This window comes from Mobula hypostoma, chromosome 10 (assembly GCF_963921235.1).
Source record: "Mobula hypostoma chromosome 10, sMobHyp1.1, whole genome shotgun sequence".
Lineage (NCBI taxonomy): Eukaryota > Metazoa > Chordata > Chondrichthyes > Myliobatiformes > Myliobatidae > Mobula > Mobula hypostoma.
Window position 1 is genome coordinate 18359236 of NC_086106.1, and position 144179 is coordinate 18503414.

Consider the following 144179-nt stretch of genomic DNA (forward strand, 5'->3'; position numbering starts at 1 on the left):
GACAACGGTGACGAAGGTGCTGTAGAGGAAACTGATGATGAACAGAACGGCAAAGGCAGCAACTGTAAGCACATTGTCATTTTCATCCACGTGTCCCTGTTCTTCCTTCCCCTCCTCTCCTGTCAAGTCTGTGCAGGTTTCTGAAAGAATTGAGAAAGTGAGATAGTTGATGTTTCCTGAAGATCAACAACATCCTAATCACATGAAGACAACAGGAAGACAGGAAAACAGGAGGCCTGAGTCAGTTCCACCATTCAATGACATTGTAGTTGATCTTTGACCAACTGCATTGACCTGACTTTTGCCCAGATCCATTAATCCCAGTGATTATCCAAGCCACTAAATCTCATGTTTAAAATGACCTTCAGACCTGACACTGTGGAAGACTGTTCTGAACTTCCATGAACCTCTTCAAGTTGAATGTCTGTTTTTCTTTGCATTTCCTGCACTGTTTTTTTCTCTTCCTTGTCTTGCATGATTTATGTAAAATTAGGATGTAGTGTGTTGTCTGAAGCTACATGCCTGTGATGCTGCAAGCAAGTTTCTGATTTTACCTGCACTTCAAGGTACTTGTGCACATGACAATAAACTCGACTTAACTTGTTTCCTTACAGCATGTCATTTGTAACTTTGGAGCCCCTAGACAGAACCAAATGAACTAGTTTTTCCTCATCGACTATGTTCACTCCGCTGAAAATATTGACCAGATCTTCCATTAGTGTTCTTCATTACAGATGCTACACTCTCATTTAACATTATCCCAACTTGTAATTTGCACTGGGGAGTGCATGTTTGTTCATCATCCTCTCCAAGACAGTTTGTTCTTTCCTGGATGTGGTCCCAAAACCTTCAATTGGTTCTTGCCGATTCATTTCATCGATTATCATCTCTGCAGTTAAAACACTACAGATTGCTGATAGATTTGTCAGACTTGTGTGAGTGGCAAAGTTGTCACGTGGGTATCTGCCCAATATCAGCGCCGACTGCCTGTCTCTTGATCACTGCTGGAGATGGATTCTGTGAGCGGCCTATTGCTGTGTGTCTCGCTGTGACAGGCGGGTCGGCCTCTCTGCCTCGTGTGGTGTCCCTCTCCTCTCTTTCGATGAATGTCGGTGATATCGGAGATGGTATTGTGGATCTGTGTTTATCGATTGGACAGTTGTGTTTATGGATTGTGGACACTTTCAGACTTATCGTTTTATATTCTGCGTTTTTTTCTCGCCCATTCCTTTTTGGTTTTGTTGTGTGAGGGGAGCGTATTTGGGGTTTGGTGTTCTGTTGTGTTCTGTTAGTTTTTTGTGCGGGTGAGGGGTTGCCTTTTGGGGTTTGCTGTTTCTGTTCCGTTTTGTGTGGGGGAGGGTGTTTTTGGGGGGGGTTTGATGATCGGGTGCTGTTCTTATTTATATGGGGGGTGGGTTTGCTGTTTCTCTCTGAACAATTTTCATATACTTTCTTTGTTTTCGTGGCTACCCGGAGAATCAAATTTCAGAGTCGTATATGGATATAGTATATTGATAATAAAAGAACCTTTGAATCTTTGTTCTAGTGAATAGTGTCAGCACTGAACACATTGCTGCAGGTCACAGGGCGTCACTGTCTACATATTGTCCCTTCTTTCTGTAACTCTCCACTTTCTGAATGAGATCACTAAATGTCTTCACAAAGTTGATGAAATACCTTTTCCTGTCAATTAACCTTAGAAACTGTGGACCAATCTGGAATGTTCTATCATTTGCACAGTGGAAACTATAGTACACATTTACCAAAATCTACTTGAATGTCTGTCTATCTGTCTATACAATGAAGGACAGAACCAACCAGGCAACACTTCCAGCCCCTCAGATTTGAGTCACACAATTGTATCCCAAAACATACCGGCACGGAACACTGGCAGCCGAATGCTTTCCATACCTTCTTTATTCAACTTTGATTACACAAACACAGGCTGACTTTTAACCTCTCAAGTAGTCTACAGAAGTTTCCAACAGGATCAGACCTGACACAAGGAAGTTTTAACAAGAACTGCAGGATCTCAGAAATGTTAGTAATTTTTTATTTTGATGCATTTAATCATGAAATATATATTTCCATTTTGAGCTAATGAGAAGGACTTGCAGGTAATCTTGCTTGTTTCAGTGAGGTAAACCACGCTGTTGTAGGATCAACAATCAATTGAAGGTTGACAATTGGTGTTGTTGGCCACTCTGTCCATGGGAATCTCTGCTGCAGAGAACCCAGTGACCCAACTTCTTTCCATCTCATCTGGTGGGGAAGGGTAACTTTAGAGGGTTCCTATTGGGAATGGATTTTTTAATCATTTGTTGTTTACCTGGAGTATTCTGCTCTTACTCCATTCAAGCCAATGTTTATACCACTAGCGATCTCACCGCATCTAAAATGTTAAGGCTTTTTACTTTTGGAAATGAAAGAGAAATTGTGGAAAGTGTTCAGTGGATTAGAGAATACTTGTGAACAGAGAAAGGGATAACATTGAGATAGCATCACAAGTGTACTCTGTACCATTGCTTCAGCACTAGTTCTGTGCCTGGCTGAGTACTGTGCATCTCTCTGGTTTACTGCAACTCAACAACCGTCTGTGTCCAGTTACATTCCACAATGCCTGCTCCAGTGGAACTCAGATCCTCCAGTTCTGCTGACAGATAGGCTTGCTTCATGTTTCTGGGATGCTGGTGTGCAAACATTGATCCCGAAGTCATTATTTCATCATTCCCTCACTGACAAGGCTGGCATTCCTTGCTCTGCTCCAGCAGGTCCATCACAGAGCAGTGAAGAGTTTGGTGTGGGATTGATGGATACGGGTAAACAGGGTAGGAAGGGCAGTGTCCTTCACCAAAGAACATCAGAGAAATAGTTTGTAATCTAAAACTAGAATCCGGCACAGTCATCTCTGGTTATGTGTTCACGCCATTGTCCTGAGGCTTGGGAACAGACTGTAGGTCAATGATCCTGGTACTAGTACTGAGGGAGTGCTGCACTCTCACACATTTGTCTGAGATGTGACAGAGGGGCCCAGATGGGCACTTACTGATGGACAGACAGACCTTGTGTTGGTAGTTGGGAAGAGAGTCAAGTTTTGAAAGCATTGGATAAACTCTGCTTCTTTCCCACTCTCTGCCTCTGCATTATTAATCCACTCACACAACTACAACAATGCCAGACTTGCCGTTACCTATTGACCTTGCTTGTCCCTGGGTTGTGACTGTGGCAGAGGATGTCAACAGTGGAGTGAATCTCAGAATCATACCTTGAATGTTTTTCACATCTTGCCTGACACTGGTGTTGGAGGGGGGATGAGACACTGTGCATCTGAAAACTGAGCCTTCCTTCCACTCTTCTGTGCTCACGGTCAGGACGTAGCTGGCAATGAAAGTCCCTGCCTGTTCCAGAGCAGTTGGTCTCACACTGGTGTTGGAAGAGATCAGAGAGTCCCCTTTCTCCCAGGTGATGGTTATTTGGTCCGGGTAGAATCCAGAGGCAACACACTCGAGGGTGACCGTGTTCCCACTCTTGGTCTCTCCCTCTGGCGGTGGCAGCAGTCTGACTTTGGGACTTGTTATCTCCACTGGAACAGATAGGCAAACAATGGAAATATCACACATTTTTACTGAGGTAACCAACGTTGTCCATTTTAATCGCTGACCTCTTGCCCACCTTTGGTACTTTTTGTCCGTGCTGATACTGGTGAGGTTGCAGAAGGTTGTTGGGCAGAGCAAGTGTACTCCACCCCACTGGTCCACTCCTCCACACTGGTCTGGAGTTGGCTGATCACTGTGTCTTGGGTTCCTTCCTCTCTCGGTTTTTTGGTCGCATTTGCTTTGACTTTTTCCCTCTCGTTCACCTGCCAGTGGATTTGGACCTGGCTCAGATCAGCACCCATAATCATACACACCAGAGTAGCGGTCTGGTTGATCCACATCTCTTCAATGGAGGGATTTTGGATAAAGACAGACAACTCTGTAGATTAGAAATAGAATATTTACAAACTGGACAATATCGGCTGTCAGAAAGCTTGACAACTTCAGCTCAGATTTATCCCAAAGCTCAATTTGTACATAATTGTACAATGGAATGAAATCAGGTTTGTTTACAGAGTGGGTGCTCATCTCTGCTTACAACCTTTGACTGAGAAAACAAAATTAAACATCAAGGAACTTATTTCCTTGGGACCCTTTCGGGTCACAGCATGAACTGTGGGACAGTTGCCTAGCTACGTGAAATTTAGCTGCTGGAATGCCAATAAAATGTGCTATCAGAGCTGTGAATTGGAATGAGAAATTCAGTTTCTGACCAAAGACAACATTTCCTGAAATCTTCCTGTCTCAGGAAGGGAATTTGTGGGAAGACACACCAGTCTTCATTGAGGGATCAGCAGTGGAAAGGCTGAGCAGTTTCCAGTTCCTGGGTGTTAATATCTCTGAAGATCTATCCTGAGTCAACATATTGATGCAATAACAAAGAAGGCATGACAGTGGCTGCATTTCATTTGGAGTTTGAGTACGTTGGTATGTCGGTAAAGACTCTCTCAGATTTCTACTGGTGCACCGTGGAGAAAATTCTAACTGTTTCACAATCGGAAAAAGCTGCAGGAGGTTGTAAACTCAGCCAGCTCCATCATGGGCACCAACTACCCCAGTGTTGATGACACCTTCAACAGGCGATGCCTCAGGAAGGCGGTGTGGTGTATTTGCAACCTATCTTAGTATTAATTAGACAGTACATATATCACCACTCGATGCTTTATGCTCTGAATGTGTCTTTATTTCTCATTCTCGCTTCCATGTTCCCTCAATCATGTGATGTTCTGTCCCAGAGTGATGACATCACCGAACTTGACAAGTGTCAAAACTACATTAACTGACCTTACCATTTCAATACATGACATTGCTGCTTTCCTGAGAAGTGAACTTCAACGTTTTAGAACACATTCAACTCACAGATTTAATCATTTCAATTCAACGGTACTCTCTGAAATGCATGACTATAACCAACACATTTTCTGTTTCAACTTAATAACTCTGGAACTGAAAACTTCATTTTCAACTTACAACAGTCTACATTGTTTCAAACCCACAACTTAAGCTCTACTTCAATACAATAATGTGAAACTTCAGAGGTTGTTTCCTAACCCTTTGAGGTCTCTCTACCAGTTTCTCTTTGCTTTCAATGTCTGGTAATGGATTTTGCTCACAGTGAAGCTGAACTAATCCATAACTGTCCATCATATTGTTCTCCTGTCCCAGTATCTCATTGTGAAATTCTTGAATTTCCTCCTGTTTGCCAAAAGTCCTTCTTGTGTTGAACTTTTTCCATGTGTGGTCCTCCTTGCATACTGCACTCCAGTTGGAGATTCAACTATCACTTGATTTCTTGTTTTCCTTACCACCCTGTGTGTTGTGTTGAAAGGTGTGGCGAATTTGTCTGTTTTTTCTTGCTGAATAAGCACAGTGTCCCCAACTTTCACAGTAGACTTTTCAGCTCCCTGTGGCCAACTGCAAACAGCTTGCAATTTCCTTTTCGTTCTGCATCCTGATCCCGTACTTCCAGTTCTGCTGTGTGTACCTCCTTGATGTCTGGTAACTTCCCCCTCATTTTGTGGTTGTAGAGAAGTTCAGCAGGACTTTTCCCTGTGGTAGCATGTTCCACACATCTGTACACAGTCACATACTTTCTCAGTTCACGTTTCCAATCAAGTCCTTCTGCTCAAGCAGTCCTCATCCTTTCCATCAGTGATGAATTTTGGTACTCCACTTCACCATTTGCCTGAGCCCACTTTGGGCATTGTTCTCAGTCGTTTTCCCTGTGATGTTCAGATCTGAATTGAGGTCCATTGCCTGATTTGATGGATATGGGCAGGCCATGTCAACTGAAAATATTCTCCAGACTGTCAATAACTCCAAGTAATGTAGATGCAGTCTGTCTGGTCTTGGTCACTGTCAGACAGTCATTGAGTCATAGAAAGCAGGCACATCTAGTCACTGCCAAGCCATTTAAACTACCAGGTCCCATTGACTTGCACCTGGACCATATCCCTCCATATCCCTCCCATCCATGTACCTATCCAAACTTCTCTTAAAAGTTGAAATTGAGCTTGCATGCACCACTTGCTCTGGCAGCTCATTCCACACTCTCACAAACCTCTGTGAAGAAGTTTCCCCTCATGTTCCTTTTAAACATTTCATCTTTCATCCTTAACGCATGATCTCTAGTTGTGCACTCAGCCAACCTCAGCGGAAAAAGCCTACTTGCATTTATGCTGTCTATACCCCCTGATAATTTTGTATATCACTATCAAATCTTCCCCCCAATCTTCTATGCTCCAAGGAATAAAGTCTTTACCTATGCAATCTTTCCTTATAACTCAAGTTCTCCAGTCCTGGTAGCATACTTTTAAACTTTCTCTGTACTCTTTCAACCTTATTTACATCTTTCCAGTAGGTAAGTGACCAAAACTGCATATAATACTGCAAATTATGCCTCACCAATGTCTTGTACAACTTAAACATAACATCCACCTCCCAAGTAAATACAGATGCAAAAAAATCCATTGAAGATTTCCCCATCCCTTTTGTCTCCATGCATAGATTACCATTCTGATCTTCGAGAGAACCAATTTTGTCCTTTGCAACCATTATGCTCTTAACGTATCTGTAGAATCCCTTAGGATTCTCCTTCATTTTGTCTGCTCGGGCAACCTCGTCCATTCTTTTAGCCCTTCTTATTTCTTTTTAGGTATTTTCTTGCATTTTTTACACTCCATAAGTACCTCATTTGTTCATACCTGCCTATACCTGCTGTTCACTTCCTTTTTCTTCTTAATCAGGGCTTCACTATCTCTTGAAGACCAAGACTCCCTAAACCTGTCATCATTGCCTTTTATTCTGACAGGCACATACAAGCAATGTGCTCTCAAAATTTCACTTTTGAAGGCTTCTCACTTACCAAGTACACCTTTGCCAGAAAACAGCCTGTCCCAATTCACGCTTACCAGATCCTTTCTGATACCATCAAAATTGGCCTTTCTCCAATTTAGAATCTGAACCTGGGAACCAGATCTATCTTTTTCCCTATTTATTTTGGAACTAATGGCATTATGATCAGTAGATGCAAAGTGTTCCCGTATACAATCTTCTGTCACCTGCCCTGTCTCATTCCTGAATAAGAAATCAAGTATTGCACACACTCTGTTGGAATTTCTGTGTACTGATTAATGAAACTTTCTTGAATACGTTTGATAGACTCCATCCCTTTTGTAGTCTGGATGTCCAAGTCAATATGTGGAAAGTTGAAATCACCTACTATCACCACCTTATTGTTTCTTGCAAAAGTCTGTGATCTCCCGACAAATTTGTACCTCTGAATCCTGCAGACTGTTGGGTGGTCTATAATATAGCCCCATTAATGTGGTCATACCTTTCTTATTCCTCATTTCCACCCATAAAGCCTCACTAGAGGAGTTCTCCAGTCTCTCCTGACTGAACACTGCCGTGACGATTTCTCTGACTGGTTACACCATCCCTCCCCTCTTTAATCCCTCCTGCACTGACGTGTCTAAAACAATGGAACCCTGGAACATTGAGCTGCCAGTCCTGCCTCTCCTGCAACCAAGTCTCACTAATGACTACAATATCATAATTCCATGCGTTGATCTGTGACATGAGCTCATTTGGCTTTCCTACAATACTTCTTGCATTGAAATATACACAGCTCAAAACATTACTCACACCATGCTCAACTTTTTAATTCCTACCATCTGATTCCACAACCTCTCCACTATTTGTCCTAACACTCTGGTTCTCATCCCCTGTAACTCCAGTTTAACCGACCCCCACCCCCGCCATGCAGAATGAGCAACCTGCCCGTGAGGATATTAGTCCCCTTCTGTACAAATGCAAACAGTCTGCCCTGACAAACAGATGTTTAACTGCGCCATTGCAACAGAACAGTTCCCAACAATGATATGTTTCGTTTAGTTAGTGACACACAGGCACCAGATGAGGAGCAGCAATGTTAGTGGGGACAAGGAGCCCTCAAACAGTGATCCGACATTTTTGACACAAAGATATTGTCTGGTCAGTGGTTTCAACTCTCAACTCCTTGTCAGATAGCCGTAGGTTCTAATTTCTCTGACCATTAGTTGACAGCTGATCATTGGGACACCCTAAGTGGGAAGGGTTTAGATACCAGAGATACAAAGATTACTATTTCTCCCTGAGTGTGCATCGTATGCCACGCTTCATGTTGAAAGTTCCTTATTTCCCATCACCAAATGTCACAACGAAGACATATTCATGTCATATTTATTGAACTGGGATCGGTACATTGACACATACAAAGATTTAATACATTGTGCAGTCCCACACAGGGTTGAAATCCATTCAAATGTGGCACAGGAAGGTCTGAGAATGTACACACAAACTCAGAGATTTGTGCTGAATCATGTTTGTTGTTTAATTTGGTTCTTGACTTTAATTTCATTTTTAATTATTTTAAAAGGCCTCAGCTTTTATCATGTTTTAATCAGTTAAATAATCCTCTCTGATAATTAACAATCGTAAGACTAACAAAACTAGAGTTTCATGGATTGAATCACACAGTATTACACACAAGATTTAAAATTATCAGTCAGAACAAGTGAGAGATTGACCAGGGTGGGTTTGCTGTGAGATTTATTGATGCTTCGGAACAGGTTGTTTGTGAGCGACTCATGACCCACCACACAGGAGAAAGTGGTGCCGCTATTCCACTCCTCAGGAGAAACCTTCAGCTGACTGGTCATTGTGTTCCAGCCATTTCTGGGGTCCTTGGTCACCGGCTGGTTCACAAACCCTGTCTTCAGAAGGGTGTCATTGGCCATCCAGGCCACATAGATGTCTGCGGGAGAGAACTTGGTGACCAGACACATCAAGGTCACAGTCTGATCGGTGTCTACCTCATCCGATGAAGTGGGGAGGAGGTAGACATGAGGACGAGTCACAACACCACCTGGAACAGAGAGAATCTCAGTTAGAATGAATCTTCCAATAATTCCCTACTTACCCGGTCTTGCACCAACATGAACAATTTCTAAATCTGAGAGGCTTCACTTTATCTGAAACTAAAGGCTTTTCCCTTTCTGCTCATTGTTGGGAGTTGTGGAGTGGAAATCTTAGACCTGCTGCATTTTACAACTTCCAGCGAGGTTAGTCTATTCAGTTAAATCAATGGGAGTCGCTGAACACAGTAACTCAACAGAAAGTGGAACTCAGCCCCTGGACTTGCATCATCCTGTGCTGTTTGTTCCATCTCCCCTGGAGCAGGGGTGGCAGTCTAAACTGTGTACGTGTGAGAGGGTGTGAGAACCTGTGGATCTCTCTCCCACAGAATGCACTTGAAGAATTATCATCTAATATATTCAAGAATGGGTTGTATATACTTCTTCGGGTGAATGGGTCAAAGGATATCTGGGGAAAACAGGAACAGGGATTGAATTTCGATGATCAGCGGAGATCAGATTGAATGGTTGAGCAGATCGAGAGACCCAATGGCCTGCTCCTGTTCACACTTTCTATAGTCTATCACAGTGCTGGATTTTGATAAATCTGTCAAATTGCTATCAGACTCACACTGAATTCTGTCCACACGTACCTGTGTTCTTCCTGATTGATTCCTTCACCGGTGTTGGCAAACTCTTGGCCTCAATCACACACGAGTACTCAGCCCCACTGTTCCACTCTGCAGCAGGGACTGTCAGTCTGCTGGTGATTATGTCTTCACCTCCGTTACCGTCTGGACCCAGAGTCCTCACCCCATCTTCCCTCTTCCTTCCGTCCACTTGCCAGGTTACACTGAATCCCTGTAAATCACGGTGAACCACCTCACACAGAATGGTCGCTGTCCTCTTTGTCCAGATCTCTTCGAAGGGAGGTTTACTTAAAGTGACTGAGGGGCGGGTATCTGAACAGTCATCTGGGAGAAATGTCACAATTATTATTTCAAAATTCCCCAATGGATGAGTTTGTCACCGACAAGACCAGCATTTCCTGTTCATCTCTGGTCAATGATTTGCCAGTCCCATCAAGATGAGATGAGACCAATCTACATTGGTGAAGAAAGGAATCTCCTTTATTGAGCAGACAGGGTAAATACCCTGAGCAAACATAAATGAACAAGATTGGCCCTCAGATTGTTTTTGTAGTTCCATGGTCACTTAAACTGTTACCAGACACTTATTAAAACAGATACAGAAAATACGCAGTATTTCAGAGAGTGTCTGTGGAACAGGAAACAGAGCAAAGTTTTCCATAAAAATATTGCAGAAAATACACTTCATATTTCAAAATTTAAGTATGAGAAATATTTAGTTTCAGTCACGAATATTAAAAAGCACTCTTTTTCTCTATTAGGTGTACCAAAAATTTGCTGCTGCTTTGTCAGAATGTTGTGTATTTAAGCCGCCCTCCGGATGCTTCTACACATTGTCCAGGCTGACTATTCCCACACAGGAGCAGAGGGAGAGCTGCTCTGCTGGAAATTCAGTCACATCTGAGGCACGAATCAGAGGCTGGGATTATGTTCAAAGGCAGAGAGAGAGAACATTTTGAAGACAAGTATCAGGGATCTCTAGAGTACCTGCCCAATGAAATGATCTGGATTCCCCTCAAGTTATTAAAACATTTTCTTAATACAATTATTTCTGTGGTGAAGTTCTGAACAATGTTGGTTGAGAGCAGAAAACAACCAATAATTGTCCGATTTAAGTGGGAAGCAAGATTAAAAAGATTAAGACGTTGAGGCTCAGGCAATGGAAGTTCCGGTATTCAGCTCACTTCTCGATGAGGCTTCACTCGCCTCAGCACTGAACTGACTCTGCAGCTGCGGCCTGCAGCCATCGGCACTCACCTCAGCACTGAGCCTGGCTCCACGGCCGTGGCCTGCAGCCATCGGTCTCCTGCACCGGTTGCAGTGCTGAACTGGCAATGTGGCTGTGGATTTGTTTGAATTTTTTTTATTGTTTACACAATTTGTTCTTTCCTTTTCACACATTGGATGTTTGACTCTGAATTCTATTGTGTTTCTTTGTTTTGCGGCTGCCTGCAAGAAGAGAATCTCAAGGTTGTATATGGTGCACATACTTTGATAATAAATGTACTCTGTACTTTGAACTTTATCAGTTCACTCACATAACTAAACTAGAGCTGCACCGTGAATCAGTGCTGACCTTGAATTCATAGCACAATGTAAACAATTTCAATAATGGGGTGGGTCCCAGGACCCTACCTTGGACAGTCTTCACTTGCTTCTTGATACTGCTGTTGGAGGGGGGATGAGTCACTGTACAGCTGAAGACTGATTCTGACTTCCACTCCTGTAAACTCATGGTCAGGAAGTGTCTGGCACTGAAAGTCCACCCCTGCTCCAGAGCGGTCGGTGCAGCGCTGGTGTTGGAGGTGATCACGGTGCTGTCTTTCTCCCAGGTGACAGTTATTTCATCCGGGTAGAATCCAGAGACCACACACTCCAGTGTGGCCGTTTTCCTATTCTTTGTCTCTTCCTGAGGTGGAGGCAGCAGACTGACTTTGGGACTTTTTATCTCAACTGGAATAGACAAGTAAACAAAGGAAATGTCAAACATTTTGACTCAGGTAACTAATGCTGGCCATTTAATCACTGGTCTCTTGCCCACCTTTGGTACTATTGGTCCGTGCTGACACTGGGGAAGATGAAGGAGATTCCTGAGCTGAGCACTCGTACTCCACCCCACTGAACCACTCCTCCACACTGATCTGGAGTTCACTGAGCACTCTGTATCGGGACCCGTCCCTCTCCGCTGGGTGGGTGTGAATTCCTTTAGTTTTCTCCTTCCCGCCCACGTGCCAAGAGATGTGGATATCTTCGGGATCTGTACAGATAACTGTGCACTTCACGGTTGGAGTCTTGTGGATCCACATCTCTTCAATGTGGGGATTTTGAATAAAGACAGACAATTCTGTGGGTTAGAAATGGAAATGCTCAGAATCTTACTGGAGATATTTCCATTGGTTGTGTTAGGTCCAGGCAGATCATCAGTACTTGACAGCTGCATTTAATGCAAACAGAATAACAGGAACACCCAGGGCTGAGTCACATGCCTCATATTCCTATAAGTTTTGATTGAGAGAAGAAATTCAGAACAAAGGATGTGCTAACGAGGTTTCGAATCCCTTTCTAATAATCGGTTCACTGTGAGACGGAGCTCTGTGAGACAGAGAAGCATGCAGATTTCTCAGCAGAGACACAGCTCAGTAGATTCTTTGCTTGGAGACTCAGTGCCATTGATTAGTAACAGTGAACACTGTGAATCAATGAGAATCCCTTTCTCCATCTGGGCTGAGCCTGGGATTCACTCAGTTTAATAACTTCACATCCTGACATTCCAGTCTCACTGTGGCTGCACCTCTCCTCATCTCTGCAACCTTCACAACTCATACAAACTTCAGAAACCATCATATTCTTTCAACTCTGCTCACTCATACACCTGCACTACTCCTGCTGGTGCCTGTGGTTTTAGCATTCTTGCTTACAAACACTGAAGCCTCTGTCTCACTTGAAATGAGCAGCCATGGTCAGAGTGTATCCATAAGTTAGGGACTGATGAACTGGCAAATGGTTTCAAGTCCCAACCCGGTGGATGGGAGTTTAAATTCAATTCATCAATGCTTTTTGGAATAAAATGAAGACTCTGGAAGAATTTGTAGTGATATTTGCTGTGGTAACTTCTGAAAAGAAATCTCATCTGGGCTGGCTGCTATGTGATTCCAGACCTGCAGCAATACAGCTGAACCTGAATCACCACCAGGAATGAGCCAGCAAGTCCCACCGTTTGAGAGCAATCAGTGATTGATAGGAAATGGTAAATTAAATAAATAGTCCTTTGTTCAGGTTAGTGTCACTTTTGTGTGATTACACTCAAGTCAAGTTGTTGAGGTCGTCTCCCAATGCACTGTTGGCCAGAAAGAACTACCATCTATAGATCAGTGAATTTGGACCAGGGATCATTTCCAAATAAGAAGACACATGCGAGATGTCCTTTGGTTGGATATAACATGCAGGTCTGTGACGGTTGGGGTCTGTCTCTGCCTTGTGTGATCAAGCTGATTGCCGATTGAGAACAAAGAGCCATAGATTATTAGATGTCATTCCTCGATCAGAGCCAATAAGAAGGTGTTAGAGGTCAATCAGGTGACTATAGCAAATATCACTGGAATGTAACATTTGAGTTAGTAAGGAATGAATTTAAAAGCAGATGCTTCAAGTGTGCTGGCAGCAGTGGCTCTGTAGGAGATTCACTTTCGTGGATATGAGGTGCCTCACGGATGTGGAGATTCAAAATCGGGCACCAAGGAACACGTGGCTAGCAGTAAAGTCTCCTTTTTAACTGGTATAATCTTTTTAATATTTGACTGTTCATGGAAGGTCAGGGAAACTCAGCAGGTGTGCACACAGGTATTGGTTGTGTAAGTTCACATGTTCTTGCATTGAGACAATAAAGGTATTTGTCGGTAAATCCAATTCTCTCTGTGCCTCCCTGATCATTATTACAAGAGGTGATATTTGTAACATCACTATCATCTGTTCACTTACTTTGCAGCTCTCTGCACTTTGTGTTCACCATTTACACACTTGGTCACCTTCAGGCATGTGGGATGTTTTTGCTCTTTGACATTTAGTGTGGAGCTGATTGTGTTTGTGTCACAGTTGAGACCTTCAATGAGACTGTGAGTCAGTGTCTTTGTCTGAAGAAAGAGCAGATGTAACACACACGGTTCCAGTCTGACTGGGACGGATCATCTGACAAAGTATGATGTGTATTTCTCAACATTCCTCATTTCAGAAAGATTATGAGCAATTTTCTTTTAAAACAGAAAATCTGTGGGTGTAGTCTAGATGATCATTGTTGTCGTGTAATATCATAAATATGCAAACCTAGGTGTACACTGAAGGGTCACTGAATTATGAACCTCAGTTTAATCAGCACTGTGATGTTGTTAAGCATGTTTTCTGCAGTTTTCTCAGTTGTGTCCGATATCAGCACAGTCTTGAGGTTCAGCAGTCCCTGGGAAATGTGATCCCCACATAAAACCTGACAGAGTCAGGATCGCTCCCCTTATTGCTGAATGCTGGCATTATTCCACAAGAAGCATATAATTCTATCAATGCTTGGGTAGTTATAACAAAACATTCTCCTTTCTGACATTCCTTGGGATCACTGAGTTTTCCTCTTGGACTGAATTCAGTGTCTGGCACGTGGATCAATGTAACTTCAGCAATTTGTCTGATCCAGGATTTACACACAGAGCATGCCAGATTGGACAGGAGACTGGTTAGACCCCTGAGTCTTGTCTCACCAATTTGTCTTGTGCACAACATTTTCAAAGGGTCATCCGTCCTTTGACTGAGCAAATTTTGAATTTCAGCCCTGTTCACCTTCATCACCTCGTGCCTCACAGCCATTGGGTGAAAAACAGGTTCCAGTTCTTGCTGACTGGAGTCAGACAGGGGGGAATCTGGCCAAGGAAACTGGAATTGGGATCTGAGTCACACTGAAGCAACAATGTACACAAATGAATGAGTGTATGGACAACCAGAAACACAAGAGATTCTACAGATGCTGGAAATCTTGAACAACACACACAAAGTGCTGGAGGAACTCGGCAAGTCAGGCAGCATCTGTGGATGGAAATAAACAGTCGATATTTTGGGCCGAGAGATTTCACCGGTACTGGAGAGGAAGTGGGCAGAAGCCAGAATAAGAAGGTGGGTGGAGTAGAGAGGAATACATTCTGTCAGATGAGAGGTGATACCAGGTGAGGGGGAAAGTGTGTGAATGAAGGAGGCAGTATGAAGTAAGAAGCTGGTAGGAATAAGTGGAAGAGATAAATGGCTGAAACAGAAGGAATCTGACTGGACAGTGGACCATGGAGGAAAGTGCAGGAGGAAGGGAACCAAATGGAGATGATGGGCAGGTGAGAAGAAGTGTAGGGATGAGGGTGTATCTAGTATGGGGAATAGAACAAAAGGGAGAATAAAGCAGTCGGGGGGGGGGTTACTGGAAGTTGCAGAAATCTGTATTCGTGCCATCAGGTTGGCAGATATCTGGATGGAATATGAGGTCCTGACTTTGGCCTCACCCTGGCAGTAGAGAAAGAAATGGACAGACATGTCAGAATGGGAATGGGAAGTCAAATTGAAATAGCTGGTCACAAGGATATTGAAAAGTCAAATTGAAATGTGGAGGGGAGAGGTAGTCATTTTAAATAACGTATTTTCATCACTGTCTGTGAAACTTCCATCCCAATGGATACCAGAGGCAGGTCTGGAATCCAGTAAGTGGATTGTAAAAGAATTCATTGATGAATTGTATATACAGCCAATCACTTTATTTCACACTTTCCTGCTGAACAATGATACTGTTGGGTAGAACCATCGGAGAATGTTGCATTGAGATTACTCTGGTAAAAGAACATTGGCACAGGCTCCGAAAAACGGCTGGGACATTTTCTCACCATGTCAGCAGAGGAGGCCATGGACAGACATGTCAGAATGGGACTGGGAAGTCAAATTGAAATAGGTCGCCATGAGGATATTTTAAAGTCAAATTGAATTGTGGAGGGGAGAGGCAGTTTAAATCACGCGTTTTCTTCTCTAGCAAACGTCCATTCCAAAGGATTCCAGTGGCAGGTCTGGAACCCTGTAAATGAATCGTAAGGAAATTCATTGATGAATTTTATAGCGAACCAATCACTTTATTTCACACTTTCCTGCCGAACAATGGTACTGTCGGGTAGAACCATCTGAGAATGTTGCATTGAGATTACTCTGGTAAAAGAACATTGGCACACTCTCTGAAAAACAGCGGGGACAGTTTCCACCTGGAAATAGAAAATTTATTAATGTCAGCATTAAATATTTTCACCTCTTTTCCTGTGCTTGGAAAAAAGAGAGCCCCACATATTCCCACTCTCTATTCTCTGTATTGCATCCTATTGGGATGAGGTTATGTCAGCCATGATAAATGAATGTGCTGTCTGACCCTGGCCGAGGATCTGAGGACACAAGATCACAATATTCACTCGAGGATTGGGCATCAATTCAAAAATAATCCAGGCACCTACATTTCAGTGAGTGGACAATCAACAGAAGAGTCTCTCAGGAAACACTGGAAACAAGACTCTGGGGACTGAAGCAAATACAAAATTGCAATGATATGTTTTTGAGGAACTGACACTGAAGAGACAGTGAAAAGGGAAAATGGAGATTTTCTCCAGATGGTAAAGCATGGGCGTAAGTTTTGCTCACTAACTTATTTTCATTATAACTGCAGAGATAACTAAAATTATTGAGACAGAATGGACAGGTGACCTAATCTTACACCTTTCCTGCCCAGTAGATGGGGTTAAAACTTCTCGATGAGGCTTCACTCGCCTCAGCACTGAACTGACTCTGCGGCTGCGGCCTGCAGCCATCGGCACTCACCTCAGCACTGAGCCTGGCTCCACGGCCGTGGCCTGCAGCCATCGGTCTCCTGCACCGGTTGCAGTGCTGAACTGGCAACGTGGCTGTGGATTTACTTCAGGGGGATCTGCGGTTCAGGTTCTGTGGATTGTTTGTTTGAATTTTTTTATTGTTTGCACAATTTGTTTTTTTCACACATTGGATGTTTGACTCTGAATTCTATTGTATTTCTTTGTTTTGTGGCTGCCTGCAAGAAGAGAATCTCAAGGTTGTATATGGTGCTCATCCTTTGATAATAAATGTACTTTGTACTTTGAACTTTATCAGTTCGCTCACATAACTAAACCAGGGCTGCACCATGATTTGGTGTTTACCTTGAATTCATAGCACAATGTAAACAATTTCAATAATGGAGTGAGTCTCAGGACCCTACCTGGGACGTTCTTCACTTGCTTCTTGATACTGCTGTTGGAGGGGGGATGAGTCACTGTACAGCTGAAGACAGATTCTGATTTCCACTCCTGTAAACTCACGGTCAGGAAGTGTCTGGCACTAAAGGTCCACCCCTGCTCCAGAGCGGTCGGTGTAGCGCTGGTGTTGGAGGTGATCATGGTATTCCCTTTCTCCCAGATGACATTTATATGGTCCGGGTAGAATTCGGAGACCACACACTCCAGTGTGGCCGTTTTCCAATTCTTGGTCTCTTCCTGAGGTGCAGACAGCAGTCTGACCTTGGGACTTCTTATCACGACTGGAATAGACAAGAAAACGAAGGAAATGTCAAACATTTTGACTCAGGTAACTAATGCTGGCCATTTAATCGCTGGTCTCTTGCCCACCTTTGGTACTATTGGTCCGTGCTGACACTGGGGAAGATGAAGGAGATTCCTGAGCAGAGCACTCGTACTCCACCCCACTGAACCACTCCTCCACACTGATCTGGAGTTCACTGAGCACTCTGTATCGAGCTCCGTCTGTCTGCGGTGGTTGTTCGACAATTCCATTAGTTTTCTCCTTCCTGCCAACATGCCAAGAGATGTGGATATATTCTGGATCTGTACAGATAACTGTGCACTTGACGGTAGCGGTCTTGTGGATCCACATCTCTTCAATGTCGGGATTTTGAATAAAGACAGACAATTCTGTGGATTAGAAATGGAAATCCTTAGACTCTTACCGGAGATAGTTCTATTGGTTGTGCTAGGTCCAGGCAGATCATCAGTACGTGACAGCTGCATTTAATGCAAACAGGATAACAGAAACACGCAGGGCTGAATCACTTGGCAGTCTGCTGGTGATCATGTCTTCACCTCTGTTGCTGACTGGACCCAGAGTCCTCACCCCATCTTCCCTCTTCCTCTGTCCAGCTGCCAGGTGACACTGAATTCCTGTAAATCACTGTGATCCACCTCATACAGAATGGCTGTTGTCCTCTTCGTCCAGATCTCTTTGAATGAAGGTTTACTTAAAGTGACTGAGGGGTGGGTATCTGAACAGCCATCTGGGAGAAATTATTATTTCACCATTCCCCAATGGCTGAGTTTGTCACTGACAAGACCAGCATTTCCTGTTCATCTCTGGTCAATGATATGCCAGTCCCAAGAAGATGAGATGAGAATAATGTACATTGGTGAAGAAATGAATCTCCCCTGTTGAGCAGACAGGGTAAACACCCTGAGGGAAAGTAAATGAACAAGACTGGCCGTCACATTTTTTGCAGTTTCATGGTGACTTAACTGTTACCAGACAATTTTTAAAACAAATGCAGAAAATACCCAGCATTTCAGAGTGTGTCTGTGGAATTGGAAATGGAGCAAATTTTCACGGAAAAAAATTCCACAAAATACACTTCATATTTCAAATTTTAAGTATGAGAGATATTTACTTTTTGTCCTAAATAATAAAATGCAGTCTTTTTGTCTATCAGGTGTAACTAACATTTGCTGCTGCTTTGTCTGAATGTAGAGGGTTCAGGCCGCCCTCCAGAGGCTTCTACACATTGTCCAGGCTGACTATTCCCACACAGGAGCAGAGGGAGAGCTACTTTGCTGGAAATTCAGTCACAACTGTGGCACTAATCGGAGGCTGGGATTAGGTTCAAAGGTAGAGGGAGAGAACGTTTTGAAGACAAATATCAGGGATCTCTAGAGTGCCTGTCCAGTGAAATGATCCGGATTCCCCTTAAGTTATGAAAGTATTTTCTGGGATACTCTTATTTCTATGGTGAAAGTGTGGATTATGTTGGTTGAGAGTGGAAAACAAACCGTTGATTGGCCGATTTAAGTGCCAAGAGAGATTAAAAAGATGAAGGCATTGAGGCCGAGTCAATGGACAAACCGGTATTCAGCTCACTTCTCGATGAGGCTTCACTCGCCTCAGCACTGAACTGACTCTGCAGCTGCGGCCTGCAGCCATCGGCACTCACCTCAGCACTGAGCCTGGCTCCACGGCCGTAGCCTGCAGCCATCGGTCTCCTGCACCGGTTGCAGTGCTGAACTGGCAACGTGGCTGTGGATTTACTTCAGGGGGCTCTGCGGTTCAGTTTCCGTGGATTGTTTGTTTGAATTTTGTTACTGTTTGCACAATTTGTTCTATCTTTTTCACACATTGGATGTTTGACTCTGAATTCTATTGTATTTCTTTGTTTTGTGACTGCCTGGAAGAAGAGAATCTCAAGGTTGTATATGGTGCTCATACTTTGATAATAAATGTACTTTGTACTTCGAACTTTATCAGTTCACTCACATAACTAAACCAGGACTGCACCATGATTCGGTGTTTACCTTGAATTCATAGCACAATGTAAACAATTTCATGAATGGGCTGAGTTCCAGGACCCTACCTTGGACATTCTTCACTTGCTTCTTGATACGGGTGTTGGAGGGGGGATGAATCACTGTGCAGCTGAAGACTGATTCTGTCTTCCACTCCTGTAAACTCACGGTCAGGAAGTGTCTGACACTGAAAGTCCACCCCTGCTCCAGAGCGGTCGGTGTAGCGCTGGTGTTGGAGGTGATCACAGTGCTGCCTTTCTCCCAGATGACATTTATTTGGTCCGGGTAGAATCCGGAGACCACACACTCCAGTGTGGCTGTTTTCCTATTCTTGGTCTCTTCCTGAGGTGGAGGCAGCAGACTGACCTTGGGACTTTTTATCTCGACTGGAATAGAAAAGAAAACAAAGAAAATGTCAAACATTTTGACTCAGGTAACTAATGCTGGCCATTTAATCACTGGTCTCTTGCCCACCTTTGGTACTATTGGTGCGTGCTGACACTCGGGAAGATGAAGGAGATTCCTGAGTAGAGCACTCGTACTCCACCCCACTGAACCACTCCTCCACACTGATCTGGAGTTCGCTGAGCACTCTGTATCGGGACCCGTCCCTCTCCGCTGGGTGGGTGCGAATTCCTTTAGTTTTCTCCTTCCCGCCCACGCGCCAAGAAACATGGATATCTTCAGGATCTGTACAGATAACTGTGCACTTCACGGTAGCAGACTTGTCGATCCACATCTCTTCAATGTCGGGATTTTGAATAAAGACAGACAATTCTGTGGGTTAGAAATGGAAATGCTCAGAATCTTACTGGAGATATTTCCATTGGTTGTGTCAGGTCCAGGCAGATCATCAGTACTTGACAGATGCATTTAATGCAAACAGAATAACAGAAACACCCAGGGCTGAGTCACGTGCCTCATATTCCTATAAGTTTGACTGAAAAAAGAAATACAGAACAAAGGATGTGCTAACGAGGTTTCGAATCCCTTTCTAATAACTGTACCAATCGGTTCACTGTGAGACAGAGCTTTGTGAGACAGAGAAGCATACAGATTTCTCAGCAGAGACACAGCTCAGTATATTCTTTGCTTGGAGACTCAGTGCCATTGATTAGTAACAATGAACACTGTGAATCAATGAGAATCCCTTTCTCCATCTGGGCTGAGCCTGGGATTCACTCAGTTTAATAACTTCACATCCCGACATTCCAGTCTCACTGTGGCTGTGCCTCTCCTCATCTCTGCAACCTTCACCACCCACACGAGCTTCAGACAACATCGTATCCTTTCAACTCTGCTCACTCATACACCTGCACTACTTCTGCTGGTGCCTGTGGTTTTAGCATTCTTGCTGACAAACACTGAAACCTCTGTCTCACTTGAAATGAGCAGCCATGGTCAGAGTGTATCCATAAGTTAGGGACGGATGAACTGGCAAAGTGGGTTCGAATCCCAACCCGGTGGAAGGGAGTTTAAATTCAATTCATCAATGATTTTTGGAATAAAAAGAAGACTACGGAGGGATTTGTAGTGTTATTCTCTGTGGTAACTTCTGGAGAGAAGTCTGGTCTGATCTGGCTGGTCTGTGACTCCAGACCTGCAGCAACACGGCTGGATCTGAATCACCATCAGGAATGAGGCAGCAAGTCCCTCAGTTCCAGAGAGATCAGTGATTGACGGGAAATGATAAATGAATAAAACAGCTCTTTGATCAAGTGTTGGGTCACCTGTCCTCTGGGTTAGTGTCAAGTGAAGTTGTTGAGGTCGTCTCCCAATGCACGATCGTCAGTTCACTTACATTGCAGCTCTCTGCACTTTGTGTTCACCATTTACCCACTCGGTCACCTTCAGGCACGTGGGGTGTTTTTGCTCTTTGACATTTAGTGTGGAGGCTGATTGTGTTTGTGTCATGGCTGAGACCTTCAATGAGACTGTGAGTCAGTGTCTTTGTCTGAAAAAAGAGCAGACGTAACACACACAGTTCCAGTCTAACTGGGCCGGATCATCCGACAAGGTATGATGTGTATTTCTTCACCTTTCTCATGTCAGTAAGATTATGAGCAATTTTCTTTTAAAACAGAAAGTCCGTGGGTATAGTCCAGATGACCATTGTTGTCGTGTAATATCACAAATATGCAAATCTAGGTGTGCACTGAAGGGTCACTGAATTGTGAATCTCAGTTTAATGAGCACTGTGATGTTGTTAAGCATGTTTTCTGCAGGTTTCCCAGTTATGTCCGATATCAGCACGGTCTGGATGTTCAGCAGTCCCTGGGAAATGCGATCTCTTCATAAAACCTGACAGAGTCAGAATTGCTCCGCTTATTGCTGAATGCTGGTGTAATTCCACAAGAAGCATATAATCCCTCAATGCTTGGGCAATTTGAACAAAATATTCTCCTTTCTAACATTCCTTGCAGTCACTGAGTTTCCCTTTTGGACTGAATTCAGTGTCCGGTACATGGATCAATGTAACTTTAGCAATTTGTCTGATCCAGGATTTACACACAAAGCATGTCAGATTGGACAGGAGATTAGTTAGACCCCTGTGTCTTGTCTCACCAACTTGTCTTGTGCCCAACATTATCAAAGGGTCATCCATCCTTTGACTGAGTCAATTTGGAATTTCAGCCCTGTTCACCTTCATCACCTCGTGCCTCACAGCCACTGGGTGAAAAACAGGTTCCAGTTCTTGTTGACTGGAGTCAGACAGGAGGGAATCTGGCTAGGAAACTGGAATTGTGATCTGAGTCACACTGGAGCAACAATGTACACAAATGAATGAGTGGTATGGACAACCAGAAACACAAGAGATTCTACAGATGCTGGAAATCTTGAACAACACACACAGAATGCTGGAGGAACTGGGCAAGTCAGGCAGCATCTGTGGGGGGAATAAACAGCCAATCTTTTGTGGCAACATACATCAAAGTTGCTGGTGAACGCAGCAGGCCAAGCAGCATCTATAGGAAGAGGTGCAGATGCTGCTTGGCCTGCTGCGTTCACCAGCAACTTTGATGTATGTTGCTTGAACTTCCAGCATCTGCAGAATTCCTGTTGTTTGCGTTAATCTTTTGTGGCAAGTGGTTTCACCGGTACTGAAAGGAAGTGGGCAGAAGCCAGAATAAGAAGGTGGGAGGAGTAGAGAGGAATACATTCTGTCAGATGAGAGGTGATACCAGGTGAGGGGGAAAGTGTGTGGATGGGGGAGGGGTATCAATTAAGAAGCTGGTAGGGGATAAGTGGAAGAGATAAATGGCTGAAACAGAAGGAATCTAAGAGGACAGTGGACCATGGAGGGAAGTTCAGGAGGAGGGGAACCAAATGGAGATGATGGGCAGGTGAGGAGAAGTGAAGGGTGTATCTAGTATGGGGAATAGAACAAAAGGGAGAATAAAGGAGTAGGGGGGGGGAATTACTGGAAGTTGCAGAAATAAGTATTCATGCCATCAGGTTGGCAGATATCTGGATGGAATATGAGGTCCTGACTTTGGCCTCACCCTGGCAGTAGAGGAGGAAATGGACAGACATGTCAGAATGGGAATGGGAAGTCAAATTGAAACAGATGGTCACAAGGATGTTGAAAAGTCAAATTGAAATGTGGAGGGGAGAGGTAGTCATCTTAAATAACATATTTTCATCACTGTCTGTTAAACCTGTATCCCAATGGATACCAGAGACAGGTCTGGAATCCAGTGAATGGATTGTAAAAGAATTCATTCATGAATTGTATTCTTTATTTCACATTTTCTTGCTGAACAATGATACTGTTGGGTAGAACCATCGCAGAATGTTGCATTGAGATTACTCTGGTAAAAGAACATTGGCACAGGCTCTGAAAAACAGCCGGGTCATTTTCCACCTGGAAATGGAAAATTCATAGATCTGTACATAACATCCTATCGGGATGAGGTTGTGTCAGCCATGATAAATGCATGTTGTCTCTGAACCTGGCCGAGGATCTGAGGACACAAGGCCACAACATTCACTCCAGGATTGGACATCAATGCAAAAATAATCCAGGCACCTACATTTCAGTGAGTGGACAATCAACAGAAGAGTCTCTCAGGAAACACTGGAAACAGACTCTGGAGACTGAAGGAAATACAAAATTGCAGAGATATTTTTTGAGGAACTAATACTGAGAAGAGAGTGAAAAGGGATCAGGGAGATCTTCTCCAGATGGTAAAGCATGGGACGTGAGCTTTGCTCACTAACTTATTTTCATTATAACTACAAACAGAGACAACTAAAATTATTGAGACAGAATGGACAGGTGACCTGATCTTACACCTTTCCTGCCCAGTAGATGGGGTTAAAGCTGCTGGTGATCTGAATTGATTCAAAGTGCGAAGATCAGCTGTACATCACTCAACAAGATTGACAGTGGGGACAGGAATTGTGTGGGAGTATCAGTTAAGTAGTCTAGTACTGTAAGTTAATTAATTTTTCTTCAGACATCACTCACCCTCTTGATACGTCATGTTGACCTGACCACTGAAACCGGAAGGTGTGTGATTCACTTCACAAGTATATTTCTGTTTCTTCGTCCAATCCTGCACAGGCACTGTCAGGTAAGAGATTGTTTCAAATCCACCATCAGATCTCGGAGTGGAAGGGAGAACGATGCCTTCTTGGGCAGATCCAGCTTTTTTCCAGGATACTTTAACGTTGTCAGGAGCGAACCCAGATATCACACAGCCCAGGACAGCATTTTCTTGACTGTGGATTGCCTCCCGGGATGGAACAAGGGAACTGAGCTTTGGAGCTGTAACACATTTAATATCTGTCAGTACATGATTGCTTTGCCCATGTTTTTGACTTCATTCCCCCTTATCCCGGGCAAGTTCCCCAATTCCAGCCCCCTGAAGAATGTTGTTAATTTACAGCTGATCTGATGATTTGATGGCTCAGACCAGTGAGTGGGATGGCTGGGTGTATAACTTGGGCCTCCCAGCAGTGTGTCCCACTGTGCTATGATAATGCAGAGAGGTGGGTCATGGAGTTGACGTGCAGACCTGCCATATCTAATTGTTTAATGGAGAATGACAGATAGCAGCTCCTGTGAGCAGGAGTACATGGTGTGGTACTGTTTCCACTGGCAAGTTTGGGAAACACAATTTTACTTTCAATGAGAAAGAAGAACAGGTGGACAGGAGGACATTATTTTGTTGTAACTGCAAAGGCTTGTTCAGATCTGTGAGAAGATGGTTAAAGAAGGGCAGTGGAGTGGATTCCTCCATCACATTCACAAGGGATTGCTTTTCCAGAAGAGGGGCAGCTGCAGGATGGAGGGGAAAGTGCAGGAGGAGAGGGGTAAAGTTTAAATTGTTGTTCTGTGTGCAGGGGCACGATGGGCCAGCGGTCTCTGTATGTGTACAGGAGCTGATCTGTAGGGAGGGTTTAGTGGGAGGGGGTGGTGGAGAGGCTCCCGAAAGGAGTGGATACAATGGAGGCAGATGAGCGCAAGTTGTTTCCTCCACCCTCCACTGATACTGAGTTTCAGTGAGTTCAGGAGGACATTTCCCCCATTTCAATTCCTTATTTTTTCTCACTGTCATTTTAGCCCGGTGTAATATTGCTGTTGTACGAATAGAAGTAAAGAGTTAATTGCCGTGTCCCTACATTATCTGACAAAGCTTCCTCCTCTAGATTTATGCTCAGAGATCAATGCAGCTTTAAAGAAGAAAATCTTATCTCATACGAACGTTGAGGTATCTGGAACTCCGCTGTCACCATCTCGTTTGGCTTGTACCCTGCCTTGCAGGAGTAGACTTTATTCTTCTTCCAGTCTGCCGCAGAGACTTCGAGCAAGCTGCTCACCGTGTACTTTGAATTTTGCCCCAACACCGCCGGGTATTTCTTGGTTCCAGTGGTGATGACCTCACTGTTAGTGGACCATGTCTGACTGATGCTCTCAGGCTGATAGTCCTTGACCAGACAGAGGAGGCTGATCTTTTGGTCAGATTCTGTGTTGCAGGAAGGAGTGATGTAGACTGATGGTGCGGACTTGACCTCTGAAACGGAAAGAAATTCACAGATGGTTCTCTGAATAATTGCATTACTGGTAGAGAAAGGAGATGTTATATAAAGCAGTAATTTTCAAAATTATTCACCCCATTAAACAAAGCCGATATCATTTTAACACTCGGCTGTGAGTCTGTGTCGCTGAGGTAGGAGGGTGTGGATCAATCCCACCGTGGCAACTTGGACTCACAATCCAGGCCAACACTTCAGTGCAGGACTGAGGCAGGGACCCAATGTCTGATTGGTCGGATTTCAGTCAAAATACCAAAGTGACAATCTCTCTCTCATCCAAATACAATTCCTGACTCTGAGAAGTCTGGTAATACCTGATCAACGAAGTTTACAGAAAAAGTAAGATTTAGAAGTATCTTATGGAATAATTCTGATGTGTTCAGTGTTGCTGGTGATGAGAGGAGTGATTGGTGTGGATATTGTGGTACCGAGTCTCCAGCACCATGTGTGCAATGTAGTGGAGGTTGGGAAATGGACTCTGCTTCTGAAATTCAACTCAACAGACTACATGATGCAGCTGACACTGCCTCACATATTTATCGTGTGTGACTGAGCAAGAATTCCAACCCCACTGAGTCTGTGGAAACTACTGGCTAACCGGGAGACAATGGTAACTTGCATCAGAAAGGACAGAGGAACTGTGGAAATACATTTGCCCAGACTCTGTGGAGAAGTGTCGGCCAACACAACCGACAGTGACGATGAGATTCCTGGGCAGATGGAGAAATCTCAAAAATGTCATTAGATGTAGGTGATATTCTCAGTGAACGACCAGCCCAGAGAGTTCAGTGAGGAAATGCAGGTTGTGGCAATTCCCAACCACTTAAGGTGCAAAATACACTTGAAAGCACTGGTTCTCAATTCATTTCACTGGAAAAGGAGACGTGTTGAACTACCAAGGTAGGTAAAAGAGTGAAGATCAATGAACTAATTGACCAATTGACAGCTTTGACAGGTGGATACGTTGAGGAGATGTGGTTTGATCAGTTGTCAGAATTACCTTGAGCAGTGTTGTGGACGGGGTTTGTTCTGACCCACCGATGTGACATCATTCACCTCATGATTGACTCTGTCAATGACAGATTGTTGCTGGTGGATGAGGTTAAAATCACCCAAAAAGACTGTGTGGACACAGCAGAACATGCAGGAACTCTGGGAGTAGGAGACTAGTGGGAGAATATGTGTCAGACAGTGTGAATTGCAGTAGATGAGGGCTTTGTTGCCCAACAGTAAGATGGTCAACAGACACACACAGAGGCTTCAGATCGATTCTGGTATTGGAAGGGCAGCAAACTCAACATTTGGAGTAGAAGTCAAGCGGTGGGAAAGTCACAATTTCATTCAGGGGCAAAATAATGAAATATTCACTTCACAATAATCACTCTGGGACAAAGCAAAAAAAATTGAAATCTGGCTTTCAAACAGAATAAATATAAATCAATATAACAAGTAAAAAGGAATTGATATAATTTAACTGGTCAGTAATGACAGCTGCATTGTTTCGAACCATTGGTGACACTGGGGACTGTGAACTCAGAACATTTACCTTCCTGAGTAAACACAGGTGATTCAGGTTGACAGGACAGGCAGAGCAGAGAAATGGTCCCTTTCTCATTCCTTTCAGACTGAGCCTGAAACAACCAGTGAAATGCTGACAACAGACTCCCCATCGGGGACACAACTTCTGTGAAACAGCGGGACAAGCCGACCTGTGCTGTGGGTGAAGTGTCACAGGAGAGAAAGTACAGGGCACGGTGCCAACTGGCCCATGTCCACACAGACCGGGCTGAATGGTGCTGGTTTAACCTGCTGGGACTCTCCCCACACTCCTACACAGGGAAAGCTGGGACCTTACTGGGCCTCTGGATTCTGAAGACCTGGGGTGAGATGTATCCAGGCCTCAGCGTCAAGTAGCCTCAGACCACAAAGTAAACCTGGGGTGGAGGCTGTCTTGTGTCAAAGCTGTCATGTAATTAACAGGTTTTAAATGTCTCTGAGACATTGAGGTAAATTTCTGCAGAACGGGTAATTTCTTTTATTTAAAATAATAAATCTATATGATATTTAAAACACAGAAATAACTTGTAACTAATTACTTTCCCGACACACCCAGCTGAGAATCCTCAGTCATTTGAATGGGAGCTGTGATCTTTGCCAGGTCCGGCCTGTGAGGGAATTGTTGAGGTGGATTTCCCAGTGTTACCCTGGGGAGTCCAACAGGGTCTAGTACCATGTGTTAGAGTGTGGTGACAGCTCTGGAGGCAACTGTCACTCAGTAAATTCTGGGATACAGTGGTCTGTGGAACTGTGAGACTGACTCCAGGGTAAGTGGCTGAACACTGGTGATTCTCTTTGGAATTGCCAGCCACAACCAGCACCATTTCACCCACACTATCCTCAGCCTCCCAGGTACATGGCAGCTGGTCAGGTGTGGTATGAGGAACCTCACTGCTCTTTATCAATGTTCACTCCTGACAACTGGGGAATTACTGAGCCAAAGACCTGTGACCATTTGGACGACCTACAACCAAATAGCATCTGTCTATTCATCTACTGCACAATCAGGATTCAGATGAGGAGTTCCCAGTGGTGGGGAGCTTTAGGAACTGTAGGCTAAAAGTGACCATTCCCTTTCAACATCACCCAGACTAGATTGTCATGTTATAGTTCAGATTGTGGGAACAAGATGCAGAGAAGTTGGATGTTTAGTCCCCCCAAATGAAGTGACACACTGCAGAAGTAATTGCTGGGTTGGGAAAGGCTCTGGGATGTTCTGGGGTTGTAGAAGTCAGTGAAAAAAAATTGTTTTCATCAAAATAAATTCAGTAAAATAAAACTGGAAACAGCGTAGTTGCCAGAAATCAGACTGACTGAGTTTGGTGAAAGGTCACTGATGTGAAACATTAACTCTATTTCTCACCCCACAGATGTTCCCTGAGCTGCTCAGTGTTGGCAGTGCAGGAGGCACAATAATGTCAGTCGGTGAGATTTGCAGCTGAGGATCTTTTACATCCCGAGACCAGCAGGTGGTAAGTACAGTTCTGTCTGGATCAGTGTTCCTCTGGGTCTTTATAAAAACACCCATCAAACTGACAGCAGGGTGCTGGGGTGAAGAGGGGAACTGGATCTGGGTGGGTCAGAGGGTGCTGGGGTGAAGAGGGGAACTGGATCTGGGTGGGTCACAGGGTGCTGGGGTGAAGAGGGGAACTGGATGTGGGTGGGTCACAGGGTGCTGGGGTGAAGAGGGCAACTGGATGTGGGTGGGTCACAGGGTGCTGGGGTGAAGAGGGCAACTGGATGTGGGTGGGTCACAGGGTGCTGGGGTGAAGAGGGGAGCTGGATCTGGGTGGGTCACAGGGTGCTGGGGTGAAGAGGGCAACTGGATCTGGGTGGGTCACAGGGTGCTGGGGTGAAGAGGGGAGCTGGATCTGGGTGGGTCACAGGGTGCTGGGGTGAAGAGGGCAACTGGATGTGGGTGGGTCACAGGGTGCTGGGGTGAAGAGGGCAACTGGATCTGGGTGGGTCACAGGGTGCTGGGGTGAAGAGGGGAACTGGATCTGGGTGGGTCACAGGGTGCTGGGGTGAAGAGGGGAACTGGATCTGGGTGGGTCACAGGGTGCTGGGGTGAAGAGGGGAACTGGATCTGGGTGGGTCACAGGGTGCTGGGGTGAAGAGGGGAACTGGATCTGGGTGGGTCACAGGGTGCTGGGGTGACGAGGGGAACTGGATCTGGGTGGGTCAGAGGGTGCTGGGGTGAAGAGGGCAACTGGATCTGGGTGGGTCACAGGGTGCTGGGGTGAAGAGGGGAACTGGATCTGGGTGGGTCACAGGGTGCTGGGGTGAAGAGGGGAACTGGATCTGGGTGGGTCACAGGGTGCTGGGGTGAAGAAGGGAACTGGATCTGTGTGGGTCACAGGGTGCTGGGGTGAAGAGAGGAACTGGATCTGGGTGTGTCACAGGGTGCTGGGGTGAAGAGGGGAACTGGATCTGGGTGTGTCACAGGGTGCGGGGGTGAAGAGGGGAACTGGATCTGGGTGTGTCACGGTGCTGGGGTGAAGAGGGGATCTGGATCTGGGTGGGTCACAGGGTGCTGGGGTGAAGGGGGAGCTGGATCTGGGTGGGTCACAGGGTGCTGGGGTGAAGAGGGCAACTGGATCTGGGTAGGTCACAGGGTACTGGGGTGAAGAGGGGAGCTGGATCTGGGTGGGTCACAGGGTGCTGGGGTGAAGAGGGGAACTGGATCTGGGTGGGTCACAGGGTGCTGGGGTGAAGAGGAGAACTGGATCTGGGTGGGTCACAGGGTGCTGGGGTGAAGAGGAGAACTGGATCTGGGTGGGTCACAGGGTGCTGGGGTGAAGAGGGGAACTGCATTTGGGTAGAGGGCATTTGGAGACAAACACATTGATGGGTCAGGAGTCATAAATAGGCTCAAAGAGTAAGGATGAGAGATCTCCTTCCCTGAGGGACATCAGTAAAACTGAAGGGGCATCATTACTAACTAGATTTATAAACAATACCAATCATTAAAATGTTGGAAATCTGACCACAGATCCAAATCTGTTGCAGATTATTATGAACTGAGTTTAAATTTGTCAGTTTTGTTGTGGTGGTATCCGTGGACTGTTCATCCATCCCTCTGCACTACTCATCTGCTTTGATGTACTCTCGAGGAAATCTGCAGATGCTGGAATTTCAAGCAACACACGTAAAAGTTGCTGGTGAACGCAGCAGGCCAGGCAGCATCTATTGGAAGAGGTACAGTCCTGACGAAGGGTCTCGGCCCGAAACGTCGACTTCCAGTAGATGCTGCCTGGCCTGCTGTGTTCACCAGCAACTTTTATGTGTGTTGCTTTGATGTACTGCCCTGTTTCCAATCACTCCAAATCCAACCTTGTGCCTGTCCATTGGATCACTGTGTCCACGGTGTCCTGGACAATATTTCTCCTTCAATAACATCACCAGAACAGACTGTCTGATCGTTCCCACCTTGCAGTTTGTGGATTCTGCTGTGTGCAGAGTGGCTCCACATTCCCGACTCTACAACAGGGCTGTACTTTGAAACTACTTCATTGCCTGTGAAGAGCTCGGGGACACCATGAAAGGTGCTCAGTAAATGTCAGCACTTTATCTCACAACCACTTTTACTGAATCACTAGCAACACTGGTTAATGTAGGAAAGCACTTGTTAAACAAACCCAGTCGGGGGATGGAGGAGGATAAGAAATTAGAGCAGTTGCTCACAAACTAGAAAACTTGCAGCTGCTGGAAATCCAAACAACACACACAGAATGCTGGAGGAACTCAGCAGGCCAGGCAGCATCCATGGAAAACTGTACAGTCAATGTTCCACACCAAGACCCTTCATCAGGACTGGAGAAAAAAGATGAGGTCAGAGTACGAAGGTGGGGAAGGGACAAGAGGAAGAACCACACGGTGATCAGTGAAACCAGGAGGGGGGAAGATGTGAAGTAAAGAGCTGGGAAGTCGATTGGTGAAGAACAGAAAGGGCTGGAGAATGGGGAATCTGACAGGAGAGGACAGAAGGTGATGGAAGAAAGGGAAGGAGTACCAGATGGAGCTGACGGACAGATAAGGAGATAAAGAAGAGAGGAAATGAGATTGGGAAATGGTGAAGGGGGTGGGCATTATCAGATGTTTGAGAAATCGATGCTCATACCATCGGGTTGGAGACTACCCTGATGGAATATAAGGGTGTTGCTGCACCAACCTGAGCGTGTCTTCATTGCGGCAGTAGAGCAGTCCATGGATTGACATGTTGGAAAGGGATGGGAAGTGGAATTAAAAGGGTGGCCACTGGGAGATCATGCTTTTTCTGTTGGACGGAACGTAGGTGCTCGGCGAAGCACCTGGAAGGACTGTTTTGGGCCTCGAATAGTAGTGAGGGAGCAGGTGTAGTGGCAGGTGTCGTAGTTGTTCCACTTGCAAGGATAAGTGCCAGGAGGGAGATCAGTGGGGAGGGATGAATGGACAAGGGAGTTGCGTTGGAAGTGAACCCTGCAGAAAGCAGAAAGCAGAAAGTGGGGGGTGGGGGGTGTAGAGGGAAAGGTGTGCTTGGTGTTGGGATCCCCCTGCAGATGCAGAAGGTGCAAAGAATTATGTACTGAACAGGGAGGCTGGTGGGGTGGCAGGTGAGGACAAGAGGAACCCTATCCCTGGTGGGGTGGTGGGAGGATGAAGTGAAAGCAGACGTGTGTGAAATGGAAGAGATGCGGTTGAGGGCCGTGTAGCTGGTGGAAGAAGGGAATCCGCTTTCATTGAAGAAGAACATCTCCTTAGTTCTGGAATGAAAAGCCTCATCCTGAGAGCAGATGCAGTGTAGACAGAGGAATTGAGAGAAGGGGATGGCATTTTTATACGAAACAGGGTGGGAAGAGATTTAATGCAGGTAGATGTGAGAGCCAGTGGGTTCATAAAAGACATCAGTAGATAAACTGCCTCCAGAACTCAGGGTGTGAACTGAGAATAAGCAGTTCATTTGAACAGTAAAGCTCAACTCATGTCCCGTGAGTCTGTGATGGGACAGACTGTGGGAAGCTTCACTCTGTGTCTAATCTCTGCTGCCCCTGCCCTGGTGGGGATGGAACAGTGCAGAAGGATATTTGTGTCTAATCCATGGCTGCCAGCACACTACATGGGATCTGTAATCTACATCTAACTCATACCCTGTGTACTCTGGGGTGCTTGATGGAATCCCTTTGAGGAAAAAATTCCCAGATTTACAAGAAAAATACTGATTCCATTGAATGACAGAGCAGAGAGTGAGGCCATTCATCCGATAGTGTCTGTGCTTCCTTTTAGCTGAGCAAACCCAATAAACCCATTGGTCTCTCTGCTCTTCCCTGTATCCCTACAAAAGGTGGATCTCCTCCTGTTCCCTCTCTACACTCACTATTGGCCAATACCATCATTCAGGCAGTGTGTTCCAGATCACAAACGTTCATCAACAAACCTTCCCTTAAATGCTCCCCTATTACACATTATTGATTTGAACGCTTCCCTCCCCACCTCACCTGCACCACTCCCCACTCCCCCACCCACCAATGCAAGGCTGCCTGGAATGTGTGAAGGAATTGTGATTTCAATTCCCTGCCTTACCTTTCCTGCACCAATTCCTCACTGCCTTCCCAACTCCAAAAGTCTTCCCCTCCTTATCCATCAGGGAATAAAACTGAAACCTTAATCCCATCAATTAATCCTGGGATATCACCGACACTTATGCTGTATCCCGGGACGGACCTCACGCCGGACATTACATGATGGGACTGACACCCACCTGTACCCTGGGGATATTGAGCCATCAACCAGATACTACATGTGTACACCATTCCCTCAGATTATGTCTTAATCCCATTACCTTCAACATGAAAGCAGCCAACAGTAAAACCCGATCCCAATAACTTGACACTGAACAGATCCATTGTTGTCACTGACAGGGAACAAGTTCAACTGCACTGAAACGCTCAGCCCCTGAACGTGGCTTCAGTTGGTGCTGAGGATCAGAAGCCAGTCTTGAACCAAACACTGAGCTCACTCAGCACAATCGGCCGGTGTCAAGGCACAGTCTGGTGACAAGATCCGACCCCATTCCCCTGAGCCTGTTCCCGGTCTGTGGACAGTTCACTGGTGGGTCGGGTATGTACCCTTGTACTGTTACTGGGCTCCAGAGAAACCCGCCGGTTCAGGGAGGTTCATGTACTTTCTCTAAATATCTCACTGATTTCAGATGAATCGCCGGATTCACCAAAACCGTAAATAAATAAAACACTAGTGCGTGATTATACAATTGAGAGGTTGATCTTACCTGAAGTCACTGTCAGCGAGGTTCCTCCGCCCCAGTAGCCAAGATAATCACAGTGCTCCGTCTCCCCATTCACCCAGTGCAGTAACTTCACTTGCCCGTCACATTCAGTAATCTCAGCAAAATGTCAACATGATCCCTGTCCGGACCGGGAGCAGCCGCTTCCTGGATTTCCACCCCAAACTCCGTCCTTGTCTCTTGTTGGCATGTGAATAAAGGCATTTTCACAATTTCCCTGTCTGTGGACACTGGCTCCTGCCATTCCCCAGAATCAGAGTCGAATCCTTTTGGGCTTTCAATTGTCCAGAAATGGACATTTGTGCCCAGCAGTCCAAGTGAGACTTCAGGGATTTGACTCTGGGAAGCAGCAATGTGGAATCCGTGGAGACAGACTGTGCTGCAGACGCTCCTTTGTTGGGACCAGTTTCTGTTCAGCTCCCCATCACCGTGCTCCATCTCGCACAGTAATAGGTGGCCACGTCGTCCAGTCTCAGGTTGTTCATTTGCAGATAAAAGTTGCTGCTGTCCTTGGAAACAGTGAACCGGCTCTGGACTCTAGGCGCGTAGTACTTGCTACCACCACTCGATATAGCCGCCACCCACTCCAGCCCTTTCCCGGAGACCTGTTTCACCCAGGCCATCCAGTAGCTGCTGAGGCTGAACCCACTGACCGCACAGGTCAGTCTGTGGGACTGCCCGGGCTTTACCACCGCTGACTCGGGCTGTGTCAGCACGACGGCGGACCGCACGCCTGTCAATAAAAAAGAGCAGAAATTAATAAAATGTTCCACGGGTAGAGGTTCACAAAGCCTCCGAGAAACAGCTGGTCCCGGGAGGGCGACGAGCCGCAGGACACCCACCTGCCAGACAAGACAGGAGGAGACAGAGATAAGGAAACACCCCCATCGCCCTGAACACTGAGCCGGACTTGGACACTTTTGAGATCGGCGACTGCAGCTCAGGCCGGCTTTGTCCGGAGCCGCAGTGAGCGCTGTTTAAATAGGGACGTGGGCTGTGAGTGAGAGAGGGAGCCGCGGTTTGAACAGGCTCTCACACACTGAAACCAGAGGCGCAGCTTCCTGTCCCCACCCACAGCAGCGATTTCAATTCCCCAAAAGATGTTTGTCTCTGCAACAGGCGGCAGGTCAGCGGCAGTGACCAGATCCGGATTAAAGATCTGTCACACTCTGCTCGATTCATCAATTTCAGCGATGAACAGTTTGTGTAAACTGAAACACACAGAATCCCAGCGAGAGAGAATGAGAGACACCGGTCAGTGGACAGATATTCTCCTTAGAGACATAGTCTGAGACTGTCTCTGCAGGAAAATGTATGAAGCAACAAAAAGAGTTACCACACAATCTTCTCACTGCTCCCACACCACAAGAATCAATGTTAAACAGAGATTCCTGGTGGAAATGGGTGGAATTTACACTTATAAGGTATTTTCTCTTTCAGGGACCTGGCACCATGAATTTCAGTGCCAAGCCCTCAGCAGTTCTCCCCACAAATCTTTTTGACCTGTTTCAGTGTGATACTGGTTGAGGGATCAATGTTGGGATAGATAGTGGAGAACTTTCCAAACCTTTTATGTCCACCTGACACAACAACCCCACCATGGCACCAATCAAAATAGTGAACCTTTTTTTACCCCCAAGAGGACCACAATCTTGACCACAACCAGAGATCTATGTTGGCTTGCATCGGGGTCTTGTGCTTTAACTCTAGGTAGGGTCACCCATGCCAAAGATGTTAAAGGGTAGAGACCAAACAAAGAACGGTTCACCGTTCCTCCAGGTTTGGAATTTCAGTTCAGCGTTAGTGAACCTGATTCATCAAAAAGAAAAATTGTAATTGTTACGAGACGCTCCCAACCGTGCCAGCTTCCCAGGGATTTAGACTCTCCAACTCTCCAGAGTATGGATAGCTCGTAGCAGCCCCTTTAAGGATGATCCCGCTAACTGATAATCATGTTTTGGGCACCAAGAATTGAGTATGAAAGAACACCTGAACTGATGTTTAGTGCTCAATGGTAAACCCCACTAGTGATATTGTCTAGCATTTGTTTTGTGCTCAGATCTGGATCCAGTTTGATATCGTGTCTCAATCTTTGCTTTGGATACTCCAGCATTTGGGTCCAAACCATCCTCATCAAAGACTCTCGTCACAGTTACGGAAATAGCAATGAAGAATCCTTCTACATCTGAGTGTGATGGTATTCCCTAGTCACCACATGGGACTTGCATGGCTGACAGGAGTGAAAACAGAGAGGAAGCTACGGGTATGGTGAAGGGAGCCATGAACTTTGCCAAGACCAAGACCAAAAATGTTTTTTGGAATTGTGAAACCATGTACAACACTGGCAAGCTCACACAAATAACCACAGTAATGTGTCATTACAGCCAACATACACGGGATCAGTGAAAGCAGATGGATAGGGTCTGGCAGACTAAAGGCAGCAACTGGTGAAACAGTTTTATATTCAGGAAGGGAAGATGGTCAGCATCATGATGGATTAGCCGTCATTTTGAAGGAAGGCATTGAGAAGTACCCGCTGGAGTGAAAACCAATCAACAGTTGGCTGGTGAGAGTGAAGCAAGTGAACATGACTGTGATCCAGTGTTATGCTCCAAATAATAATAGTGACATTGAAGAATAGGACATCTTCTACAAATGGCGGAGGTAGAGTTAACACCACGCCATGACATAATCATCATCATTGGAGATCTAAATGGCAAAGTGGGAAATAACAACTCACACTTCATTAGGGTCATGGATACACAAGGATGTAGAATGATCAATAACAATGGTGAAAGTCTGGTGGAATTCTGTGCCATGAACAATCTGGTCACAGGAGGGACCCTCTTTCCACACCATGAAATAAACAAACTGACATGGAGCTTACCCAATGGATGTGACAAGATCCAGATTGACAATTTGATGATAAATGGTATGTGGAGACGATCCTTGCAGGGTGTAAAGGTGAAGAGAGGTGCAGATACAGGAAGTAATCACCACCTTGCTGTAGCAGTGATGAAACTCATGCTCAGAAGCACTGGGACCAGAGCACGTGTACAAAGATGTTTTGATGTTGAGAAACTTAAGAACATCAGTGTGAGATCTGCCATCACCATTCAACTTAAGGAGGGATTTCAGACATTGGCGGGGATGTGTCAGTGGACAAGATCAACACGATGTGGAAACAGATTGCATCAGTGATCAACTAGAGCAGTGAGGTTTGTCTACATTACAGAGCTGGAAAAAATAACAAAGCATGGATACAGCAGGAAACATGGACAGACTTAGGAGAAAGATGGAAAATTAGGAAGAAAGTGTTCAATGCAAAGTCAACACAAATTCAGGTGAAATGTTAATTGGCATTCACTGAAGCTAGCAAGAAAGTGAAGAGCTTCTAAGAATGGATAAGAGAGTCTACATAGGAGACCTTGCACTGGCGGCCACAAGAGCGCCAGTCGACATGATCAGGAAAATATATACAAGATTTCAAAATTGGTATGTGGAATGTTCCAAGCCAGATCCAGTAGCCCCATGAGAGGTAAGAAAGGTCTGCTTTTGACAAGAGCATGGAGCACGATGGACAGGGTATTTCAGAAATTTGCTGAGTAGACGCAGAGGACCTCTGGAAGGTCCCGTTCGGATTAAGTCAAGCCACATCTCCTACAGGAAGCTGAGAAGGAAATATCCCCTATATCACTGTCCAGTTTCATCCATCTATCAAGAATGAAAATATGAAATGTGTTTCTGGTAAATCAACAGCTGCACACAGAGATTCTGTTCAAATTTATCCCATGCACTGAGAGTCAGAAGGAGATTGCTCAGCCCTTCCGTCTATTCCCTCCAAAGCTGACCTACATCTGATCTCCATTTACCCTCCTTGGCTCATATTTTAATAATTGGACTCAAACAAAATTCTATTAATTTTGAAATTTCAACTGACACCTCCTTCCACCCCCCCCCCATCCCAGTCTTGACCAGTCCCCAGGAAGAGTTCCAGATTTCCAGTGCCCTGTATATCCTGAAGTAACAGATTCTTTGTGTTATTCTTCTGCATTATTCTTGAATGTTTTTAAACTCCCCAATTACACTGGCCTTCAATTTTCCACACTTCAGGGAACAAGAGACCAGACCTAATATTCTATCCCAGTCCCACTAGCACTTCACTGGCCCTGGTCCACACACCCCTTCTCCAAGGGGTGATGCCATGAATCACAGCAAGTACTTCAGATGTGGTCTAATTAGAACATAGAATAGTACAGCACATTACAGGCCCTTCAGCCCACAATGTTGTGCCGACCCTCAAACCCTGCCTCCCATATAGCCCCCCACCTTAAATTCCTCCATATACCTGTCTAGTAGTCTCTTAAACTTCACTAGTGTATCTGCCTCCACCACTGACTCAGGCAGTGCATTCCACGCACCAACCACACTCTGAGTAAAAAACCTTCCTCTAATATCCCCCTTGAACTTCCCACCCCTTACCTTAAAGCCATGTCCTCTTGTATTGAGCAGTGGTGCCCTGGGGAAGAGGCGTTGGCTATCCACTCTATCTATTCCTCTTGTTATCTTGTACACCTCTATCATGTCTCCTTTCATCCTCCTTCTCTCCAAAGAGTAAAGCCCTAACTCCCTTAACCTCTGATCATAATGCATACTCTCTAAACCAGGCAGCATCCTGGTAAATCTCCTCTGTACCCTTTCCAATGTTTCCACATCCTTCCTATAGTGAAGCGACCAGAACTGGACACCGTACTCCAATTGCGGCCTAACCAGAGTTTTATAGAGCTGCATTATTACATCACGACTCTTAAACACTATCCCTCGAATTATGAAAGCTAACACCCTATAAGCTTTCTGAACAACCCTATCTACCTGTGAGGCGACTTTCAGGGATCTGTGGACATGTACCCCCAGATCCCTCTGCTCCTCCACACTATCAAGTATCCTGCCATTTACTTTACACTCTGCCTTGGAGTTTGTCCTTCCAAAGTGTACCACCTCACACTTCTCCGGGTTGAACTCCATCTGCCACTTCTCAGCCACTTCTGCATCCTATCAATGTCTGCAATCTTCAACAATCCTCTACACTATCTACAACACCACCAACCTTTGTGTTGTCTGCAAACTTGCCAACCCACCCCTCTACCCCCACATCCAGGTCGTTAATAAAAATCACGAAAAGTAGAGGTCCCAGAACAGATCCTTGTGGGACACCACTAGTCACAACCCTCCAATCCCAATGTACTCCCTCCACCACGACCCTCTGCCTTCTGCAGGCAAGCCAATTCTGAATCCACCTGGCCAAACTTCCCTAGATCCCATACCTTCTGACTTCCTGAACAAGCCTACCGTGTGGAACCTTGTCAAATGCCTTACTAAAATCCATATAGATCACATCCACTGCACTACCCTAATCTATATGCTGGTCACCTCCTCAAAGAACTCCATCAGGATTGTTAGACATGATCTGCCCTTCACAAAGCCGTGAAATCTCTACTCCACAGCAGTGTAATATCCACCCCTCTGTATCCCTGTTTTCCCCATTAACTGCAGCACATTGAGACCTTTAGCTTAAATTCATCCTTAGGATTAATTGGAACCCAAACCTGCCAGTGGTCTCTCATCTTTCACATTCCCTCTCTGTCCGCTGGGATTGGTCATTCCCTTATGGAATCTGTGTCAGTCAGCTGACACAGCAGAAACAAGACCTCTCTTGAAACATGAGCTCACCAAACAACAACCTCTGTGACTGTGGGCAGGTTACCTCCTTATGTTTCTCACCACACCTGAGTATTTTCATATCTACCTGCCTCGACCTACCTTTGGATTGTATTCATTACAGGTTGTTTAAACTTTCTCAGCTTACAGCTGGCTATCCCATTCCAGCTCCCATGGCCTCTGTCAGATTCTGAAGTGAGATATGGGACATGCTCCACTCTACTCCCTCTACACCCATGACTGTGTGGCTCGGCACAGCTCAAACTCCTCGTCACATTTGTCTGTTGTTGGCAGTATCTCAGATGGTGACGAGGAGGGGTACAGAAGTGAGATAGATTGGCTGGTTGAGTGGTGTCACACCAACGATCTTCAACCAATGTCAGTAAGAATAATGAATTGATTGTGGGCTTCGGGAAGGGAACGTGGGGGACACACACCAGGTATCATTGAGGGATCAGCAGTGGAAAGGGTGAGCAATTTCAAATTCCTGGCTGTCAACATTACTAAAGAGCTATCCTGGGTCCAACTTATTGATGAAATGACAAAGAAAGAACATTAGAGGTTAAATTTCATTAGGAGTTTGAGATGATTTGGTGTTTCACCCAATACTCTAGCAAATTTCTACAGATGTACTATGGAGCATTCGATGAGGTTGCATCACCGTCTGGTACAGACAGGCCACTGCACAGGATCAGAAAAAGCTGCAGAGAGTTGCAAACTCGGCCAGCCCCATCACGGGCACCATCTTCCCCAGCATTAAGGACATCTTCAAAAGGCAATGCCTCAAAAAGCCGCATCCATCATTAAAGACCCACATCATACCGGACATGTTCTCTTCTTATTACTACCATCAGATAGGAGGTACAGGAGCCTGGAGACACACACTCAACATTTCAGGAACAGCTTCTTCCCCTCTGCCATCAGATTTCTGAACAGACACTGAACACTAACTCCTATATTTGTTCTCCATTTGCATGAGTTATATATACATGTATCTTATTGTAATTTATAATTTTTATGTGTTGCACTGTACTGATGCCACAACACAACAAATTTCACAACATGATATTAAACCTGCTTCTGATACTGATGGGAGTGAAGGCAGAAACTAGTTGAGTCTGACGATCTGATATACCTGACTGTAGGTGACTGGTCTGGGCCCAACTTCTGCCACTGGGAAACAACAGTTCCTGAGAAAGAGTTTGGGATTGGGCGATGGACAGAAAAGTGAAGAGAAAATAAAGAGAGAGGAACATACAGAGAGCAAAGGAGGAAGAGGATAAGAGACATGAAGTGGGAAAGAATAAAATGGGGAGGAAGTGATGAAAGGGTGACAGAAAGGGGAAGGAGGAAATGAGAGAGAAACAATGTGGATATGCAAAACAGGAGAGTGAAAGTCCCAGGAAGAGATAAAGAGAGTGAGAGAGGAACGTGGTGAAGGAAAGGAAACTCAATAGATTGTGTTTCTCTCCCGTGACTCTGGTAATACACAGACTTAAATGAAACGTACAGCACAGCAGCAGATTCAGACCAATTATTTCATGCCATTGTTTATTTTCTGCAGGAACCTCCAGTCACTCTATCTTTGTGCATCTGGGTTAACTTCCTTTTCTGTTCCCTTTCACAACATTCACTTCTGTGGGAGAGATCTATATTCTCCCATCCTCTGGATGAATAATCCAAGTTTGATGATTAGTGATAATTTACAATAGTTTTAATCCCCCTGAAGACTTTCTCCTCCACCCTATCAGGTATTTTTTCTCATCTGTGAGGTGGAAATATGCTTTACCCTTCAATCTTCTCATGACCCTCCTATCCAGGGTATATATGAGCATCTGAAACACTTACATATTACTAATGAGGCCAACAATGTCCCCCTTTTTTCACAGGAAAGAGCCCAAAAGTCAAATCCAGTACATTTCAGCATCAATGAGACAGTGTCCCTGCTGGGAGAATTTCATGGGACTGGGTAAGAGGAGAGTACAGATTGCTTTTTGTCCAAGTTAAAACATAGGTTTTATGCCTGCATTAATCTGGGTGAAACTTCATGAACCCTCAGTTCTGGTTGCTTCATTATAAGGATGTGGAGGCTTTGGAGAGGGTGTAAAAGATGTTCACGAGCATGTTGCCTGGATTAGAGAATATTAGCTGTAAGGAGAGGTTGAACAATTTTTGACTGTTTATTCTGGAGCGTCGGCTGAGAGGCAACCTGATAGAGGCTTATAAAAGTATGAGAGTTATTGACAGAGTCGACAGTCAGTCATTTTCCCAGGGTAAAATGTCATATCCAAAAGGACAGAGATTTAAGGTGAGGGGTATAACATTCAAAGGAGATTTGTGGGTGGTATTTATTACAGAGAGTGACGGGTGCCTGGAATGCACTGGCAGGAGTGGTGGTGAATCAGCATGATAGTACAGTTGAGATACATTTGAAAAAGCACATGACCATTCAGGATATGGATTCTGTGCAGATAGTTCAGTTTAGATTAATTTGATGTTCTGGTTGTCACAGTCATCATGGGCTGAAGGGCCTGTTCCTGTGCTCTACTGTTCTGTGTTGTAGGTTTACTTAAAGCTCAGTAACTAATTGTTATTAATAGCTGACAGATGTCTGAAACTCTGCGATAACATTAACACTCAGTCCTTACACTTCCTTCAGTTAGTCCTGACGAAGGGTCTCGGCCTGAAACGTCGACTGTACCTCTTCCTATAGATGCTGCCTGGCCTGCTGCGTTCACCAGCAACTTTGATGTGTGTTCCTTACACTTCCTCTCAGGTTTCACAGGCAGGCTTAATTTGAGCAGGGGACTCTCCCAGTGGAGCTGTGTTACTGGAAAGAATAAACACACTGTTTTACATATGGAAATACAATTTTAACATTGTGCTTTGCACCAACCAACAGGTTCACGTTTACCACACAGAATGAGACAAAATGAATCAAAACCGAAGGGCAAGAGATGCAGAGACAGCAAGACCCTCTCTTCATTACAGAGCATTTGCCTCATGTCAGAAACAGGCTCACTGTAATGATGATTGACTGTTACTGATTGATTTATTGATTATGTTATGGGAATGAGCAGTTCAAATGTATGTACACCTGCACTTTATGTTCTGAAGCAGTTGGGAGACTCCCACCAACAACTGAAAGCGTGTTTGCTCAGACTGAGCACAGAAGTTCATCCTGATGACTGTAGTTCAGGTGATCAGTTAATTGTGAATTGGCAGCGATAAAGTGGAAAATAAAGAGAAACTAAAAGATGCCACGGACTGCCTTGTCAATGTTCCATCGATGGGCAGAATCCTGGTGTGGCATGCTGGAGCTGATGTTTGTTGATGAGAACGAAGGCTGCTCAGTGAATCAAGTTTAGACTGAAACAGCAACACAGACTGCAATCTCTGTGGGAGCTGGAGGGGCGGGGGGCGAGGTTATCAGTGGCCTGGAAACTCTCAGGCCCTGAAGATCAGGGATAATCAACTTGCGCATTCAGAGAGAATCAACAATCTGCCATTGCGACATTGTCAGCTGATGAGGTCTGCAAGTATAGGTATCTACCAATCCTTTCTTTCTGACATCTGGACAATAAAATGTGTAGTTTTATTCCTATAAGAGCCTTGGGCCAGTAGATTGCTATTTGATTTTTGTGTTTACCTTGAATAAAATAACATCACCTGAATTGGATTTGTGTCTCTTTAAACTCTGATTGATAGATCTCACAATACCTGCAAATAACTGTCCCGAGGAAGGTAGCATGATGGTACTACCTTATTATTTGGGGAATTTTGACCTTTCAGGTGTTGGATTGGACTGTATAATTGTTATTTGGCTTGTAGTTTAACTTTCTTATGTTTGTTTGTTTTTAAATAATTACCTACATAGATGTAACAGTGGGTTGCCGTTCTATGCATCTCCTGGAAACTCCCAATTTCAGTGGCAGGTATCACGTTGCTCGAATAGGGACTATCTCTCTGGTTAATTTAAGCAATGGGATTTGAATGGAATGTCTGCTACCACTATTCAACAGTCATAAGCAATGGGTTTTAATGCCCCTTCTTGACCTCTGAAGAACTCTTCATCAGGACATCAGGACCCAACACAAGTTTAAGTTTTGATCAATGAATCCATCAGACAGGCTGGGGAACCCAGCATTTGGGGTGGCATGGTAGTGGTGAAGTATGTAAAGGGTTAACACCGTCAGTTAAGCATAGCAGGCTGTTTTCTCTGAAAGAAACCATTGATGATCGACAGATGTGCTATTCAATGCTGATAAATATTTGTTCTTGAAGTTAGCCAGCTGGTGTTTCAGGGTCTTTGTCCCTGTGCAATTATGTGCAGAGATAAGACCAGCCTGTTCTGTGTATGAACCATTATGCCTATTCTGTAATTTGTCTTTCGGGAATGTCATGGAGTAGGTAAGTCTGGCTCCAGCCTGTCTTGGGTGGGGGTATCTGAATGAATATACCCATGTTGAAAGGGGAATTGTGAGTTAATTGGTGGACTGTTCCTGTTTGGGCGAATAACTGAGTAAGCCCCAGGTGCATTGAATAAAGAATTTGTACTTATACGGTCTCTGAGTGACTTTATCCAGATTCCACTTCCACAGTAGTGTAGTGGTTAGCAGAATGCTTTCCTGTGCAGGTGACCTGGGGTTCAATTCCTGTCGCTGCCTGTAAGGAATTTGTAATTTCTCCCCGAGAATGTGTGTGTTTCCACCGGGTACTCCAGTTTCCTCTCACAGTCCAAAGACAAACCGGTTGGTACTTTAATTAGTCATTATAAATTGTCCTGTGATTAGACTAGGATTAAATCAGGATTCCTGGGCAGTGTGGTTCGAAGGGCCAGAAGGGCCTATTCCATGCTTTATGTCAATAAATAAATAAAGTAAATAATTTACATGGACTTTACTGACTTTTTGTCAGGAATTCATTCTAAAATGATTCCTGAGTTTCCTCTCACTCTCCTCCATATGGGAGTCTAGTCCTACTATCAATCACTCTGTCTGAGGAGCTTCCTTAACGAAGTCCACAGATTCATTCTAATGAATTTAAACCTGCAGTACTGTGCCTTAATTTAAATTGGTCTTACGGATGTCATTCCCATTCCCTTCACTCTTTCATCACTCTGTGTCTGACGTCTCAAGTGAGTCAGTAAATTGTGCTGTAAACCATTTCAGCACATCATCCCGTTGGACTGAGGCATTGCTTCCAGATTCCTCCTCTGACCAGACACTTCCTCACCTGCCATTCCCTCTCCTTCTATGACCTGACATCTGATTTATGCCCTGATGGGTCATCCCACACAGCAGTATCCAAAGAGGTGTATTTGTTGCTGAGGAGAATGGCTACAGGGGAACCTTGCAACGACTGCTGAATCTCCTTACCTCTCCTGGTGGTCACCCATCTACTGTGTGAAGCCTGTACTCTGGGTGTGACCACCTCTTCAATAGTCTCATCTATAATGTCTTCAGCCTCCTGGATGATCCTGTGTACATCCAACTCCAGCTCCAGTGGAGTATTACACTGGGGTAAAGGGAATTACAGAGTCATGAGAGAGGAGTTAGCCAAAGTTGAATGGAAGGGGACACTAACAGAGATGATGGCAGAGGAGCAATGACAAGTATTCTGGAGGCAGGATGACATTCTGTGGCTGACAAGGGAAATCAAAGACAACGTATAAACAAAAGAAAGGGCCTATAATAGAGCAACAACTAGTGGGGAGTTAGAGGATTGGGATGCTTTTCAAAACCAACAGAAGGGAACTAAAAAAGCCGTAGGGAGAGAAAAGATGAAATATGAAGGTAAATTCACAATAGTATCAAAGGGGATACCAAAAGATTTTTCAGATATAGAAAGTGTAAAAGTGAGGCGAGAGTAGATATCGGACTGCTGGAAAATAACACTGGAGAGGTAGTAATGGGGGAACAAGGAAATGGTGGACAAAATGAATAGATATTTTCCATCAGTCTTCACAGTGGAACACGCTCACAGTTTGCTGGAGGTTTGAGAATGTCGCGGGGCATAAGGGGGAAGGTGCTTGGGAAGCTGAAAGGTCTGAAGGTAAGTCAGCCACCTGGACTAGGTGGATTACACCCTAGATTTCTGAAAGAGGCAGCTGAAGAGATAGTGGAGATATTAACAATGATTTTTTGAGAATCACTAGATTCTGACATGGTTCTAGAGGACTGGAAAGTTGAAAATGTCATTCCACTCTTCAACAAGGGAAAGAGGCAGAAGAAAGCATATTATAGGTCATTTAGCCTGGTCTGAGTGACTGGGAAGATGGTGGAGTTGATTGCTGAGAATGAAGTTTCAGGGTCCTTGGAGTCACATGAGAATTAGGCGGGAGGAGAAGATGGCGGCGTGGCACAGCATGCGCAGCTCTCTGGTGAAATGATATCGCATTTGTAAGTAGGATGCCGTGCACAATTCTGATTTGATGGAGACAGAGGTGAGAAAGCACAGAGGAACATCTGGAGAAATTTCTGAAATGCTCGGTTCGCTGTCACTGCTACTGTGCGATCGAGAATCTCCAGAGGGAAGGCCCCAAAATCCCCGGCTTTGCCTGCTGCTGGCGACTGAGGCTGGGGTTGAAGCGTTCGGCAGAGGTGGTGCTCGGTACTCGGTGTTGGAGGGCTGATCGGAGCTCGAAGTTTTCTGACGACTCAGAGTCAGACTGTGGTCGGGCATGGCAGGGAGAGTTTTCTTCCTTCTCCCGTCTGCGTGAGATGTGGGACTTACGAGAGACTTTGAATTTTTTTACTGTGGCATGGCCTGTTCTTCATCAAGTTATGGTATTGTTGCACTGTTGTAACTACGTAATAATTATGTGGTTTTTGTTAGTTTTTCAGTCTTGGTCTGTCCTGTGTTTCTGTGATATCACACCGGAGGAATATTGTATCATTTCTTAATGCATGCATTACTAAATGACAATAAAAGAGGACTGTGTGTCCTCATAATCTAATCTAATCTAAATGGCCAAATCAACATGGTTTCCTTCAGGGGAAATCTTGTCTGACAAACCCATTGGAATTCTTTGAGGAAATAACAAGCAGGGTAGACAAAGGAGAGCTGGTAGATATTATGTGCTTGGATTTTTAAAAAGCCTTTGACAAGGTGCCACACATGAGGATGTTTAGCAAGATAAGAGCCCATGGTATTACAGGAAAGATACTAGCGTGGATAGAGCATTGGCTGAATGGCAGGAGGCAAAGAGTGGGAATAAAGGTAACCTTTTCTGATTGGCTGCCGGTGACTAATGGTGTTCCACAGGGGTCAGTATTGGGGTCTTTTCAGAATTGGATGACAGAATTGATGGCTTTTTGGTCAAGTCTGCGGACAATATGAAGAAAGGTGCAGGGGTAGGTGTTGTTGAGGAAGCAGGTAGGCTGCAGAAGGACTTCAATTAGTGAATGGACAAACAAATGTCAGATGGAATATACTGTTGGGAAGTGTATAGTCATGCACCTTGGTAGAAGGAATAAAAGCGTAAACAATTTTTAAACAGGGAGAATACTCAAAAATCCAAGATGCAAAGGGACTTAGGAGTTCTCGTGCAGAATTCCCTTAAGTTTAAATTGTCGGTCAGTGGTGAGGAAAACAAATACAATGTTACCATTCATTTCAGAGGACTAGAATATAAAAACAAGGATGTAATTCTGGGGTTTTATAAGGCATTGGTGTAGTCTCACTCGGAGAGTTGAGAGCAGCTTTGGGCCTCTAATCTAAGTAAGGATGTGTTGACATTGGGCAGAGTTCAAAGGAAGTTCATGAAAATGACTCCTGGATTGAAAGGCTAATCATATTTGGAGCATTTGATCACTCTGGGCCTGTACTTGCTGGAATTTAGAAGAATGAGTGGGATCTCATTGAAACCTATCGAATGTTGAAAGGCCTAGATAAGGATGCATGTGCAGAGAATGTTCCCCACGGTGGGGGAGTCTAGGACCAAAGGGCACAACTTCAGAATAGAGGGACGTCCATTTAAAACAGAGATGAGGAACAATTTCTTTAGCAGTTATGGAGGCCAGGTCACTGAGTGTATTTAAAATGGTGGTTGATAAATTCTTGATAAGTCAGGGTGTAAAAGATTATGGGGAGAAGGTAAGAGAATGGGGTTGAGAGGGAAATGGATCAGCCATGATCAAGTAGCGGAACAGACCCAATCAGCTGAATGGCCTAGTTCTGCTCCAATATCTTATGGTCTATATGGTCACTGAAAGTGGAGTCACATGTAGACAGGGTGGTGAAGAAGACTGTTGGTATTGTGTGTAAAAATTGGGAGTACATGGTGGGATTGTACAAGGTGCTGGTGAGATTGCATATGGGGTATTGTGTTCAGTTTTTATTTGTCCTGCTGGTGAAAAGATGTTATTAAACTGGAAAGAGTGCAGAAAAGATTTACAGGGATGTTGCCATGACTGAGTTAAAGGGAGAGGCTGTCTAAACTAAGACTTTCCTTGGAGTGAATATACAGATTGCAGAACATAGAATTTATTTACAGTTACTGAGGGGAGTCAAAATAACAGTGAGATGGATGTCTTTCTGCTACTGTACTTGGTTATTAAATCTCTAGCAATCTCCAGCTCAGATCTGGTGAAAAACTCTGGCTTGCAGGAGACTGAGTGGAGATTTTGTAGAGATGCAAAAAATGAAGAGGGCAATGGATAGGAAAAGTTCCCACAAAATGCTGTCATGTGACGAGCTTGGATGGGCATCTTGGTCAGCATGGACGAGTTGGGCCGAAGGGCCTGTTTTCATGTTCCCTCACTCTCTAACTCTACAAATGCAAGTGCAAGTTACCGTGGGCAATTAACCTACCAACAGTCCTGTAGGATGTGAAAGAAAGACATATTTCAATGTGACATATTCATCTGAAAAGCTCCTGCAGACTCAGGAACTCCTGATGGTCTGGAATCCTCCTGTGCATTGTTTTACCCACATCTGCCACCCACTCTGTCTGACTGATACACTGACACCCAGTGGCTGTCGGTTGGTATTACAACAATCAGTTTGACTGAAGCCTGAATATTTGGAGGTGTTCCTCTGACTCCAGTGGTTACAGTTTATCACTGCAAGGTAACAAATGCTTCGTCAAATTGTCTTCAATCCAGACACAAGAGTCTGTAACTGCTGGGATCTGGAGCTGCACACAATCTACTGGAGGAACTCAGCGGGTTGAGCAGCATCGGTGGACAGAAGTTGTCGAATCCCTGAATGAGGACAGTCCGTGAGCATCGGGGTTACAACAGACAGAATGAAATTACCTAAGTAAAGAAAACCTGCTGATGTTGAAAATCAGAAGGAAAAACTCTTGGAAGCACTGGACAGGTAATATAGATTGTACATCAGTGGTGGCGGGAAAGAAATGGAGTGTCGGTGATTAGACTATATACATCTCCAAATATGCCAACTTATGTATGTCAGTCAATGATCGTCAAAACAACTGTAAAATAGCAAAAGCAGAGTCCAATGAACAAGAGCTCAAATCAAGCTCTATTGAAGATACTGTATAAATGCAAATTATTGCAAGGTAATGATATATTAACAGAAAAAGCCAGCGAGGGAAAGCAGGGATTGTATAAAATGTCCCATCAGTGAGAAACTGATGAAAGAAAACCCTCTCCTTTCCCTGTCTGTCACTTTCAATGTGACAAATTCATCTGAAGAGCTCCTGTAGTCTCAGACCCTTCTGGCACAATGGAATCCTCCTGTGCACTGTTTCACCCACACTGTCCAGCTGTGTCTCTGTGCCTGACTGTTACACTGACACTCAGAGACTATTACTGCAGCCAGTTTAACTGAAGGCTCAGGATCTGGAGGTGGTCCTCTGACCCCTAGTGGGTGTAGTTAGTATTGCAGGGTAACAAATTGTTTGAATCATGAGGAAATCTGCAGATGCTGAAATTTCAAGCAACACACATCAAAGTTGCTGGTGAACGCAGCAGGCCAGGCAGCATCTCTAGGAAGAGGTACAGCCGACGTTTCGGGCCGAGACCCTTTGTCAGGACTAACTGAAAGAAGAGATAGTAAGAGATTTGAAAGTGGGAGGGGGAGGGGGAGATCTGAAATGAATTTCTCACCCTCTGAAACTTTTTGATGATTTTAAGTTCCCTGGCCCCCACCGCTTTATTTTCACCATGGATGTCCAGTCCCTATATACTTTCATCCCCCATCAGGAAGGTCTCAAAGCTCTCCGCTTCTTTTTGGATTCCAGACCTAACCAGTTCCCCTCTACCACCACTGTGCTCTGTCTAGCAGAATTAGTCCTTACTCTTAATAATTTCTCCTTTGGCTCCTCCCACTTCCTCCAAACTAAAGGTGTAGCTATGGGCACCCGTATGGGTCCTAGCTATGCCTGCCTTTTTGTTGGCTTTGGAACAATCTATGTTCCAAACCTCGTCTGGTATCTGTCCCCCACTTTTCCTTCGCTACATCAACGACTGCATTGGCGCTGCTTCCTGCACGCATGCTGAGCTCATTGACTTCATTAACTTTGCCTCCAACTTTCACCCTGCCCTCAAGTTTACCTGGTCCACTTCCGACACCTCCCTCCCCTTTCTAGATCTTTCTGTCTCTATCTCTGGAGACAGCTTACCCACTGATGTCTACTATAAGCCTACTGACTCTCACAGCTATCAGGACTATTCCTCTTCTCACCCTGTCTCTTGCAAAAATGCCATCCCCTTCTTGCAATTCCTCCGTCTCCACCGCATCTGCTCTCAGGATGAAGCTTTTCATTCTAGGACGAGGGAGATGTCTTCCTTTTTTAAAGAAAGGGGCTTCCCTTCCTCCACCATCAACTCTGCTCTCAAACGCATCTCCCCCATTTCACACACATCTGCTCTCACTCCATCCTCCTACCACCCCACTAGGAATAGGGTTCCCCATGTCCTCACCTACCACCCCACCAGCCTCCGGGTCCAACATATTATTCTCCGTAACTTCCGCCACCTCCCACCACTAAGCACATCTTTCCCTCCTTCCCTCTCTCTGTTTTCCACAGGGATTGCTCCCTACGCGACTCCCTTGTCCATTCGTCCCCCCCATCCCTCCCCACCGATCTCCCTCCTGGCACTTATTCTTGTAAGCGGAACAAGTGCTACACATACCCTTACACTTCCTCCCCCTGGACAGTCCTTCCAGGTGAGGTGATACTTCACCTGTGAGTCAGATGGGGTGATATACTGCGTCCGGTGCTCCCGATGTGGCCTTCTATATATTGGCGAGACCCGATGCAGACTGGGAGATCGTTTCGCTGAACACCTACGCTCCGTCCGCCAGAGAAAGCAGGATCTCCCAGTGACCACACATTTTAATTCCACGCCCCATTCCCATTCTGATATGTCTATCCACAGCCTCCTCCACTGTAAAGATGAAGCCACACTTAGGTTGGAGGAACAACACCTTATATTCCGTCTGGGTAGCCTCTAACCTGATGGCATGAACACTGACTTCTCTAACTTCCGCTAATGCCCCACCTTCCCCTCGTACCCCATCTGTTATTTATATATAAACACATTCTTTTTCTCTCTCCTTTTTCTCCCTCTCTCCCTCTTACTATACCCCTTGCCCACCCTCTGGGCTTGTTTTCCCCCCCTTCCCCTTTTCTTTCTCCCTAGGCCTCCTGTCCCATGATCCTGCCACAGCCCTTTTGCCAATCAACTTTCCAGCTCTTGGCTCCATCCCTCCCCCTCCTGTCTTCTCCTATCATTTTGGATCTCTCCCTCCCCCTCTCACTTTCAAATCTCTTACCATCTCTTCTTTCAGTTAGTCCTGACGAAGGGTCTCGGCTCGAAACGTCGACTGTACCTCTTCCTAGAGATGCTGCCTGGCCTGCTGCTTTCACCAGCATCTTTTTTGTGAAGTGTTCGAATCAAATTGCCTTCAGACAAAATTGGCATCTGAACTCCAACAGGAAGAATGAAATCATCACTGAAAGACAACTAACTGCACATGTTGCAAATAAGAGATAGAAACTACTGAAATTACAGGACAGGCAGTGTCTGTGCATAGAAACAAACTAATATCACAAGCTTTTCACCAGAGCTGATGAAATTAGACATTTTAAGGTTGAAAACTAAGTACAGTATCAGAAAAAAATCCACCTCACTCTAACGTCCACTCTCCACAATGACCAAGAGACCATGGCACTGCTGCTTGATCTCCCTTAAAATTTGCTTGTCAGAAATAAACAATTCCCCTGGGGTCATGTTGGGGTTGGGGAGTTTGGAAAGAATGATGTGTATGAGAGGATCTGGGTAGATCAGGATGAGAGAGAAAAGGGGACAGAGGAGGAGAATCTGACCTGAAATTGGAGAATTCAATATTTGGGATATCGGACTGTAGGTAACTCAAGTGGAATATGAGGTTCTATTCCACTGGCTTGCTTTTAGCCTCTCTGTTGCACTGAATGATGCCAAGACCAGATGGCTTGATGTGGCAATGGCCAGAGGAATTAAAATGGCTGCAAGTGGGAGCTATCGATGGCCATTGTGTCTGGAGTGCAGGTGTTTGTTAAAGTGGTTCCCTAGTTGCTACTTGTGTCACCTTGAGAGCAACAACGGATGAGGTGCCTGGAAATCTGAGCCTCACTGGAAAGACTGTTTCGGTGATTGAATGGTGGTGAGGAGGTATAGCGGCAGGTGTTACACCATCACCAATTGTAGGGGAAATTCCAGTTGAAGTCGAGTTATCAACAAACCAGTGAATCACAGAGAGGGTGGTCCCCGTGGAAAGTAAGTTGGTGGGCAGGGGATGATGTAACTAATGGTGGGATCACATTGTAGCTGTTCGAAATGTCAGTGAATGAATTACTGGATGTGAAGGCTGGAGGGATGAAAGGCGAGGAAGCTCTCTCCCTGTTCTGTCTGAGGGAGATGGATTCAATGCAGAATTGTTGTAAGAGGAGATGTGGGTCAGGTCTCTATCAACCACAGCATGAGAGCGCGTTGAAAGTTGCTGTTCCTTCTGAAAAGACGACATTCCAGATGTCCTGCTTTGGAAGGCCACTTCTCGAGAACAGATGCAGCAGAGACGGAGAAACTGAGAGAAAGGAATGGCATCCTTACCCGAATGAATTTGAGAGGAAGTGTTGTCCTGATAGTTATGGGAGTCAGTGGTTTTGTAGTAATTGTAAATGGACCAAGAAAGGGGAAGTTGGTGCCGGAAATGGTCCAAGTGAATCTGAAGTTTTTGAGGGAAATGGGCAATCAACATTTTGGATGAAGGCTCTTCACCTTAACTGGAAGTGTAGAACAGAGATCACCAGTATAAAGAGGTGAGAGAGTGGGCTGGGACAAGAGCTAGTTATCTTTGTATCTCCTTTAGTGAAGTGAGGTCCCAGACTTCTGCAAAATTGCTAAATGTTTTTCTTTGTATAAGGACAATCTGTTTCTCTGGATCACTTACCCATACTCTCTATTACCATTGCAAAGTCAGAGCTACAGTGCCTCAAAAAATTTTATTCACAGCAAATTATAGGTCATGAGCCTCCCATGAAATGTAGGGAAATGATGGGAGAAGATTCTCAGGGACAGGATTGACTCACTTTTGGTGAGTATGGACATATGAGGAACCATCAGCCTGGCTTTGTGCATCAGAATTCCTGCCTTATGAACAACTGAGATTTTTTTGGGAGGTGATGAAGCTGATTGATGATGACAGGGAAATGGATGTTGTCTATATGGGCTTTAGTAAAGGATTCAATATGGTCACTCATGCTTGACTTATCCAGAAGATTCAGACTCTTGGGACCCATGGAGACATGGGAGATTAGAGTTAAAATTGTCTTAAAACAAACTGCTGGAGAAACTGAACAGGTTTGACAACACCACTGCGGGGAATGTACAGTTGATGCTGCAGGTCAAGACCCTGCATCTGGGCTGCAAGAATAGAGGGCAGACAGAGCAAGAGCTGGTTAGTGATACATGAATCCAACTGAGGACTGGTACAAGGCAGGTGGAGGGAACAATAGGGTGTACATGATGAAATCTGATAGGAATGGAAGGTAAAGCCAAATTATGGAGATGAGAAAGTCGGGGCGGGGGAGTGAACTCAGTAGCAGTAGGGTGAGAGTGATGACAGTTGGAGTAGTTACAAGAGGGGATGGACACTGTGCAATCAAGAGTTGGCAGTGGTGTCGCTGGCTGGATGAGTAGGGGAGGATCTGGGTAGACCTGGAGGCCATAGAAAGGGACAGAGGTGGCTACATTAACTGAAATTTGAGAATTCATGTTTATGCCGTTGAACTGTAGAATTTTTCTACCTCGGCATCTCTGTTTTATAACCTAATTCTGCTTATACTCTATCTCCCTCTCTCTCTTTCTCCCTCCTTCCTTCTATGCACGTATGATTTATCTACCTCTACAATCTTTGCATTTTCATGCTAATTGGTGTCTAACACTGCTGACTAAATGTAGTAACATGAAGCAGTTTGCAACAGCAGGACTGCAAATCCAAGTCATCTGTCTCTCACCATTTCTCTGTGTTTTATCGGCTGATTGCAATCTTGTTGAAGGATGAGTGTTTTATGGATCAGCTTTTCAGAGCTGGGAAAAACAGAAACATGGAACGATTCTGGGAGAAGATGCCAGTGCTGACAGCATAAAAGGTTGAAACTATGGCTGCAGTGGAGGGTGCAGGAGACATAGAAATGGGCAAGGGATCTGAGTTGAGGATAACAGTTGTAGTAAAAAGAGAACTTGTACTTTTGCAGCATCTTACTCAATCTCAGGACACCAACAGGACTTCACAGTCAAACACAGTTTTCTTTCTGAAGTCTCTTGCAGGATCAGAACAAGAAAGAATGACACTTTTCCCTCCCTGAATGGCAGAGTGGACCTGATAGATTATAACAATTCAGTGGTTTCACATCATCATTTTCCACAATTTATGGCATTTGAATTCCAGGTTACTTTAATGTAACAAAGCTAATTGTCCCCAGGCATGGTTGGTTTTCAAGCTGTTTCTCTAGATCACTTACCCGCACTCTCTATTACTGTTGCAAAGTCAAAACTACAGAGCATCAAAAACCTTTATTCACAGCAAATTCAAACTAACTGGAAAAACATCCAACAGTGAACTGTTATTTGCAGCCTAACAAACAAAGCCACCCACTGGTGAGGGGTTAACATACACACACTGAAGGATCAGTCCAGGTACACTGTGAAAGTCTGCAGTCCCCTAGCAAGTTGCACAGAATCCCCTCACTTGCCCTGATGGAGAGTATCCTAAGGAGGAAGTCCAAGAACTCCAAATCTCTCAGGGAATGGAGGCACACAACCTGTTTGTAATCCTGACAAATCATTAAGCAACACACACAAAATGCTGGAGAAACTCAACAGGTCAGGTCCATTGATGCTGCCAGGTACTCACTACTCTCAGTGTAAAGTTAACTCTCAGATCTCTTTTTAATCTCTGCCCTCTTATCTTCTATTAGTACCCTCCCAAGTTGGACTCCCAACCCTGAGGAAAAGCCTATGACCATCCATCATATCCACACCCCTCATGATTTTACAAACTTCTGAGGTTGTCCTACATTCTCCTGTGCTCCAGATAATAATGAACCAGTATGGCTTACCTTGCCCTATAACTCGGGCCCTCCAGTCCGGGCAGCATCCTTGTACATCTCTTCTGTACCATTTCCAGCCTGACAATGTCTTTCCTATATCAGAGTGACCAAAACCGTACACAATACTCCAAGTGTGACCTCATCAACAAATAACATAACTGCCACATAATCTCCCCACTCCTGAACTCCATGCCCTGACTGGTGAAGGCCAGCATGCTAAACACATTCTTCACCACCCACCCTGTCATCTCCTCACAAACTCCATCAGCACAGTTGCACCACAAGGCTGTGTGCTTAGCCCTCTGCTCTACTCGCTTTATACTCAGCATAACTTCAATGCCATATTTAAGTTTGCTGATGACTCCACTGTCGTAGACTGAATCAAGTGTGGTGATAAATCAGCATATAGGGGAGAGATTGAAAATCTGGCTGAGTGGTGCAACAACAACCTATCACTCCATGTCAACAAAGTCAAGGAGAGGATTTGCATTCAGGAGGAGGAAACCAGAAGTCCAAGAGTCCTCATCAGGGACTCAGAGGTGGAGAAGTTCAGCAACTTTAAATTCCTCAGTGTCAGTGTCATTATGAAGAAGGCAAGGCAGCGTCTCTACTTTCTTAGCAGTTTGCAAAGATTTGTCATTTCATTGAAAATGTTGACAAATTTCTATAGATGTGTGGTGGAGAGTATATTGACTGGTTGCATTATGGCCTGGTATGAAAACACCAATCCCCTTGAATGGAAAAGCCCAGTCCATTATGGGTAAAGCCCTCCCTACCATTGAGCACATATACAAGGAGTGCTGTCGCAGGAAAGCAGCCTCCATCATTGAGGACCAATACACCCAGACGATGTTCTCTTCTCAGAAAAGAGGTGCAGGAATCTCAGGATCCGCACCACCAGGTTCAGGAATAGTTATTAACACTCAACCATCAGACTCCTGAATCAGCGAGGATATCTTCACTTAACTTCTCTTGCCCCATCACTGAACTGTTCCCTAAACTTTGGCCTGACTTTCAAGGACTCTTAATGTTCTCAATACTTATTGCTTATTCATTATTATATTTTTTATTATTTTTTTTCCTTTCAGTATTTGCATACTTGTTGTCTTTTGCACATTGGTTGTTCGTCTGTCCTGTTGGATGCAGTCTTTCATGGATTATGTTTTGTTTCTTGTACTTACAGTGATTACCTGCAAGAAAATGAATCTCTGGTTGCTAATTCCGACATGTCTGTACTTTGATAATAAATTTACTTTGTACTTTGAACTTGTGTGGCTGATTTCAGTGAACTGTGTACTTGGACTTGCAGGTCCCTCTTCCACAATTCTCATCAGTGCCCTGTATGTCCTTCCCTGTTTGACTGTCAAAAAATGCATCACCTCACTTTGCAATTCCTTAGCCCGTCTCCCTAACAGATCAGGATCTTTTTGCAAATCAAAGTAATTTGCTTCACTATCAACAAGACCCCTTCATTTAGTATCATCAGCAAACTTAAACTGTGCCTTATATATATTCACATTCCAAATAATTTACACCAATCATGAATAACAGAGATCACAACACTGACTAATCACTATCCTCCAGTCAGAGAATCGATCTTCAACCACCACCCTTTGCTTCCTCTCATCATTAAGTACACAGGTGATCATGATGGTCTTTCAAAAGACAGTCTCCCCATAGTCAACCTTTTACTGTTAAGGTAGCTGCAGAACCTCTGTCTGAAACTTGCCTGCCAGGTCTATCACATACCCTCTTTTTGTCCTCCTGCTTTCCCTCTTAAGCCTGGTCTTAAAATTTTTATATTCATCAAAGGATTCATTCACACCCAGCTGCCTAAACACATTGTACAGTTCCTTCCTTTTCTTTATCATAGTCTTGGTATCTTTTGCCAGCCAGGTTTTCCTGAACTGGGTGTGTCTACCATTCACACTAACAGAAACATGCTGCCCCCTGGACTCTCGATATCATTTTAAAATCTCCCACTTGCCAAATATTTCTTTATCTCTATCTTGTCAGCCTTGTTGCAGTTAAGGACTTTACCATTTGGACCTAGCCAATAGGAAAATGATAAATCCCATGGTTCTTTCTTTCTTTTCGATTACTATTTTAAAATTGGAATTCTAGAACTGTGGTCACTAGACTCCCCAACTTACACTTCAGTTACCCCACCTTTTGCCGAAGAGAAGGTTCAGTGGTACTCCTTCCCAAATACGGTCCTCTATATAAGGTATAAGGGAACTGTCTTGGACACCCCACACAAATTCTTTCCCCATCCAGGCCCTTTGCACTCGGGGTGACCCAGGTGACACCAGGAAATGTGATATTTCCTTTGAGCACTTCTCTACTATTCTCACAATTTCTCCATATGCCTGCTCCTCCAGTTCCCACTGACTACTGGGGAATCTGTAATTAGCCAGACCAAGGTGACTATCCTCTTATTTCTAAGTTCTACCCAAATGCCCTTGCAAGATGACCCCTCAAAAATGTCCTAAGCACTGCTGTTATGTCCTCTGTTTTCAAAGGACAATATCCTCTCCAGTCTTATCTGTCCTCTTGCCCTGTATCAGTATCCCTGAACACTGAGCTGCCCTTCTCTCGGCCACATTTCTGTTATGGTCACAATATTCCAGTTACTAGAAGCAATCAACACTCCTCTCATTTCATCCATCCTACCTGTTAAGATAAGTGTAGGTGTAACCCTCAGGCTCAGCCAGCACGTGTTCATCTAGGGGAAGACAGCTTCTGGCCCTGCCAAACTAAGAAATCTCATTTGTGTGGATGTTGTGTGATGTGTTGCCCAGTTACAAATCCACACCGCAACATTTCAGACAGTACATCATATGCAATTAAATGATTTAACTTTATAAATCTTAATCTGAATACAGGGTTAGTATAGGAAATAAAAAGAAAAAGGGTCCATTTTAAGGAAAAAGTCAAAAGTACACGTTGGAGCTCACTGAACCATTGACCTCCTCTGGGCGTCACTGACCTTCGGACCTCCTGCTCCCAGTCCAGTCCATCCGGTGGTCTACCAGCTCTCTCCACACGCATCTTCCTTCTTCCTCACTCACCGTCAAGAGACCGCGAAAATCCCTCTTCCAGACCCACCAGAAAGAACAACATTCCTCTCATTGGATAGCCCCACATTCCAAAGCCCTGTTATCTCCAGTCATAACCCAAACATTGCTGCTACAGAGAAACCAGTAGATTAGCAGTGAAACATTACAGAGAGGCCATTATGTTAGCAGTGAAACCTTATAGCATGTTACATTTGGAACTAGATTCAGGCAGGTGGGACTCATCAGCCCCGGGACGGCAGCCCACCTAGGAGAAGGAAAACTGATTTTAAACCCCTGCTGCCTTGTGGCCGTACCCACCCATGGGTAAGGCTTCGGAACTAAATCCTGAGGAAGAAATCGGGAGGAGGGGACCCGAAGGCAGCTTGATGTTGTTTACAACTTCACTCTGGCAACCTCTGCGACAACACTGGTGCCAAGCTGTATCAGCGCTTGCCCTTCCATAAGATACAGGAGCAGAAGTAGGCCATTCGGCCCATCAAGTCTGCTCCACCATTCAATCATGGGCTGATCCAATTCTTCCAGTCATCCCCACTCCCCTGCCTTCACCCCATACCCTTTGATGCCCTGGCTAATCGAGAACCTATCTATCTCTGCCTTAAGACTCAGCCTCCACAGCTGCTCATGGCAACAAATTCCACAGATTTACCACATTCTGACTAAAGTAGTTTCTCTGCACCTCAGTTCTAAAAGGATGTCCTTCAATTTTGAAGTCGTGCCCTCTTGTTCTAGAATCCTCTACCATGGGAAATAACTTTGCCATATCTAATCTGTTCAGGCTTTTCAACATTCAGAATATTTCTATCAGATTCCCCCTCATTCTCCTGAACTCCAGGTAATACAGCCCACGAGCTGCCAGACATTCCTCATATGGTAACCCTTTCATTCCTGGAATCATTTTCATGAATCTTCTCTGAATCCTCTCCAATGTCAGTATATCTTTTCTTAAATAAGGAGCTCCAGAGGGGAAGGCCCCAAATCCTCGGCTTTGCCTATTGCCTGTTGCCGGGGTCGAAGCGCTCGGTGTTGGAGGCTCGAAGTTTTCAGATGGACTCAAGAGTCGGCTGTGGTCAGGTACTTCCAGGGTGCTGCATCGGCAAGTTTGCGGTGCTGGAGGTTCATGGCAGGAAGAGTTTTTTTCTCTTCCTTCTACTGCCTGCGTGAGATGATGGGACTTTCGAGAGACTGAGACTTTTTTTTTACCATACCCATGGTCTGTTCTTAATCAAATTACGGTATTGCTTTGCACTGTTGTAACCATATATTATAATTATGTGGTTTTTGTCAGTTTTTCAGTTGGTTTGTCTTGTGTTTCTGTGAAATCATTCTGGAGGAACATTGTATCATTTCTTAATGCATGCATTACTAAATGACAATAAAAGAGGACTGAGTGTCCTTATAATCTAATCTAAAAATTGAACACACTACTCCAAGTGTGGTCTCACGAGTGCCTTACAGAGCCTCAATATCACATATCTGCTCTTATATTCCCTTGGACTACATCAGTGATGTGGAGAGGGGGACCTGCTACATGGGCAACAGCTGGTTCTTCAAATCTTCCCACCCAGGCCCTGGAGAGGACACAGTCCATCAGAGGTGTGAATCCATGATCCCCTGGGATCAACGGCTACCTAATATGGAACTAGATATAACGTATATCAGGGGTCTTATCTGCCACTTCATGGTAAACATGCCTATCCTGATTGCTGGGCGAACGCGCTTTGGTTGCTGAATATACCCGTCTTATCACTGACTTCACTCTTATGTCCCACACACCTGCCAATCTAGTTTAAACCCTCACTTGTTGTCACCATATACTACCCCAAGATTCATTTTCTTGAGGCATTCATTGTAAATACAAAGAGAGACAATCATATCAATGAAAAACCACATACATGCCAGACAAGCAACCGATGAACAAAATACAGCAAATTACAAATCTTCTTCTTCTTGTGCCTTGCGCGTTACACGCTTGGGCGATCATGGCACTCCACATCGAATGATCCCTCGCAGCGTTAATGATACCTCGCACACTTAGATCTGTTAGTTCTTTCACAGTGTCCACATATTTTCTTTGCCTTCCTCTTCCGCATTTCCCAGGCATACAGCTTTGTAATGTAAAGCATTCTATTTCTCCCTTTCTGATGACATGGCCCAGGAATTTAAGTTTCCTCGCATTTAATGTTCTCATTAAAGGTCTTTTTTTATGCGTACATTAGAGTACTAAATAAAAAACAGAAATAATAACAATAACTATAAATAAATAAGCAAAAATATCAAGAACTTGAGATGAAGAGCCCTTGAAACTGAGAGCATAGGTTGTAGGAACAGTTCAGTGTTGGGGTGAGTGAAGTTATCTCATCTGGTTCAGGAGCCTGACGGGTGAGGGTTAATAACTGTTCCAGGACTCAGTGGTGTGGGTCTTGAGTGTCCTGTACCTCCTTCATGAAGAGAACATGATTGGTATGGAGCAGGTCCTTGATGTTGGAGCTGCTTTCCTGAGACAGCACTCTTGTAGACGTGCTCAATGGTGAGGAGGGCTTTACCCACAATGGACCACGTTGTTTCTACTACTTTTTGCAGGCTTTTATGTTCAAGGGTATGTGTTCCCAAAATAGGCCATGATGCAGCCAGTCAGTATTGTGTCCACAGCACAGCTATAGAAGTCTGACAATGTTTTAAGATGACACTGAATTTTCACAGACTTCTAAGATACTTCTCAGTCTTTTCAGTATCCTGTCCTGATGCCCAGTATGCCTGCATGCTCACCCTCTGAGCCTAAGAGCCAGAGACCTGACCATTTCTGCTAGCCCTTAAAAGAACATCCCCCTCGACAGTATCCAAAGACATGTACCTATTAGTCAGGGGAATGGGTACAGGGGACCTTTGCATTGATTGCCTTCTCCTCTTCCTTCCCCATCTATCTGAAGTGTGTACTTTAGCTGTGTCCATATCAGTAACAGTCTCATCTCTGAACCCCTCAGCTTCCCTGATGATACCAAATACCTGCAGGTCCAGCCCCAGTTCCTTGACCTAGTATGCAAGGATGAACTGCCTACAAATGTAGACCATGAGGCTCCCTGAATTCCCACGTCTGCTAGGATGAGGATTTCACTATCCTGCATTGACTGAAAAACGAAATAAAACCTTACCTGTGCCTTCTCAGTGAAGCCTTTTTAGAAATCTATTTTCATTCCCCAAATCTGAACCACTTACTCCACCTCTTCATCACAAAAACTCGAGTCAAAGCCTCTGCTCTCTTCCAGTCCACTGACTCACTGTCACAATGGCCATTCTGCTTGACCCAAACTTCTTGTATTGGCTGCTGTTAATTAGCTCATAACTAATCAACTATTAACTCACAAATTGTAAACATTGCACTTTTGGAGCCATTTAAATGAAACTCACCAGCAAGCCTTGGGACCAATCTCCTTTGGACTCTCAGGCTTCCTGCGCCAAGTCCCAGCTTCTGGTAAGTGAAAATCATCCAATTCCTTTCTGCAATTCATCATGAATGATAACTGAGTGCTCCTCTGTGATCTGTATACCCATGGAGACCAGGTTTGCATGAAAACTAGAGATGAATTGTAGGACAGACTCATTGAGTTTGAGGAAGTTTGAAAACATAAAGAATGTAAGAGTGAATAACAGAAAACAGTCAGACATCATCACATTTTCTGCATTGAATTAACAGAAATTAACAGATGCAAAAGAAAACAAGATGAATTATACATCAAAACACAGTGAGAGAGATGTTGGGATCAGGCAGGGACAGTTGATGTACTTCCCTGGTGTTAGCTTTCCACCAAGAGTCTGAAATGGATGGATGCTGTGCTGGGAACACATGTATGTTCTCAGTGCTTGATTGTGGTGAGACGGTTGTGAGCCGCCTTGGCCAGAGGTTTAGGATGCTCATTCACAGGTGTTTATAGTTACATCAGAAATCATGTAATCTCCATTTAATGTCTGGCCACCCACCATGCAATCAAAGTCCTGTCTTCAGCCTTAACCAACTCTTTATACTCCACACTAGTCCACCAGTCATACAATGACCTCTCTCAGTTCCACCCACCATGTCCGATTTCTTATCTATACATCAAGCAATCAGAACCTCCCCCAATACCACTCTCCAGAGTCCTTCCTGCACCACACCTACTATCTGATGCCCCACCCACACTTCACCCACCATCCAGTCCTAACCTGCACACCACACATTGACACAATCACAATCACCATCAAGACTTTCACTCTCATCAATGTGATCAATGTCCCACCATTCATTCCAGCAGACCATGGCCCTATCTACACATCACAGTGTCAAAAGCCAGTCAGCCAGAGCCCAATGCCCATCCCAGTGACACACACGGAAAACAGATATAACCAGTCTAATGTCAATTCCACCATTAAACCAGATTCAATCCTCCCTTTCTACTTCCTGAAAGGATTCCATTACATTCTGTTTCCCTGGGTCCTCTGTATTTGATCTGATGGTACCTTCATATCACTGTTTACAAGATGACCTTCTTTTCTCTAAATCATGGTTTCTCCTCCACCATAGTTGGCCAAACTATCAACCATGTCTTTTCCACTTACAGCATTCCAACTCTCACTCCATTATCACCTCCCACTCATCAGCAGGTCCTCAAGCGCCCACAATTCATTAATTATTCTCTGTCATTTCCACCACCTCCCAGGTCATATCATAGAAAGATAAATCTTCCCTCCCCTTCCATGAAACAATTGATCAAGATTATTTCCTCCACAGCTGCTCAATTCACTGTTCAGCACTGATAAGCTGTTACTGTGTAATATTTGCTGTCCTTCTCACAAATGTAGGAGATCAAACAACTTCCTTTTTAACTTGTTCCCATCTCAACTCCCAGAGATGCAAAGGCTCCTTTTAGCTGAGACAGTGTTTCATTTGCACATTTCTGAATTACTGTAGTTGATTCCCTGCTCAGGATGTGGCTTCCTCTACACCCGGGAAACCAGAAACCCAGTAACAACTTTCAAAAATTCTTCATTCAGACACATTCCACTTTGTACTGACATGCATTCAACACCCCACTCTCATCATCCTTACTATGACAACTCAAGATGAAGCTTGAGGAAAGGCATATCTTCCATTTAGGCAGATTACAGCCCCTGGCTCTGAGAGATGTCAAGACAGTCTCAGATAACCAACCATTCCAGTTTGTGACAGAACCGGCCAGGTCCAATGAAGAACATTCACCAACCTATAATATAAATTCTCTATCTCCACAGATGCTGCCCAACCTACCCTTTTCACTCCTATCACCCTTTTCTATGCCCGGCCATGCTCTGGACATTGGCTATTTCACACATCACCACTCCCATCATGTGCTCTATGACCTGCTCATCCAGCTCAAATTGCTCATACACGCTCTGTGCCTGCACCATATTCGTCCACCCACAAACACTGCTCAAACCGCTAAGTTTATCCAGCAGACTACTTGTTGCCCCAGATTCCAGCATCTGCAGTATCCTGTGTCTCCTGCTCACCCTCATGTTGATTCCTTGTTTCTTATTTGTGTTCAGCTGATAGTCTGTGTTCGAGTGAACAGTTAGTTGTTGATGGACTGTAGTGTAGACCATGATCTCTCTTTGGGGGCTTTGCTTTTGTTTGTATGGTGGGTGGTGGGAATGCTGATGCTTTATGCTGGAATAAGTGGGGGGGGTGGGAGGGTTGATGCTGCTTATGCGTGGGAGGGGCAAGGAACTTTGGGGCTCATGCTTTTTTTTGTCATTCATTCTTCGGGGGTTTCTTCTGTTTCGAGGACGTCTGCAGAGAGTAAGAATTTCAGGTTATATGTTGTATATTTTGTGGTCAGGGGAAAAATACACACGCAGGACAACAAATACTTTTCCGGGTCTTAAATTCCTTTATCTGTTTTAGATGTTTTATTGTAGAAAGAGGGTATCAAAATAAAACGACAAAATAAATTGAAAGTGTCTGCTATTACAATCTCAGTTTAACTTCAGACCACACCCTTGTAACGTATGCAGTATGAAAATAGCTAAAACAAAATAGTAGAGACAAATCTAAAAAAAATACAATGTTAGAATCCCACCAAGCCTGTACCTTATGCACATCAAAAATATGAATAAATACATCTCATCTCAACTAAGAGTTATACTTACATTTGGAACACGTGCTTAACTTCCAAACACATATAGGCTAGAACTTGAATTGAATTTTCCTTGCTCATGCTACGTGAACAGAGATTAACACATTCACATTACTCCATTACATTCACATTTGGTCATGAAACAATAAAGAAAAACAAATAAACTTTTACTATATATTGTCTTGTAATTGAATTACTAAAAAAAACTAACCTGGTAGGCCAGTTAAGGAACTTCACAATCACACTATCCAGCACTGACCAATTTACTCACTACATTTGTTACTCACGAAAATTTTTCCTCATCAAACCTGGGAAAAGCATTCAAACGTCATCCTTTCTAGAACATGGCAACTCTTCGTTCTACTCCACCCATGCAAAATGACACCACCGTTTTCTGCATTGGCAGCTATTTGAGCATAACCAAGCTGAAAATATAAGTGCACTTTAACAATTAAAAGATGCATATTCAACCATCACCTGGTTACATTGTCCCCTGCACACGAGTAAGCATCCTCGATTACTCATTCACTGCAAAAGTACCTTTAACTGCTTCTCTGAATAGGACTGAACTTAGACTGGCCAGTATCTGTGACACTGCTGCAGGACTTATGGAGGCCACATCTGGAAGTGACCTTGGTTTGTGATGTGGGTTAGAGTGCGGTCTAGCATTTACTCCTTTACTCCTGCAGGATGCTGCAGCAGGAAGATTAACAACATCTGACCCTGGATCGGCTGTCACAGGCACAATGGTGTCAGTTCCAGAAGTTTTACTGTCAAGACTAGGATCGAGATTCGGTACACCCTGTTCTGACACATCTTTTCCCAATATCACACCATTCTCTGAATCCTCAGAATCTGATTCACGTCCCGGGGAAGGACTACCCTGAATTACAGGAGTTTGCAGTCTCCTCTGAGGAACTGGGGTGGGAACGCTCTCACAGGGCCTGATGTCTACCCCGTTTACCCTCTTGATAGACCCTCCCTCCAAAGGATCCACACTGTATGTGTTGTCTAGCACCTCTACCACTCTGTACAGTTGATTTCCAAGCATTCTAGATCTTACTACAGCCTACTGGTCTGTTCCAGAAATAAACTAGTGCATTTACATCAATGAATTTTATCCTCCTGTCAGGCAATATGTTCTGCTGCCTTCTGTTCAGAGTATTCTTTTGCTCTGGCATGAGCATCACTCAGTCGTTTCTGGTGAACAGCTGACCAGTCATACCTCCTGTTCACAGACTGTCCTTGCCCCAGCAGAGCATCCACTGGCAAGTGGGGATCAACACCAAACAGTAGGTAATAAGGGGAATATCCAGTGGTTGCATGAGGTGTCACATTGTATGCATACACTAACTCGGGTAAATGCTCTGGGCACCTGTGTTTCTTTTCTGGAGGCAATGTACACAACAAATCATGCATCGTCCTGTTGAAATGCTCACACTGAATGTTGCCAGTAGGGTGATGGGGTATAGTACGACTTTTCTTTACCCCGTACAGTTTGCAAAGCTCATTTATGATCTCACTTTTGAAGTTACAGCCCCGGTCAGAATGCAACCTCTCAGGAATCCCATACTTCATAAACCATTCCCTCAAGAGTACCTTTGCTGTGGTATCTGCCTTTTGATCCCGAGTGGCAATGCTTGGGTGAATTTTGTAAAGGTTGGGGTGTTTCGTTACATCACATCACTTACATCACTAGTACCAGCTTCAAGAGTTCAAATTTGCCTAACCTCACAGCTTTTAAGACCAGCTGTAACCAGTGACGGGTTTAGGGCAGTGCCGTGATTGATCAGACTACAGATCACCACGGATCCGTCAAAGTCAGCAAAGTCAGCTGAGATAGGCTCAGGATCCCCTGCAAATGGCTGCCTAGCGAGGGCATCAGCCATAGTATTACTCTGACCTGGATGGTACTTTGTCTCTCCCTGTTGCTGGTATAAAACAGCTCTTAGTCTGTGACTGCTTGCATCAGTCTCCACTATGAAAGGCTGTGTGAAAGGTCTATCATTGAGAAAAACTGCGCTTCCTGCAAAGCATCAAAACTTTCATCAATCTGCGTGAGCGGGAACACATCCACTTCAGTCTTAGGATTCAGTCTCCGATAGTCTACACACAGCCTTAAGCTACCATCAGCGTTCCATACCAACAACACAGGTGAGGCATATGCACTATTGCTCTCCTGAATCACACCATTCTTCAACAACTTTGAGATGTGCTCTTTCACTTCACTGTACTGATTGGGCAGAACGCGACAGTACAGCTGTGAAACAGGCTCATCCTCATTAAATGAATCTCATGCTTAATCTCGTTAGTTTACCCAAGGTCTTCATCTTCGAATGCACAGATATCCAGGTACTTAGCCGGTAAAGCTCTTAGCTGAGCTTGTTGTTCTTCACTTCCCCCGATGTCGAGTTTGTCAAGAGTTGATTCTAACTTGGGGTTACTATCCTTCTCCTTTACACCAACAGTCACTTGTTCAATGCCAGCTGAGATCCACTGAAATCTTACAGCACCTTCCTGATCGCTATCTATGCATTCTACCTTTGATAGTATACCCAGCTGGATCCTAGGTGAGAACCATACATCCTCTTGAGAGAGATTTGAAACCTGTACTGGCAGTGTACGGAAACAAGAGTCAATGAGCATGGGAATAAGTTCAAGACCACCCGGTGTTATGTAGCTCAAGTACCATCTTATGGTCAGTACCAGCATCTCCAGTGGCCTTCCTAGTCACAATGGTAACCACAGTAGGTATGTGCTCAGTATCTTTTCCCGATACTCGGACTATCGCTTTCTTTTCAGTACTGTGCATCTGCACTTTCTGGAAAACATCTCTCTAATCAGAATCCAACTTTCCTTCTAGGGTCATGTCAAATTCAGCGTAGACAAGTTGTCCACATTGGCTTATAATGTTCATACCTGCAATGCATGGGACAGGTTGTTCAGTGTTAACAGAATCTCTGACTACTAGAAAGCCACAACTGGGAATCTTCATGCCCATTGCTTGAACCTCTAGCTCTAGATACCCAAAGCAAGGAATATCAAGACCGTTAGCAGCTGTTAACCTAAGCCAGCCAGCAGTGGACAACATATCCTCATCCTCTCCATTCAAGTATTCTCGAGAGAACTGCTCAGTCATGGTGCTCCCTTAACTACCTGTGCCTAACAGACAATGGGCAGAGACACCCGATATCTTAAGCTCAACAACAGGACATGTTCCTACGGTATGTTGCAACACATGGTCACAGGATGGCTGTACATTATCTGAGTCTGTGCGGTTCCCACGAATTGCCCGTCTCACAGCAACCTGAGGGGTGGAGGATTCAGGCTCTACATCCTTTGCACTTGGATTCTGTGGTCAACTATTTGTTACCTGTCCTCCCACCTGACACTTGAAACATATTGGTTGTCCATCCTTTGTGAACCTAGGCTATACCTTAGGTCTAATGCTAGTAGAATGTGCAACACCTCTGGATCACTGTCACAGTTCTACGTCCTGGCGTCAGTCCCGATGTCCCAGCTCGGGCTCAAGGCTCTACTGCAGTCTCGGTGCGATAATATGCTCTCCCTCCGGCTGTCTTGTTCTTCACCACTACCGCATAATGTAGTGTATATTGTTCTGCATACAAAAATCAAAAACCCTCGAAACTGGCTTGGAATTACCCCACTCCTGGTACCAAATTTTGTAGCCTGGAGAAAAATGCACATGCAGGACAACAAATACTTTTTTGGGTCTTAAGTTCCTTTATCTGTTTTAGATGTTCGACTGCAGAAAGAGGGTACCAAAATAAAAATGACAAAATAACTTGAAACAGTTCCCACTATTACAAAGTCAGTTTAACTCCAGACCACACCCCTGTAACATATGCAGTACAAAAATAACTAAAACAAAATATATAGAACCAATACTGTAGTGGCAAATATATACAGTATAAAAAAAACAAAACAACGTTAGAATCCTACCAGACCTGTACCTTATACACAACATCAAAAATATGAATAAATACATCTCATCTCAACTAAGAGATATACTTACATTTGGTGCACACGTCCTTAACTTCCAAACACAAACAGGCTAGACCTTGAAATGAGTTCTCCTCGCTCACGCTACGTGAACAGAGATTAACACATTCACATTACTCTGTTACATTCATATTCGGTCATGAAACAATAAAGAAAGACAAATAAACTTTTACTGTATATTGCCTTGTAATTGAATTACTAGAACCATAGAACATTAAAGGCCAGAAAACAGCCCTTCTATGCTGGTCCGATACACGAGGAAGCCAACGAGTTTCACAGCCCTGCCGCTCCCCTTACCCTGCAATGTGTTGTCCCGTTGTCCGGTGAGCCCACCCTCAGACTCCTCCACTCACGGACTGCGGACTACCGGACACGAAAGCTGAGCGCTGGCGCCTCCTTTCCCCGCCGCTCGCGGTTGCGCTGTCGGAGGGATGCGCGCGCTCGACTCCTCGTCACGTGCGCTCACCCGTCAACCAATCGGAGCCTCATTTTCCCGCGCTCTCCTCCCGCTACCGGAGCCTTTGCCGCGCGCTCGCCCCTCGCCAGTCGCGCGGGCACCGGGAGACTAATCAGCGCTCAAAGCCTTTGACAAGTGCGAGTCGGAGGAGGCCATATGTCACCTTCTGGCCGTTCCTCCAGTCAGAGCTTTTGCCATATCCCTGGTTCCCCAACCCCTCTCTCTCTCCGTATCACCTCCTGCCGGCTGCCCCGACCTCCAGCGAGAACCTCGACCAGCCCACACTCGGGCTCCGACCATTGAGAATCAAATTCGCGGCTCCAACAGCTCCCGTTCCCCCCACCACGTGACGGCCGATCCTCCAATCACAGCTTGTCATTCTTCCCGCCCGCGCTTCGGCTGTTGGGTTTTGAACGCACAATCTCGCCCCAGGTCGTTGAAACGATCGGTCGGTATTTGGTTGGTGCTGACAGGACAGGCAGTGTCAGTGGTTCTGATATCCACAACTTTTCCAGTTGATTTACCGGAACAAATGCAATAATTCCTCAATGTAGTTGAAAAAAATGTCATCGGTAGCTGTAAATACCCCCCAGGCCACTCCTCAGAGAATTTACATCCACTTCTGCGACACCAGAGACAAGAGGCACATGTGGCAAGAAACTCAGAGGATTACAGACCACAAGTCTACCCTGCGCGTCAGAGACCAGGATGTTTCACTCGCTGAGAGGCTTAGTGTCTCCTACGCCTGGTTTGATGGGCAGAACAAAGTTCTGGCGAGGAAGGCACCCGTCCTCCCTCGGGAGCAGACGCTGCGTCTGGCTGAAGCTGAGATGAGGAAGACCCTGACCAGAGTCAACCCTCGCAAAGCTGCGGGGCCCGATAGTATACCAGGTCGGGTTCTGAAAGACTGAGCAGCCCAGCTGACAGTGTTACTGACGGATATATTCAACATCTCTCTGGAACAGCCAATTGTTCCCTCGACCTTTAAGGCGACAACAATCATTCCAGTGTCAATGAAGGCAACAATAACCTGCCTGAATGATTATCGTCCGATGGCATTAACATCAACCATTATGAAATGCTTTGAGCAGCTGGTCATGGAGCAGATTAAAGCCTTTCTCCCGGCTACATTGGACCCTTTCCAGTTTGCTAAACGCTCAATCGATCCACTGATGATGCAATAGCCTCTGTTGTCCGCTCTCTCCTGTCCCACCTGGAAAATGGGATATCATCTGTCAGACTTCTGTTCATAGACTTCAGTTCAGCATTCAATACCATCATACACCAGAAACTGGTGGGGAAACTGTTCTCGCTGGGTTTCCACAACCCAGGGGCGGCACTAAGGTAGTTGCATATAGCATCACCATAGCACCACCAAGAAATTAACTGCAGCTGCTTTGCTTTCTCTATAGTTTTGAATACAGCTTGTTTCTCCAGTTGATCTAGTGAAACAGCGCCCCCAATTACCACAGCACCCACGCAGCAATAAAGTTATAAACTGTCAGATTCACTCTACACTTCTGCTTATTCGTTTGTTGTCAATGTCTCGCCGTTGCTGTCCTCAGATCTGTTAAGCTGCTCTAAGATCACTTAAGGTGGTAATGTCACTCACTCTCACTCACGCGAGAGATTGATAGTATACATCCAGGCGCAGATCCGTGGTCTTGCGAGACTAATGGATACCACATGCACACATTGTGCTTTTACAAGCGAGCGTGGGCCTGACACGTGCATTATTTTGGCCGGTGTGAAAAATGGATCGATTTTTAGTCAGAAAACGACCTTATCCAGAGGAATCAGTGGTGTCTCAGAAAACGACCTTATCCAGAGGAATCAGTGGTGTCTCAGCCTGAGCATGTCTTAATTGAAAGTGACATGCAGAAAGAAATAAGTGGGGATGAGGACAACAGCATTTCATCAAAGGAGTGTGAGGGTGAAGTAGAGGAACAAGAGATGAAGTGGGATTTGCAAGAGAACATGGATGAAGCTGCTCTTAGTGCGAGTGGGAATACTGTTAGCGATGTTAGCCAGCAGCCTGAGGAAGGACCCCTTCGGCCAGCATTGAAAAAGTACCCTTCACAACAGTTTGGCAATCAGCAAAGGAGTTTTATTCATGGCTGGTTTGACCTGTACTCCTGCCTGGAATATTCAATCAAAAGATGCTACATTCTGCTTCGCATGCAGGCATTTCCTGTGTGGAGGACATGGGTTCCATTCTGAGTCTACCTTCACTGTCACTGGTTACCGCAACTGGCGGAAAGCTACAATAGCTTTCAAAATCCACCATGTAAGTGCAGCTCATAAGTTTGCTATGGAGGCATGGGCCGAATTCAGATTGAGAAAATAAGACGGTTCAAGATTGGGAAATATGCTTGATAAAGGACTTGCAAAGATTGTCCAAGAAAATCGTGAGTATATGAGAGCAGTGGTTGAGTCTCTACGCTATACTGCGTGCCAAGGCATTGCCCAGTGAGGACACCAGGAGAATGATGGATCTGGCAATAGGGGAAACTTTGTTGAGTTGCTCAGTGTAATTGGGAAGTTTGATAAGACTGTAGCTAAAAATATAGAGGACAATCCTGGAAGTGCAAAAAACACCCATCACCATATCCAAAATGAAATTATGGGTATTATGGCAGATACGGTCAGACGTCAAATAAGTGCAGAAATCAAGGAGGCTGGATATTTTGCCATCATGGTGGATGAAAATAAAGACTTGAGTAAAAAGGAGCAAATATCAGTGCTGGTGCAGTATTTGAATAACGAAACAGTGCTTGTAGAATTCTTGCACTTCATTCCAGCAGAAGGGTTGGACGCAGAGTCGCTCCTTAAAAGCATTGACCAGACACTTGCCCAGTGTGTTATTGATAAGAACGTGTGTATAGGTCAGTGTTATGACGGGGTGGCAGTGATGTCCATGTGCAATAACGGGGTACAAGAGAGGTTCAGGAAAGAGGTCCCGCAGGCATTATATATGCACTACCATGCTCACAGACTTAACCTTGTTTTAGTGGATGTTGTGAGCAATGTACAACAAGCAGGAAGGGTGAGTTTTTTGAACCTGTGCAGCTGCTTTACAACTTCTTTTCAAACTCTGTTGCCCACGATCTTTTCATAAAGAAACAGCGAGAACTGGAATCAACTGCACAGCCCGTGGAGTTGAAGAAATTGTCAGATACACGCTGGGCATGGCAGTATACAGCTTTGTGGGCTATAAGGAAATCACTGCCTGCCATTCTAGCTACACTACAGGATATTATGGGTCAACCAAATGCACGAAGGAAAACGGAGGCCAGAGCTGTAAATGGACTGATTGACGAGCAGTTTGCTTTACTTCTCACTCTGTTTGAAGATTTATTCTGAGTCACCAAGTTCGTGTCAGACCAGCTACAATCTCCCAGTTTGGAGCTTTCATCCGTTGTGGACTTGGCTCAGTCTGTTATCGATGCACTCGCAGCAAAACGGGGAGAGGAATCATGGAGTGAAGTTCAGACAAGAGCGAGGGACCTGTGTGTCAAGGCAGGTATACAGAGCAGACCACATGAAAGGAGACAGGCCCAGCCACCCCGCCGCCTACATGATTTTGTTGTTGAGGCCCAAACTAAATGCACACCTGTCACATCCTCTGATGACCTTCGCAACCACTGTTTCTATTGGGTTATAGACAGACTTCTGACTGAAATGAAAAGACGGTTCTCAGTTGAGACTGGGAGTGTTCTCACTGGAGTCTCAGCATTGAGTCCCAAACACAAGTTCTTCCTTGACAAGAATTGTCTTTGGCCAGTGGCCCAATACTATGGAGTAACTGAAGTGAACCTGACTGCAGAGCTACATCAGGTTTGGTGTCTGCTGGAAGCAAAACAAAAGTAAGGACAGACGGTGAATGACACAGTGGAATTTCTAGCTCTAATGAGACCCTACCGCGATGCATTTATAGATTTATACAAACTAATCTGCATATCACTGACTCTACCTGTGACATCTGCCTCATGTAAACGGAGTTTCTCTTGCCTCAGATGCCTCAAAAACTGCCCAAGGAATAGCAGCGGCGATGCTTGGAACAGCAACTTGGCCCTGTTGGCCATAAACAGCCGGAGGACCAAAGCACTTGACATCCAGAAAATCATTGATGCTTTTGCCACCAATCACAACTGACGGATTATCTTCTCTGAAAACATTAATGGTGAGTGCAGTTGATTTAAAAAAAATTTGGGCCAAGACTAATGCTGATTATTATTATTATTTTGTGGTGGATACCCCATAGTCCTTATGTTTCATGCAAATCCTAAAATATTACATTTACTGCTATTAAGCCTACTGGTTTTGCTTAAACTTCCAAGCGGTGATTCTGTTGATTTTTGTTTTAAATTCAGTAGCCGAATTAAGTGAGGTATTGCATGGTCAGAGTACGATTTGTCCAACTCCTGATAAAGCCTTGCATCTGTTGTTTGCCTTATTTGACTTTAATAATGGTGTATCTTTTGACATTGCTGTCTATGTAATGAAAATAGCAGTGGGTTCGTTTTGTGTTTTTCAGTTGAAAAGCAGCATTTGATGCTGATTGCGGGATTGGTGCGTGATTCACGTTGTCCGCTGTTGCTCGGATGCTCTGTTTGTTTTTTGTTTATGCTCCATGTAGCCCAGGTTGTCTCTGATGCTGTTGACATTGTAACAGTTCACTTCTATATTAGATCTATCAATTGCTGTTGCTTGTGAATCAACAGAGGCATTTATAGTAGGCACATAATGCTTGAAACTGACTTTTTAATGCCATGCGCCTGGCCTTGTGAATACATATTACCATACAGTGCATCCCTCAGCACCATCACTGAATAATTCAGCCCCTCCGTAGCATCAGCAAGAAAAAATCTCTGGCGCTGCCACTGCCACAGTCCCTCAGCAAGTGGAAACTGGACTTCTTAACAGTAAGGCCACAGTCAGTCCGTGTGGGCAGCAACGTCTCTAGTTCCATTGTGCTGAGCACTGGCGCTTCCCAAGGATGTGTGTTCATCCCACTGCTGGCGCAGGATCCAGCTCACCTGGGTCATCAAGTTTATGGATGATACAACAGTGGTTGGCCTCATCAAGAACGATGACAAGACGGAATATAGAGAGGAAGTGGAGCGGCTGGTGGATTGGTGTGAGAAGAACAACCTAAGCCTGAACGTGGAGAAGACATTGTGGACTTCAGGAAGGTGCAGACAAACCATCCCCCTCCCGAATACATGGCTGCTCCGTAGAGAGTGTTACGTGCACCAAGTTCCTTGAAGTTGACATCATGGGTGACCTCACCTGGTCCCTTAATATCACTTCCCTGAGCAAGAATGCATAGCAGTGTCTCCAATTCCTATGCAGATTGAAGCAACCAGGCTCCTCCACGTCTTAACTGATCTACAGGCGTACCATCGAGAGCGTCCTGACAAATTGCACCTCCATCTGATATGGGAGTAGTCGAGCATCGGACAGGAATTCTCTACAAAAGACTCTGTGACAAAGGCTGAGAGGATCAAAGGGGTCTCCCGACCATCCATCGGGGGAATTTATCAGGAGCTCTGCATACGCAGAGCCCTAAGTATTATTAATGATCCCACTCATCCATCCAGTATCTTCTTTGACTTTCTACCATCAGGCAGGAGACGACGATGCATTAAAACAAGAACGGTCAGGATTTGTAAGAGCTTTCTCCCCCAGGCCATTCAGCTTCTGAGCTCCCTGTTGCATCGAATTCGAAGTGTCACTAGTTAATCTGTTCCAGTACAATATTTAATATTAATGCAATTTAGTTTGTTATTTATGTGTAATTCATCTGTAGATTTGATCCTTACCTTCATAAATCATCGCGTGTTATGTGCAGTACTGTGATTTACACCCTGGTTCAGAGAAACGTTGTCCCATTTCAATATACATTATATGGTTATATACGATATATACATGTATATAGTTAAATGACAATAAACTTGATGCAACTTGATGAAGTGAAGTTGAGTCGCAGGAATGTGAGAACCCGTGGAATCTCCAACAGCGAAAGATATGGGTGTCCCAATGTTGTTTTAGTCTCGAACACGGACGTTGATGTCGCCACCCTAGTGAGGGGTTCAGGAGAAAGTCAGCTGAAGGAACAAGGTAACAGGTACACATTATGGAAGGGTCATCTGGAAGTAAAACCTCTTCTACCTGGGTTTGGATTAGCTGTGAAAAATGAGATGTCTGTCCCAGTGGTGTCAATCATGTTGAAAGGCAGCGAATACAGAAACAACAGCATCTCGGGAACTCCAAGGAACTGCAAAGTGATACTGACTCCAACAGAGACCTCTAGTGGCTTAAGTGATTATGGCAGTTATGAGGTAATTGGCCTGGCAGCCATGTCAGGACTTGCCCCAATAAAAACGAAGAGAGTGAAAGCACACAAGACTGATTGATGGTGAGTATGAAAGGAAACAGGAGGTCTGTCATTAACCAGCAGATCCAGAAAAAACTGATGAATGATCCAGGGAACTTCTTGGGCTAAACTTCAATAAATTAAGAGTATATACAAATTGTATCCATATGTGGGCATTTAAATTTTAGTTACTATGCTAACAACTTAGCAAATAAACAATTTGACATCATTTAGGAGAGGATAAGCAGAATTTACCAGCCAGTTGGGAAACAATTAAGGCGTGGTTGGAGGGACAAACCCCAAACCAGATTGACTGGAAGACCATGAGACCATAAGACAAAGGAGCAGAAGTCGGCCATTCGGCCCATCAACTCTGCTCCGCCATTCTATCATGAGCTGATCCAATCGCCCATTTAGTTCCACTCCCCCACCTTCTCACCATAACCTTTGATGCCCTGGCTACTCAGATACCTATCAATCTCTGCCTTAAATACACCCAATGACTTGACCTCCAGTGCTGCCCATGGCAACAAATTCCACAGATACACCACCCTTTGGCTGAAAAAATTTCTTCACATCTCTGTTCTGAATGGGCGCCCTTCAATCTTTAAGTCATGCCCTCTCGTACTAGACTCCCCCACCATGGGAAACAACTTTGCCACATCCACTCTGTCCATGCCTTTTAACATTGGAAATGTTTCTATGAGGTCCCCCCTCATTCTTCTAAACTCCAAGGAGTACAGTCCAAGAGTGATCAAACGTTCCTCGTTTGTTGACCCTCTCATTCCCGGAATCATTCCAGTGAATCTTCTCTGAACCTTCTCCTCAGCACATCCTTTCTTAAATATGGAGCCCAAAACTGCCCACAGTACTCCAAGTGAGGTCTTACCAGTGCCTTATAGAACCTCAACATCACATCCCTGCTCCTATACTCTGTTCCTCTAGAAATGAATGCCAACATTGCATTCGCCTTCTTCACCACCGACTCAACCTGGAGGTTAACCTTAAGGGTATCCTGCGTGAGTACTCCCAAGGCCCATTGCATCTCAGAACTTTGAATTCTCTCCCCATTTATGCCAAAGTGCATAACCATACACTTTCCAACATTATATTTCATTTGCTACTTCTTTGCCCATTCTCCCAATCTATCGAAGTCTCTCTGCAGACTCTCTGTTTCCTCAGCACTACCGGCCCCTCCACCTAACTTTGTATCATCAGCAAACTTAGCCACAAAGCCATCTATTCCATAATCCAAATCGTAAGAAACGGCCCCAACCATGGAAACCATGCTGAGTATGGCCTATTTTGTCATGTGACTCCAAGTACCCTGAGACCTCATCTGCGATAATCAAATCCAACATCTTCCCGACCACTGAGGTCAAACTAACTGGCCTATAATTTCCATTCTTCTGCCTCTCTCCCTTCTTGAATAGTGCAGTGACATATGCGACATATGCAATTTTTCAGTCTTCCATTCCAGAATCTCGTGATTCTTGAAAGGTCATTGCTAATGCCACTACAAACTCTTCAGCCACCTTTTTCTGAAACCTGGGGTGTACACCATCTGGTCCTGGTGACTTATCTACCTTCAGACCTTTCAGTTTCTCAAGCATCTTCTCTCTAGTATTGATAGCTTCACACACTTCATGACCCCGGATTCATGGAACTGCTAGTATCTTTGTCAGTGAAGATTGATGCAAAGTACTTGTTCAGTTCATCTGCTATTTCCTTATCTCCATTACTACCTTGCCAGCATCTTTTTCCAGCGGTTCAATATACACTCTTGCCTCTCTTTTACACTTTATGTATCTGATGAAACTTTTTATATCCTCTTTAATATTATTGGCTAGCTTACTTTTGTATTCATCTTAACCATCTTTCTGACATGTTTAGTTGCCCTCTATTGATTTGTAAAACCTTCCCAACCCTCGAACTTCTCACCAATTTTTGCTCAATTATATGCTCTCTCTTTGGCTTTTTTTTTGGTTTTGACTTCACTTGTTCGCCATGGTTGCATCATCTTGCCTTTAGAATACTTCTTCTTCTTCGGGATGTATATATCCTGTGCCTTCTGAATTGCTCCCAGAAATTCCAGCTGTTGCTGCTCTGTCGTAATCCCTACCAGTGTTCTTTTCCAATCAATTCTGGCAATCAACTCCTCTCTCATGCCACTGTAATTTCCTTTACTCCACCGTCATACTGATATATCTGACTTTACCTTCTCCTTCTCAAATTTCAGGTTGAATTTGATCATATTATGATCGTTTTCCCTAAAGGGTTCTTCTACCTTCAGCTCTCTGATCAATCCAGTTCATTGCACAACAGCCAACCTGCCCTCAATGATATTGGACCTCCTCAGGTTCAGGTGTAACCTGTTCCTTTTGTTGAGTTCATACCTTCACCAGAAGAGATCCCAATGACCCATAAATCTGAACCCTTGCCCCCTGCATCAGTTCAGGACCTCCACAGAACCTCCTCACCTTGTCTACCCATGTCATTGATGCCAATATGTACCAAGACTGTAACTAGAGTCCTTGATGATGATGGTTTGGACTCAGATGCTGGGATATGCGAAGCAAAGTTCGAGACACGGTATCAAACTAGATCTGAGCACAGAACAAATGCTGGATGATATCACAAGTAGGGTTATGATTGAGCACCAAATCTCTGTTCAGCTGTTCCTTAAATACTCAATTCTTGGCACCCAAACCATGATTACCAATTAACAGGACTATCTTGATCCCTGAAAGGGGCCAAGTCAGCTACTCGTACTCTGCAGAGTTAGATCATCTAAATCCCGGAAACTGGTGTGGATGGGAGCTTTTTATAATAGGAACCCCTGGCTGATTCCTCAATTCATGAGGGTACTTGCAGCTCGGAGAAGTGGGGATGATAATCATGGATGAGGGCCGGTTCTAAAATCAGGCACTCGGTAACTGGGTGGTGGCGGGGCTGATGGTGGTGGTGCTCAGGGGCTGATGCAGACAGGCTTTAATTTAAAGGTGTGGAAGGTGGGATTGATCTTTAGTGTCTTAAGGAGCTGCAAGGTATAAGCCACTGGGTTTACTTTCCTCAGGACTTTGAAGGTTCCCATGATCTTGGGTGGCACCCAGATTCCACCCAGAGATGCAAATCATGAGAGGACAGCCAGTCCCGGTGCTCAGGCTGTAAGGTGGGTCCCTATCTTATCTTTTGTTTCACCTTGGTTTCCACCCTCGGGGTAGAGGCCAGCAAAATTTCTCTTGCGCTATTCCATTTCTGTTTGCAGCATTGGATGAAATCTTCAGCTGCAGAGATCCCAACCTCGGCCTACTGTTCCAGAAAAAGAGGCGGAGGATAGCCAGACTGATATCCCATGTGCTGAATGCTGTAAGGTGTTCTGAGTGACCTCTGCCCACATCAATGGTCACAACACTCATCAGGTCTTTCCGAGGCCAGGCATCTTGGGTCAGTTCTTGATTGGTCAGCTCGGTCTGACCATTGGATTGGAGTGAAACCCAGAGGAAAGGCTTACTGTTGCCCCTATCAGTTTACAGAATGCCCTCCAGAGATGTGATGTGAAGTGTGGACCACGATCCAAGACAATGTCCACCGGGAATCTGTAGATCCTGAAGACTTTGTCCAGGACAATTTCAGCCGTCTCCACTGCAGATGGTAGCTTCTCCAAAGTAATGGACTTGCAGGCTTTCGAGAACCAATTGACAATTACGATGATGACCGACTTCCCCCTGGATGGGTGAGACCCGTGACAAAGTCCATGGAGATGTGTGTCCAATGTCTTTCTGGAACAGGTAGTGGGTGGAGGAGCCCTTGATGTGTGGGTCTGCTCAATGAATATCCCCATTGGAGTACCTGGGACCAGACAGAACGTGGGACAAACAGCTGATCCAGAAGGTCGTTCTCAGAAATTCCCCCCTGTGCTTTGGCCTATTGAACAAGAGTGTTGATTCCCCAGTGAATTGGTTCTGCTACCTTGGCTTGTGGTAAAATGGTGGTAGGCTGCTCCTCTTGTTCGGTTCATCAAAATGACAGGACTGGGCATCTGGCTTCTAGTTCTTTGACTCTGGTCGATTGGTCAGGATGAATTCAAAGCAGTTAAAGAACAAAGACCACCTGGCCTGCCTTGAATTCAACCTCTTGTCCTCCTGAATATAAGCCAGGTTTTTGTGGTCAGTCCAATTGATAAAAAGGTTCATGGTCCCCTTGAGCCAGTGACTCTATTCCTCCAAAGCTAACTTAACTGCAAGGAGATCCTGATTCCGTTGTCATAGTTCCTCTCTGCCGGAGACAGCCACCCGGAGAAGAGTACACATGGTGCAGTTGACCATCCAAAGGTGATCGTTAAGACAAGATGGCATGCACTCCGATGTCTGAGGTGTCCACCTCCATGATGACAGCAATGTCCGGGTTAGGAGACACCAAGGTGGAAGCTGTTGTGAGCCACTGTTTGAGCTCAACAAAACCAGCCTCTGCTTCAGCAGTCCTGACTTAAGGGTCTGTGGAATTCTTAATTAGTGACATCATCAGAGCTGCCACTGAGCTGAAGTTCCTGATGAACTTCCAGCAGAAGTTTGCAAACCCCAGGAATCTTTGGACATGTTTGATTCTAGATGGTGGTTGCCAGTCTCTGACAGCCTGGGTCTTGGTAGGGTCCATCTTGAGATTGCCATTGGAGATAATGAGCCCCAGAAATGAAACAGTCATCATGTGCAACTTGGATTCTCCAACTTGAAGACTCTTTAACATCCCTGACATGAACAAAATTCTCCTCCATGGACTTTGTGAAGATAAGGATATCATCTGAGTAGACAACAGCATACTTATGTAGAGTATCATGGAGCATGTCGTTTATAAAGGCCTGGAAAATAGCTGGAGCATTCACAAGGCTGAAGGGCATAACCAGGTACTCATAGTGCCCCATCAGTGTATTGAATGCAGTCTTCCACTCATCGCATCACTTATATGGACCAGACTGTATGCGATCCGTAGGTCTAGTTTAGAGAATACTCTTGTTCCTTGGAGCATCTCGAAAGCTATATTAATGAGCGGTAGGGCTTAACGAATTTTGGCCATTCGGAAGTTTAATCCCCTATAATCAATGCACAGCTGCAGGGTCCTATCCTTCTTTTGTATGAAGAAACCTGCGCTGGGGGTTGAGGTGGAGGGCAGAATGAAGCCTTTGGCAAGAGCCTCCTCAATATACTGTTCAATTATGCTTTGCTCTGGGCCCGAGAGTGCATACAATCAACCCCACAGGGGACAAGTACCGGACAACAGATCTATCAGATAGTCGTATGGTCAGTGCACTGGAAGAGTTGAGACCTTTTCCTTGCTTAAGACCTCCTTGAAGTTCTTGTAGACTGAAGGAGTTTCAACCTGTTTGTGTGTTCCTATCTCCTCCGGATCTTCCTTCGAGGATGACCGCTGAAGCATATTTGGGGGCAGGAGTGATTCCGAAGACCTCAGAGTGCCCTCTCTCAGCTCACAAAGCTCACTCATGGAAGTGGGGCAAATCAGAGTCCAAATCCTTGTCTGCATTCTCAGATGATGGCAGCAAGGCGTTACAGAGAGTTATTTCCCCCTGGAAATAGGCTTCAAGGTTCGGTGTAAAGGAGTCTTTTCCCTTCCTTGAGAACTGGCAGCTGGATTCCTTAAGCTTGGCTAGCTTACTTTCGTATTCCATCTTCTGCTTCTTTAAGACTTTTTTAATTGCCTTCCGGTGCTTTTTATAATCTTCCCATTCTAACTTCCCCCTGATTTTTGCTCTATTATATTAACTTCCTTCCACAGATATTGGGTTCAGAAGTCCATAGTTCCCAGCATTTTATTTTTAGCTTTGAGTTCCTCGGGGTCAATATCGCAAATGACCTGACTTGGTCCAACCAAGCAGAGTTCACTGCCAAGAAGGCCCACCAGTGCCTTTACTTCCTGAGAAAACTAAAGAAATTTGTCCTGGCCCCTAAAACCCTCACTAATTTTTATAGATGCACCATAGAAAGCATTCTTCTAGAGTGCATCACAACCTGGCATGGAAGTTGTCCTGTCCAAGACCGAAAGAAGCTGCGGAAGATCGTGAACATGGCGCAGCACATCACACAAACCAATCTTCCGTCCTTGGACTCACTTTACACCGCACGCTGTTGGAGCAGTGCTGCCAGAATAATCAAGGACATGACCCACCCAGCCAACACACTTTTTGTCCCTCTTCCCTCCGGGAGAAAGCTCAGGAGCTTGAAGACTCGTACGGCCAGATTTGGGAACAGCTTCTTTCCAACTGTGATAAGACTGCTGAATGGATCCTGACCCAGATCTGGACCGTACCCTCCAAATATCCAGACCTGCATTTCAGTTTTTTTGCACTACCTTACTTTCCATTGTTCTATTTTCTATTTATGATTTATAATTTAAATTTTTATATTTACTAATTTTTACTATTTTAAATATTTTTAATATTTAATATTTGTAATCCAGGGAGCGGGAAGCACAGAATCAAATATCGCTGTGATGATTGTACGTACTAGTATCAATTGTTTGACGACAATAAAGTATAAAGTATTTGCAGCCCTTCTTAAATTAAGGGGCAAAATTATCCGTACATTTCACGTCTGTCCCAGAAAGCATGTGAAAGGTCCAGAGAACTGAATTCCTGCACCCTGTGCAAGGTTTCAGCAATGTACGATATGTTCAATTTTTAGCTCACCAGGACATAGCTCTGGGAATAATCCAAAGATTACCACTTAAACTATAGCCCTATAATTCCTGCCCTCAAACTTCTGCCCTGAAACTCGACCCCTGAAACTCCTGCCTTGAAACTCGACCCCTGAAACTTCTACCCTGAATCTCATGCCCTGAAACCCCTGTCATGAAACTCCTGCCCTGAAACTCGACCTGTGAAACATTTTAACTCTTTTCTAACTCCCTTTATTCACTCCACAGCAGCACATCCATTTTTCTGCCTATTGTCATTTGAACCAATGCGTGCAACCACTTCTGTCTGCTCACCCTCCTCACTGAGAATGTTCTGCAATCGCTCAGAGTCATCCTCATCTGAATTATACTCTATTTGTAATTCCTCAGCCCACCTACCCAGCTAATCAAGATCCTACTGTAATAGTTGCTAACCTTCTTCCCTCCCTACAATACCATCTATTTTAGTGTCACCTGTCATCTAATACTCGGGAACATGGGATTGATTCCCATCAAGGAGAGGACTCCTTCATCCAGGTATCAGCAGTCATTTGGATAAATCCCCAGGATAAGATTCAAAGGAACAATTCTCAGTCCGCCTCTGTAGGAATACCCCCTAATTCTGTGTTGTGTGAAAATATAATTGGATCAGTTTTTGGAGACTCACGCATTCACATAATGGAGGAGATTTTTTGTGCCAACATACAGGTTGCAGAGCAGGATGTGAAGTTCTTTGCCAGGATATGGACATTTGTCCATTTGCCTGGCCTTAGAGATGGCAGAGACTCCTTCCTTTCCCCTTCTCTCCCTTGTGATCTCTCCCTCCTTGCCCTTCCTTGCTTAGGTCTCCCTCTACCTGTCCTCTCTCTCCTTCCAGCTTCTCTGTGCTCATTTTAGACTGTTTGAATTACAATTTGCTGTTTCATTTCTCCCCCCACCCCACCCCAAAGTTCATGGAGTCAGAAGCTGGCTCTGACAAGCTGCCTGCACTTTGTACAAACAGACTGTCGGAGCCATCAGCTGAGAGAGAGAGAGAGAGAGTAGCAGAGACACAAACAGGAAGCAGAAGGCAAAGCTGTTACTGTGAGCAATGGAGAGTGTAAAATATACTGGAGGACTGGCAGCATGTGCTCACGGAGGGAAAGGAAAGGCCAGGCCTGTGTCAGGAATCGACATTTCTGGAAGGGAGCAGACTCCAGTGGCAAGGTAAGGTCCTCAGTTGTCACACATCCTGGATTTGCAGATGGCTGAAATGTCAATGAAATTAATTCACTATTTTACTGTTTATTATTTGATGTAGTTATGTTGCGATATTGTATTGAGTTGTTTCCATGAAATTCCATTGATAATTGTTTCTAATTGTATAAAACTGCATGTGATAGAATTCCCCCAGATATGGCATTGGGAATGACTCTGTCCATAATTGTGTTGGTCAGTCCTGCTTACACATGCACTCCAGGTTATGGGCACAGGCGATCGCCTCCAATATGTGATTTGGGTGCAGTCTTTAAAATCTGATCTGTATATATTTTCCCATATGACTGAACGTGGTGCATTCCCTGAGATGTGGAGTTGGGAATCTGATTCTTGGATTCTTCCAAATAATGAATTTTAATTTTTTTTTCACACATGGGAATCACAACCTTTCTGAAGATCAATCACAATTGATTCACTTCAATTTACCACTATTTCTGGTCCTGTGAAGGGGTATTTTTCCCATTATCTGGTCTTTCATAGTTTTCCCCAAAGTCTATTTCTAGGGTATATTCCTTCAATATCTGGTCCTGTGTTCCTTGGGCTTACTCTGCTCAAATCAGGTGCTGGTGTCCGTTGTTTTCTATTCTCTTCTTGGTTTGCATTAATCTAGTACCTGTTTATGTTTTCTACTGGTGTGTTTTACCACAGTATCTAGTGTATTTTCCTGCATTGGAATATTTTCTCAAAATGATCTCTTGCTGACATCACCTTAAAACATTTACATGGTCGATATCCAGTTCTGTGTCACCTGTACTTGTACCAACACCTCCACACTCTCTGATGGGGGATGCTGCAGGATGTATAAAGTTTCCTTCAGTTAAACACTGGGAAGACCAAAAGGTTTGGTCCCCACAATGATTTCTGTTCCAGGGCATTGATGCTGTTAAGTGCCTTTTCAGTGACCTGAGAACAAAAATTGAGAGTGATTTTACTCACTTTACACCGCACACTGTCGGAGCAGTGCTGCCAGGATAATCAAGGACACGACCCACCCAGCCAACAGACTTTTCATCCCTCTTCCCTCCGGGAGAAGGCTCAGGAGCTTGAAGACTCGTACGGCCAGATTTGGGAACAACTGTGATAAGACTGCTGAACGGATCCTGACCCAGATCTGGGCCGTACCCTCCAAATATCCGGACCTGCCTCTCGATTTTTTTGCATGACCTTACTTTCCATTTTTCTATTTTCTATTTATGATTTATAATTTAAATTTTTAATATTTACTAATTTTCAATATTTTTAATATTTAAAATCCAGGGAGTGGTAAGCGCAGAATCAAATATCGCTGTGATGATTGTACGTTCTAGTACCAATTGTTTGCCGACGATAAAGTATAAAGTATAAGTAGTACAGAGGGACAGAGGTGCTGCCTTTCAGCTGAGACATTGAAGGGAGATTGTGTGTGCAATGGAGAAGCTCCTGTACCCACAGCTTTATGGGACGTGGAGTGTGGAAATTAGGATAATGTGTTGAAATTTGGGATTGGGACACTCATTGTGAAACATTCCATCAATATCTGGCTCTGGGATGCTCTGAGAAACTCTTCCAATGAGCCTCTGTGTTTTCCTGAATATCTTTCTCGGGGTGCAGCACCCCAGTATTCCCACTGTGGGAAATCCATTATGAACATGAGCAGTACGTGTTGGACTATACTCATATAAAACAGGCTGGAAATCTCTCCGATATTTGTCCCGGGATGCATTACCCACTTGTTGTACTTGGAGGCAGGTGAAGTCACTGCAGTGATGAGGGAACTAAGATGGGCTGAATGGCTTCCCTCAGTTTTATCAAATCCAGTCACTTAATTTTCTCATTTTCTTTGTTTTCAATTAATACAATTTCAAATCATGACATAAACTCCAATGGAAAATGGAAAGAAAAGCTATAGGCAATGTTTTCTACAACTTTTAATTTATAAAATTTGACGGAGCAAGATACGAAATGCACCCTCCACCACACTCCCCTTCCCCCTGTCACCTTCAAGCTCCATAACAATCATACCCACTTCCTCACCTACCTCTTCTCCTTCACTGACCACACCCCCATTCCCCTGTTCCCCATTCCCAAGCCTTAACCCTGCCTTCCTCTCCCCTCCTGTATACCCCCTCCAGTGTCACATATTCTGCCATTTTCCCAATGTATCATCCACTGCTGTCCCTCTGCCCACCTAACTGGCTCTGTGCCCCCATTTCCCATCTGGCATCCCCGGTACATTTAGAGGTTTATTTCCTGAAATGAACAGTTGCAGTGCAGTAGCCTCGGATTGCCGAGTGAGTGAGATGGAGACTCCATTTCCAAACATCGCAGCCACACGGGGATCTCTTGATTGAATGTGGGGCGTGTGTCTGCTGGTCGCTGCTGAACCTGAAATATAGACAAGAGAGTATGATATTGTGTGACGAGGTGCAGCACAGACCTTAACCTGTGAGGACAGGTGAACTAAATAACAATCTCCTCATTCCAGGAGATGGAGCCCCATGAAGAGGTGTCTGTCAGTATTCTCCGAGGTCACTCGAAAACAAAAATCTGAGTATCAGTTCAGAACTTTAGGGTGATGCATAGTTTGGCTAATGTTTTAGGTCCTGAGTAAGACCATAAGATAAGATATAGGGGCAGAATTAGGCCATTTGGCCCATCAAGTCTGTTCCAGTATTTCATCGTGGCCGATCCAATTTCCCTCTCAGCCCCAATCATGTGCCTTTTCCCAGTATCCCTTCATGCCCTGACTAATCAAGAATCTTCCATCCTCTTCCTTAAATATACCCAATGACTTGGGCACTACAGTTGCCTGTGGCAACAAAATACACAGATTCTCCACTCTCTGGCTAAAGAAATACCTCCTCATCTCTGTTCTAAATGGACGACCCTCTATTCTGAGGCTGTGTGCTCTAGTCTTAGACTCCCCCACCAGAGGAAACATAGGAAACATCCTCTGCATGTCCATTCTATCGATGCCTTTTATCATTTGGTAGGTTTCAATGAGATCCCTACCTCATTCTTCTGAATTACAGTGAATACAGGCCCACAGCCACTAAACACTTCTCATATGATAAGCCTTTCAATCCCGGAAACATTTTTGTGAGCTTCCTCTGAAACTTCTTCAATATCAGCGCATCCTTTCTCAGACAAGGTGCGCAGAACTGCTCACCATACTCCAAATGAGGCCTCACCGGTGCCTTGTAAATCCCCAACATTACATCCTTGGTTTTATATTTTTGTGTTGGTCTTCATGGTGGAGTACACATCGAACATGCCAAAGCGAGATGTTATGGTGCAATGGGAGGTATAGACCTCGATACAATAGCTATCACTAACGAGGTAGTGCTGAGCAAACTTGTGGGCCTGAAGATCCCTGATGGAATGCATCCCAGGGTACTGAAAAATATGGCAGAAGTTATAGTAGAGGCTTTGGTGATGATTTACCAAAATTCTCTGGACTCTGAGCAGGTCCCCACGGATTGGAAGATGGCAAATGTCATGCTACGCTTCAAAAAAAGATGTAGGCAAAAGACAGCTAACCATAGGCCAGTTAGTTTAACTTCTGTAGCTGGGAAAATGCTTAAAGCTATCATTAAAGAAGAAATAGCGAGGTTTCTGGAAAGAAGTGGATCCATCAGGCAGACACAGCATGGATTCAGCAAAGGCAGGTCCTGTTTGACAAATTTAATGGAGCTTTTTGAGGATATAACGAGTGCAGTGGATGGGGGGAACAGATGAAATTTATTTACTTGGATTCTCAGAAGGCATTGGATAACGTGCCACAAAACAGACTTATCCATAAGATAAGGATGCACAGAGATGGGGGTGATGTATCAGCATGGATAGAGGATTGGTTAACTAATAGAAAGCAGAGAGTTGGGATACATGGGTGTTACTCTGGTTGGCAATCAGTGGTGAACGGTGTGCCGCATGGGTCAGTGTTGGGCCCACAACTGTTCACAATATACATTAACGATCTGGAAGAGGGGAGTGAATGTAGTGTATCTAATTTTGCTGATGATACTAAATTGACTGGAAAAACAAATTGTGCAGAAGATACGGAGAGTCTGCAGAGAGATATAGATAGATTCAGTGAGGGGGCAAAGGTCCAGCAGATGGAATTCAATGTTGGTAAATATGAGCTCATTCACTGTGCAGAGGGACTTGGGAGTGCTTGTGCATGAATCACAAAAGATTAGTTTGCAGGCGCACCAGGCTATCACAAAGGCAAATGGAATGTTGGCCTTCATTGCTTGAGGGATTGAATTTGAGAGCAGAGAGGTTATGCTGCAACTGTACAGGGTACTGGTGAGACTGCACCTGGAGTTTAGTTATGGTCTCCTTACTTGAAGGAGGATATGCTAGCTTTCAAGGTGGTGCAGTGAAGGTTCACCAGGTTGATTCCAGAGATAAGGGGGTTAGACTATGAGGAGAGGTTGAATCGCCAGAGACTGTACTCACTGGAATTCAGAAGACTGAGAGGAGATCTTATATAAATTTATAACATTATGAGAGGGATAGATAAGATAGAGGCAGGAAAGTTGTTTCCACTGGTAGGTGAGACTAGAACAAGGGGATATGGCCTCAAGATTCGGGGAAGTAGATATAAGATGGAGATGAGGAGGAATTGCTTTTCCCAGAGAGTAGTGAATCTGTGGAATTCTCTGCCTGATGAAGCAGTGGAGGCTACCTCAGTAAATATATTTAAGACAAGGTTGGATCAATTTTTTGATTGAATTTTTTGAGGATGTGTCTAAACGTATTAATGAAGGTAGAGCAGTAGATGTCGTGTATATGGATTTCAGCAAGGGATTTGGTAAGTTACCCCATGCAAGGCTTATTGAGAAAGTAAGGAGGCATGGGATCCAAGGGGACATTGCTCTGTGGATCCAGAACTGGCTTGCCAACAGAAGGCAAAGTATGGTTGTAGACGGATCATATTTTGCATGGAGGTTGGTGACCAGTGGTATGCCTCAGGGATCTGTTCTGGGACCCCTACTCTTCATGATTTTTATAAATGACCTGGGTGAGGAAGTGGAGGGATGGGTTAGTAAATTTGCTGATGATACAAAGGTTAGGGGTGTTATGGATAGTTTGGAGGGCTGTCGGAGGTTACAGTGGGACATAGGTAGGATGCAAAACTGGGCTGAGAAGTGGCAGATGGAGTTCAACCCAGGTAAGTGTGAAGTGGTTCATTTTGATAGGTCAAATATAATGGCAGGATATAGTATTAATGGTAAGACTCTCAGCAGTGTGGAGGATCAGAGAGATTTTGGGGTCCGAGTCCATAGGACACTCAAAGCTGCTGCACAGTTTAACTCTGTGGTTAAGAAGGCATATGGTGCATTGGTCTTCATCAATCATGGGATTGAATTTAGGAGTTGAGAGCTAATGTTGCAGCTATATGGGACCCTGGTCAGACCCCACTTGGAGCACTGTGCTCAGTTCTGGTTGCCTCACTACAGGAAGGATATGGAAACCATAGAAAGGGTGCAGAGGAGATTTACAAGGATGTTGCCTGGATTGGGGAGCATGCCTTATGAGAATAGGTTGAGTGAACTCGGCCTTTCTTCCTTGGAGCAACGGAGGACGAGAGGTGACCTGTTAGAGGTGTATAAGATGATGAGAGGCATTGATCATGTGGATAGTCAGAGGCTTTTTCCCCAGGCTGAAATGGCTAGCACAAGAGGGCACAGTTTTAAGGTGCTTGGAAGTAGGTACAGAGGAAATGTCAGGGGTAAGTTTTTTATGCAGAGAGTTGTGAGTACGTGGAATGGGCTGCCTGTGACAGTCGTGGAGGCAGATACAACAGGGTCTTTTAAGAGACTCCTGCATAGGTACTTGGAGCTTAGAAAAATAGAGGGCTATGAGTAACCCTTGGTAATTTCTAAAGTAAGGACATGACCAGCACAGCTTTGTGGACTGAAGGGACTATATTGTGCTGTAGGTTTTCTATGTTTCTATTTTTGCATAGATGGGATATTAAGGGTTTTAGGGAAAAGGCAGGTAGGTGGAGATGAGTCCATGGCCAGATCAGCCATGATCTTATTGAATGGCGGAGCAGGCTCGACAGGCCTGATGGCCAACTCCTGCTCCTACTTCTTATGTTCTTATGTCCTCTCGAGATGAAGGCAAACTTCGCATTTGCCTTCCTTACCACCACTTCAACCTGCAAATGTACCTTAATGGAATCCTGCAGAAGCACTCCCAAGTTCCTTTGCATCTCAGATTTTTGAATTTTCTTTCCATTTAGAAAATAGTCTACACTTTTATTTCTCCTACTAAAGTACATTATCATACAATTCTCAACACTTAGTTCTATCTGCCACTTCTTTGCCTATTCTCCAAATCTGTCTGTAGCCTCTCTGACTCTTCAACTCTCCCAGCCCCTCCACCAATTTTTGTATCATCCACAAAGTTGGGCATAAAAGCTATCACTTCCTTTATCCAAATCATTGACATTTTACGGGAAAAGAAACAGTTGCAACACAGACCTTACTGGAACACCACTATTCACCTGCAGCCAACCAGTGAAAGCTCCCTTTGTTCCTTCTCTTTGCCTCCTGCCAATCAGCCAATGTTCTATCCATGCTTGGAGCTTTTGCTGTAATAACCATGGGCTCTTAGGTAACACACAACAATACTGGAGGAGCTCAGCGGGCCAGGCAACATCTACGGAAAAGAGTAAACAGTAAACTTTTCGGGCTGAGACCCATCATCAGACTGATGAAGTGTCTTGGCCCCAAACATTGTTTGTTTACTCTTTTTCATAGATGCTGCCTGGCATCATCTTGCCTTTAGAATACTTCCTCTTTGGGATGCATCCATCTTGTGCCTTCCATATTGTTCCCAAAAACTCCAGTCATTGCTGCTCTGCTGTCAGCCCTGCGAATTTCCCCTTTTCTCAAGAATCTTCTCCATAGTAATAGTATCTTCACACATTTCATGACCTCTGACACCTGGAGCTTGTACCAAACTGCTGGTGTCTTCCTCAGTGAAGACTGATGGAAAATATTCATTCAGTTCATCCGCCATTACCTTGTCCCCCATTTCTACCTTCCCAGCATCGTTTTTCAGTGGTCCGATATCTACTCTGTCCTCTCTTTTACACTTCATGTTTCAGAAACACTTCTGATGTCCTCTTGGCAAGCTTACTTTTGTATTCCATCTTGATCTTCTTACTAACTTTTTTAGTTACCCTCTGTTGGTTTTTAAAAGCTTCCCAATCCCAATTTCAGGCTGAATTTGATGATATTGTGATCACTTACTCCGAAGGATTATTTTACCTTAAGCTCTCTAAATAATTCCAGTTCATTGTACAACACCCAATCTAGAATAGCCAATCTGCCTGCAAGCCTATTGGACCTTCTCAGGTTCATGTGTAACTTGTCCCTTTTGTACAGGTTATACCTTCTCCAGAAGAGATCCAATGATCCATATATCTCAGCCTCTGCCCCCTGCACCAGTTCCTCAGCCAGGCATTCACCATCCAAATCATCTGATTCTGACCTTCATTGCCCTGTGGCAAAGTCGGAAATCTAGAGATTACTACCCTGGAGGTCCTATTTCTCAGTTTCTACCTTGAATCCTAAAATCATTTCACCTTGTCATTGGTGCCAATATGTACCAAGACTGTGATGCTAGTGATGATAGTCATGGATGAGGGCTGGATCTGAGATATATCTTTCAGGCACATAGCACCTTGCCTCAGGTCCGAATCCTTCCCAGCCCATGAGATATTGCCGAACACCCTGAACAGTATGCGAGTCCAAATATCTTTTACCATGAAGACCTGTTCCCCCTTCAATAAACCTGGGTGGCGGCAGGGCTGATGATGCTGGGGATAAGGGGTTGATGCAGACAGGTTTTAATTTACAGATGTCAGGGTGGGATTGACCTTTAGGGTCTTGGAGAGCTGCAAGGTATAAGCCACTGGGTTTAGTTTCCTCAGGACTTCGATGGGTCCAGCGAACTTGCTCGCCAACTTTCTAGATTTCACCCAGGGACGCAAATCATGAGTGGACAGCCAAACCTGTTGCCCAGGCTGTAAAGTGGGACCCCGTCTCCTTCTTCATTTTACCTTGGTCTCCACCCTCTGAGTAGAGGCCAGAAAAAATTTTCTTGCCCTAATCCATTTCTGCTTGCAGCATTGGCTGAAATCTTTGGCCAAAGGGACCCCAACCCCATCCTCCTGTTCTGGAAAGAGAGGCGGAGGATAACCAAACTGGCACTCAAACTATGTGCCAAATGCTGTAAGGTGTTGTGGGCAAACTCTGCGCACATCAAATGATCATACCACTCATCAGGTCTTTCCGAGGCCAGGAATCTTAGGGTACGTTCTAAATCTTGACTGGTCCACTCTGTCTGACCTTTGGCCCAGAGGAAAGGCTTGCTGTTGCCCCTATCAGTTTACAGAATGCCCAGCAGAAAAGTGGGGTGTATTATGGACCACAATCCTCGACAATGTCCACCAGGAATCTGTGGATCCTGAAGACCAGGACCAGGACAATTTGGGCCTTCTCAGCTGCAGATGGTAGCTTTTCCAAGGCAATGGACTTGCAGGCTTTTGAAAACCAATCGACAATTACCATGATGACCAACTTCCCCTCAGATGGCAGGAGGCCTGCGACAAAGTCCAGGGAGATGTGTGCACAAGACCTTTCTGGAAAAGGTAGAGGTGGAGGAGCTCTTGAGGTCAGGTATGCGCCTTGTGGTTCTGGGTGCAAACCTCAATTGCCTACATGTACTGCCAAACCTTTTTCATCATTCTGGGCCACCAATACCTCCTCTTGATAAACTTGAGAGTCCTGCCAATCCCCAGCAGTGTGGTCATTCTTGACAAATGTCCCTATTGGAGTACCTGGGACCGGAAGGAACTTGGGACAAACAGCTGACCCGGAGGGCCATTCTTAGAAATCCCCCCTTGTGCTTGGGCCTTGTGGACAAAAGCATTGATTCCCCGACATATTTCCACGACCACCGTTGCTTGGGGCAAAACGGTGTTTGGCTGCTCCTCTCGTTCCAACCCATCAAACTCATGGGACAGGGCATCTGGCTTCGGGTTCTTTGACCTCGGTCGATTGGTCAGGATGAATTCAAAGTGGTTAAAGAACAAAGACCACCTGGCCTGCCTGGAATTCAGCCTCTTGGCCTCCTGAATATAAGCCAGGTTCTTGTGGTCAGTCCAAATGATAAAAGGGTTCCTGGCTGTCTCGAAGCAGTGATGCCATTACTCCAAAGCTAACTTAACTGGAAGGAGCTCCTGATTTCTGTTGTCATAGTTCCTCTCTGCCGGGGTAGCCGCCAAGGGAAGAATGCACATGGGTGCAGTTTACTGTTCGAAGGCGAGCGATGAGACAAGATGGCACCCACTCCAATGTCTGAGGCGTTCACCTCCATGATGAAGGGTAAGGCCGGCTTAGGAGAAAACAAGATGGGAGCTGTTGTGAACTGATGTTGGAGCTCAGCAAAAGCAGTCTCTGCATCAGTAGTCCAGACGAAAGTGTTCATGGAATTCTTCATTAGTGACATCAGTGGAGCTGCCACTGAGCTGAAGTTTGCAAACCCCAGGAATCGTTGGACTTGATTGACGCTAGGTGATGGTGGCCAGTCTCTGCCCGGGTCTTGATAGAGTCCATCTTGAGATTGCCATTGGAGGTGACAAACCCCAAAAATGAAACAGTCATCACGTGGAACTCAGACTTCTCCAACCTGACATAAAGTTCATGCTCTAGAAGACTCTTGAAAATGTCCTTGACATAAACAACGTTCTCCTCCATGGCTCTGAGAAGATTCAGATGTCATCCAAGTCGACAAAGGCCTACTTATGGAGAGCATCTTGGAGCATGCCATTTATAATGGCCTGGAAAATGGCTGGAGCATTCACAAGGCTGAAGGGCAAAACCAGATACTCGTCGTGCCCCATCAGTGTATTGAATGCAGCCTGTCGCTCATTGCCTTCCTCTACATGGACCAGATAGTATGCATCTGTTGGTCTAGTTTTGTGAACATGCTCGCTCCTTGGAGCATCTTAAAGGCCATATTCATGAATGGTAGGGGGTTGCAATTTTTGGCCATCATGCGGTTTAATCAATGCATAGTTGCAGGCTCCCATCCTTCTTTTGTACGAAGAAGAAGCCTGCCCAGGCAGATAAGGTAGAGGGCTGAATGAAGCCTGTGGCAACAGCCTCCATAACATAGTCTTCCATTACACTTCTCTCTCTGGGCCTGACAGCACATACAATTGACCCTGCGTGGGACAAGTACTGTGCAGCAGGTCTATCGCACAGTTGTAGGGTCAGTGCAGGGGAAAACTGGAGGCCTTTCTCTGCCAAAGACCAGATCCTTGTAGAATGAAAGGATCTCGACCTTTTTGGGTGTTACTATCTCCTCCCGACCTTCCTGCAAGAACAACTCCTCAGGCTTCTTAGGTAGCAGGGTAATTCAACTGACCTCAGAGTTCGCTCCCTCGGTTCACAAAGCTCCTTCATGGAAATGAGCCAAATCAGAGTCCAAATCCCTGCCTGAATCCTCAGGCGACGTCAGTGAGGCCTTACAGAGGGTTCTTTCCCTCGTGGAAATAGGTTTCATGGTTCAGTGTAAAGCCGTCTTTTCCCTTCCTTGAGACCTAATGGTGGCTGGATTCCTTAAGATTGTCTGCAAGTTCCCCAGACTGTTTGGGCATCTCTTTGGTCCTCTCCTAAACTAGAGATTCCCTCTCTCTAGTTCCTGTGCGATCCGGACTAGAGAGTGTCAGGACTCACTCAGTCCCATTGGCTGGAACTGGCTTCTCCATCCTTGAGGGCAGGACTAGGTGTCCAGAAGGTCTGAGGCTGCCCCATTACTGGTCATTGGGCACAGGAGAGTCTGGGACTTGGAACACCATGCCACAAACAAACTGTCTTACAATGAGTGGACCAAGCAATGATTCTCCCTCCCTCCAGTTCATGGATGGGTTATGCTGGGACAGCCAAGGGAAACCGAGGATCAGGGGTATGAGTGGAGAGTCAATAATGTAGAAACTAATGTCTTCCACAAGAAGGGCCAGAGTTACTTCTACTTCCTGAGGAGACTGAGATAATTTGGAGTATGCAGGCCTTTCCTTCACATGTTCTACCAGTCTGTTGTTGCTAGTACAGTCTTCTGTGGGGTGGTGTTCTGGGGCAATGACATCAACACGGGTGATGCTAACAGGCTAAATAAACTGATTGGGAAGGCTGGCTCTGTTATAGGAGTCAAACTGGATATACTGGAGTTTGTGGTTGAACGAAGGACCATACGGAGAATCCTGGCAATTCTGGACAATGTTTCTCACCCTCTGCATGCCACCTTGGCTAAACAGAGGAGCACTTTTAGTGAAAGACTGAGACAAGTGTGCTGCTGTAAACAGAGCTACATGTGGTCATTCTTACCCTTCACCATTGGGCTCTATAAAGAGTCAGCCTATTGCCAGGGAAGTGATGACCCCCTCCTGTTAGACTGTTGGAGGTAACTTATTTTTTATTCTTTCTATTTCTAGTATTTATATCTGTGCACTTGTAATGCTAATGTGACACTGTAATTTCCTTTGGGATCAATAAAGTATCTATGTATTTATCCTCATCTGAAAATCCACAGTCTGTTGCTGGATACATCTAGAACCTAGAGGGCAACTGTCCAAGATGGTTGCGGACATGAGTTGACTCAACTCTTGGAATAGTATGTCGAAACAACGGGCTGTTGTTAAATCCAGAAAATTACCTGCTGCCCCATAGAACACAAAAGCCCTCACCTGCCTTAAGTTGTTACCCTGGAAAACTCTGCCTTCAGCACGAACCCAGAATCAGTGGGAAGGGAGCAGTGACTGCTACCATCACAGTCCTCCCGATACTGGACGGTCTTTGCCTGGGACATTGGGCCCGCTGGTGACATATTTCCCTGCAGTTGAACCAGCGATCTTGATTCCAACGCTGGATCTCTCATCGACGGAGAGAAGTACAGTCGACCTGTGTGGGTTCAACTGGATCTTGAGCAGGCAACTGGCTGATTATGGTCCGAGGTTGGGAGTGGAACTGCGATGCGTCGGGACCAGCTCTCTTCACTTTCCTGAAGTGGTCCCACTTTCGCTCTCCAAGACGATTATCGAGATGGGTGGACTGGTCAATCAGACCCTCTGAGTTCTTTGCTGGCTCTCCTAAGTCAAGCGAATCCTTCAATTTATTTTGGAATCCATGGTGTTATAGCATGGCCAAAACCTTCCAGTTCCAACGACTGTCCTGGGCCAAAGTCCAAAATTCAGTTGTATAGTCGGCCGCAGACTATACCACCTGTTGAATCTTCATCGGGCGGTCCAAGGCTTGCTGGCTCTGGTGAAGTGATTAAGCACCTTCCTCAAGACTGCCATGAATTACTTTGAATCCGAGCAGATTTCTGACCAATGTTCCCAGTGCGCAGTAGCCCAGGCCAGGGTCTTCCAGTCAGGAGAGAGATAATGAAGGCCACTTCTCTGTGTTCTGAAGGGAACGGGGATGGCTGTAGTTTAAATACTCATGAGTATTGTGTGAGGAAGCTGTGGCAAGAACCTGGGTACTATCGAATCTCTCCGAGGTTGGAAGAACCGACCGGCTCTCCTGAGTAACCTTGGCTTCCTACTTGTGAAAGTTGATGAACGGCTACCTGGAGGTCATGAATCTCCAGGACTTGTCTGGAAATCCTTTCAGTGTGACTGACCAGAGTGGACAAAAGATTCTGATACCCCACTGGGTACATGTTGGTTTAATCGTACTGTGATGAGAGTCCTTCATGAGGACGGTTTGGACCCAGTTGCTGCGGTATGTGTAGCAAGGTTCAAGACACGGTATCAAACTAGATCTGAGCACGAAACAAACACTAGATGATATCATGAGTCAGTTTACGATTGAGCACTGAAGCTCCAACCCGTTGTTCCTTACAAACAAGAGAAAATCTGCAGATGCTGGAAATCCAAGCAACAGGCACAAAATTCTGGAGGAACTCAGCAGACCCCTCATCGTGATGAAGGGTCCTGACCTGAAACATTGACTATACTCCTTTCCATAGATGCTGCTTGGCCTGCTGAGTTCCTCCAGAATTTTGTGTGTGTTGCTTGATGATATCACAAATAGGCTTACGATTGAACACCAAACATCTGTTCAGCTGCTCATTATATCGTCAATTCTTGTCGCCAAAACCAGGATTACCAATTAGTGGGACTATCCTGAACTTGAGCCAGCTATCCATTCTCCAGAGTGTTAGCACATTTAAATCCCAGAAGCTGGTGAGCTTGGGAGTGTCTCATAACAAAAACTTCTGGCTACGCACACTCACAATTTGAGAATACCATGTTCATAATCTGAGACATCCCTGATCCTGGCAGCAGGGATGCAACATACCATCTGTGTGTCTCTATCGCACCTGTAGAAACTCTTCTCTGTTCCTCTGACCAAGGAATCTCCTATCATAACTGCAGCCCTTTTCACCTCTCTGCTCTTCTGAGCCACATCACCAGACTCAATGCCAGAGGCCTGGTCACTTTGGCTCCCCCCCAGAGGTCGTCCCCCTCAATACTATCTAAAGGTATACTTACTATTGAGGGGAACAGCCACAGGTGTTCTCTGCACTGGCTGTACATTTCCCCTCCTTCTCCTGACGGTCACCCAGTTACATGTCTCCTGCAATTTTCGGGTAATTACCTCCGTGTAGCTCCTGTCTGTCACCTCCTCATTCTCCTGTATGAGTCGAATGTCATCGAGCTGCAGCTCCATTTCCTTAATACATTCTCTCAGTTGCTGCAACTCGGTGCACCTGGTGCAGGTGTGTTCACCTGGGAGACTGGAGTCTCCCAGACTTCCCACATCCCACACAGGCTGCAAAACCCTGCCCTTGGAGCCATTCTTACTAAACTACCATGCCCTAATCGATGAGGAATGAAAAAATGAGAATGGAAAGAGAAAAACTGTATGATCTTATGGAAGCTGCAGTAGGGAGGAAATGGAGGAAATTCATGAGATATAATCTCCCACACACACAGCCTTGCTGATTAATCCTAACCTACCCCATTTTTTTGAAATTTCTCTTAACCCTCAGAACTCCTCCATTAAAACCATAAGGTATAGCAGTAGAATTATGCCATTTTAGCCCATCGAGTCTGCTTCGCCTTTTCATCTTGGTTAATCCATTTTCCCTCCCAGCCCCAATCTCCTGCCTTCTCCCCATATCCCTTCAGGCCCTGACTAACCAAGAATCTATCAACCTTTGCCTTGAATATACCAAAAGACTTCGCCTCCACAGCCACCTGTGGCAGTGAATTCCACAGATTCACCACTCTCTGCTGATAGAAATTCGTCCTCATCTCCATTCTAAAAGGGTACTCTTCTATTCAGAGGCTGTATCCTCTGGTCTTAGTCTCTGCCACCATAGGAAACATCCTCTCCACATCCACTCCATCGAGTATTTTCAACAATTGTCCTGTTTCAATGAGATCACCCCTCATTCTTCTCAATTCCACTGGCCACAGGACTGAAGCCATCCATGGTCAACGACAAGCCTTTCAATCCCGGAATTATTTTCATGAATCTTCTTTGAACCCTCTCCAATATCACCACGTCTGTTCTTAGATAGGGGGCCTAAAATTGCTGACAATACTCCAAATTGGCCTCACCAGTGCTTTCTGAAGTCTCAACATTACATCTTTGCTTTTATAAGACCATAAGACATGGGAGCAGAATTAGGCCATTTGGCCCATTGAGTCTCCTCCGCCATTCAATCATGGCTGATCATTTTTTTCCTCCTGCCCAACACTAGTTCCCAGCCTTCTCCCTGTAACCTTCGATGCCATGGACAAGCAAAAACCTATCAATCTCTCTCTTAAATAGACCCAACAACCTGGCTTCCACAGGTGCATGTGGCAACAAATTCCACAAATTCACCACCCTTTGGTGAAAGAAATTTCTCTGCATCACTGTTTAGAAAGGGCGCCCCTCTTTCCTGAGGCTGTACCCTCTTGTCCTAGACTCTCCCACCATGGGAAACATCCTTTCCACATCTACTCTGTCTAGGCCTTTCAACATTCAAAAGGTTTTAATGAGGTCCCCCCTCATCCTTCTGAATTCCAGTGAGTACAGACCCAGAACCATCAAATGTTCCTCGTATGATAACCCTTTCATTCCTGGAATCATCCTTGTGAACCTCCTCTGGACCCTGTCCAAAGCCAGCACATCTTTTCTAAGATGAGGGGCCCAAAACTGTTCACACTACTCAAGGTGAGGCCTCACCAGTGCCTTATAAAGCCTCAGCATCACACACTGGCTCTTGTATCCGAGACATCTTGAAATGAATGCTAACATGGCATTTGCCTTCCTCACCATCATCTCAACCTGCATGTTAACCATCAGGGTGTTCTGCACAAAGACTCCCAAGTCCCTCTGCATCTAGTTTCCTGGATTTTCTCCCCATTGTGAAAATATTCCACACATTTATTTCTACTACCGAAGTGCATGACCATGCATTTCCAACATTGTATTTCATTTGCCACTTCCTCGCCCATTCTCATAATCTGTCCAAGTCCAGCATCCCACCTGTTTCCTCAACACTACCTGCCCCTTCACCAAGCTTCATATCATTTGTAAACTTGGCAACAAATCCATCTATTCTATCATCTAAATCATTTATATACAGCATAAAAAGAAGTGTTCCCAACACCGACCCCTGCGGAACACCACTAGTCACTGGCAGCTAACCAGAAAAGGATCTGTTTCTTCCCACTCGCTGCCTCCTACCTATCAGCCAATGCTCTAACCATGTTTGTAACTCTCCTGAAATACTATGGGCTCTTAACTTGGTAAGCAGCCTCATATGTGGCACCTTATCAAACTCCTTCTGAACGTCCAAATATACAACATTCATTGCATCATCCCCTTTATCTCTCCTACTCATAATCTGCTCAAAGAATTCCAACAGGTTTGTCGAGCAGGATCTTCCTGGAATGAAACCATGCTGACTTTGTACTATCTTGTCTGTGTCGCCAAGTACTCCATCACCTCATCCTTAACAATTGATTCTAACATCTTCCCAACCACTGAGGGATATAATTTCCTTTCTGTTGCCTTCCTGCTTTCTTAAAGAGTGGAGTGACATTTGCAGTTTTCCAGTCCTCTTGCACCATGCCAGAGTCCAATGATTTCTGAAAGATTATTTCTAATGCCACCACAATCTCTAACGCTACCTCTTTCAGAACCTTAGGATGCAGTTCATCTGGTCCGGGTGACTTATGTAGCTTCAGGTCTTTCAGCTTTTCGAGCACCTTCTCTCTTGTAATTGTAACTGCACCCAGCTCTCTTCCTTAACACACTACAACATCAGGCATACTGCTAGTGTCCTCTACAGTGAAGATTGATGCAAAGTATCTAGTTCATCAGCCATCTCCTTGTCCCCCATTATTATTTATCCTGCCTCATTTTCTTGTGATCCTAAATAGTCATAGTCATACTTTATTGATCCCGGAGAAAATTGGTTTTTGTTACAGTTGTACCATAAATAATTAAATAGTAATAAAATAAAATAAAAATAAAATCCACTCTCATTTCTCTTTTATTTTTAAAATACTTGAAAAAACTTTTCCTATCCACTTTGATATTATTTGCTAGCTTGCTTTCATATTTCATCTTTTCCTTCTCATGATTTTTAGTTGCTCTCTGTAGGTTTTTAAAAACTACCCAATCCTCTATCTTCCCACTAATTTTTGTTTCGTTGTATGCCCTTTCTTTTGCTTTTACAATGGCTTTGACTTCCCTTGTCAGTCATTGTTGTACTATTTTACCATTTGATTATTTATTCAGTTTTGGAATAGATGTGTCCTGCACCTTCCTCATTTTTCCCAGAAAGGCACTCCATTGCCACTCTGCCTGCAGCTCCTTTCAATTTACTTTGGTCAACTCCTCTATCATACCACTGTAATTTTCTTTACTCCACTGAAATACTGCTACATCAGACTTTACTTTATCCCTATCAAATTTCAAGTTGAACTCAATTAAATTGTGATCACTGGTTCCTAAGGGTTCTTTTACCTTAAGCTCCCTAATCGCCTCTGGTTCATTACATAACACTCAATCCAGTATAGCTGATCCCCCAGTAGGCTCAGCTGCTCTAAAAATCTATCTCTTAGGCATTCGACAAACTCACTCTCTTGAGATCCATTACCAACCTGATTTTCCCAATCGACCTGCATGTTAAAATCCCTCAGACAATCACAACATTACCCTTTTGACTCGCCTTTTCTAGTTCCTGTTGTAACCTGTGGTCCACCTCTCAGCCAATGTTGGGAGGCCTGTATATAACTGCCATCAATGTCCTTTTACCCTTGCAGTTTCTTAACTCAACCCACAAGGATTCAACATCTTCTGATCTTATGTCACATCTTTACATTGATTCGATGCCATTCTTTACCAGTAGAACCACACCACCCCCTCTGCCTACCTTCCTATCCCTCCGATATAACGTGTAACCTTCGATATTCAACTCACAATTACAACCGCCTTTAGCCACGATTCATTGATGGCAACAACATCATACCTGGATATCTGTAATATTGCAACAAGATCATCCACCTTATTTCTTATACTATGTGCATTTAGATACAATACCTTGAGTACCGTATTTGCTATCCTTTCTGATTCTGCATCCCTAATGATTTGATACTCAGCCTGTTTGGTGCAACTACGTCCCATCACCTTCCTGCCTTTCCTGACAGTCTGACTGCATGCTATCTTTACTTTTCTACCATCTGTCCTATCCTGCATCCCTTCACTCTGGTTCCCACCCTCCCCAACAGCTCTAACAAACCTGCCTGCAAGAATATTGATCACCCTCGGGCTCAGATGCAACCCATCACTTTTGAGCAGGTCATACCTATGCCAGAAGAGATCCCAATGATCCAAGAACCTGAAGCCCTGCCGCCTGCTGGTTGTGGATTACAGGAGGAATGAAGGCGGGCTAACCATTATTGACATCAATGGATCTGGGGTTGAGAGGGTAAACTGCTTTAAGTTCCTCAGCATCCACATCACCGAGGACCTCATGTGGTCTGTACATAGAAACATAGAAAATAGGTGCAGAAGTAGGCCATTCGGCCCTTCGAGCCTGCACCGCCATTCAGTATGATCATGGCTGATCATCCATCTCAGAACCCTGTACCAGCCTTCCCTCCATACCCCTGATCCCTTTAGCCACAAGGGCCATATCTAACTCCCTCTTAGATATAGCCAATGAACTGGCCTCAACTGTTTCCTGTGGCAGAGAATTCCACAGATTCACCACTCTCTGTGTGAAGAAGTTTTTCCTAATCTCGGTCCTAAAAGGCTTCCCTTTTATCCTCAAACTGTGACCCCTCGTTCTGGACTTCCCCAACATTGGGAACAATCTTCCTGCATCTAGCCTGTCCAATCCCTTTAGGATTTTATATGTTTCAATAAGATCCCCCCTCAATCTTCTAAATTCCAAAGAATATAAGCCTAGTCGATCCAGTCTTTCATCATATGAAAGTCCTGCCATCCCAGGAATCAATCTGGTGAACCTTCTTTGTACTCCCTCTATGGCAAGGATGTCTTTCCTCAGATTAGGGGACCAAAACTGCACACAGTACTACAGGTGTGGTCTCACCAAGGCCTTGTACAATTGCAGAAGTACCTCCCTGCTCCTGTACTCGAATCCTCTTGCTATGAATGCCAGCATACCATTCGCCTTTTTCACCACCTTCTGTACCTGCATGCCCACTTTCAATGACTGGTGTATAATGACACCCAGGTCTCGTTGCACCTCCCCTTTTCCTAATCGGCCACCATTCAAATAATAATCTGTTTTCCTGTTTTTGCCACCAAAGTGGATAACCTCACATTTGTCCACATTAAATTGCATCTGCCATGAATTTGCCCACTCACCTAACCTATCCAAGTCACCCTGCATCCTCTTAGCATCCTCCTCACAGCTAACACTGCCACCCAGCTTCGTGTCATCCACAAACTTGGAGATGCTGCATTTAATTCCCTCACCTAAGTCATTAATATATATTGTAAACAACTGGAGTCCCAGCACTGAGCCTTGCGGTACCCCACTAGTCACTGCCTGCCATTCTGAAAAGGTCCTGTTTATTCCCACTCTTTGCTGCCTGTCTGCCAACCAATTCTCTATCCACGTCAATACCTTACCCCCAATACCGTGTGCTTTAAGTTTGCACACTAATCTCCTGTCTGGGACCTTGTCAAAAGCCTTTTGAAAATCCAAATATACCACATCCACTGGTTCTCCCCTATCCATTCTACTAGTTACATCCTCAAAAAATTCTATGAGATTCGTCATACATGATTTTCCTTTCACAAATCCATGCTGACTTTGTCCGATGATTTCACCGCTTTCCAAATGTGCTGTTATCACATCTTTGATAACTGACTCTAGCATTTTCCCCACCACCGATATTAGGCTAACCGGTCTATAATTCCCTGGTTTCTCTCTCCCTCCTTTTTTTAAAAAGTGGGGTTACATTAGCCACCCTCCAATCCTCAGGAACTAGTCCAGAATCTAAAGAATTTTGAAAAGTTATCACTAATGCATTCACTATTTCTTGGACTACTTCCTTAAGCACTCTGGGATGCATACCATCTGGCCCTGGGAATTTATCTGTCTTTAATCCCTTCAATTTACCTAACACCACTTCCCTACTAACATGTATTTCCCTCTGTTCCTCCATCTCACTGGACCCTCTGTCCCCTACTATTTCCGGAAGATTATTTATTTCCTCCTTAGTGAAGACAGAACCCAAGTAGTTATTCAATTGGTCTGCCATGTCCTTGCTCCCCATAATCAATTCACCTGTTTCTGTCTGTAGGAGTCCTACATTTGTCTTAACCAATCTTTTTCTTTTCACATATCTATAAAAGCTTTTACAGTCAGTTTTTATGTTCCCTGCCAGTTTTCTCTCATAATCTTTTTTCCCTTTCCTAATTAAGCCCTTTGTCCTCCTCTGCTGGACTCTGAATTTCTCCCAGTCCTCAGGTGAGCCACTTTTTCTGGCTAATTTGTATGCTTCTTCTTTGGAATTGATACTATCCCTAATTTCCCTTGTCAGCCATGGGTGCACTACCTTCCCTGATTTATTCTTTTGCCAAACTGGGGTGAACAATTGTTGTAGTTCATCCATGCGATCTTTAAATGCTTGCCATTGCATATCCACCGTCAACCCTTTAAGTGTCATTTGCCAGTCTATCTTAGCTAATTCACGACTCATACCTTCAAAGTTACCCTTCTTTAAGATCAGAACCTTTGTTTCTGAATTAACTGTCACTCTCCATCTTAATGAAGAATTCCACCATATGATGGTCACTCTTACCCAAGAGGCCTCTCACGACAAGATTGCTAATTAACCCTTCCTCATTGCTCAATACCCAGTCTAGAATGGCTGCTCTCTAGTTGGTTCCTCGACGTGTTGGTTCAAAAAACCATCCCGCATACATTCCAAGAAATCCTCTTCCTCATCACCCTTACCAATTTGGTTCACCCAATCTATATGTAGATTGAAGTCACCCATTATAACTGCTGTTCCTTTATTGCACGCATTTCTAATTTCCTGTTTAATGCCATCCCCAACCTCAATACTACTGTTAGGTGGCCTGTACACAACTCCCACCAGCGTTTTCTGCCCCTTAGTGTTATGCAGCTCTACCCATATCGATTCCACATCCTCCCGGTTAATGTCCTTCCTTTCTATTGCGTTAATCTCCTCTCTAACCAGCAATGCTACCCCACCTCCTTTTCTTTCATGTCTATCCCTCCTGAATATTGAATATCCCTGAATGTTGAGCTCCCATCCTTGGTCACCCTGGAGCCATGTCTCTGTGATCCCAACTATATCATATTCATTAATAACAGGCCAGCTGTGTGGTGAAAAAGGCACAATAGCGCCTCTTTCACCTCAGACGATTGAGGAAGTTTGGTATGGGCCCCCAAATCCTCAGAACCTTCTACAAGGGCACAATTGAGAGCATCTTGACTGGCTGCATCACTGCCTGGTATGGGAACTGTACCTCCCCTAATCGCAGGACTCTGGAGACAGCCGAGCGCATCTGCAGTTGTGAACTTCCCATGATTCAGGACATTTACAAAGACGGGTGTGTGAAAAGGGCCTGTAGGAACCTTCGGACCTGAGTCACCCCAACCGTAATCAATTCCAGCTGCTACCATCCAGGAAACGGTACCGCAGCATAAAAGCCAGGACCAACAGGGTCCGGGACAGCTTCTTCCACCAGGTCATCAGACTGATTAGCTCATACCGATTTGAGTGTATTTCTATCTTTCATTGACTGTTCTATTTATTATAAATTATTATAAATTACTGTGATTGCACATTTCACATTTAGATGGAGATATAAGTGGATTTGTGGAATTCGTTGCCACATACAGCTGTGGAGGCCCGATCATTGAGGGTGTTTAAGGAGGAGATTGACAGGTATCTAATTAGTCAGGGTATCAAGGAATATGGGGAAAAAGCCGGAAATTGGAACTAGATGGGTGAATAGTTTAGCTCATGGGGGAGCTGCGGAGCAGACTCTATGGGCCGAATGGCCTACTTCTGCTCCTTTGTCTTGTGATCTTGTGAAGAAATAAAGTCAATTCAGTTCAATTATCAGCCACGCATTTATCTGCCAGATCATCCTGTTTCTGCCCTCACTGATGCATGGCATAGGCAGCAATCCAGAAATTACTACCTGGGAGGTCCTGCTTCTCAGCTTTCTACCTAGCTCTCTAAATTCTCTTTTCAGAATCAGAATCAGGTTTATTATCACCTGCATGTAACATGAAATTTGTTAACTTAGCAGCAGCAGTTCAATGCAATACATAATCTAGCAGAGAAATAATAATAATATACATTAAAAAATAAATAAACAAGTAAATCAATGACATATATTGAGTAGATTTTTTAAATTGTGCAAAAACAGAATTACTATATATTAAAAAAATGTGAGGTAGTGTCCAACAATTCAATGTCCATTTAGGAATCGGATGGCAGAGGGGAAGAAGCTGTTCCTGAATCGCAGAGTGTGTGCCTTCAAGCTTCTGTACCTCCTGCCTGATGGTAATAATGAGAAATGGGCATGCTCTGGTTGCTGGGGGTCCTGAGTAATGGATGCTGCCTTTCTGAGACGCTGTTCCCTAAAGATGTCCTCGGCACTTTGTAGGCTAGATTTTCACTTGAGGAAACCATGCTGACTGTGGCCTATTTTATCATGTGTCTCCAAATACTCCAAAACTACATCCTTATCAATCGACTCCAACATCTTCCCAACCACTGAGGTCAGACTAACTGGCCTATAATTTTCTTTCTTCTGCCTCTCTTCTTCTAGAAGAGTGTAGTGATATTTGCAATTTTCCAGTCTTCCGGAACCATTCCAGAATCTAGTGATTCTTGAAAGATCATTACTAAAGTCTCCACAATCCCTTTAGCCACTTCTTTCAGAACCCTGGGGTGCAGACCATCGGTCCAGGTGATTTATCTACCTTCAGACCTTTCAGTTTCTCAAGAACCTTCTCCCTAGTAATGGCAGCATCTCCCACTTCTGCCCCCGACTCTCTTGAACTTCCAGCATACTGCTAGATTTTTTTTCCAAAAATATACTTTATTCAGAAATATTACAAAATAATGTTATTTACAAAAAATTCTTTGAATCTGAGTCCTTATTCAATAAATAATTCAGAATCTAGTGATTCCTGAAAGATCATCACTAATATCTCCACAATCCCTTCAGCCACCTCTTTTAGAACCCGGGGGTGTACACCATCGGTCCAGGTGAATTATTTACATTCAGACCTTTCAGTTTCTCAAGAACCTGCTCCCTAGTAATGGCAGCTTCACTCGCTTCTTCCCCTGACACTCTTGAACTTTCACCATTCTGCTAGTGTCTTCCACAGTGAAGCCTGATGCCGAATCCTTATACTGTTTATTGACCATTTCCTTGTCCCCAATTGTCCCCAAACCTCTCCAGCATTGTTTTCCAGTGGTCTGATATCCACTCTCACCTCTCCTTTACACTTTATGTATCTGAAGAAACTACTCGTATCCTCCTTAAAACTTTCGTGGTCCATCTTTTGCTTCTTTAAAACTTGTTTCGTTGCCTTCTGGTAGTTTTTAAAGTCTTCCCAATCTAACTTCCCACCAATATTTGCTCTCCGTGCATGCCCTTCCTTGCTTCTTTCTCTCTACCTGACCTTTCTCTCTCTCCTTCCACCTTCTCTAAGCTCATTTCAGACTTTTCAAACCCCCAAATTGCTGTCTCATTTCTCCCTCCCACCCCATTGTGCATGGAGTCAGTAGCTGGCTCTGACAAGCTGCCTGCACTTTGTACAAACAGACTGTCAGAGCCATTAGCTGAGAGAGAGAGAGAAGCAGACACAAACAGGAAGCAGAAGACAAAGCTGTTACTGTGAGCAGTGAAGAGTGTAAAATATACTGGAGGACTGGCAGCACGTACTCACAGAAGGAAAGAAGGAGAGGCAGGCCAGGGTCGGGAGCCGACATTCCCAGAGGGGAGCAGAGGCCAGTGGCAAGGTAAGGTCCTCAGTTGTTGCACATCCGGCTTTGCAGATGGCTGAAACGTGAGAGTGAGTCTGGTTGCTGAGCCACAGATATGGTACCGTGCGAGTGAGAGTTACTGAGAATATAATCAAGAAGCTGAGTGTGTGATGTAGATATACAAGTTCAGATCACATCACAGCAGCTGGGATGTTTAAAGTCAGTTCATTAAACATGTCACTGTGGCTTTGAGAAATGGATTAGTGTCCAAACTCATGACTGACGTGTTTCAGGGAAGGGAATCTGCTGACTTTACCTAGTCTGGCCTGTATATGTCTCCAAGCCCTCAGTAATGTAACTGACCTTTAACTGCACTGTGAAATCACCCAGTTCGAGAGCAGTTGGGATGGGAAAGAAATGTTGTTCTGCTCACATCCCATGAATGAATAACCAGAAGTTAACCACGGTTATGTTGTATCATGACGGATCATCACAGTATTGTTTTCAGATCGATCCAAAGGATTGGGATTGATTTTTAATTGAATTGCAATGAAATTAATTTAGTGTAATAATATTTCATGACTTTTTTTACTTTTTTTAATTTTATGTAGTTATATCACAATATTGTATTTAATTGTCTCCATGGAATTCCATTGACAAGTAGTTTCTGTTTGTATAAAACTGCATGTGATAGAATTCCCTCAGATATGGCATTGGGAATGACTCTGTCAATAATTGTATTGATCAGTCCTGCTGACACATGCACTCTAGGTTTTGGGCGTGGGGACTCCATTCTATTCTATTCTTGGTTTGCATTAATCTAGTACTTGTTTAATGTTTTCTCTCCTTGTGTGTATTACTCCAGTATCTGTTATATTTTCCCGCATTGGCATTTTTTTTCTCAAAATGCTCTCTCTTACTGACATCACATTAGAACATGTACATGGTTGATGTCCAGTTCTGAGTCACCTGTACTAGTACCAACACCTCCACACTCTCTGATGGGGGATGCTGCAGGATGCACAAAGTTTCCTCAGATGAACACTGCGAAGACCAAAAGCTTTGGTTCCCACAGTGAGTTCTGTTCCAGGTCACTGATGCTGTTGTCCCTTTTCACTGAGCTGAGATCAAAAATGCAGGCTGACTTGGCTGTTCAGTGTAGTACAGAGGGACAGAGGTACTGCTTTCAGCTGAGACATTGAAGGGAGAACATAAGAAAATTAGCTGAATGTGTGGGGCTACACTCATATATTAGAGGCTGGAAATCTCTCCGATATTTGTCCTGGGATGCATTACTCACTTGTTGTACTTGGAGGCAGGTGGGCTGAATGGCTACCCTCAGTTTTATCAACTCCAGTCACTCAGTTTTCTCCTTTTCTTTGTTTTAATTCACATAATTTCAAATTGTGACATAAACTCCAGGGGAAGATTGAAAGAAAAGCTACAGGCAATGATTTCCACAGCACCTGATTTACAAAATATGACGGGGCAAGATCCTGAGTCCACCACACTCCCCCTCCCCATTTCACCTTCTTGCCCTGTAACAATAATCCCCCTCCTCACTTCCCTCTTCTCTTTCATTGACCACTACCCCATCCCCTGCTCCCCATTCCTAAGCCTTAACCCTGCCTTCCTCTCCCCTCCTGTATACCCCTCCAGTGTCACATATCCTGCCATTTTCCCAATGTATCATCCACTGCTGTCCCTCCACCCACCTAACCGGCTCTGTGCCCCCATTTCCCATCTGGCATCCCCGGTACATTTAGAGGTTTATTTCTTGAAATGAGCAGTTGCAGTGCAGTAGCCTCGGATTGCCGAGTGAGTGAGATGGAGACTCCATTTCCAAACATCGCAGGCACACGGGGATCCCTTGATTGAATGTGCTGCAATATGTAGATCAGCCAACTGGAGGAGAGGCTGTACTTGATCTGGAATTTGGAAATGAACCTGGTCATGTGTCAGATCTCTTGGTGGGAGGGTATTTTGGAGGTAGTGATCACAACCCTATCTCCTTTACCATAGCGCTGGAGAGGGATAGGAGCAGACAATTTGGGGAAAGATTTAACTGGGGTAGGGGGAAATATGATGCTATCAGGTAGGAACTTGGAGCATAAACTGGGAGCAGATGTTCTCAGGGAAATTCATCGCAGAAATTTAACAAATGATCAGAGAAAATTTTCATGGTGCTCTGCATTGGTATGCTCCATTGAGGCAGGGAAAGGATGGTAGCATAAAAGAACCAAAGGATGTGGAAAACCAAGTTAAGAAGGAAAGCTCAAAAACTCGTTTATAATAGAGTTCTAGAAAATTGCAAGGTTTCCAGGAAGGAGTTTAAGAATGAAATTAGGAGAGCTGGTAATAGATATTTCAACTCTGGGAAACAGATACTCTCCATCCACTCTGTCTATGCCTCCCATAATCTTGTAAACCTCCATCAGATCTCCCCTCAGCCACCAATGCTCCAGGGAGTACAACCCATTTAAACAACCTCTCGTGATAGCACATGCCCTCTAAACCAGGCAGCATCCTGGTAAACCTCTTTTGCACCCTCTCCAAAGCCTCAACATCCTTCCTATAGTGGGGCAACCAGAACCGTACACAATGCTCCAGATGTGACCTGACATTGAGTTTCCAGGCAGCATCCTCACTTTTGAATGCAATGCCATGTCTAATAAAAGCAAGCATTCCATAAACCTTGTTAGCCACATTATTGACCTCTGTAGCCAGTTTCAAGGAGTCTGAATTTGGATCGCAAGATCTCTCTGCTCAGCAACACTGTTGAGGAACTTGCCCTGTACTGTCTGCTTGCATTTTCCCTCCCGAGGTGCAACACCTCACATTTATCTGGGTTAAACTCCAACTGCCATTTCTCAGCCCATATCTGCAACAGATCTATATCATGCTGTATTCTTTGCCAGTCTTCTACATTAGCCACAACTCCACCAATCTTGGAATCATCCACAAATTTACTAACCCACCGATATGCATTTTCATCCGGATCATTTATATACATTACAAACAGCAGAGGCCTCAGCACAGATCCCTGCAACACTCCACTAACAACAGACCTCCAGCTCAAATGTCTTTTCAACCACTAGTTCTGTCTCTATGCACAAGCTAGCTCTGAATCGAAACACCCAATTTGCCGTGGATCCCATGCATCTTAATCTTCTGGATTAGCTTCCCATGAAGGACTTTGTCAAATGCCTTCCTAAAATCCATGTAGACAACAACCACCGCCCTCCCCTCATCAGCCTGTCTTGTCACCTTGTTAAAAAAATCAATCAAGTTGGTACGGCACAACCTGCCATACACAAAGCCATGCTGGCTCTCCCTAATTAGGCCATGGGTTTCCAAGTGTTTAGATATTCTATCCCTATGATTTTCCTTCAGCAATTTCTCTACAACTGATGTGTGACTCACCGGTCTATAGTCCCCAGAATTTGCACTTCTTCCCTCGTTAAATACAGGTACAACATTGGCCACTCTCCAGTACTCTGGGACCTCACCTGTGGTGGGAGAGGATGCAAAGATACTGGTCAAGACCTAAGTAATCTCTCCTCTTGCCTCTTTCAGTAACCTGGGGTAAATCCCATCAGGCCCAGAGGACTTATCCATCTTAATCCTCATTAGGAGGCCCAACATTTCTGCTTCCTTTACTTCCAAACCGCCGTAATGTATTTATATACTCAGCATTGATCTCCTGGTCCTCCACATCCTTTTCCTTGGTAAATACTGAGGCGAAGTTCTCATTAAGTACCTCACTCACATTCCCTGCTCCAAGCAAATGTTCCCCTCTTTATTCTTGAGTGGTCCCACCCTTTCCCGAGTTAACCTCTTACTCTTAATGTATGTATAGAATGCCTTGGGATTCACCTTAATCCTACTTGCCAAAGACGTTTAATGGCCCCTCCTGGCTTTCCTTAATCACTTTAATTCCTTTCTGGTTTCTTTATACTCCTCAAGTGCTTCATTTTGATCCTGATTTCTGAAGCTTTACATACTTTTTCTTTTTCTTCATGACTAAATTCATCACCTCTCTGGACAACCAAGGTTCTTGTATCTTTCCATCCCCATTCTTCCTTCTGACAGGAACATATCTTTCCTGTATTCTGTGCAATTGCTCTTTAAACACCCTTCACGTGTCTAATGTGGACTTGAGAGTGAAAATATGTTCCCAATTAACTCTTATTAGTTCCTGCCAAATGCCCTTGTAAATTGCCCGACCTCAATTTAAAACCCTTCCACAAGGACCATACCTATCCTTGTCTACAAACAGAATCACAATCAGAATCAGAATCAGGTTTGTTATCACAGGCATGTGTCATGAAATTCTTTACTTAGCAGCAGCAGTTGAATGCAATACATAATATAAAAGAAGAAGAAAAAAAAAATCACAGTATACATATATTGAATAGATTAAAAATCATGCAAAAACAGAAATAATATACATTTTGTAAGTGAGGTAGTCTTTACGGGTTCAGTGTCCATTTAGGAATCAGATGTCAGAGGGGAAGAAGTTGTTCCTGAATCGCTGAGTGTGAGCCTTCAGGCTTCTGTATCTCCTACCTGATGGTAAAAGTGAGAAAAGGTCATACGCCGGGTGCTTGTTGGCGTTAATAATGGACGCTGTGTTTCTAAGACACCACTCCTTGAAAATGTCCCGAGTACTTTGTAGGCTAGTACCCAAGATAGAATCAACTAAATTTACAACCCTCTGCAGTTTCTTTCAGTCCTGTGCAGGAGCAACCGCCCACCCATACCAGACAATGATGCAACCTGTCAGAATGCTCTTCACCGTATATCCACAGAAGTTTTTGAGTGTTTTTGTTGACATACCAAATCTCTTCAAGCTCCTAATAAAGTGTAGTCACTGTCTTGCCTTCTTTATAGCTGCATCCATATGTTGGGAGCAGGTTAGATGCTCAGAGATCTTGACACCAAGGAACTTGAAATGGCTCACTGTCTCCACTTCTGATCTCTTTACGAGGATTGATACGTGTTTCTTGATCTTACCCATCCTGAAGTTCACAATCAACTCTTTCATCTTACAGACACTGAGTGAAAGGTTGTTGCTGTGACACCACTCCACTAGTTGGCATATCTCACTCCTGTACGCCCTCTCGTAACCACCTGAGATTCCGCCAATAATGGTTGTATCGTCAGCAAATTTATACACGGTATTTTTAGCTATGCCTAGCCACACAATCATGGATATAGAGAGAGTAGAGCAATGGACTAAGCACACACCCCTGAGGTGCACCAGTTTTGATCGTCAGTGAGAGGAGATGTTATCACCAATTGTGGTCTTCCAGTTAGGAAGTCGAGGATCCAATTGCAGAGAGAGGTACAGAGGCCCAGGTTCTGTAACTTATCAGTCAGGATTGTGGGAATGATGGTATTAAATGCTGAGCTACAGTCGCTGACCAGCATCCTGACAAAGGTGTTTGTATTGTACAGGTGGTCTAAGGCCACATGAAGAGCCACTGAGATTGCGTCTGCCGTTGACCTATTGTGGCAACACTCTGGAGTAGAAGTACAGTCAGGTGATCTGACTTCCTGAAGTGAGGGCGTGGAATAGCACAGTAGGCTGAAAGATCCTGAAAGATTAGGAATTGTGGTCACTGTTCATCCACTGAAAGGTCAATCACCTGGTCAGTCTCATTACCCAACTCCAGGTACAGTATGGCCCCTCCTTTCATTGGACTGTGCACATATTGATTTAAGAAACCTTCCTGGATGCACTAAACAAATTCAGCCCCGTCTGAACCCCTCACACTAAGAAGGTCCCAGTTTATATTTGGGAATTTTAAATTTCCCATGACAACAACCCCATTATTTTTACACATTTCTTTAATCAGATTACATATCTGTTCCTCAATGTCCTGGTGGCTATTAGGGGGTCTGTAGCACATAACACATAGGGGCTGGAGTGGGCCATCTGGCCCGTTGAGCCTTCTCTGCCATTCAATAAGATCATGGCTGATCTGGCCATGGACTCATCTCCACCTATCTGCCTTTTCCCCATAACCCTTAATTCCCCTACTATGCAAAAATCTATCCAACCTTTTCTTAAGTATATTTACTGAGGTAGCCTCCACTGCTTCATTGGGCCGAGAATTCCAGATTCATCACTCTCTGGGAAAAGTAGTTCCTCCTCACCTCTGTCCTAAATCTATCTCCCCGAATCCTGAGGTTATGTCCCCGAGTTCAATCCCATCAGTGTGATTGCACCCTGCCTCTTCCTGAGTTTCACTCAAATGGACTCAGTTTCTGACCCCTCCATTATGTCTCCTTTGAGTGCAGCTGTGATATTGTCCCTGATTTGTAATACAAACTCCCCCACCCTTACCTCCTCCTCTATCTTTTCTAAAACTCCAAAAACCTGGCACATTAATTACCCATTCCTGCCCCTCTCTCATCCAAGTTTCAGTAATGTCTACAACATCGTAGTTCCATGTACTGATCCATGCTCTAATTTCATCACCCTTACCCATAATAATCCCAGCATTAAAATATACACACTTCAAACTATCCAACCCATCATGCCTGTTATTTCAGTTTTGCCTTTCAATACCTTCACTGACATCTAACTTAAGGTCAGATCCTTTCCCCTGCTGTCCAGGGGCTCTGGTTCTCACCTCGTGCAAAACTAGGTTAAGCTCTCCCAAGTAGCATCAGCAAAGCCAGGATGTTGGTTCCCCTTCAGTTCAGGTGCAACCCGTCTCAATCTACCTGTATATTGAAATTCCCGATGACTATCTTATCATTGCACTTTTGACATACATTTTTGATCTCCCGTTGTAATTTGTAGACCACGTCTTTGCTGCTGTTTGCAGGTCTGTACATAACTCCCATCAGGGTCTTTAACCGTTGCAGTTTCTTAGGTATACACAGAACAATACTGCATCTTCCAATTCTATGTCACTTCTTTCTAATGATTTGGTTTAATTTTTTATCAACACAGCAACACCACTCTCTCAGCATACCAGCTTGTCTTTTCAATATAACGTGTGTCCTTGGACATCAAGCTCCCAACTATAATCTTCTTTCAGCTACGATTCAGTGATGCCTACAATGTCATACATGCCAGTCTGTAGCTGTGTTACAAGTTAATCTACCTTATTCTGTATGCTGAGTGAATTCAAAGATAACACTTTCAATCCTGTATTCAACACCCTTTTTGTTTTCTGACTCCCTTTTACATTGCAACTCATCCCATTGACTGCAGTTTTGCCCTGTCATCAGCCTCGGCTTGCTCGCAGTCTCACTACACACTGCCTTTGTTTGTTTGTTTCATGTTGATATGAAGGGAGAGGAGGTGTCATGTCGATATTAAGGGACAGGAGGTGTTGGAGTTGTTAAAATACATTAGGACGGATAAGTCCCCGGGGCCTGACGGAATATTCCCCAGGCTGCTCCACGAGGTGAGGGAAGAGATTGCTGAGCCTCTGGCTCGGATCTTTATGTTCTCGTTGTCCACGGGAATGGTACCGGAGGATTGGAGGGAGGCGAGTGTTGTCCCCTTGTTCAAAAAAGGTAGTAGGTATAGTCCGGGTAATTATAGACCAGTGAGCCTTACGTCTGTGGTGGGAAAGCTGTTGGAAAAGATTCTTAGATATAGGATCTCTGGGCACTTAGAGAATCATGGTCTGATCAGGGACAGTCAGCATGGCTTTGTGAAGGGCAGATCATGTCTAACAAGCCTGTTAGAGTTCTTTGAGGAGGTGACCAGGCATATAGATGAGGGTAGTGCAGTGGATGTGATCTATATGGATTTTAGTAAGGCATTTGACAAGGTTCTACACAGTAGGCTTATTCAGAAAGTTAGAAGACATGGGATCCAGGGAAGGTTGGCCAGGTGGATTCAGAATTGGCTTGCCTGCAGAAGGCAGAGGGTCATGGTGGAGGGAGTACATTCATATTGGAGGGTTGTGACTAGTGGTGTCCCACAAGGATCTGTTCTGGGACCTCTACTTTTCGTGATTTTTATTAACGACCTGGATGTGGGGGTAGAAGAGTGGGTTGGCAAGTTTGCAGACGACACAAAGGTTGGTGGTGTTGTAGATAGTGTAGAGGATTGTCAAAGATTGCAGAAAGACATTGATAGGATGCAGAAGTGGGCTGAGAAGTGGCAGATGGAGTTCAACCTGAAGAAGTGTGAGGTGGTACACTTTGGAAGGACAAACTCCAAGGCAGAGTACAAAGTAAATGGCAGGATACTTGGTAGTGTGGAGGAGCAGAGGGATCTGGGGGTACATGTCCACAGATCCCTGAAAGTTGCCTCACAGGTGGATAGGGTAGTTAAGAAAGCTTATGGTGTGTAAGCTTTCATAAGTCGAGGGATAGAGTTTAAGAGTTGTGATGTAATGATGCAGCTCTATAAAACTCTGGTTAGGCCACACTTGGAGTACTGTGTCCAGTTCTGGTCTCCTCACTATAGGAAGGATGTGGAAGCATTGGAAAGGGTACAGAGGAGATTTACCAGGATGCTGCTGGTTTAGAGAGAATGCATTATGATCAGAGATTAAGGGAGCTAGGGCTTTACTCTTTGGAGAGAAGGAGGATGAGAGGAGACATGATAGAGGTGTACAAGGTAATGAGAGGAATAGATAGAGTGGATAGCCAGTGCCTCTTCCCCAGGGCACCACTGCTCAATACAAGAGGACATGGCTTTAAGGTAAGGGGTTGGAAGTTCAAGGGGGATATTAGAGGAAGGTTTTTCACTCAGAGAGTGGTTGGTGCGTGGAATGCACTGCCTGAGTCAGTGGTGGAGGCAGATACACTAGTGAAGTTTAAAAGGCTACTAGACAGGTATATGGAGGAATTTAAGGTGGGGCCTTATTTGGGAGGAGGGTTTGAGGGTCAGTACAACATTGTGGGCCGAAGGGCCGGTACTGTGCTGTACTATTCTATGTTCTGTGTTCTATGTTCTATGTAAACCAACAACTTGATCCTCAGCCTTATCACTCCATTTAATTGATTATAGATTAGAATTAGAAACTGCAGATACCTTTAAATTTTTAAGAAATTGTTTTGATAAAAATCTCATATGGTCAACACATATTAAAGAAATAATAACCAGAAGTAAGAAAGTGCTAAATATTATGAGGTGTTTAACAGGAACGGAGCAGGGAGCTGATAAGAAATCGTTGAAAGCAATATATAGGACTAATAAGATCAATATTGGACTATGGAAGTATGGTATATGGACCAGCATCACACTGTGTGCTCAATAAACTGGATATAATTCAAATTCAAGCATTAAGGTTAATCAGTGGGGCAATGAGGACAACACCAGTGGTGGCAATGCAGGTGGAGTTGGGAGAGACACCTCTGGAACTGAGAAGATCACAGCTTGTGGTAACATATTGGGTAAACCTACAAGGGCCTGGAGAAAATCATCCAAGTGAACAGCTTCTAGATCGATGCTGGGAAAAGGAAAGAAGGAAATTCAGAAGTTTTGCACGGACTATTGAAGGGAAAGCAGAAAGGACAGGAATTAGTAATAAGGCAGAATAGGTACGGAACATAGATTGTTCCACAAAGCCAACAGAAAGGTAGGCATAGCTAGGACCGCTTCTTTTTGGATTCCAGACCTAATCAGTTCCCCTCTACCACCACTTTGCTCCGTCTAGCGGAATTAGTCCTTACTCTTAATAATTTCTCCTTTGACTCCTCCCACTTCCTCCAAACTAAAGGTGTAGCTATGGGCACCCGTATAGGTCCTAGTTATGCCTGCCTTTTTGTTGGCTTTGTGGAACAATCTATGTTACAAATCTATTCTGGTATCTGTCCCCAACTTTTCCTTCGCTACATCAATGACTGCATTGGCGCTGCTTCCTGCATGCATGCTGAACTCATTGACTTTATTAACTTTGCCTCCAACTTTCACCCTGCCCTCAAGTTTACCTGGTCCATTTCCAACACCTCCCTCCTCTTTCTAGATCTTTCTGTCTCTATCTCTGGAGACAGCTTACCCACTGATGTCTACTATAAGCCTACTGACTCTCACAGCTATCTAGACTATTCCTCTTCTCACCCTCTCTCTTGCAAAAATGCCATCCCCTTCTCGCAATTCCTCCGTCTCCGCCACATCTGCTCTCAGGATGAGGCTTTTCATTCTAGGACGAGGGAGATGTCCTCCTTTTTTAAAGAAAGGGGCTTCCCTTCCTCCACCATCAACTCTGCTCTCAAACGCATCTCCCCCATTTCACCCACATCTGCTCTCACTCCATCCTCCCGCCACCCCACTAGGGATAGGGTTCCTCTTGTCTTCACCTACCACCCCACCAGCCTCCGGGTCCAACATATTATTCTCTGTAACTTCCGCCACCTCCAACGGGATCCCACCACTAAGCACATCTTTCCCTCTCCCCCCTCTCTCTGCTTTCCGCAGGGATCGCTCCCTACGCGACTCCCTTGTCCATTCATCCCCCCCATCCCTCCCCACTGATCTCCCTCCTGGCACTTATCCTTGTAAGCGGAACAAGTGCTACACATGCCCTTACACTTCCTCCCTTACCACCATTCAGGGCCCCAGATAGTCCTTCCAGGTGAGGCGACACTTCACCTGTGAGTCGGCTGGGGTGACATACTGCGTCCGGTGCTCCCGATGTGACCTTCTATATATTGGCGAGACCCGACGCAGACTGGGAGACCGCTTTGCTGAACACCTACACTCTGTCCGCCAGAGAAAGCAGGATCTCCCAGTGACCACACATTTTAATTCCACATCCCATTCCCATTCTGACATGTCTATCCACGGCCTCCCTTACCGTAAAGATGAAGCCACACTCAGGTTGGAGGAACAACACCTTATATTCCGGCTGGGTAGCCTCCAACCTGATAGCATGAACATCGACTTCTCTAACTTCCGCTAAGGCCCCACTTCCCCCTCGTACCCCATCTGTTACTTATTTTTATGCACACATTCTTTCTCTCACTCTCCTTTTTCTCCCTCTGTCCCTCTGAATATACCTCTTGCCCATCCTCTGGGTCCCCCCCGCCACCTTGTCTTTCTTCCCGGACCTCCTGTCCCATGATCCTCTTGTATCCCCTTTGCCAATCACCTGTCCAGCTTTTGGCTCCATCCCTCCCCCTCCTGTCTTCTCCTATCATTTTGGATCTCCCCCTCCCCCTCCTACTTTCAAATCTCTTACTAACTCTTCCTTCAGTTAGTCCTGAGGAAGGGTCTCGGCCTGAAATGTCGTCGACTGTACCTCTTCCTAGAGATGCTGCCTGGCCTGCTGCGTTCACCAGCAACTTTGATGTGTGTTGCTTAAAAAGTCCTGGATACAGACCAGACCATCACAGCTAAAGCCCTTGTTGTGACTATGAACGGAGTCACTGGAGAGACACTGAAGCTGGTGGTGATAGAAGTCTTTATTCAGCAAAACAAGCAGCAGGCATCATACTCAGACACTCTTGGAAGAAGAGGCCTGCCTGACCCTATATGACATGACTCTTTCAAATGCTAAAAATCAAATGTAGCAGCAGGACAATTCTGTAGTTATAATGTATCCAGAATGCTCCTTTTGATTTACATAAAATTTTCAAATACCTCAATCTTCACGTCTACACTCAAGACACCCACAATGAATTGTAACCCTCAGGTTCGGCTGGCCACTTTAGTCGAGGGAAGACAGCCTCTGGCCCCACCAAATGTGTGAAATCTGAGGCGAAAAACCTTTTGTTTGTGTGGATACTGCATGATGTGTTCCTCTGTTACAAATCAATACCAAGAAATAACAGACAGTACACCATATACAATTAAAGGATTTAGCTTTACAATTCTTAATTTGACTATAGGGTTAGTACAGGAAAACAAAAAGAAAAGGTCCCACTTTAATGAAATAGTCTAATGTGCACGTTGGAGCTCACAGTTTCCCATCCATTAGCCCTCCACTGTTTTCCCCCAGGCGTCGTGGACTCCCAGCCCCATTCCAAGTCCACTCCGTCCTGGAGTCTACGACCTCTCCGATCTGGCATCTTCTCTCTCCATCTTTCGCTGAACAAAAGGCCTCGAACCACTCGCTCTCAGGCACACAAGAAAAAACACTCCCTTCATTAGATGGCGCACATTTCAAAGCCCCGGTTATCTCTAGTCATAACCCAAACACTGCTGCTACAGAACAACCATTACATTAGCAGTGAAACATTTCCCAGGACATTACACTCTCCCCCCACCAAATTTAGTCATGTCTTCCTGCAAAACACAGTCCAACCGGGCTGTAAAAGGCAGTGACATAGCTCCCCAAAGTGGTAGGGACACACTCCGCTCCCTGGTGCGACATAGGCCAGCCTATCCGGTGGGCTCCTGATTCTTTGAGACCTCCATACCCCCTCACCTACCTCTTCATGTTCCGACAGTACTGGAGATACTTCTGGTCTACCTGGCGCGGCCTTCCCCGGTCTATCACTCCTGCCCTCCTGCAACTCGGACCCCTCTGTCACTTGGCCGAGTCCTGCTTCATCCCTTGCAGGGTCCTGCTGAAACCCCAGCTGTCCACGGATAGCACCACCCCCCCCACCCCGATTTCACCTGACTCAATGGGAGAAGGGTTGGGAATCTCTTCTTCAATCAGCAGGGAGTTAGCAAAAGGTGGCATATACCACACCCCTATTTCGTTATCCTCCAAGTCTGTACCCTATTTAGGGGTGAGGGCCGGTCTAATCTCTCCTGCTGTTTGCCCTTCAGTCACCCAGCGATACCACAGAGTCCTCTTACTATGTTTGGGCTCCAGGATGGGCTCTAGGTCAACCCACACATCTTATCCCAGGGGCAGAAGGAGGGTCCGATGGAGAATCTTGACCAGCCCATTCCCATCCCCTGGTTTCACCTGGAAAACTGGTACATTTGGCATCTGGCTCTCCACTACATAGGGCATAGCCAGCCAGCGGTCAGCCAACTTATGTTTTTCAGGTAGCCCCCAATTCTTTATGAGGACTCAGTCTCCCGGCATGAGTTGCGAGATCCTCACCTTTTGACGATACCTCTTCTTATTTCCTTGATTCTGCTGGGCAGCCGGGACCCCAGCTAATTCATAAGCCCTTTTCAGCTCCCTTTTCATGTCAGACACATACTTCAAATAAGTCTTCGGTGGTAGGTCATCCTCGTCTATCCCAAAACAAAGGTCAATGAGCAACCTCACCTCGCGCCCAAACGTCAGATAGTATAGCAAGTACCCAGTAGTTTCATTTTGGGTACAGTTGTAGTAGTGGGCTGGATGTTCAGTATGTTGACTCCACCTGCTCTTCTTGCTGGCCTCCAAGGTTCTGAGCATGTCTAGCAAGGTCGATTAAACCTCTCAGGCTGGGGATCACCCAGCGGGTGATAAGGAGTAGTCCTCGACTTTGCGACTCTGAGCATGCTCAGTAACTCATGGACGAGCCTACTCTCGAAATCCCATCCCTGATCACTATATATCCCCTTGGGGAAGCCATAATAAATGAAATACTTTCCCATAACACTTTGGCCACCGTGGACACCCTCTGATCCTTGGTAGGGAAAGCCTGCACATATCTGATGCAGTGATCCATGATGACTAAGACATTCGCCATGTTGCTGGCATCTGGCTCTATTGACAGGAAATCCATACACACCAGGTCAAGGGGCCCCGCAATCTGCAGTTGGGACAAAGGAGCTGCCTTGTAGGCAGTGTCTTCCTCCGTATGCGTCGGATGTATGAATTGTAGTTTTCTTCAACCTCCAGCTTCATTTAAGGCCCGTAAAACCGATCTCTGAGCAATCCACAGGCCATTTCAAACCCCAAGTATCCAGAAACATCATGAAGTTACTTCAACACCATCCTCCGATACTTCTCAGGCAGAACCAGCTGGGAATGTCAAGGTCGTTCCGGAGGTGACATGACCTGGTACAGGATCCAGTTCCCCAACTCCAATCTGGGCCATGCTCTCAGTAATGGAGGCGCAGTGTGTTTCGTCTTCTCCACTTAGACCGGGTCTCCCTTTTCGACCGCTGACCAAATGGTACCGATGCCTGGGTCATCTCGCTGAGCAGCTGCCACTTCCCCAGGACTCAATTCCGGTAGCTGGTTTGTCTTCAGAGCCATCAGGTGACAGTGAACTTGTGGAATGACACCATCAGAAGCTCCAATTGATCTACTGCTCGATCCTGCCCTCGCCTTCCATCTGCCTTCACTGCCATGGCAAACTGGCATATGGCTTTTACCCCCAGGGCAAGAACGCTCTCCCACTCCTCATCCCTGTCCAGACCTTCATGTGCACGTCAGGACAAAGCATCAGCATCAATATTCCTACTTCCCAGCCGGTACTTCAGCCTGAAATCATCGGCAGACAACGCCACCAACCATCAATGGCCTGTGGCATCCAATATCGCCGAGGTTAGGAATAAGTTAGGGGATTGTTGTCCGTCCTCACCTCAAACTTGGCACCATAGAGGTAGTCAGTCAACTTATCAACAGGCCAGTTCAACACTAGAAACTCCAACTTGTGCATGGTATAATTTTTCTTAGAGGGTGACAGACTCTGGCTGACTAATGCAACAGGTCTCAACCTGGTGCCCTGATTTTGATAAAGGACCTCTCTGCTGGCATCTTTTCGAACTCGAAGAATCCCAGTGGACAAATAAATGCCGTCTTCTCTTTGTCAGCCTCACTCATGGGGATCTGGTAATATCCACTCCTCAAGTCCAGCACACTGAACCATTTAGCACCACTCAGACAGGCCAGCGCATCTTCGATCTCTGGGACCATATACTGGTCAGGGACGGTACACCTATTCAGGGTCCTATAGTCCACACACATCCATACCTTTCTATTCTTCTTTCTGGCCACTACTATTGGGAATATATAGGGGCTTTTGGACTCAGTGATGATCCCAGCTTCCTTCGACTTCCACAAATGCTGCCGAACATCTTCCATCTCTGCAGGGGCCAATTACCGCGACCTTTCTTTGAACGGGGTGTCCTCGGTCACCCAGATACTGTGATGAGTACTCTTGGAACAACCCACATCAAACTGGTCAGTGGAAAAGACACCTTCCGGATTTAACATCTTCTCTACCAACCTCCTCTTCCAACCCACACATAGCAGGGAGATGACGGAGTTGAATGACTCAGCAGTCAACTTTCCCCCTTTTTCCAGTAGTTTCTCCCTGGCTTGGCACACAGGGACTCTAGACATTACCGTCACCAGGAAAAGATGCACCAGGGCATCCCCCATTTGAAGGTGACCTCCCTCTTCGTAGTGTTCCTGACAATCACTTCCATCCTGTTCATCTGTACAACCGAGGGCTTCTGCTGTTCTCCACTCTGCCACAATCTCTACCACCCCCCGGGGCAGGCTACCCATGGTCACTTCACCACAAGGAACCACTACCGAGGACTCTACCCTGCTGATGGAAGCCTCCCGTGCCTCTGACACATTCTCCTCCTCTTGTACTTCTCTGATCAGCTCAACAAACGCGGGGGGCGGGGGGGGGCGCATCTTACGAGATAGTCAGAAACCTCAAGCGATCAGGTCCTGGGACTGGGCGCCCTTTGCTATCTGGTCCATTCTTAACTGATCCACCTCAGCCGCCTGAATTGCCCCTCTGCACCGCAAGCAATTTAGCTGCCTGTCTGGCCAAAAAATTATAGGCAGAAAGCTCTTCCCCTTCTCCTGACACATGTTCTGAAACCCTGTCATGAGCTCCATTGGGCTTCCTGTCATGCCAAATGCATTTTCCAGTGCTCGCATGTAAGTGGCAATAGTGGCAAGGGGGTACTGGGACTTTACGGCTCTCAAAACGTCAGCAGCCCACCCCCCTCAAACTTTCAACAAATCGCTGTTGTTTTACGTCATCAGGGCCCTGCCACTCATCTAACAACTGAGAGATCTGCTTCGCCCAAGTCTCACACTTCTCTTCCCCTTTAGGGGTGGGCTTCATTCCTGAGAACAGGCGGAGCCGACCATAGCTGGGACTTTGGACCTGGGCATTTTTCCATTTATTCGCCAGGGAGGTAAGGGCGGATACTAACTCAGTATTCTCACACTTCCCTGGAGGACAGGGACTCATTAGACATTCCAAATCGGACCACTCCTTCCCCTCCCTAAGCAGAAACGAGAGAACCCTGTCTCTGAAGTTTCCTCCCCCAGCAACGGGAGACTGGACTTGCGCTATGGCTGGCTCACCTACACTCTCCTCCCACGGAAAGTATGGACAGTACATACCGCACCCCCCCACCCCCTCCTGGGGCCCGAATAGGACCAGGCAGTCCTACTGTCGTTACGTCAGTGCTAATCTGAACTAAAACAAAGTCTGTGTCTGCCATTTTATCAAATCTCCACCCCGCAATCGTAACTTTGCCTACCACTTTAACAGTACTTAAAAGTGGAATAACAATTCATTAGGATTACGAATATCTGCCCCACTCAACACACACGCATTAGTTACCAGTAACCCCATGGATGAACACCACTGCTCAACCCTGGCAGTATCCATACTAGCACACACTTAAACACACAATCCACTGGTTCAATGCTCAGGGCAATCACACAGCATCCAACAGAATCAATCCCGAGCGATAACCCCTCAGGTTCGGCTGGAGGCTTTAGTCTAGGGAAGACAGTCTCTGGCCCTGCCAAATGTGTGAAATCTGAGGTGCAAAACCAAAAATGCAAAAGAGCATGACTTCCTGACATTGTATTCCACCTATCACTTATTTGCCCATTCTCCTAATATGTCCAAGTTTTTGTGTGGATGCTGCATGATGTGTTCCCCTGTTACAGATCAGTACCATGAAATAACAGACAGTACATCATGTACAATTAAACAATTTAGCTTTATAATCTTAATTTGACTAGAGGGTTAGAAAAGAAAAACAAAAAGAAAAGGGCCCATTTTAATGAAACAGTCTAATGTGCAGCGTGGAGCTCACGGTTTCCTGTCCGTTAGTCCTCCATCGCTTTCGCCCCAAGCGTCGTCGACTCCCGGCCCCATTCCAAATCCACTCCCTCCTGCGGACTACAACCCCTTCATTCTGGTATCTTCTCTCTCCATCTTCCACTGAACAAGAGACCTCGAACCACTTGCTCTCAGGCACACAACAAGAAAAAAACACTCCCTTCATTCGACTGTGCAAATTCCAAAGCCCCCCTTATCTCTAGTCATAACCCAAACACTGCTGCTACAGAATGACCATTACATTAGCAGTGAAATCTTTCCCAGGACGTTACAGAATGTTAATCCCCACTGACTCTGGGTTGCATCATGCATATGCAGGTATCTGGAGTTGAATGGTGAGTTTCTTTGTTTGCAATGGACTCCATTCTGCAGCTCCAAGAATACTATTGTTATGGGTGCATTTTAAACTGAATCTACAATCCATATTCAGGTATGAAGGCTGGTTGTTGTTGAAATTAGTATTTGAAATATAACAAAACTCCAGAATACACCCTAACAGCTCTCCACACTTCTACAAGAAGTGCTGTTGCAGGAAAGCAACATCTATCATCGAGCACATCCACCATCCAGGACATGCTCTCTTCTGACTGCTGCCATCAGGAAGAAGATACAGAACCCTTGTGTCCCAGACCACCAGGTTCAGGAACACTTATTACCACTCAACCATCATGCTCTAGAACTAGGGTTAATAATTTCATTCACCCCAACACAGAACTGATTCCATAAGACCATAAGATATAGGAGTAGAATTAGGCCATGTAGTCCATCGAGTCTGCTTCACAACCAATGGACTCACTGTCAAGGGCTCTACAGCTGATGTTCACAATATTATTTATATATTATTATTTTGATTTATTTTTCATATTTACACACTTTCTTGTATTTTGCACATTGGTTCTTTGCCCATCTTCATTGTGTGCACTAAGAAAATGAATCTCAGTGTAGTATATAGTGACATCAATGTGCTTTGGTAATAAATTTACTCTGAACTTGTACTTTTGGTGATGTGCTGATGCAGAGGGTGGAAGAGGAGAAAGAGATGGTGTTGGAGGCCAGGTAGATCAGGAGGCAGAAGGTAAGTGATAGAGGGGGAGCAGTTACTGGATGCTGAAGAATTTAATTTTAAGATTGTCGAGGTGCAGGCTCCCCTGGAGAATATCAGCACACTCAGCACCCTATCGTTTACTGTGAAAGACTTTGCCTGGTTTGACCTCCCAAATTGGAACACTTCATGCAGATTCATAGAGCATGGAAATAGGATTCTTGGCCCAAATGGTCAAATTGGACCAAGTTTCTTATCAAAGCTGCTCATTTGCCAGTGTATACCCAACATCCCTCAAAAACAGTTGTTTCCAACCCTTTAATGCCATGGACCAATACTATTAAGCAAGGGATCCACGGAACCCAGGTTAGGAGTCCCTGCTCTAAGTCGTCCCTATCCATGTACCTGTCCAAGTGTTTGTTTGTTCAAATGTCTGCCTCACCCACTTCATCTGGCAGCTGTGCAGACCATCCTCTGGGTGAAAAAGTTGTTCCTTCTGTTCCTATTAAGTCACTTCTTCTCCCAAAGAGCATGACTTCCTGACATTGTATTCCACCTATCACTTTTTGCCCATTCTCCTAATCTGTCCAAGTTTTTTGTTGCCTCTCTACTTCCTGAAAGCTTTCTTCCCCTCCACCTAAGATAAACTGGGTAATGATTTCTTTTCTTTAGCTTCTCTCCCTTCTTGAAGAATGAAGTGACATATGCAATTCTCCACTATTCTGGAACCATTCCATAATCTAATGATTCTTGAAAGATCATTATTAATACCTCTATAATCAATTCAGCCACCTCTTTCAGAACCCTGGGGTGTAGACCATCTGGTTCAGGTGACTTATGTACCTTCAGAACTTTCAGTTTCTCAAGAATCTTCTCTCTAATAATGGTGGCTTCACAAACATCATGACCCTTGACACCTGGAACTTCTACTATTCTGCTCATGTCTTCCACAGTGAAGACTGATGAAATATATTTATTCAGTTCATCTGCCATTTCCTTGTCCCTCATTACTACCTTTCCAGCATCCTTTTCCAGTGGTCCGATATGACCTCTTACCTTTCTTTTACACTTCATGTATTTGAAGAAACTGTTGGTATCCTCATCAAATTTATTGGCTAGTTTACTTTAATATTCCACCTTTACCTTTTTACTGACTTTCTTAGTTGCCTTCTGTTGTTTCTTAAAAGCTTCCTAATCCTCTACCCAATTGCTGCTTGGGTATATGCCCTCTCTTTGGCTTTATGTTGGCCTTGACTTCCCTTGTTTGCCATGGCTGTGTCATCTTGCCTCTAGAATACTTTTTCCTTTCAGGGATGTATATATTCGGTGCCTTCTGAATTGCTTCCAGCTATTGCTGCTCTGCCATCATCCCTGCCAGTGTTCTTTTCCAATCAATTCTGGCAATCAACTCCTCTCTCATGCCTCTGTAACTTCCTTTACTCCACTGTAATATTGATATTGTCATGTATCCCATGACGGGTTAAAGATCCAGCAGAAATGGAAAACACTTTGGAGTCCAGTATTGCTATTAACTAATGGTATTTATTAGTAACTACGCAATACAGTAATATAAATGCAGATATATCAAACAGGATTGCAATGATTATATGTGTGGAAATATATGAAAACCAAGCTTCCTCAGGTCCAGGGGTAAATAGATAGTCTTATGATGATGAGTAAAGTTCAGTTCAGTTCATAGTATTGAGTTGAGTAGTGATGGAGCGAGAGAGAGGGAGAAATTTGAGTCTTCAGGTGAGCTGACGCCGTCAATCTTCTCATTATCCTCCGAAATCCTTTAGAAGTTACCGACTGTGACCACAACAAAGGGGACCATTCTTCTGTGGTGGAATTATCAACCCAAGCGAGGGTTGGGCACACAAATAACTTCCCACCGGTCACTCCCTTTTCACACTGCGAGAGCCACTGATTGATCCTCCAAAACCCACCTTTTCTGTGGGTACAACAAAGCTCATTCAGTGTCCAAAACCATGTGTCTTCAGGTCTAACAGTTGACCTTCTATCTATCTCACTGTGCTGAATACTAGCTGTCCATCAAGCAGCTCCTCCCTCCTCTCTCTGTAAGAACACAGAAGCTGCCAGTGTCCTTGTAGAAAGTATAAACAAACTGTGAGTAGTCTTCGCCTCTCTCCCTCTTTCTTTCTCTTTTTAACAAGGTGTCTGGTGTTGAACAACTCTCTCTCTCTTTTCAAAAGCACAGTTCATTGGGGTAATTCAGGACCCTGTTACACTCCCTTCCTTTAAAAAAATGATGCAGGCAAAACTTTTAGTTTAAATGTAAGTTATAAAGTTGAAACAATACATATATATTCATCAGATAACAGAGCAAAAACGTGTACCATTTCTAACTGAACATCTGGATGAACAATCAGCTATAATATTGTCTATACCTTTCACATGTTTGATTTTCAGATCATATTCTTGCAATATCAGACTCCAATTTAATAACCTTCTATTCTTATCCTTCATCTTAGTTAGAAACACCAACGGATTGTGATCCATGTAAACCACGTGGTCTCTGGGCAGGACAAACATAGACCTCAAAATGTTGTAAAGCCAGAATAAGTGCTTGTAATTCCTTTTCAACAGTGGAATAATTTTCCTGGTGCCCATTAAATTTCTTTGAGAAATATGCTACTGGGTGTTCAATGTCATACACACCTTTCTGTAACAATACTGCCCCAGCAGCTTTGTCACTAATGTCTGTTGCTATAGAAAATGTCTTGGAAAAATCAGGTGCTTTGAGCACAGGATAACACAGGATGGTTTTCAGGCGATCAAATGCCTCCTGGCAAAAATCACTCCATACAAATCTATCACTCTTCCCTAGGAGCTTTGTTAGGGGGAGAGTGATATCTGCAAAGTTCTTACAAAACTTATGATAATACCCAAACATTCTCAAAAACCTTCTGAAAGCTTTCTCACCCGTCAGAATGGGAACCTCAGCAAAGCTTGAACCTTGGCCTGTATAGGAGCCATTTGGCCCTGGCCTACTACGTAGCCCAGATAAGTAACTGTGGCATGACCAAACGCACTTTTATCCAGGTTTACAGTAAGATTGGCTTTGGACAGCCTTTCAAACAGTTTTTCAACAGCCACCATATGCTCTACCCACGTGTCATTCCAGACCACTAAATTATCTGTCATGGTCCCTTCTGGCAATCCCCCACCTTGCCATTTGCCTCAAGAATTGAGCCTTAATTACCTCATTTAGATTTCAATCATTCCCAGGTTGCACTAACTACATGCACCTGCTTCCCATCAGAAATGACAGGATAAATACCCTGTGACCACAGCAAGAAGCCACCAGTTTGTTGGTTGACTCTTGAGAGAGTAAACCTTGTTTCCTATTCCTGAGAACTGTTAGTTCTAAGTTTTGCATTGTCTCCTGGATATCAGCTCCCTGTTCGTGATGGCGCTATGCCTAACAACTCTGCCTCAGCATCTGTGTCCTGCACTTGGGTTCGTCCCCAGCCACGCCTTTGCAACAGAATGAACTTGCCAAGCATGAACCCAGCGGACATGGACCCCGTGCAACAGGCCCTGGCCAGCCAGGGCTACCTATTGGGCGCCCACGATCAACTACTTCAGGAGATCACAGAAAACCTTGAATCTGCAGAAGGTCAGTGAACAAGCAGACTGGCTCTCTGCTTCTTTTCCTCTGTTCCCTCCAAGAACCCTGGTTACCCAAACTGCACCGCTCGGGATGGCTTCACCCCTGGAATCAGCAACGCCACCCCCTCGAGAGCCGTATGTACCCGAGCCCGAACCCTACGCCGGGGACCTAGGTAGATGCCGGGCTTTCCTGTTACAATGCTCCCTAGTCTTTGAGCTGCAGCCACGTACCTACACTTCTGATAAATCAAAGATTGTGTACATCATGGGGCTGTTTCGAGGGGATGCCTTGGCTTGGGCAACTGTGATATGGGACAACTGACTGGAGATTTGTACCTCCTACTCCTCCTTTGTCGCTGAACTGAGGAAAATATTTGAGCAATCCATTCGGGGTAAGGACGCCGTGAAATAGTTGCTTACTTTTCGTCAAGCTTCGCGAAGTGTGGCCAAGTATGTCATTGAGTTCCGGACCTTGGCCGCAGACTCCGGGTAGAATGACGAGGCCCTACGGGAGATGTTCCGACAGGGCCTCTCGGACAAGATAAAGGATGAGTTGGCCGTGAGGGACGACACAGACAGTCTGGACTTGTTGGTATCGCTAGCCATTCAATTAGATTATCGACTTCAGGAACGTCTGAGAGAAAAGCCCAGTCGCCCCACTCCTCGGGTCAGCCCACGTCCTACCTTACCATCTTCTATCAGCACTAACCTCTCCCTTCCCACTATTCCTGGCAGAGACTCCGCTCCTACTGTCCTGGCGAATCAAACAACCCTCCCTTCCACAACCCAGACTCCGATGCAGATCCCAGCAACCGTGAATTACCAACAACTGTCCCTGTCCCTATCCGCTTTGGTGGATTCCGGTGCTGAGGGCAATCTGCTGGACGAAGAGATAGCCACCCAGGCCGGAATACCTCGTGAGCTGCTAACCACCCCCCTGGAGGCCCGGGCCCTGGACTGAAAACTGCTGGCTCGGGTGACCCGCTGTACGCCGCCCCTGACCTTGATCCTATCTGGCAACCATTGGGAGGAGGTAAGATTCAGCCTCATTCATTCACCTCAAGCCCTGGTAGTTCTAGGGTATCCATGGCTGACCCAACACAATCCCCACATCAACTGGTCTATCAGGAGGATAGCAAAATGGAGCCCGTCTTGCCATGCCAACTGTCTGTGGTCGGCCCCATCCCCCAGAGGCTACCGCGACCCCGCCTGTGTTGGAACCCCTTGACTTGTCCCACATCCCCACAGAGTATCATGACTTGGGACAGGTGTTCAGTAAACAACGGGCCCTTTCCCTGCCTCCGCACCGCCCATATGATTGTGCCATCGACCTTCTCCCTGGGGCCTCGCTACCCACCAGTCGCCTTTTTAACCTATCCCGACCGGAGAGAGAGGCAATGGAGAAATATGTTAGCGAGTCCCTCGCGGCGGGCATTATCAGGCCTTCATCCTCCCTGGTAGGCACCGGTTTCTTTTTTGTGGAAAAGGAGAATGGGATGCTTCGCCCTTGTATCGACTACTGAGGCTTAAATAATATAACAGTTAAGAACAAGTTCCCTCTACCACTCATTAGTTTGGCTTTTGAGCCACTGCATGGAGCCACCATCTTTTTGAAGTTGGACCTTCGCAACGCCTACCATTTAGTCAGGATAAGGGAGGGGGGACGAATGGAAGATGGCCTTCAATACACCTCTGTGTCACTTTGAATATTTGGTCGTGCCGTTTGGCCTCACTAATCTTCCCGCTGTTTTCCAAACTCTGATCAATGACGTACTGAGGGACTTTATCAATCGATTCGTATTTGTTTACCTTGACGATATCCTGATATTTTCTAGCAGCCCCCAAGAACACGTACGCCATGTCCGTCAAGTCCTCCAGAGACTATGGGAAAACCAGTTATTTGCTAAGGCGGAGAAATGCGAGTTCCACATTCCTTTGGTCAGCTTCCTAGGCTATACCATTGAAAGCGGGCAGGTAAAAGCAGACCCTGAGAAGATCCGGGCAGTGGAAGAATGGCCTCGACCCACGACACGTAAACAACTTCAACGATTCCTGGGGTTTTCAAACTTCTATCGTAGATTCATCAGAGACTACAGTTGAGTGGCGGCACCCCTTACCCGGTTTACCTCGCCTACCACACCATTTTGCTGGGACTCTGAAGCAGACTCGGCATTCACTGACCTGAAGAGACGTTTCACTACCGCTCCCATTCTGGTCCATCTAGACCCATCACATCAATTCATCATTGAGGTGGACGCCTCAGACTCTGAGGTAGGAGTGGTCCTGTCCCAATGATCAAGTTCAGAGGAAAAGCTTCACCCCTGCGCCTTCTATTCTCTCCGACTGTCCCCCACCGAGCAGAATTACGAAGTGGGAAATCAGGAACTGCTGGCGGTCAAACTAGCGCTGGAAGAGTGGAGGCACTGGCTGGAGGGGGCGGAACACCCGTTTGTGGTATGGACTGATCATAAGAACCTGGGGTATATTCAGACTGCCAAACGATTGAACTCCCACCAGGCACGTTGGTCATTGTTTTTTGATCGGTTCAAGTTTACCCTCACATACTGTCCAGGATCCAAGAACGGGAAGCCAGACGCGCTAACCTGCCAGCATGACTCCAAGGATGACACCTCCAGTCCCGAGACTATCCTCCCACCTTCCTGCATGGTTGCTACCCTCACTTGGGAGATCGAGGCTAAAGTAAAGGAAGCCCAGTGGGACGACCCCGACCTGGGAAATGGACCTGGCGATCGCCTGTACGTGCCCACCTCCGTCAGGTCCCAGGTTCTCCAATGGGGGCACACCTCCCGGTTCGCCTGCCACCCCGGGAGTGATTGGACCCTAGCTCTCCTGAGGAAGCACTTTTGGTGGCCGACCATGGAGGGGGACACCCGTTCTTATGTCTCAGCTTGTTCTATCTGTGCCTGGGGGAAGGTCTCTCATCGACCCCCTGCGGGGCTACTTCATCCTCTACCTGTCCCTGGTCGTCCCTGGTCACACATCGCCTTAGACCTTGTCACCGGTCTACCCCCTTCCCGCGGGAACACCACAGTCCTCACCGTGGTAGACGGCGATTCTCTAAGGCAGTGCACTTTGTGGCCCTCCCTAAACCTCCTTCCTCTCAGGAAACCGAAGATCTCCTCGTCCGCCACATCTTCCGCCTCCAAGGAATCCCTGCTGACATTGTCTCCGTTCGAGGTTCCCAGTTTGTCTCGCAAATATGGAAGGCCTTCTGCCAAGCCTTGGGCGCATCGGTCAGCCTGTCATCCGGCTTCCACCCCCAGACGAACGGGCAGACGGAACGGGCAAACCAAGACCTGGAGGCGACACTTCGTTGCGTAACGGCAAACAACGCATCGACCTGGAGTGACCACCTCCCGTGGGTTGAGTACGCCCACAACTTTCTGGTGTGCTCTGCCATTGGGAGGTCTCCGTTCAAGTGCTCCCTTGGGTACCAACCCCACTGTTTCCCGCGCAAGAAGAGGAGATTGCAGTACCGTCGGTTCAGGACCATATTAATTGGTGCCTTAAGATTTGGGAGGAGACACGCACGGCCCTGCTCAAATCAACAAATCGAAATAAGAAGACAGCTGACTGACACCTCATCCTGGCGCTGGAGTACCAACCTGGGCAGATGGTGTGGCTGGCCTCCAAGGACATCCCGCTCAAGAACGAACATAGAAAATGCGCCCCTCACTTCCTGGGACCATTCGAGGTTGAAAGAGTAATCAATCCCACAGTGGTCCACCTGAAGCTGCCTAGATCCATGCGCATCCACCCAACCTTTCATGTGTCTCAGTTAAAGCCAGTTTCCATCAGCACACTGTGTCCCCCTGCCAAGACTCCCCCACCTGCCCGTATCATCGACAACCATCCGGCATACACCATCCGATGGCTACTAGATGTGCGCCGTCGGGGCAGGGGTCTCCAATACCTGGTGGACTGGGAAGGGTACGGTCCAGAAGAGCAGTCCTGGGTCCCCCGCTCCTTCATCCTAGATCCTTCCCTCATCCAGGACTTTCATCGGGACCATCCAGACAGGCCGGGAAGATCGCCTGGAGGCTCCCATTGGGGGGGGGTACTGTCATGGTCCCTTCTGGCAATCCCCCACCTTGCCATTTGCCTCAAGAATTGGGTCTCAATCACCTCATTTAGATTCCAATTATTCCAAGGTTCCACTGACTACACGCACCAGCTTCCCATCAGAAACGGCAGGATAAAAACCCTGTGACCACAGCAAGAAGCCGCCAGTTTGTTGGTCGACCTTTGAGAGAGTAAACCTTGTTTCCTATTCCTGAGAACTGTTAGTTCTAAGCTTTGCATCGTCTCCTGGATATTGGCTCTCCGTTCGCGGTGGCGCTACACCTAACGACTCTGCCTCAGCATCTGTGTCCTGCTTTTGGGTTCGTCCCCAGCCACACCCTCGTGGCATCATCAATGTAAGCCCCTGTGTTTTCTAATGCTGTAGTCACAGAATTGATCATTCTTTAAATGTCCCCAGAGCATTTTTCATCCTGAGGGGTAAAACATTATATTCACACTGTCACAATGGTGGGGGCGTTGATGGTGGACCCAAATGCAAGACACAAGAACTGAAGTACTAGGAACAGGACAAGGATGCAGGACTTGGGCTAGGACATGGACAAGAAACAGGGGAACTGGACACGGAACTATGAACTAGGAGCCTGGGCTTGAACCCCAAGCCAGAGACTGGACAAGGACCCAGAACTTGGGTCTTGCCTCGGGTTCAGGCCCCAGAATCAGGCAAGGACGTGACATGACTGCAGGACTGGAGGCTGGGGTCTTGAGGCTTGAGCTTGGAGACAGGCTCGGGGTCTTGGGTCGTGGGTCTAGGGTACTTCAAGGTTTGTGTATGGACTCCGAGCCAGAGACAGGGCAAGGATCCAGAAACCTTGACTTGACTCGGGCTCGGACTCCAGAACTAGGTGAGGACAAGATGAAGCTACAGGACTGGACATGGCTTGGGTGAGGAACTCTTGGGTAGGGCGAGACACAAGGACAGGTAAAAGCACATGGACAGGACTCGTTTAGGACTGGACTAGGCACGGACTGGATGAGGGCCTTCAGGAGCACGGAGCCTTGGACTAGAAGAGACAGGAGCACAGAACACAGAGCCGGCAGCCCTCCTTGGGAACAGGACGTAGGGCCAGGACTCATACACAGAACACTGAACATGAAGCGATAGATCCCAACACAAGGTGGCGGCAAATGGCCGGACCCACCTAGCGAAGGTGTGGACATGGAGAGACAATTCCACACAACGAAAGACAATCCCTTATCTTGACCTAACAAGGCTCTGGTCTCGCTCTGGCAGTAAAACTTAAGCGATACAGGTGGGTTATACAGGCGGGAAATCCAGGCTAGGTGAGCAGATAGAGAATCAGGCGAGGTATCCAGGCAGAGTCAGGTGGGGGGTGGGGGGGGGGGAGGCAAGGAGGGGAACAGAACAGTCCAGCAGGGAATCCCTGATTTGCAGAGGTATTTATGTCTCAGCCGCAATACGAGAATCATGTGCCTACAACAGAAACTGGGGAGAAACCCTGGAATAAGGAACTATGGACTGGACCGTGAACCGGAATACGGACTTCACGGACCGGACCATGGCACATACAGTCAAGATGGTGTCACAAATGCTGATATCTCTCTAGCCCTCTCTGTTAAAGGATATCCTTTTAACAGGTCAATCTTTGTAAGGTATTTAGCCTTCCCCACTTTATCAATGCAGTCATTCACTCTCTTTCCTTGTTCTTTCTTGTTTCCAGCTTCTTGTTCAACCATCTTACTTTCCTCTAAATTCATTCTGTAAGAATGCTCCTTGATTGGCTGGGCTGAATTTACAATGACGTCATGCCCTGCAGCCATACACCATCTTGGAATGTCAGAAAATAAATCTTTATGTTTGCTAGTTAATTTTTCAACTGTTTTTGCAGTGTAGGTTCCAACTGATGGACCTTGTCAGTGATATTTTTCAAAACAATGGAACTCTTAAATCTTGTTGATACTAGATTCAGTGGGTTAAAATGATTTTTCACCTCATTCCCAGCCTCTGCCACCACAACTGTTTTCCTAACTACCCACAGGTGCTACCCTATCAAATAAGTGTTTATTTTAATTTGAACATTCTGCAAACTTTTCTTTGCAAGGTCACAAACATTGTTAAGTCTTTCCCACACATTGACCCATATTTCCAAATCAGATCACAGTTCTCTGAGTAGGGTCAAATGTCCTTTTCGTCTGTGACCGAACACACGTTCAAACAGACTACACTCCAATGATTTTTGAATTATATCTCCAACAGCAAATAAGAGTAGGGAAACCCCCTCATCTCAGTTTTGTTCCAATTTTTAACACAACATTGTATCATTTCTTAATGCATGTATGCATTTCTAAATGACAATAAAAGAGGACTGAGTGTTCTCATAATCTAAAAAAATATATTTTTATCATGGTCTTAAGAGTGGAGTTGAACCGTTCCAAGGCTCTCTCGGACTCTGTGTGATGTGCAGATGACCCAATGTGCTTAGCTCCAAATTCTCCAATTATCCCTGGAATGTTCTCGAAGTAACTGTATGCTGACAGGCCGACTAGGGGGAATGCCATACTAGATCTAGTATTAGGTAACGAACCGGGTCAGGTCACAGATCTCTCAGTGGGTGAGCATCTGGGGCACAGTGACCACCAGTCCCTGGCCTTCAGCATTATTATGGAAAAGGATAGAATCAGAGAGGACCGGAAAATTTTTAATTGGGAAAGGGCAAATTATGAGGCTATAAGTCCAGAATTTGTTGGTGTGAATTGGGATGATGTTTTTGCAGGGAAATGTACTACGGACACGTGGTCGATGTTTAGAGATGTATTGCAGGATGTTAAGGATAAATTTGTCCCAGTGAGGAAGATAAAGAATGGTAGGGTGAAGGAACCATGGGTGACAAGTGAGGTGAAAAATCTAGTCAGGTGGAAGAAGGCAGCATACATGAGGTTTAGGAAGCAAGGATCAGATGGGTCTATTGAGGAATATAGGGTAGCAAGAAAGGTGCTTAAGAAGGGGCTGAGAAGAGCAAGAAGGGGGCATGAGAAGGCCTTGGCAAGTAGTGTAAAGGAAAACCCCAAGGCATTCTTCAATTATGTGAAGAACAAAAGGATGACAGGAGTGAAGGTAGGACTGATTAGAGATAAAGGTGGGAATTTGTACCTGGAGGCTGTGGAAGTGAGCGAGGTCCTCAATAAATACTTCTTGGTATTCACCACTGAGAGGGAACTTGATGATGGTGAGGACAATATGAGTGAGGTTGGTGTTCTGGAGCATGTTGATATTAAGGCAGAGGAGGTGTTGGAGTTGTTAAAATACATTAGGATGGATAAGTCCCCGGGGCCTGATGGAATATTCCCTGAGCTGCTCCACGAGGCATGGGAAGAGATTGCTGAGCCTTTGGCTAGGATCTTTATGTCCTTGTTGTCTACGGGAATGATACCGGAGGATTGGAGGGAGGTGAATGTTGTCCCCTTGTTCAAAAAAAGGAGTAGGGATAGTCCAGGTAATTATAGACCAGTGAGCCTGACGTCTGTAGTGGGAAAGCTGTTGGAAAACATTCTTAGAGATAGTATCTGTGGGCATTTAGAGAATCATGGTCTGATCAGCATGGCTTTGTGAAGGGCAGATCGTCTCTAACAAGCCTGATAGAGTTCTTTGAGGAGGTGACCAGGCATATAGATGAGGATAGTGCAGTGAATGTGATCTATATGGATTTTAGTAAGGCATTTGACAAAGTTCCACATGGTAGGCTTATTCAGAAAGTCAGAAGGCATGGGATCCAGGGAAGTTTGGCTAGGTGGTTTCATAATTGGCTTGCCTGCAGAAGGCAGAGGGTTGTGGTGGAGGGAGTACATTCATATTGGTGGGTTGTGACTAGTGGTGTCCCACAAGGATTGGTTCTGGGACCTCTACTTTTCATGATTTTTATTAACGACCTGGATGTGGGGTTAGAAGGGTGGGTTGGCAAGTTTACAGATGACACAAAGGTTGGTGGTGTTGTAGGTAGTGTAGAGGATTGTTGAAGATTGCAGAGAGACACTGATAGGTTGCAGAAGTGGGCGGAGAAGTGGCAGATGGAGTTCAACCCGGAGAAGTGTGAGGTAGTATACTTTGGAAGGACAAACTCCAAAGCAGAGTACAAAGTAATTAGCAGGATACTTTGTAGTGTGGAGGAGCAGAGGGATCTGGGGGTACATGTCCACAGATCCCCTAAACTTGCCTCACAGGTAGGTAGGGTAGTTAAGAAAGCTTATGTGGTGTTAGCTTTCATAAGTCGAGGGATAGAGTTTAAGAGTCGCGAGGTAATGATGCAGCTCTATAAAACTCTGGTTAGGCCACATTTGGAGTACTGTGTCCAGTTCTGGTCGCTTCACTATAGGAAGGATGTGGAAGCATTGGAAAGGGTACAGAGATGATTTACCAGGATGCTGCCTGGTTTGGAGAGTATGGATTATGATCAGAGATTAAGGGAGCTAGGGCTTTACTCTTTGGAGTGAAGGAGGATGAGAGGAGACATGATAAAGATATACAAGATATTAAGAGGAATAGATAGAGTGGATAGCCAGTACCTCTTCCCCAGGGCACCACTGCTCAATACAAGGGAACATGGCTTTAAGGTAAGGGGTGGGAAGTTCAAAGGGGATATTAGAGGAAGGTTGTTTACTTAGAGAGTGGTTGGTGCATGGAATACACTGCCTGAGTCAGTGGTGAAGACAGATACACTAGTGGAATTTAAGAGACTACTAGACAGGTATATGGAAGAATTTAAGGTGGGGGTTTATATGGGAGGCAGGGTCTGAGAGTCGGCACAACAATGTGGGCTGAAGGGCCTGTACTGTGCTGTACTATTCTATGTCTATGTTAAAGTTAATACCCTGGTCAAATTGAATTTCTTTGGGCAGACCTACCAGTGTGAAAAACTTACTGAATGCTTTTACCACAGTCTTTGCCTGGATGTTTCCGAGTGGCATGGCTTCAGGGAACCGAGACACAGCACACATAATTGTTAACACATACTGATGATCAGCTGCAGTCTTTGGCAATGGGCCTACACAATCCACTGTGACCCTTGAAAAAGGTTCACCAAAAGCAGGTATCAGTTTAAGTGGTGCTACTTGAATAACCTGATTAAGTTTCCCATCAACCTGGCTGGTGTGTCAAGTCCTGCAATAATTCACACCATCCTATCTTAAACTAGACCAGTAGAATTCCTTCATAATCCTGTTCACTGTCTTTCTCTCTCCAAAATGTCCACCGAAAGGCATATTTAAAATTTCATCCCTGTAAAGTTTCAGAACTACTACCTGATGCTCAATGGCCCAATCCTCACTTGCAGGCACAGTGGCTGGTCTCCACTTTCTCATCAACATCCCATCTTTAAGGTAATATCTCACTGACTCTCTCTGAACCTTCTCTTCTGTGAGAGCTGTCTCCTTTAAAGCCACCATATCTGAATCTTTATTCTGTTCCTCCATAAATTCCTTCCTCGATAAGGACAAACCTTTTGTCATACATCTTACTCTCATCAGCTTTACTACCCCCTAAGTCCTGCTGGGATACGAAAGGTAGAAAAGTCAATGACACATCATCCTGGAGAGGTGTCAACCTCCTCCCATTGTTTACTAAAGTTAGCATTATCAATAGACTTATAAAAACCATGTGTATATTGTGGAAGAGGCCAAACAATCCATTTATCTCATTCCTACGACCTTTATTCTGACCTGTCTCCTTAGCAACTTCCACCAATGGCGTCTCAAAACCATATCAATTCTCCTTCTTCTCCACAACATCGTCATGCATAACATCATAACCTTGAAGGTGTTTACCTCCAAATGTCAAAAAACAAAATTCAACAGAGTGGCACATACTTCCTCAGCAGGCCTTTGTCCTGCAAGCACGGTCAAATGTCGTGAAACCGATCTAACTTTCACAATTACTTTATTCAAAAGTCCAGAAACAACACCTTTCCCAATATCTTCAGTAACATTTACCTCACCGATTTTTATCTTATTACTAACTTTTAAACCTCCCCCCCCCTCACCCACCAATACAAGTGCCTAAGAATCCTCAATTTCCACTGGTACCAAGGTTAACCCCTTATTCACTGAACCAAAACCATCTGACACAAAAGAACGGCATTCCTTTCCAACCAAGTCAGACACCTCAGACCTTAACTGAGCTTCAACGCAAGGTTCAGTACCCTGTGAATCCACAGATACTTCAACAATCTGAACATAGGCAATCGGGACAGCTGCCTCTTCTGGGCCTTCATCACTTGCCCCAGTTTCAAATTCAAGGTCACCCCGAACCTCCCAGCTACTCTCTGGGTAACTCTCATCTGGAGTAGACTCAACCTCGTGGGATAAACCAACTTCATCTGCTGTCTTAGCAGACCCCTGCAAGGTGGCGGCATCCTTTTCAACTAGGTATGCATTTACATCAGCAGGAACACAATTTTTAAATTCTTCAAACAAAACAAGCTCCTCCGAGCTGTAAAAATCATCAGGGTCTGACACTAAACCTCTCAGCTGCCACATCTCCCTCTTGAACTGTCTCTGTCTTTCTGCCTCTTCTGCCTTGAGCTGTTTCAGTTGCAACTCATGTTCCCTTTTTAATTTTTCCAACTGAAGCTGAAGCTCAGCCTCAGTAAGTACTTTATCTTCAGCAAACATTTTCAACACATCCTCAGTAAATTGCGTCGTCGAAATATAATATTCAATTTTTTTTTTGAATTTCTACCTTAGCCATACCCTTCTTTACCGTCTTAAGTTCCAGCTCCTCAACAATTGTCCGCAATTCATCCTTTTTAGCTCTCTTCAAAACCACAGGGTTTGACAATGCCAGAAATTTCCTAACATCCATTTCTGCTGTTTTTCCACATGACCAAATCAAAAGGGATTTTCCCCAATCAATTCCAAATAAGCCCCAACCAATTTGTTCATATCCCAGACGCAGGCCCCAATTTTGATAGGGACCCAGGACGGGCTAAAGTTCCAGCAGAAATGGAAAACACTTTGGAGTCCAGTATTGCTAGTAACTAATGGTATTTATTAGTAACTACAGAATACAGTAATATAAATGCAGATATATCAAACAGGATTGCAATGATTATATATAAGTAAGTGTGGAAATACATGAAAACCAAGCTTCTTCAAGTCTAGGGGTAAATAGATAGTCTTATGATGATGAGTAAAGTTCTGTCAGTTCGTGGTATTGAGTTGAGTGTTGATGGAGAGAGAGAGAGGGAGAGATTTGAGTCTTCAGGTGAGCTGACGCTGTCGATCTTCCCGTTGTCCTCCAAAATCCTTTAGAAGTCACCGACTGTGACCACAACAAAGGGGACCATTCTTCTGTGGTGGAATTATCAACCCGTGTGAGGGTTGGACACACAAATAACTCCCCACCGGTCACTCCCTTTTCACACTGTGAGAGCCGCTGATTGATCCGCCTGATCGATCCTCCAAAACCCACCTTTTCTGTGGGCACAACAAAACTCATTCAGTGTCTAAAACCATGTGTCTCCAGGTCTAAGAGCTGACCTTCTATTTATCTCGCTGTGCTGAATACTAGCTGTCTATCAGGCAGCTCCTCCCTCCTCTCTCTGTAAGAACACAGAAGCTGCCAGTGTCCCTGTAGGAAGTATAAACAAACTGTGAGCAATCTTCGCCTCTCTCTCTCTTTCTTTTTAACAGTGTCTGGTGTTGAACAACTCCCTCTCTCTCTTTTCAAAAGCACAGTTCATAGGGGTAATTAGAGACCCCATCACAATATATCTAACATGATTACCAATTTGCGAGACTGTCCTGAATCCTTAAAGGAGCTGCACCAGCTATCCGCACTGCGAAGAGTTAGAGTGTCTAAGTTCCAGAAGCTGGATCTGTTGGGTGCGTCTCGTAACAGGACCCATCACCTATGGCTGACTGCTGACAATCCTGGCTGTTTGTAGAGACAGTGATGATAGTCGTCAAAGAGGGCCAGATCTAAGATGTCTCTATCAGGCACCCAGCACCTCTACTGTGGTCCGAATTCTTCCCAGTCCACGAGGTATTGTTGAACACCTGGAGCAGTACGCAAGTACAGAAGTCTTCTCACCGTGAAGACCTGTTCCCCCTCAATAAACCAGAGTGGCAGCAGGGCTGGTGGTGGTGGGGCTAAGGGACTGATACAGACAGGTTTTAATTTATAGATGTGGAAGGTGGGATTGATCTTTAGAGTCTTGGGGAGCTGCAAGGTATAAGCCATGGGGTTTACTTTCCTTAGGACTTTGATGGATCCAGTGAATTTGCTCGCCAACTTTCTAGATTCCACACAGAGATGCGAATTATAAGTGGACAGCCAGACCTGTTGCTCAGGGTCTAAATTGGGTCTGTCTTCTCCTTCAGTTTGCTTTGGTCTCTGACCTCTGGATGGAGGCCAGAAAAGTTTCTCATGCCCTAATCTATTTCTGCTTGCAGCATTGGATGAAATCTTTGGCTGCAGGGACCCCAACCTCTGCCTCCTTGCACGGAAAGAGGGGCAGTGGATAACCAAACTGTCACTTGAATAGTGACATCCCATACGCTGAATGCTGTAAGATGTCCACTCATAAGGTCTTTCTGAGGCCAGGCATCTGAGGGTACATTCTAAATCTTGTTTAGTCCACTCCATCTGACCTTTGGATTGAGGGTAAAACCTAGAGGAAAAGCTTACTGTTGCCACTATCAGTTTACAGAACACTCTCCAGAAATATGATGTTTATTGTGGACCACAATCTGAGACAACATCTACCAGGAATCTGTCTATCCTGAAGACCAGCACCAGGACTGTTTTGGCTGTCCCCCCTGCAGATGGTTGCTTCTTCAAGACAATGAACTTGCAGGCTTTCAAAAACCAATCGAAAATTACCATGATGACCGGCTTCCCCTTGGTTGGCAGGAGACCCATGACAAGGTCCATGGAGGTGTGTGTCCAATGTCTTTCCAGAACAGGATGGGAGTGGGGGAGCCCTTGAGATCAGGAATGAGGCTCCTTGTTCCAGTCACACACCTTACATGCTTCCACGAAGGACTGAACCTCTTTTGTCATTCCGGGCATCCAGTACCTCCACTTGGTAAACCTGAGGGTCCTGGCAATCCCTGGCAGTGTGGTCATTTTTGACGAATGACCCCATTGGAGTACTTGTGACCAGAATGAAGTTGGGACAAAGAGCTGACCTAGAAGGCTGATCTTAGAAATTCCCCCCAATCGCTTGGGCCTTGTGAACAGTATCATCGTTTGCTCATCCAATTGCTGTGACCACACTGACTTGCGGCAAAATAGGGGTAGGTTGCTCCTCTTATTCTGGTTCGTCAAACTCACGGGACAGGGCATCTGGCTTCTGGTTCTTTGACCCCAGTCAATAGAACAGGATGAATTCAAAAAACAAAGACAACCTGACCTGCTTGGAATGCAGGCTCTTGGCCTCCTGAATATAAGCCAGGTTCTTCTGGTCAGTCCAAATGATAAAAGGGTTCCTGGCCCTCTCAAACCAGTGGCGCCATTACTCCAAAGCTAAGAACTGCAAGGGGCTCCCAATTCTCGTTGTCATAGTTCCTCTCTGCCGGGGATAGACACCTGGAGAAGAATGCGCACAGGTTTAGTTTACCATCCAAAGGTGATCGTTGAGACAAGATGGCATCCACTCCATTGATTGAGCTGTCCACCTCCATGATGAAGGGGAGGTCCCAGTTAGGAGAAACCAAATTAGAAGCTGTTGTGAACCACTGTTTGAGCTCAACAAAAGCAGACTCTGCTTCGGTAGTCCAGACGTAAGGGTGTGTAGAATTCTTAATTAGCAACAGCAGCAGACCTGCACCGAGCTGAAGTTGCTTATGAACTTCTGGTAGAAATTTGCAATCCCCAAGAAACATTGGATTTGTTTGCTGCTAGATGGTGGCGGTCAGTCTCTGACTGCCTGGGTCTTGGTAAGTCTTGGTAGACTCCATCTTGAGATTGCCATTGGAGATGATGAACACCAAAAATGAAACAGTTGTCACGTGAAACTCAGACTTCTCCAACAGAACATCAACTCCATGCTCTAGACGCCTCTTTAAAATATCCCTGACGTTAACGTCGTTTTTCTCCATGGACTTTGAAAAGATTACGGTATCATCAATGTAGATGAAGGAATACTTATCAAGAATATCCATAATGGCTGGAGCATTCACGAGGCCGAAGGGCATCACCAGGTACTCGTAGTGCCCCGTTGGTGTATTGAATGCAGTCTTCCACTCATCACATTCCCTTATATGGACCAAATGGTACACACTCTGTCATTCCAGATTTGTGAATACTCTCAGTCTTGGAGCATTCCGAAGTCCATGAATGGCAGTGGGTAGTGATATTTGGCCATCATGCAGTTTTAATCCTCTATAATCAATGCACGGCCGAGGGCTCCCGTCCTTCTTTCGTATGAAGCAGAAGCCTGTGCCAGCGAGTGAGGTGAAGAGCCGAATGAAGCCTGTGGCAAGAGCCTCCTTAATATACTCTTCCACTACACTTCTCTCTGGGCCCAAGAGCGTGTTCAATCAACCCTGCAAGAGACAAGTACCAGGCAGCAGGTATCGCACAGTTGTCGGGTTGGTGTGTTGGAAGAGTTGAGGCCTTTCCCTTGCTGAAGGCTTCCTCCATGTCCTTGTAGATGGAGCGCTTTCAACAGGTTTGGGTGTTCTATCTCCTTGGACTCTCTTTCGAAGATGATCCCTGAGGCTTTTTAGGTGGTGGGGTGATTCAACTGACCTCAGAGTCCGCTCCCTAGGCTCACAAAGCTCATTCATGGAAACGAGCCAAATCAGAGTCTAAATCCCAATCAGAATCCTCAGGCGACGGCAGCGAGGTGTTACAGAGGGTTCTTTTCCTCCTGGAAACAGGTTTCAAGGCTCGGCATAATGGAGTCTGTTCCATTACTCGAGACCTGGTAGCTGTGTTCTTAAGGTTGGCTGCAAGTTTCCCAGAGAGTTCGGGCATCTCTTTGGTCTAGTTCCTGTGGGATTCAGACTCGATAGTGTCAGAACTCATACAGTCTCATTGTCTGGAATCAGTTTCTCCATCCAGGAGGGCAGGACTAAGTCACCAGAAGGTCTTGGGTTACTTCGCACTGACGGCTGCCCCCTTTTTGGTCATTTCTCATGGGAGTGTCTGAGTCTTGGAACACCATGCCACAAACAAACCCTCTTACAATGACGGACCAAGAAATTGAGGGGTAGGGCCAGGAGGGGATTTGGTACTCGAATTAATGTAGTAAAGGGAACAGATAATATTAGTGTGAGGAATGTGAAACCAACGTTTTGTTTCAATGATTCTCCCCCCCTCCAGTCCATGGAGGATTATGCTGGGATAGCCAAGGGTACTCGAGGATCAGGGGTACAAGTGGAGAATCAATTATGTAGAAACTAATATCATCCCCATGATCTGCTATCCTCATCTGCAAATCCACAGTCTGTTGCTGGATCCGCCCAGAACCTAGTGGGAAACCGTCCAAGACAGTTGCAGGCATGGCTTGGCTCAACACTCACAGCGAGCAGTAAGTTACAGATAAGTTACAGTACCTGGGCCTTTGTCCCTCCCTCTGCAATTGGATGCTTCGGTTAGGAAGACCACAATTCGCGATAATATCTCCTCCTTGCTGACGATCAACACTGGTGCACGTCAGGGGTGTGTGCTTAGCCCACTGCTTCTCTCTTTCTGTACCCATGACTGTGTGGTTGGGCATAGCTCAAATACCATCTATAAATTTGCTGCTGATACAACCGTTATTGGTAGAACCTCAGATGGAGATGAGAGGGCGTACAGGAGGGAGATATACCAACTTGTGTCGTGGTGCCACAGCAACAACCTTGCACTCAATAACAGTAAGACGAAAGAGCTGATTGTGGATTTCAGGAAGGGCAAGATCAAGGAACACATACCAATCCTCATAGAGGAATCAGAAGTGGAGACAGTGAACCATTTCAGGTCCCTGGGTGTCAAGATCTCTGAGCACCTAACCTGCCCCCAACATATCGACGCAGCTATAAAGAAGGCAAGACAGTGACAATACTTCATTAGGAGTTTGAAGAGATTTGGTATGTCAACAAAAACACTCAAAAGCTTCTATAGATGTACCATGGAGAGCATTCTGACAGGCTGCCACACTGTCTGGTGGGGGGCGGGGGTGGAGTGTTGGGTGGCTACTGCACAGGACCGAAAGAAGCTGCAGAAGGTCGTAAATTTAGTTGGCTCTATCTGGGGTACTAGCCTACATAGTACCCAGGACATCTTCAAAGAGAAGTATCTCAGAAAGGCAGCGTCCATTATTAAGGACCCCCAGCACCCATTCCCATCAGACAGGAGGTACAGAAACCTGAAGGCACACACTCAGCGATTCAGGAACAGCTTCTGCCCCTCTGCCATTCAATTCCTAAATGGATATTGAACCCATGAACACCCCCTCACTTTTTAAATATATACTATTTCTGTTTTTGCATAATTTTTAATCTTGTTCAATATATGTAAACTATAATTTATTTATTTATATATT

At 45.1% G+C, this 144179-nt stretch overlaps 1 protein-coding gene and 1 long non-coding RNA gene across 2 annotated transcripts; both read right to left on the reverse strand.

Annotated features, from left to right (window-relative positions):
* Window positions 1-8315: 8315 nt before the first annotated feature.
* LOC134352722 (uncharacterized) lies at window positions 8316-34369 on the reverse strand. The gene is made up of 13 exons (XM_063060125.1): window positions 33987-34369; window positions 33573-33877; window positions 33130-33184; window positions 24977-25285; window positions 23737-24036; window positions 19740-20042; window positions 19334-19651; window positions 17331-17633; window positions 16925-17242; window positions 11684-11986; window positions 11278-11595; window positions 9646-9966; window positions 8316-9003 (listed from the first exon to the last, which is right to left on the reverse strand). Exons 1-13 carry the CDS (start codon window positions 34030-34032, stop codon window positions 8618-8620), a joined length of 3585 nt encoding a protein of 1194 aa, XP_062916195.1. The 5' UTR covers window positions 34033-34369; the 3' UTR covers window positions 8316-8617.
* A 6729-nt stretch (window positions 34370-41098) lies between these two features.
* On the reverse strand, window positions 41099-67737 carry LOC134352723 (uncharacterized). Its single transcript, XR_010019438.1, has 3 exons — window positions 67690-67737; window positions 60913-61078; window positions 41099-41692 (listed from the first exon to the last, which is right to left on the reverse strand). It is a non-coding gene; the product is annotated as an uncharacterized LOC134352723 (long non-coding RNA).
* Window positions 67738-144179: the final 76442 nt, after the last annotated feature.

Excerpts from the sequence above, each read along its gene's own strand:
- LOC134352722 (XM_063060125.1), bottom strand. The coding sequence starts at position 34,032 with ATGGGGGTGTTTCCTTATCTCTGTCTCCTCCTGTCTTGTCTGGCAG. Across the intron at positions 17,243-17,330 it reads ACGGACCAATAGTACCAAAG|TCGTGATAAGAAGTCCCAAG; the intron begins GTGGGCAAGAGA and ends TGTCTATTCCAG. Across the intron at positions 9,004-9,645 it reads ATCAATCAGGAAGAACACAG|GTGGTGTTGTGACTCGTCCT; the intron begins GTACGTGTGGAC and ends TCTCTGTTCCAG.